Source organism: Sminthopsis crassicaudata, chromosome 5 (assembly GCF_048593235.1).
Source record: "Sminthopsis crassicaudata isolate SCR6 chromosome 5, ASM4859323v1, whole genome shotgun sequence".
Lineage (NCBI taxonomy): Eukaryota > Metazoa > Chordata > Mammalia > Dasyuromorphia > Dasyuridae > Sminthopsis > Sminthopsis crassicaudata.
In genome coordinates, this window is record NC_133621.1 from 217,472,954 (window position 1) to 217,613,551 (window position 140,598).

The window sequence follows — 140,598 nt, forward strand, 5'->3', positions numbered from 1 at the left end:
CTGGAATTCACATTAAATTTAAGGATATACCTTGGTACAGTAGAGTATATCCAGTCAAAAATATCTAGGGTGGCTCATCAATTGATGGGAACCCCAAATGGGATTGTGAAAAGTCAGACAAAACTTGTAAGGCTCAACAACAAAAAGCACATCTAGGGGCATCTAGATATTGCAGTAAGTAGAGCACTGGCCCTGAAGTCAGGGGGATCTCATGAAGGTCAAATGTGGCCTCAGACATCTAACACTTACTAGCTATGTATTCCTGGGCAAGTCAATCCCAATAACCTCATCAAAAAATAATAATAAAGACAGGTAACTGTTACAGTGGATAAAGCAAGCAGTCCTGCAGTCAGGAGGATCTGAGTTCCAGTCCAACCTCAGATACTTAACCCTAACTGTGTGAACTGAGCAAGTTACTTAACCCCAATTGCCTTGTCTCCCCTCCCCTAAATTTTTTTTAAAAGAAAAGGTAGTCTAAAGACAAGAATTTGTAAGACCATGAAGGACTATCAAAAAAGGTTAGAATTGGGACTTCCGGCCAAGATGGCGGCGTGGAGGCAGACAGCTGCTTGAGCTCCTCGTTTTCTCTCAGAACTTACTTCATGACAAGCCTCTGACTTAATGCTTGACCCAGAAAGAAATCCACAAATTATCACCAAGAGAAGACATCCTTGAAAATCACCAGAAAAGGTCTGTGTTTGTTCGGGGGAGGGTCAATCAGACTGGGCGCAGACTGAGGGCAGACAGCCAGAGCAAGACAGGCAGTTCACACAGCTCAGACCGGAGGGGGAGGGGTGCGATCTCTGCCGTTTCTGTGAAAGGGCTTTTGCCCCAGTGTGGATGCTCCGTCTTGGCAGCAAGCCAGGAGTGGTGGAGAGGGTGTAAACACCGGAGGTGAAGATTAAAACCCCAGAAAGCCAGCGTCTCTCAGAGCCCGGCCACCCCCAACCCCCACCTGGACTGACTCAGTGCGTTCTCGGAGCCTCAGAGTGCAGACTCAGTACAGTCATTGCTGTTCTGTTAGTGGCTCTCTGCTGCCCTGCCCCCAGTCTGTAGAGGAAGCCCATTAATAACATCCAGCCCTATCCCCCGCAAAACAGACCAATTGTTTCTCTTGTCAGTTTGTTTTCTTTGATTCCTACTCTGACAAAATGAACAAAAAATTCAAAAGGGCTCTAACCATTGACAGCTACTGTGTGGAGAGGGAGCAGACTTCAAATACTGAGGAGACTAGGAACAGAATGACCCCAGATGTATCCCCTGGGAGGGATATAAGCTGCTCCTCAATACAAAAGAACCTCATAGAGGAAATCAAAAAGGCTCTCACAAGAGAGCTGGAAGAGAAATGGGAAAAGGAAAGGGAAGCTTGGCAAGAGAGCCTGGAGAAGTCATCCTATGCATTCAAAGACAGAATGGATAAAGAAATCAAATCATTGAGAAACAAGATTAGTGAGCTGGAAAAGGTAAACAACTCCAAGGAAAACAGGATTAGTGAGCTGGAAAAGGTAAACAACTCCAAGGAAAACAGGATTAGAGAGCTGGAAAAAGAAATCAGCTCTCTAAAAAATAAAATGGATAAAATGGAAAAAAATTCCAGAGAAGATAAAAACTCAATTGGACAATTACAAAGAGATATAGAAAAAGTGAGTGAAGAAAATACATCATTAAAAATTAGACTGGAACAAGTAGAAATGAATGACTCAAGGAGAAACCAAGAGGGAGTCAAGCAAAACCAGAGAAATGAAACAATTGAAAAGACTGTCAAGTACCTTACCAGAAAGACAACAGACCTGGAAAACAGATCCAGGAGAGACAATTTGAGAATAATCGGACTCCCTGAAAAATGGGAGGAAAAAAAGAGCTTGGACACCATTTTCGAGGAAATTATCAAAGAGAACTGCCCAGACGTTTTGGAAACAGAGGGTAAAATAGAGATTGAGAAAATTCATCGATCACCTACTGAAAGGGACCCTAAAATCAAAACGCCAAGAAATATAGTGGCCAAGTTCAAGAACCATCAGACAAAGGAAAAGATATTGGAAGCTGCTAGAAAAAAACAATTCAGATATGGAGGATCCACAATAAGGATAACACAGGATCTAGCAGCGTCCACATTAAAAGAACGCAGGGCCTGGAACATGATATTCCGAAAGGCTAAGGAACTTGGTATGCAGCCAAGAATAACTTACCCAGCAAGAATGAGCATCGTTTTCCAGGGAAGAAGATGGACATTTAACGAAATAAATGAATTCCATCTATTTTTGATGAAAAAACCAGACCTACATAAAAGGTTTGATCTTCAAATACAGAACTCAAGAGACTTCTAAAAAAGGTAAAAAGAAATCTTGAGAACTATACTTCTGTCCAAAAAATATGTAAAGAACATATGTACAATTTGTCTTAGAAACTAGAGGTGGAAAGGAGATTATATCATAAAAAAGTATAAAGTGGTGGTACTACATCTCATGAAGAGGCAAAGGTAACCTATTATATCTGAGAGAAAGAAAGGAGGGAGATGAACATAGTGTGTATCAATAGACATATTCGATTTATGGTGAAACTTCTTCCACTTCATTGAAAAGTGAAAGGGAAGGAGTAAGCTAAGGGGAAGGGAATACAGTAATTTCGAGGAAAAGGGGTAAAATAAGGGGAGGATCTTTAAGGTGGGGGAGGGATCCTAAAAAGGGAGGGCTGTGAAAAGCAAGTGGTGTTCACCAGTTTAATACTGGATAGGAGGGTAAAAGGGAAGGAAAGGGGAAAAGCATAAGCAGGGGTTAATAGGATGGCAAGCAATATAGAATTAGTCCTTCTAACCATAAATGTGAATGGGGCAAACTGCCTCATAAAGAGGAAGCAGTTAGCAGACTGGATTAAAAGTCAGAATCCTACTATATGTTGTTTACAGGAAACACACCTGAAACAGGATGAGACATTCAAACTAAAAGTAAAAGGGTGGAGCAGAATCTATTATGCTTCAGGCAAAACCAAAAAAGCAGGAGTAGCCATCCTCATCTCAGATCAAGCAAAAACAAAAATTGATCTAATTAAAAGAGATAAGGAAGGGCATTATATCCTGCTAAAGGGAAGCATCAATAGTGAAGCAGTATCAATATTAAACATGTATGCACCAAGTGGTGCAGCATCTAAATTCTTAAAAGAGAAATTAAGAGAGCTGCAAGAGGAAATAGATAGCAAAACTATAATAGCGGGAGATCTCAACCTTGCACTATCAGAATTAGATAAATCAAACCACAAAATAAATAAAAAAGAAGTCAAAGAGGTAAATAGAATACTAGAAAAGTTTGATATGATAGATCTTTGGCGAAAGCTAAATGGAGACAGAAAGGAATATACTTTCTTCTCAGCAGTTCATGGAACCTCTACAAAAATTGATCATATACTAGGGCATAAAAACCTCAAAATCAAATGCAGTAAGGCAGAAATAGTAAATGCATCCTTTTCAGACCATAATGCAATCAAAATAACATTTAATAAAAAGCCAGGGGAAAATAGACCAAAAAAAATAATTGGAAACTAAAAAAGGTTAGAATTATTTTACTTAAGCCAAAGGACAAAACCAGGAATTTGGGGTGGAAGCTTTAAATACAGATTTAGGCTTGCTGTAAGCTGTCTTCCTAACAATTAGAACTGTCCAAAAATGGAATGAACTCCTTCAATATAAATTCCGCATCTCCATTCCTCCATCAGGTGGAGGTTAGATGAGCATTTACCAGGGATACCTGCTCAAGTAGGAACTGGATTAATTGACTTCTGTAATCTCTTTGGTGATATGTAGATTCTAAAAAATCATTCTATAAACCTCAAAGTCCAATATAAAATTCAAGTTGTTACTATTATTGTTCTCCTCTTGCAGATATATCTGACTGCAATTTTCCTACCTTTCTTCCCTTCCCCATCAATGCAGTAGTCACTGCCACAAGTCTGGTTTCTCCACTCTTCACTTTATTCTATTATCTATCCAGAAGGAGAAGAGGAAGAGGACAGGATAACAAGTTAGGACAAGAGAGAGGAAAGAAAGGAGGGGAAAGGCTCCTTGCTTCTCTGATGTTATTTCCTTGGTTCTTTTCTGAATAAAGAATATTAAATTTGTTCTTTGCATCCTCCAAAAATCTGCCACTATCTGTATGCTGGGTTTTTCCCCCTAAGAGGTCTAATGAAAGAAAGAACCAGAGAGAATTTGAAGGGAGGCTTCTGGGCCTTGTGGCTGCTCCCACATTAGCAGAGAAGGGCTTTGGAAAAGAAGCTAAGATTTCATTCTGCTAATTCTCAGCTGGACCCAGAGAAGGAGCACAGCTTTGGAAGGGACACTGAGTAAGAGTAGGAAAAAGAAACAAATGAGCTAATCCCCAGAGGCCTAAGCAAAAAAAAAAAAAAAAAAAAAATTTGATGGAAAAGGAACTGGCCCAGCATGAGAGGTGCCCTATCCCTTACCAATTGCTCATTACTCCCTTTCTCTAACTGCCCCAGAACCCACACCTTGAATCAACACAAACTTTTAAAAATCTTTATTTTATGTAATGGTCCAGTATCTTCCTCCCACCATGAATTGACAGCAAATCATAATAAGCTTAACATTCCCAAGTGAAATTTGAGGAAAATTGCCAGGAAAACTGGAAAATAGTATGACAGAAACTAGGGACAGACCATCATCATTTCACATCCTATACCAATGGGTTCATGATTTAGACATAAAGGGTGATATCATAGCAAATTAGGAGAGCAAGGAATAGTTTATCTCAGTTCTTTGAAGAAGGGTGGACTTTATGACTAAACAAGAAATAGAGAACATTATGAAATCCAAAATGGGTAGTTTTGATTACATCAAATTAAAAAGGTTTTGCTCAAACAAAACCAATGCAGACAAAATTAGAAGGAAAACAAAAATCTACAGGCAGTGTTTCTCATAAAGACCTCATTCCTAAAATATATAGAAAACTGAATCAAATTTCTAAGAATACATTCCCTAATTGATAAATGGTCAATGGATATGAACACACAATTTTCAGATGAAGAAATTAAAGCCATTTCTAGACATATGAAAAAATGCTCCAAACCACTATTGATTTAAGAAATGTAAAATAAAGACCACTCTGAGATATCATTTCATACCTCTCAGATTGGGTAAAATGACAAGAAAAGAAAATAATGTTGGAAAGGATGTGAGAAGACTAGGACACATTACATTGTTGGTAGAATTGTGAACTGATCCAGTCATTCTAGAAGCAATTTGGAACTATGCCCAAAGTAAAACTGTGCTTATCTTTTGATCCAGCTGTGCCACTTCATCCCAAAAAGATCATAAAAGAGGAAAAAGAACCCACACGTGCAAAAATATTTGTAAAAGCTATTTTTGTGGTGGCAAGGAATTGAAATATTGGGGGGGTGCCCATCAATTGGGGGGATGGTTGAATAAGTTATAGTATGTAAATGCAATGGAATACTATTGTTTTATAAGAAACCTGGAAAGACTTATATGAACTGATGCTGAGTGAGCAGAACATTATACACAGTAACAGCAAGATTGTGTGATGGTCAACTATGACAGACCGAGCTCTTCTCAGCAATATTGTGATCCAAGACAATTCTAATAGACAATGCCATTCATATCAAAAGAAAGAACTATGAAGACTGAATGCAGATCGAAGTATACTATTTTTACCCTTTTTTGTGTTTTCTTTCTTGTGGTTTTTCTCTTTTGTTCTGATTTTTCTTTCACAGCATGACTAATATTGAAATGTATAAAATGATTTTATATGTACAACCTATATTAGACTGCTTGTTGTCTTATGGAGAGGACAAGGGAGGGAGAGAGAAAAAAAGTTGGAACTCAAAATCTTACAAAAATGAATGTGCAAAAATGTTTGTAGCAACTCTTTTTGTAATGGCAAGGAACTGGAAATTGAGTAAATATCCATCAGTTGAGGAATGGCTGAATAAGATAGTTTATGAAGGTAATGGAATATTATTGTACTTTAAGAAATGATGAACAGGGGCAGCTAGGTGGCGCAGTGGATAGAGCACCAGCCTTGAATTCAGGAGGACCTGAGTTCAAATCTGATCTCAGACACTTAACACTTCCTGGCTGTGTGACCCTGGGCAAGTCACTTAACCCCAGCCTCAAAAAAAAAAAAAAAGAAAAAGAAAAAAAAAGAAAAGAAAAAGAAAAAGAAATGATAAACAGGTTGATGTCGAAAAGATCTAAGTGAACTGATGCTGAGTGAAGTGAACAGAAACAGGAGAAGATTATACACAGAAATAACAAATCTATATGATGGACATGGCTCTTCTCAACAAATGATCCAAAGCAATTCCAAAAGAGTTGGATGTAAAATGTCGATCACATTCAGAGAGAGAATTATGGAACTGAATGTGGATCAAAGCATAGTATTTTCACCTTTTTATTTGTTAACCTGTTTTCTTTCTCATGGTTCTTTTTTCTTTTTCCTTTTGATCTGATTTTTCTTGCACATGACAAATATGGACTTTGTTTAAAAATGTTTGCACATGTATAAGAGATAAAAAAAAGAAGGGAGAAAAAATTAGAACACAAAGTTTTACAAAAATGAATGTTAAAAACTATCTTTACATGTATTAAGTGAAAATAAAATTCCCAAGTGTCCCCTTAGGATGACTGTGGGGTCCCATCTCTCCCTATCAAGGGGAATAAGATGATCCTAGAGTCAGGAAAATCTGACTTGAAATCCATCTCAGACACTTACCAACCATGTGACCCTGAGCAAGTTACTTAAATGCTGCCTCATTGTTTTCAATTGTAAGGTGAAAATAATAGCACTAATCTTACAGGGATGTCCTATGGATCAAAAGAGATAACATTTATAAAGCACTTCGGTGCCTAGCATATTTGTTGTTCAGTCAAGACCCCATTTGGATTTTCTTGGCAAAGATACTGGAATGCACTATCATTTCCTTCTTCCTTACAGATGAGAAACTGAGGCAAATGGGCTTAACTGATTTGTCCAGGGTCACACAGCTAGTCAGTTTGAAGCCATATTTGAACTCAGGTCTTCCTTACTCCAGGCTTGGCACTGTATCCACTTCACCACCTAGCTGACAAAATGTGTGGTACATAAAGGATGCTTTAAAAATGCTTACCATCCCCTTCCGCCATCATCCATATCTGAAGTCCTGGTCCAGGGAAATTGGTAAAGAGCTCGTTTAACTCAAAAATCAACAATCCTACTCCTTCCCACAATCCAAACTAGCTTCTCTAGGCATAGACAGTAACACAATGCCTTTGGTCTAGGGAACAAGCTGTCTGCCTCCCTCACCCCAACCTCCTCAGCCTTCTTCCGGAGAGAGGCAATCTACTGCCTGAATCCTGCTTCTCCTACTTCCTAGGTGGGTGGCTTTAGGGCCTAAGGTTTAGGCAGATAAATCACTCAATATCTCTTAAATTCAGCTTCTTCAGCTGTCAGATGAGAGAACTGAACCAAGTGATGGCTAAGATCGCTCTTACTCTATGCTATTTTAGGCAGATGGGGTGAAGATACAAAGCTGAGTAACCCTGGCCTTAAGGAGTTTATAATCTAAGAGTTCAATTCGATGGACATTTATTAATGTGCAACAAGGTCCCCTCCAACACCTACATTTCTGCTCTAATTGGATCTTTTAAAAATAAAAACAAATGTGTATCGAGGCCACAAGTTGAATATCTACTAGGATTCTCTAAAGACTGCCATCTAATCTTTGTAAGATTTTACTCCCTCCTTTTGGGGGAGAATGACTCAAGTTCATCTCCTTCCACGAACCCCAACCCAAAGGTCCTGGGCTGTTTCAGAAACAGATAGTCCAGGGCCTGCACAAATTACACACAAACTCAACATCCCCGGAGAGGGCTAGTCAAAGGGGCTTCCTTAAACCTTTTCCCTAAACAGCTCTCCGACTTCCAGGTCCTGGCAGATTGGACGTTGGCCTACCGGGCGCCTCCCAGGCGCTGTTCTCCCTCTGCTGCCCCCGAGGACACAGAGTCACCATCCCTCCCAGGGATCCCTGGCGGGAGGAAGCCGGGACTGGGCACAGTTTCTCTTCACAAACCGAAGCCCGGCCATCTGAGTTTGTGCAATTGGGGGTGGAGGCTGGAGGCGGGAAGCCGCCAAGGAAGACAGGGTTTATGTGTCTTGTAGGTCTGAATGTGTGTCTGTGTGGCTTTTGCTTCCTGTGTCTGTATCTTGTCTGTTTCTGAGTCTTGTTTGTGCCTCGCGTGTGTGCAGCCGGTGGTTTTTCTGCACAGATCTGTACGTGCCTGACTTGTGTCCATATGTCCTGTGTGTGTACTTCACAAGCCGGGATGCGCTTGCGTTTGCAGGGGCTGCGAGGGCAGCAGAACTTCATCTAGGAGCGGCTCCGCTTGGTCCGGCCTCGGGAGCCCCACGCTCCCCGAGGGAGCCCCTAAATGGGGCCCCGGCCTAACCCGCCCCCGCTGGCCCCATCCCCTCGGCGGCGGAGGGAAAGTTGTTGCTCAACGCTCAGGAATGCGGAGCCCACGGAACAGCGAGAGGAAACGGCTCCGAGATTACAGCGGAGCGGAGGGGGCCGCGAGGGGGCAACTCGCTGGAACGGAGACCAAATGTAAACAACATCTCGGGGCAGCTAGACGGCCGCCCGGAGCCGTCTCCCGGCAGCCAGAGGGAGGCTGGGAACAGGCAGAAAGCGAGCCCCAAGTGCCGTCCACAGACCTGGCAAGGGGCTTCTGCCGCCCGGCTCCCTCCCCGTAACTCCTTTCCTTCTCTCTCACCTCCCCAAAACCCAGCCGCTGCTCCTACCTTCCACTCTCAGACTCCAGCCCAACCCCGCCTCCCAAACTCCTGGGCTACTCTGCCTTCAAAAGGTGTATATTAACCGCAGAGTCGGGGTCCCCTAGTGCAGACTGGCAAGGGGATGGGGGTAGGGGACACAGAGACAGCAAGGCAGAGAGAAAAAGGGGAGGGAGGGAGAAACAGACGCGTGAGAGAAAACAGGAGGAAAGGGGAAAGCCACGGAACTAAGAGAAAGAACAGGAGAGAAAGAGAAAAGAAAGGAGGGAGAGAAAAAGATGAGAGGAGAAAAAAGAGGAAAAGGAGAAAGAGGAGAGAGAAAAAAGTGGGGGATGGGGGGAGAGAGAGAGATAAACTGGTGTGCTTAGGCTTTTATTTTTTCCAGGGACATTTTTAGTGCTACCCTTTATAATGTGCCAGAAGAGAATCTGACACCAGATGGCTTGTTTTTGTTTTTTTTTTTTTTCCCCTTGTTTTTTTTTTTTTTTTTTTTTTTTTAAGGAAAAAAGAAATCAAAAGGGAGGGTGAAAAAATATTTTCCAACTGCTAGTGCTGACAGCATTTTGGAAAAGAGGCCCAGGGAGCTGTGGAGAAGACATTTCATAGAATTGTAGAATTTTAGGGCCCGAAAAGAGCTGTGTGCTCAATTTCTGTCTAATCTTCCTCCTGCCTTCATTCTGCCACCCAGGATTCCGCCACAAATGAAAGGCTGTATTAGAACCTGTATTACAAATGAGGTGAAGGAGATGTCATCTTAGAAAACCCCTTTCCAAATTCTTGAGCTTTCTTCAAGTTTAATCTGTCTACTTCCCAGAGGAGAGGCCCAGAAGAGAGAGTCTTCAGACTCCTGATTGCGTACACCGTTCCTAGGTTCATCTAAAATAGGTGTTGATAAGATGATCAGAGAAATACCTGGAAATTCACAAGCTACAGCTTGCTCCCTGAGGAACATCCAGGGAAATTGCCAACTAGACTGTCTCTTTTCTGGAATTCCCCTCAAATAAGAACCAAACTCTATTTTTTGTTTGAAGTCCTTCATTTCCTAAAGGATTCTCCATCCAGAGTCTATTGGTATAATGTATGGAATACTGGATTTGGAGTCAGGAGGACCTGGGTGCCATTATTACCTCAATATCACTTTCCTGGGCACAACATGAGGGAGCCTAGAGCTTAAGCTGGCCTGATGAAGCAGAAATCAAGATCAACTGGAGGGGCAAAAGGACAATAACTGGTCCTTTTCTCTCTCCATTCACATGGTGGTACAATCTGTTTTTCTACAATTTGCCAAACATTAAACCAGATCATCAGTTAACTTTAATCCCGGATGGTCAGAGAATACTCCTCTAGCAGGAATTCTTAACCTAGGGCTGAATTTGGCCCTAAAAAAATATTTTGAAAACTATATTTGAATATAATTGGTTTCCTTTAAAATTTCTTGTATTTTATTTTACACATTTAAAAACTTTATTTTGAGAAGGCAGTCATAAGTTTCCCAGTCCATGATGACACAAGGATTAAAACCCCTGCTCAAGAAAGAAAAAGCAAATCCTGATGCATTTACTGTGTGCTTTAATAGACTGAAATGTATACAAGGGTCTATTAAGAAAATGGATTTGAAACAATATAACAGTCAACATTTATATGTAGCATTTTAAGATTTGTAAAGATCTCATTCTCATAATAACCCTCTAATATTGGTGTAATATTTTACACTTTTTATGTAATGACCACATCTGAAAACATTCTGCCCATTCTTACAATGTGTTTCTTTTCACTTATGTTGCAGTTGGTAGCTATATTATGCTTTATCAATTCAAACAAAGGCACATAGAGGCTAAATTATTTATTTTGGTTTACATCTAGATAGACCTGAGGCAGGATTTGAAGTCAAGTCTTCGGTCAAGAAACTACTATGTGCCAGACACAATACCAAGCATTAGGGACACAAAGAAAGATAACCCCTATTCTCAAGAAACTTAAAATCAGGGCCTAGGCACTCTAAATACCTGGCCACTTAGCTCATAGAAGATTATGTTTCTTAGTGCTATGGAAGTTTAGATAAAGATGAGTTTGGAAGTTTGGAGGAAACATAAATAGAGGAGGAATATTAGAGTCAAAATTTGAACTCAGGTCCTCTGACTTGATATATCTCATATTCCACCATGCCAACTCTATCCATCCCATTGCCCAATGGATCATCACAGTATTTCCCTGTCCAGATTGTTTAGTAAAACATCAAAATTGTGCTTCAAGAAACATTCTAAAAGCTAAAGATCTGGGACTGAAGCCAGAGGGAAAAGCAAGAGCCACAGGTGAAAGGAGTATTCAGCAAGAAGTTTCTATTTTTTAAGAAGGATCTAAAAGAAATAAAAGCCTAACATATACCAAAATATTAATAGCTAGTAAAAAAAAAAAAGTGAATGTCCATCATTTGGGAAGTAGCTAAAGAAACCATGGCACATATGATAATGCACAGTAAGAAGTGAATAAGAGAAAAGCCAAGACATCCAGGAAATTTTGTTTGAATTGATAAAGCATAATATAGCTACCAACTGCAACATAAGTGAAAAGAAACACATTGTAAGAATGGGCAGAATGTTTTCAGATGTAGTCATTACATAAAAAGTGATTTTGCTTAACTGACTGAAACATAACCTCATAGGAGAATATATTTAAATTATATATTATATAATTGCATAACATATGCAACAAAAGGTCAGAAGAGTATGAATTCATATCTGGAATACCTTGAGGGCAGAAAGAATATAAGAATATAAGATACAGATATATGAGCTTCTGCCCTCATAAGGCAGAGCCCTGAAGAAGAATTCCCCAAATACTTGTTGGTTGTGCCATTAGCAGGAGGGCAGACAGGGTTGTACTATGATGGAAGTCACATTATAGGGAGATAATCTGAATTGGAAGAAAGCTCAAGACATAAAAAATAGCAAATGTTGTAGTAGAAAGGCAAGCACACTAATGGGAGCTGATAGAGTGTGAATTGGTCCAGCTGTTCTAGGAAACAATTTGTAATTATACTAAAAAAAAAAAAAAAATCACTAAACTGTGACTACTATTAGGCATAAGAGGTCAAAGATAAAAAAGGTGCCATACATGCAAAACTATATAGCAGCACTTTTTGTAGTAGCAAAAGCAAAAGAAGGCAAGCAGATGAATGGCTCAACAAATTAAGAAAACCAGAACTTTTAAAAAATGCACAGCTCAAATCTTATAGGATACAGCATTAATTTGAGGCAGCTAGGTGTTATAAGAACCTGGAGTCAGGAAGATGCAAGTTTAAATCTAGCCTCTGACACTTAGTTGTGTGACCCTGGACAAGTCACTTAACCTCAGTTTCCCCAATACTAAAAATGAAGATAATAAGCACACCTACCTTGCATAGTAATTGTGAGGATAAAAAGAGATTTTTTAAAAATATATAAGACATGCTTTTCATAAAGTAAGTGCTATATAAATGCTTATACCTTTTCTCCTTTCCCCCTCTCTTTGAAAATTAGAAGAGAACCAGATCAAGTACCATTCTTAGTTATGACTTGTGAGAGAGCTGATAAACAGGCATCATAGAACAATGAGCTATGAGTGAGGAAGGACTGAGTTCAAATCCTGCCTTAGTCATTTAGTAGCTCAGTGACACTGAGCAAGTCAGAGTCACTTCTAAGTTGGTTTCATTTATAGCATATACTGATGTGATGGATTCCTCCATCAATATGTTCAATTGTTAGTCATTGCACAAGAACCTCACAAGTTGAGTACCAAGACTCGAGTTTGATTCTTCACACCTTCTGCCACCATCACTGAAGAAACAGACCAAAAACAAAACAAAACAAAAAAAAAAAAAAACCCAAAAAAACATAGGATGGAAACACAGTGGTTTTTTTTTGCTTAATAGATTGGTAGGGACAAAAAAAGCTTCATCTCCATAATTAGTTAAGCTGATACTCAAATACAGCCTCAGATCTGTTGCCAGGACCATTCTCAAAAGCTCCAGCATGAAAGAATCTGCCAGTGTTTGTGATCCACTGACATTGTCTTGGAAAATCCATGGTCACCTCCACACCATAATGAGGCATCAAAGTTGTATTTTTGTAAGGATTCATCTTTACAAAATATGTGAATTGAAGAATTGCAGTTACCAACAAGGAGGCTATCACAAGTAATATTCATAATTCACTGCAGGGGAGATGATAATTCTTTAGACACCCGAGACCATAAAATAATAATACAAAGAGTTTATTAGAGGCTTTTGACTCCACCAGTGAGCCCTTCCCCCATCACCTTAACTAATCAGGCCCTGGCATCTTATTACCTTAAGATGGGCCCTTTAACAGAACTTTGGGAAGGAGTTTTGTTTAAGCCCTCACATTCTATTCAGAATGCTGGGGTAGATTCACCAAGTGACTTCCCTAATAATAAATCATAGATTTTTTTTTCCTTCTCTTTTCTCCTGAAGTGCCAACATGTACCTACCTCTTGTCTTAGGATGTATGAGGTGTTCAGAGGAACTAATGCCTCTGGTGTGAGGGCTTGTTCAAAACTACTTATCCACCTTTAGTGTCCATCTGATTCACCTAACTCTCACCTGTGGCTCCATGAAGCTGTATCATTCTCAGCAGCCTCATAAATAGTCCCTGCAGATGGGCTAAATCAAGGTGAGGATAACCAAGAAGCCTCAAACCTATTGGTGAGTTAGGGCAGACTTCTCCTGCAGAATGGGTGGATGAGAAATTTGTTTCTACACAATAAAGGAGACTGAAATAGGCATTGTGGAGCATTTAGAGCTTGGTCAGATATTTAAGATACCAAGACCATGCTGCACTCTAGGCCACTGCCAATCTTTTCTGAATTTTGTCTATCAGGAAGAGAGAGTAAAACTGATGATTGTGCAATTCTGTCTCACTGAAATCTAATTCTCAGGCAATCCTCTATTAGTCCTGTTTGGAAAATGAAGGTCAAATAGCAATAATTGCTTTCCTCAGAACATACCAATTTTCTTTATTGTTATCCTCAAGCCCTTCTCTATCTTCAAAGAGAATAGGAGTAATGAGGTAGAATGAAGATTCAGTTTGTTTGGAATTGGATCCCAGAGGAAGACCTACTATCCCTCTTGTCTGATTTCATCACTATTCTCTTCTACTGGGCTCTCCAGAACACTCCCTTACAATCTTCCTTACCTATACTGGAACTTGTATTTGACCTGAGACACCATCTTTCCCATAGCCTTCTTCTACTCAGAAACTTGTTTTCAAATCCCCTCACCTCAATGAGAAATGAGGAAGACTATGTTCCTTGCTCTCCAATTCAATTTCCAGCCTATTTATCTAATGATCACTCTCCTTCTCTTTGTAAGTCTTTACTAAATGGTTATATCAAGCTCTCCAAAGTTTTGATACTTTCCCATTTCAAAACCATTATCTACCCAGACAATATACCTCTACCTTATCTGAAATCAACATGTAGCTTGACTCCCCTCTACATCTTATATCTATCATTATGTTTGGTAATTTCAACATTCATTAGACCCTGCTATCCCCTTCAGGCTTTCCTTCTTTTCAATGTCAAGTGTTTTGAAGGAGTGGTACTCTTCCCCCCCCCCCCCTTTACTCCTAACCCTATGTAATGTCTTCTCTGCCGCCTGACATTTTACAGACGTGGCTCTCTCATTGGAGGATTCCAAGAAGATAGAAGTCAGAAAATCCCAAGCTTTCCAAATTTCCCCCACAAAGAAAACATAGCCTCAAAATGAATGTAGAATAACAAAAATAAAGGGGTAAAGCAGCTGTCCTAAGATAACTTGAAAGAACCTCAGAGAATACAGAACTTCCAGGGGCTGAGATTTGGCCTGAGTGGAGTATAGACACTTTGAGACCAATTTTAATGAATCAACAAACACCAGAACACAGGGGCAGCTCCTTCAGAAATTGTCTTCAGACCCAAAAAACTTTCTTCAATTCTCATTCTTTTTGCCTTGTGTAGCACTTGACATTGTTAAATACAATGTCATTTCCTTCTTTGGAATACTTTCTTAATTTGTTATTTCATTACATATTTAACCTATTCCCAACAGAACCAGTTTCTTACTGTCATCTATGTTGTATCTCTGTAACATAATTTCTACTTTTCTTGCTTTCATCATCTGCCCTCCTCAACTAGTTCTTTCATCTTCAATCACTCCCTCCTGTATTAAGCTCTACTCATATTCTCCAAAATTTCAAATCTTTACTAAAAAGTCTTCCCATGATACTACTACCTTTCAGTCTTTTATCCTGTCATATTTATAGTAAAAGTAGTCTCCAGTCATTTGGCTCTCCTTCCTCACTACTACCTTCAACCTCCTGCAATCTAATTTTGTCAGCCTTTCCATTGATTATACTCTCTCTAAAGTCAACGGGCACTTCCTAAATTAAAAATCCAATGGTCCCTTGTAAATTTTCATATGTTTTGACCTTTCTGCTGCATTTAACATTGCTGAGCAACCCCTCCTGGATGCTTTTTTCACCTTTAGTTTTCTTGATTTTTCTAAGCCAAGAAAACCTGAACTGGAGTCCCACCTTGGAGCCTGACCAAGTCACTTAATATTTCAGTGTTCTAGGCAACTTTTGAAGATTGAAGTTCTTAACCTTCTTCATGTTTTTTGGAGTCCTCTGATAGTCTTTTTAAGCCTATGGACCTCTTAGAATTTTTTTGAGTCATACTTGAAGGAAATTAAAAATTTCACTAAGAGGTTAATGTAATTTTTTCCCATCCACGTGCAAAATGTCATATCTATTTGCAGACAGTTAGGTTTTCATGGACTCTTAGTCAAGAACCCCTCTCTAAGACTATAAATTAAAGAGAAGGGTCCAATCTGTGTAGGTGAAGAAATTTCTAACATATGAATTTCTTATACCAAAGAAATCAAAAATTCAGTTTTTTCTTCTTGTCCTCTAAATGGTGGAACCATCTCCCTCCCCCAAAGTTTGGTCATTAGATCTTATCTTCTTACTCTAAACTTTGCCATCTAACTCATCCCTTAGTTGCTTCAGCTACCACATCCATGCACAGGACTCCAAATTATATCTCCATCTCTTGATTGATCTCTATGTTCTTATCCTACATTTTAAGTTTCTCTACCTGGATATCATATAAAAACCTTAGACTCAAGAGGCTCAAAATCAAAGTCATCTTTTTTTCTAAAATCTGCCTTCCTAATTTCCCTATTTTTGTGGATAATATGTTCATCTTTGATTCTGACCAAAAAAAGCCAATCTAAAGCTTGTATATATAGTATAGATGGAAGTCATCAAATCTCCATGATATTTCCATCTCACAAACTTGGTTTGCAATTTCTGATATCTGGCTCTGTGACCACTGAACTATATAGCCTCAGGCTCTAATGCTTTCAATACAGTCCTGGGAAAATGGGGAAAGAAGCTGATTACCTTGTCAGCCCTCCAGAAAGCATATTCAACATCCTGCAAATCAGCAAAAATGACCAAAATTGGTAATAGTCAATGTTGAAGGGTTTGTGGCATGATAGGCACACTAATACATCATTGGTGAAGTTGTGAAATGGTACAACCATTTAGGAAAACAATTTGAAATTATGAAGATATAGTAACCAAAAGATCCATAACCTTTAGAACCAGGAACTCCACTATTGGGTTTATATACCAAGGAAGCCATCAGTAAGAAGGAAGTCTCCATATACACTAAAATATTTATGGCAGTGATTTTTGTAAGATCAAAGAATTGGAATCATCAATTGGGGAATAGCTAAATTGTGATTTAATAGAATGTTATGATTCTGTAAGAAATGACATATGAATATAGAGAATTATGGAAAGATATCTATAAACTGATACAAAGTAAGCAAAGCCAAGAAAACAATATAAATACAACCACAATCATAAACAAATACACATTAAAAACTCAAAATTGAATGTAACAAAATCATAAAGATCAAGCATGACAAATGAGGAGATATTAGAAAATACCCCTAACCCACTGCTTTGAGGAGGTGGGAGGTCCATAGTTATTGCATTGTAGATTTTGGGATTTTTTCAATTTATTGATCAAAATATTGATTTTTTTTCTTTAAAAATGTTATTTGTTGGGGCAGCTAGATGGCACAGTGGATAGAGTACCAGCACTGAAGTCAGGAGGATCTGAGTTCAAATCCAGTATCAGACCCTTAAAACTTCCTAGCTATGTGACCCTGGGCAAGTCACTTAACCCCAATTGCCTCCACCAAAAAAAAAAAAAAGTTATTTTTATATTGGAATGGCTTTGTAGGAGGAGGATAAAAAAAGATAATAGGGATAAATATGATGATTATAAGAAATAGAAAACATCAATAGATTTTATTAAAAAGAAGGATAATTCAGTTTTTGGATGACACTATAGCAGTCTATAGTTTACAAAGTATCTGTACATACAAATTTCATTTGATCCTTGCAACAACCTGTAAAAGGAATAAGATTGATTACCCTCATTTTACAAATGAAGAAATTGAGGTTTTAGAAAAATTAAGTGACTACCTAAGATTATACAAACCAGCAAGTTGTAAATGTAATATTCAGACCTAGACTCTCCAAAATCCCAGTTCAGCACTTGACCCTGGGTACCCAATGAAATGATAAAATGTGTCTCTCCTAGGACATTCCTGATTTTAGAAGGTAAATCATTTGGATCTTTTGCATGTGATTATTAGGCAGTTTCTTCTTTCCCGAACCCCTCCTACCACATTGGGACCAATTCCAGTTATTCTGATCTATATCTTGACACTGGACACAAATGGCTCTGGAGAAGAATATGAAATTGATGACTTTGCACAGTCCTCTCTCACTTGAATCCAATTCATTTATCACATTCCTAATATCATGGTCCTCTTACAGAACAAATGAACATACTGGAAATACAATCTGCCATATGGTCCCTTCTTCTGATTAGTTCTCTTCATTTTATTTTGGGTTCCACTTTTGCCCCTCTGGAATTCCAAGTTGTTGTTGTTGTTGTTGTTGTTGTTGTTGTTGTTGTTGTTGTTGTTGTTGTTTTTAATTGAAATGGAAAAGGAGGGGAAAAAATCAGCAAAACCAATCAATACATTGACAAATAATAATAAAAATCTGACACTATCTACAATATTCCTCATCCATGGATCCCCACCTCTGCAAAGGAGTGTAGTAAAGAGAAAATCTCTTTTCTTTTGTAATTTTGTAATGTTCATTTTGTGGCGATTCCATTTCTATTGTTGCATTTAGAGTATATAATTTTCTCCACTTTGCTTACTTCAATCTTTATCAATTTGTGTAAATCTTTCCACATTTCTTTGTATTAATCATGTTCCCGGATAGTAAGATTCCTTTATAAATTCATCTATCACAATTTTTTTAGTCAGTCCCAATCAATAGCATATACTTAATTCCTAATATACTTGTAATTCCAAGAAGTGTACCAGCTATGTCTAACTTGGGGGCTACCTTTCTTTTTACCTTTTCTCAGGGAAACCTTTCTTATGACATGGATCCCTTTGGCAGTGGTACTCCTTCTCCAGGGTCTAAAGTACATATGATGACAAAGAAAACTGAAGGTTAGTGAAAATAAGGAATGTGTTTCCATTCCAAATTCACAGGCCCTCTGTAATCTATTCACAGACTCCAGATTAAGAATCCTTGCTCTAAATTTGTGATAGAAGAAAGAAACTAGTTCATTCCATCCAGGAAAGCAAGTTGCTGACTTTGAAAGTAAACTAGGCAGAATCAATATATCTTAGGAAGCCTACATGGTCAAAGTGTTCTTTGTCTAGAGAGTCTAAATCTAGAGGTCCTGATTTACAGAACCCAATCTAACCAGGAAAACTTCACCCAACAGCAGGGGAAACTCACAAGCAGCTATGTCCAGGGATCTTGAGACTGATGGATCAGAAGAATTGGGAATTAAGAATAGAGGAAGAAGATGGGGAAAGGAAGCAGGAGCTCCAACCACTTAGGAGACATATGAAATCCATCTCCCCTTCTACAGAAAGTTTTTCCCAATCCTCCTTAATTCTAATGTTTCCCTCCATAACTATTTCCTATTTGTCTTCTATATAGTTTATCTGTACATAGTTGTTTGCTTATAATCTCCCACTATTAGAACATAAATTTCTTGAAGGAAGAACTATTATTTGACTTTTTTTTTTCATCTTCACTTTGGCATCTGATAAGCTTAGTAAATGCTTATTGACTGATTGGAAGAAATGGGTCTCCTCCATCCAGACATTCACTTTGGTTGTTGAAACCATGTCAAGAACAAGAAGAATACCCACCATATGGAGAAGGAAGAGGGGAAGAGAGAGGAGGATGGCTAAGGACAACGAGCCAGCAGCTAATGCTGGCAGATATAACAAGGTATGTTTTGCTCTGGTGAAGTAACCTGTAAACACAGAAACAGAAACTCTATCTGCTCCTATCACTTCCCTATTTAGGAGCTGGACTGGATGGTGCTACTCTATTAGCGGCTGCTTCTGAGAGCACCATATCACGAGGTCTCACCTTTACTATATAGGTCATCAGCCTTCCAACAATTTGCCCAATGGGAAAGCAGAAATCTGAGAACTCATCTTTAACTCTCTTTCCTATTTTATTTATGTCTGCCCTTATCTCTAAATAACAGTCAAGCTATAACTTCCCATTTGATATCTATCATAAAGTTATACTTCTGTGTTCTCCTTTCCCTATTCTTCCATATCTCTATCCTTTCCTCCCTGTGTGTGTGAATATATATGTGTGTGTGTTTGTCTCTCCTTGTCTCTTCCCACCTTTATTCTCTGAATTCCTTTATTCTCTGAAATAAAGGACCTTAACCTTTTTTGTATCAAGAATTCCTTTGGTCAAGTGGCAAAACTTATGGATACTATCTCATAATTGTGTGTGTGTGTGTGTGTGTGTGTGTGTGTGTGTAATTCATAATGGAAGGAAATGCTAAATTTAGTTAGAAGACAGTAAAAATAAAGATGAAACTTTTTCCCTATTCAAGTTCCTGGACCCCACACGTAAAATCTATTCATAGATTTGGTGGGTGGATCTCAGATTTAGATACCCTGCCCCAGAGCCTTTTCCTCATTTCCTGAAGTAGAATAGATGTCTAAATTTAAGAATTAAGGTAATGGGTGGCTCTGACTCAAGAATCTGATCCCTCAAGGTTAAGAAAGGCCCAAAAGAAATGCCTTTTCTCCCCCTCTGTTTTGTACTAAGGAGATCAGAAATTCTTCAGACATTGGGGGTGGGGGTGGGGGAGAAAGGAAAGCCATTTTTGTGTTTCCCCTGAACAACAGATTCCTGGGATACAGTATAGGTATCCAAAGGAGAATGTCTTGGGAAAAATTATGCCAGGTCAACATCAAAGTCACGCTTGATTATCTCCAGTGGCTAAGCAAAATCTTGGATGGTATGTGCCAATAGCAAGTCTGGGTGTAGTAATACTCTATGAGAAGTCACTGGAGACTCACAGGAGAATGTCTAAACATTAGGAAGATCCAATTCTGAATTCTTTAAGAGTATCTGAGCATTTTTAGATGTAAGGTCCCCTTTTAATCTAGGGATTCTTAACTTGGGATACCCAGACTTTTAGCAGGTCCATATTTTGTATAACTTTTATGTTTTACTAATCTCATTCACCAAGGGGGATCTGAAACCTAAGAGGAAGGTGGCTTATTTCCAAAAGTAGACTCAATCCTGAGAAGGTGATTAAAGAATAAAGCCAATAGTCTGTGACACAAATCATTAATGTGTGTCACTAATGGAGCCAGCATTTGCCAGCTAAAAGGCAATACTTTTATTTCTATTCTAAGAAATATTAGCATTTTCTCTTCTATTCATGTGAATTTGTACATTTTATATACATATAACACAAAAAAGAAATGGGTTGTAATGAATGCTATTATTTGAAGGCCTTGTATTCTGATTCTATGGGATCCCCTAAAAGATAGATTTTAAGGGGTACATAAAACTGGGTAGGGAAATAAATTACATCTTTATTTTCACTAAATATTGGTTTCCTTTGTCATCTTATGTATCTTTTATTATTCTGAAAAGGAATCCACATATTTCTCCAAACTATCTAAAAGTTCCATGACACACAACAAATTAAGAACCTCCATAAACTCCTTACGTCTATGCAGAGGTAAGGCCTTAGTTATTTGTCACTTCCAACTTTGAACATGTCTGTATTTTGGTGGATCTGTTGAGCTCACTGGTTTGGGAATTTCCTTCTAAAGCCTTAACTAGAAAGTTTTTATGCCCAAGATTAGAACCACAAATTATACAAAGGACAAGAACTCAAATCTGACCTCAGTTGAGAGGACAAAGGCTTCATAATACCAACCTGAGTCTCACATTGGAATAGTTAAAGGTGGAAGGGGGTAAGCAGACACTTGATAGGTTATTTTAATTATTCTTGCTAAATAAGCTAACATTCTCTACTGAAATTAGCACTCTTGGGGCAGCTAGGTGGTGCAGTGGATAGAGCACCAGCCTTGAATTCAGAAGCACCCGAGTTCAAATCTGGTCTCAGACACTTAGCACTTCCTAGCTGTGTGACCCTGGGCAAGTCACTTGACCCCAGCCTCAGGGGGGAAAAAAAAAAAAGAAAAAGAAAAGAAATTAGCACTCTTTAAATTTAATGATTCTAAATTCAGTGTGTTTACATTCAGCACAATGGGAGTAAATAAAGCTCAGTTCCCTGAACCCTAGTTCTGTTCTCTGAAATGTAGATTGCAATCCATCCACATCTTCTCATCCTCTTGTATTACTGATAGAATATACAAATCTTTTCTTCAGTCATCCTCCTTTCTTGCTACATGACTGGCCCATCTCCCTTTCTAGTTATACACCTATCTCTCTGTTGTCAGACTTTATACTTCCTTTTTATACTCTGCCTTTTCTATTTGGATATAAACATCCTGACAGCAGAAACATATAAAGTGCTTGGAAAACCTTAAAGAGCTATATAAAGAACAATATGGAGGCTATAACTCAGTAGCATTTGAAGGGTTGGCACTTGAGGAGATGGAAGAAAAGAAGCTACATGTATTCTAGATATGGGGATCTCCTTGTTTATGGAGGCAGGAGAGACAGAATACTGTATAGGTCAGTTTGACTAATGGAAGGTTTATGAATAAGGCAAAGTAATATTAAAATTAGATTGGAAGGTAAGAGGAAACTTCCTTAATAATGAGGAGGATTTTAAAATGCCAGACTGACGATTCAAGTATTTTATTCTGGAGATAACTGGGGAGCCATTTAAGATTTTTTGTTAGGTGTAATACACAAGGATTATAACAATGTAAACAGAAAAACAAAAAAAAAGAATGTTGCAAAATTACATAGAACTACGTTTCTCCAAAGAAGGGATATGAAAAAACTCCCTTTTCCAGAAATGAGAGGTACAAAGGTAGTAAGCTAATCAATAAACATTACTGAACATCTACTATGTGCCAGGCACTGTGCTAAGCTTTAATGAGAAACAAAAACAAGAAGAAGAAAATCCTTTTTGTCCAGGAGCTCATAATATAACAGTGGAAAACTCAGAGCCCAAAAGATGGCAAAGTCCTGTTGAGTTCTGATATGACAGAAAGGAAAGAATGGCTGGCCTAGGCTCTGCTTTCCATCTCCTATCCAAGGAAGAAAGAGGGCCCCAGGGGAAAAGAGTACTGACTGACCAGATCTGAGTTTAAGGGTTAATGTGATCTTGCAAGATAAGGAGGTTCTAAAAGACATAATAAAGTATAGAACATTACTTTCAGATTTTCAGATTTTTAAAAATGCATTTTAGGCTGATTTTTTCTCTTAATATTGCTATATGGCATGGCTCTCTGGGAAGAAGAGGGCGACCAGGGGAAATTTTGGTAATGTATTGAAAATAACATTGATAAAAACTTTTTTTAAGAGGCCATCATTGCAGTAGAATAGGCAAGGAGAGATAAAGGACAACTTGAACTAATACTTTACTTAATGGAAAGAAGGAACAAACAAGAAATATATGCACGTAAGAATCAACAATTCTTGACAACTGATTGGCAGGGAGTCAAAGAAGACTCTCCTACAAAGTTGCAAACCTAGCTGACTCTTAAGGATACTTGTACCAATCAACGGAAATAGGGAAGCTTCTGAAGATGGACAGGTTTTGGAGATCCCCTTTATGAGGATCAAAATGAGATAATGCTCATCAAGAGCTTTTCAAACCTTAAAGTTACAATTAAAATGCTAGCTATTTTAAAAAGCTCTGTACCTTGATTTCCTCATTTGTCAAATAAAAAAAAATTATGTCTGCCCAATACATTTCCTCGGGGCCATTCTCCCCAATATCAGCAATAAATTGTGAACTAAATGGACTGTGTGTCCTGGCCAGAGACTTAAATGAGTGAAGATTTGAGCTTGAGACAAGAGTTCCCCTTATGCTGTTTTGGCAATCTAAAGAAGATTAGACAGACTAGCAAGTGTGACATCCTCAAGGGAGCCTCTAGGCCCCTAGGGAGTTGTTACCACACACGCTCATTACTCCTTACAGTTTGTATCCTAGGTATTAATTCACACTCTTTTTGCATGTGATCTTGGAGGTATTTCTGTCCATTCTCAGGGTTTTCATGATTGCCACATAAGACTGGGGTCTTCTGGGAAATAGGGGTTATGTACACTCCTCTCTGTCTTTTATAGAAAGTAGAATAGTCACTAGAAGGCTCGATATACAAAGATGGCTGTGAGCTACATCGTTGGCTAAGAACTATGTAAAGAAAAGTGGCAGGAAGGAGTCCTGTAATTAGAATGGGGAAGGAGGACAAAAGGACTTTTCCAGCAAAATGGAAATTAAAATTTTAACATTTTATCAAGGAGGAAAAAAATACCTTTAACCCTCATTTGAACAATAATAAGAGATAAAAGATGTTGTTCCTTCCTTTCCCTGTAATTAAAACTTTTAAAATCAGATCTGCAGTTTCAAGATCCCTTCTCTACAGGTGACTGTAGAGACTGTTACCTTTTCAGCAAGTTATGTGGTCTTAGTTGCTTAGGAAGTGATGAGAGGTTTTATTGACTTGCCCAGAATCACAAACCTGGCAGTATGTAGATAATAGACAGACAGATAGATAGGCTGAGGGATGGGTAGATAATAACATGTATGGGTATATATGTCTATCTGTCTATATGGTTCTGGGACTCTATCCCCAAATATTCCCTGATTCCAAATTAGCTTTCTATCCACTATGCCAGGATGCAACTGATTAATGAATCTAGAACATGCAAAAAAAAAAAAAAAAACCACATCCTTTTAACAATAAAATGCTCCCTCCATAAGCCCTTATTCCTTATTTTGACCTCAAGAACACTCAGCAATACTCTGATACACTCATCATCTAATCTCTTATTAGTTACCAGTGTTTGAATTAACTAGATTGTAAACTCCAAGAAATCAGTCTCTTCAGATGTTCTGTCTATATTTTCTCTTATCATCTCTGAAAACAATAAATTCTTGAGGTTTGTCAAATGGAAAGAAATTGTCTCTCAAATGTTTATCTTTAGAAGGAAAGGGAGCCACATGGGCAAAAATGTTTGTGGCAGCCCTTTTCGTAGTAGCAAGAAATTGGAAACTAAGTAGACCTCATCAGTTGGAGAATGGCTGGATATGTTATGATATATGAGTGTAATGGAATATTATTGTTCTATAAGAAATGATCAAGAGGATGATTTTAGAGAGTCCTGAAGAGACATACATGAACTGATGTTAAGTGAAATGAGCAGGACAAGGAGATCATCGTACACGGCAACATCAATATTATATAACAATCAATTCTGATGAACGTGACTCTTTCCAACAATGAGATGATTGATACCAGTTCCAATGATCTTGTGATAAAGAGAGCCATCTACACCCAAAGAGAGGACTGTGGGAACTGAATGTAGATCACAACATAGCATTTTCACTCTTTTTGTTGTTCACTTGCATTTTGTTTTCTTACTCAGTTACTTTCTTTTTTTGATCTGATTTTTCTTGTGCAAGAGAATTGTATAAATATGCTTATACCTATTAGATTTAACATATATTTTAACATGTTTAACATATAAAAATGTTTATCTTTATAACTTTGATTAAGGAATCAGAACAGAACTTTTGATTTCATTAATTTGAAAAATCTAGTGGAAACTCAGCTCTTGCACAAGATTGGTATTAATACATTTAGATTGGTGAAGCTGGTCAGGACCTTTTCTGCTATGACTATAAGTTTAGAGAACTGTCTATAATGAGAGGTTAAAAAGTGACTTGCCCAAGAGCACACAAATAGGTAACACTTGAAACCTCGTGCTTTTCAGTCTGAAGGCCAGCTCTCTATCCACTCTTCCATATTGCTTGACCAAGTATCTCTTTCTACTCACTTTGATTATATAAAACCATTGATTTGAAAAATAGATTCATTTAGTACATTCTTTATGAATAAAGTGTTTTTAATTTTGTCTTTGTAAGCATAGAATGTTAAGCACATCTTGATGAAATGCCACCTTATGCCCATCAGATTGGCTTATCTCACAGAAAAGGAAAAAAGACAAATGCTGGAGGGGATGTGGAAAAATAGGGACACCAATGTTCTGTTGGTAGAGTTGGAGAATAATTTGAAACTAATGCTCAAAGGGCTATGACACTGTGCATATTCTTTGACCCAATAATACCACTACTAGGTCCAAAAGAGAGCAAATAACTGAGTAAAAGACATCTCTATGTACAAAAAAAAGTATAAGCTTTTTTGTGATGCAAAGGAATTGAAAATTTAGGGGATCAATTAGGGAATGGCAGAACAAGTTGTGAGTATATGATTTAATGGAATACTATTATGTTATTAGAAATTACACATAATAATTTCAGAAAAATTTGGGAAGACTTATGAGCTCATGCAAAATGAATTGAGCAGAACAAGAACATTATACAAGTAACAACAATATTCAAATGATGATCAGCTGTGAAAGATTCAGAGTACTGATCAATACAGATTCAAAACAATTTCAAAGGACCCTTGAAAAATGCTAACCACCTCCAGAAAGAAATGAACTTCTGCTACAAAGATTTTTTTTACTTTATTTTTCTTGCCTTCCCCACATACACATACACACACAACATGGCTAATGTGGAAACATTTTTGCATGTTTTCATATGTAGAATGGGGTATTGTGTTTCTTGGCTTCTCAATGGATGGGAGAAAATGCTTATCAATTGATCAAAATATGGAACTTGGAAGCAGGGGATCAGCCAAACTTGAATTGGCCGTCTACATTTAAAAGAGTATAGGTTTAAAATTAAGTCACATTCCAACACCTCATGCTCTCCTTCTCCTCCCATCCCTGTGCAGTTTCACTGGTAAAATAGGGAAAATAAAATTCATACTAGCAAGGACCCTTTTTCCAGGAGCCTAAAATGTATGGATTATCATATTAGTCCCAAAGCCCGTTTGGTATGGAATTCTAATCTCAATGATTGTGTCAGAGACAGGGATGACATTAGAGAGAGCTCTCCTTTCTCATTAGTTACATTAGTATATTGAAATAGCTACTATATAGATGAGCACTCATGCATCTTCAAGTACATTACATAATTAAGATAATATATGCAAATGTGTTCTGGAAACTCTAAAGGATTATTAAAATATAATTAGTGTCAATAATTGTATGTCTCTATGTCATTTTTCCTTCCCCCATATAGATGGAGTTTAAAAGTATGGTGGACTGGCCTATGCTAAATTTACTAACAGCTATATGTAGAACTAAAGACACATAAGATTACCGACTGTGATCTTTTCAGAAGGGAAAAAAAAGTTCCAAAGGACCTCAACCTCTATCTTCTAACTGGAGGGTGGAAGGAGATTAGGGAGTATGGAGAATGACAATGAAATTATAGACAGGAAAAAAATAGGCACTAGGCACTAGAAATCACAATTTTAAAATGAATGAGAGAGTCTTTGTCCTTAAGAGATTTCTATTCACTAGGTGGACACAACATGTATTCATGGGTAAATAAATACAGAATACATATCAAAAAATCTTACATTGATTATAGCAAGACTGGAGATATCAGGAAAATCTTGAAGGAGGTAGTGAGCCTTCTTTGAAGGGATTCCAAGAGACAGAGGGACAAGGAAAGCATTCCAGGCATGAGGGGCAGCAAAAATGGGAGATTGAATGTCATGTCATGGATATGGAACAGTAAATAGACATTTGTGGCTGGAGCATACCGAGTATATAAGGAAGAATAATGTGAGTGAAGTACAAATCAGCCTGAATAACTAGGGTGAGAATGGGAAGGACTTCTAGAAGTTATCTAGAACATTTATTAAGCATTTACTATATGTCAGACAAAAAAAAAAAAGGTGATGTAATTAATGTGTTATTTATGAATATAAATTCTGTTGTACTCTTGTTTGGGAATATCAATTTGGCAACACTATTCAGGATAGTTTATAAAAGGGAGAGACTGGAGATGGAGAAACCAATTGAGACTACTATAGTAGATAAGGAGAAAAGGTATTAAAGGATTATATAGGGGGGTTGTCATGTAAGTAGAAAGAAGGATGGATTGAGTGACTGGGGGAGTAAGAAGTTGAGGATGACAATTCTGACAATAATAAACCAGAAAGTTTTAACAGAAAGGTGGATTTAAGAGATGGGGAGTTCTATACCTATGAGACATCTACGTGTAGCAGAGAGATGAAAGCTGAATATGTAAATATAGGAGTCAAATGCATAAAATGTGTGAATCTAGAGAGGTTCTAGAACTTAAAACCCTATGCACATACATATGGGAGGGAATATGAATGAGAAATTTGAAACAGAGTATTAAGAAGTTTGACCTTATAAGAGAATCACAAGAGTATCTTTTAACCAGAAGACCCAGAAGGAGGGAGTCAAGAAAGGATGGAGAACCAGAAAAGGCCTGTCTGCAGTTTTGGACTCACTACCCCTAGCACCTTCTTGAACATGCTCTCCTCCTGGGGGTTTCTACATGCTGCACTCTTTACTGCCTTCCTATTCTTCCTTGCTGTTCTCTCACTATCTTCCTAACAAATTATCGAGGATCATAAAGTTTCGGGGACTGGCAGGGAATAAAGCCACAAGGAATTGAGAAGTGCGTGGAAAGTGAGAAAGAGGAATCTAATAGAGCGCTTTTTTCCTCAGAGTTTGACTGTGAAAAGGAAGGGAAATACGGTGAGAGCCGAAGAATGGTGGGGTCTAGTCGAAGAGACTTTTGTTTTTGTTTTTTTTTTTTTTAAGGCTGGGGAGATCTGAGCATATTTGTCATCAGCAGATAAAAGAGAAATTAGGAAAATTAGGAAGAGGGGGGATATGTAGACGATCTGAATAGAAGGCCTTATCCATCCTCTCCTCTATTGCCCCTGGCCAGAAGGATCAACTTCATTAGTGTTTAAATCACAAGATTTAGGACCTAGCTAAGGGCGCTTCCAGGTCTAAATCCTACGATTCCATAATTAGAAACTGGCCCAGTCTTGAACAAGAGGAAGGAAGGGGAGGGAAGATTCGAGCTTATATTCGAGAAAATACAACTGTGGGACATCTGGGGGGGGAGGTGGCAGGGGAGGATGGGGCAATAAAAAGTAGGAAAAAGGGACGCTGGGAAATCCCCTCGCTCCAAGGTTTTTCCCTCGGAACTGCCTGGGAAACCGAGTGACTTCCAGAGTAGAAGAAGCACAAGGGATGGAAGGGCTTTCTGTGCGCTTCTCCCAGCATCCATGCCTTGGATCCCTCCAGTCCAGTCTCCACCCTCCAGGACACCGCCCCAAGTTGCTCGGCCTCGGGGACCCCGAGAGGCGGAGTCACAGAGGCGAGGTGACCCAGACTGACAGCTCCCCTTCAAGCTCCGGAGCGCAGAAAAAAATGTTTGAAAACCTCAGAACCATAGACTCTCTGTTTAAATAGGCAGTGGGGGTGTGGCTAGGAAAAAGGAGGTAGAGCTTGAGACTCGGAGAGGCGTGGCCGGAGACGGCTGGAATGTTGTTGGGTCCTCGCACCGCATAGTAAAGCAGGGCCACGCCCTCTTTCTCCAGCCTGGCCAATCGGAGTGCTGGAGCGGTTTCAAGTCTCCCCGTCCGCCTGCCCGCCTCCCACCCCACCCCCCTTCGGGATTCGCTTTTTTTTTTTTTTTTTTTTTTTTTTTTTTGGTAACAAAATTGCTAAAGCTCCGGAAGCTTCGCCAGCTCAGCCCGATCGCACGTGAGGGGTCCTGGGACTAAGCGTACTGCCCGAGTGCGGGTGGTACAGGCCGGGTCCCGGAGCGGGAAAAACACGGAGGAGAAGAGAGTTGGGGGGGGCAGGAGAAGGAGAAGGAGGAGGAGGAGGAGGGGGTGGGTACAGCAGCCGCGGGTTGTTTATCTGGAGTACGGAGGGAGGGGGGGGCCTGGAAACTGCCCCGTGTCCCATTTCCTCCTCTTGTTTTCGCTCCGGATTCTCCATGTTGGACCCCAACTGAGGAGCCCGGAGCTGCTGCCGGGGGATCCGGGCTGGGGGGACCTGGGGGGGGTGGGGGGGAGCCGCTGCCCGGCCAGCCGGCCCTCCTTGCAGGCCGCCTCCCTTCTCTGCCTTGGGGAGGGGGACGGAGGGGGATGTGAACAGCCCAAGGAGCCGCCTCCCCCGCTACCACCGCCGCCGCCGCAGCAGCAGCAGCAGCAGCAGCCCCAGAGCCGGCCCCCGCCCAGGCCCCCTGTCCCCGCCTGCCCGCCCACCCATCACCCATCCCGGGCCCACGGGGTTGTTAGATGGAACACGGCTCCATCATCACCCAGGCGCGGAGGGAAGACGCCCTGGTGCTCACCAAGCAAGGTAAGGCCGGCAACTTCGGAAAACTTTACTGCCGCCGCCGCCCCCTCCAGCCCGCGGCGCCCCAGCCGGGGCCAGGCCCCCTCAGGCCCGCGGCGGCCCCCGGCGTGGCGCTCCTCCGGGGAGGAGGGGCGGGGCGTCCCCTAAAGGGAGCGGAGATGGAATGGCCGTGGCGACCCTCCCCCTCGGAGGGGCCCAAGGCGGCCGCCACCCCTGAGAGGGGGAGGGGCGGGTCTTGGAGGCAGCTGTCACCCAGGCCGTGGCCTTCCGCCCCCGCCCGAGGGGGATGGGGGAGGATGGGGTGCCGCGGGCGGGCTCCCACGCTGGGAGGCCCCGCGCCCGTCCCGCCCACTCATCCCCAGCCCGGCCCGCGCTCCTAGTGGGGAGGGGGAGCTCTGGAATGGGGTGGGAACTCAGATAAAGCAGGAATTTTGGTTCCCCCCCCCCCCGCGCCTCCCCCCTTCCACCGTCTCCTGGTTTGGGGAATCCCGAAATCCTTCTTGCAGACCCAGTCGTGGCCGTGGCCGCGGCCGCTTAGAACTTGGGACCCAAGTTCCCAGCCCGGGAGCCCCGAGGATGGAGAGGGGAGGAGGAGAGGGCAGAAGCCGCGGAGGGGCGGTCTAGACCCGCGAGCATTCCCGGCCGGGACCCGGCTCCTCAGCCCCACCCATCTCTGCCCCCTCCCGCGATCCATCGGTCGGGTTCAGCTGGGTCGCGGTCCCACCCGTTAGGTTGGGGCTAGGAGTGTGTCCGAGCGGCCGCGGGAGCAGAGGCCCCTCCCTCCCCGAGCGGGCTCCCCCGGGAAGCAGCGTTGCACAGAGCCCGTTTGTTTAGCTCGGGAGCTCGTGTGCCCGGTTACATAATTCGCCTGATGGCATCAGACCCCGGCGTGGTTCTGAATCGCGCAGTGAGAAAGTGGGAATTTTCTCTGGTCAGGCGTCTGGACTCTCCCCGGAGCGTGGTCCTGTCAGAGGCGGCAAGGAAGGAGGCAGGGGCTTCTCCGACCTGGGGCTGCTCTGGAGAGAGTCGATAAGCCCCAGATGGTAGGGTCTAAGGGCAAAACTGGCCAAGTAAGGTAGAAAGATCATGGATTTTTAAAGCTAGAAGGAAGGCATTTTAGGTCTTTCAGTTTCCAAACAAATCTTCCTTTGGGAAAGGAATAAGAAGAAAATGGGTGGAAACTGTCTTAGTCGGACAAGATTAGGAAGAAATGCCGCGGGGAGAAGGAAGGGGAGGTCTTTTCGGTTGGTAGTCTTTAAATCAAAAACCACTGGGTCTCTCTGGGCCAAGAAGAAGGAGTCGCTTAACGTTTAATGAGGAAGGAGTAGATATTTTGGAAGAGACGGCCTTTGCAAAAAGATTAAAAGTAGGCACTCTTGCTCCGACGAGAGGGAGAATGTTCCCATCCATTCCTAGAGTGATCCAAAGTAAGATAGTAGGGTATTTTGATTCCGGAGATTTCCGGAGATTTTGGCTCCTTGTACCATGCCTGAGCTGAGGGTAATTAATGTCCCTTCACATCATTCCTGCTATTAATAACTTCGATTGTCTGAAATTCACTCATTCTCCTAGAGTAACTGCCCCAGAGTGCTTGTCATTCATCAATCGGGACAAATAGAACTGGTTTGGTGGGTTATATTGCCATTCCTGGGTTCTGTTCTTTGAATTAATGGGGGCTTAGTTTGTGCCCCCTTCATGCATCTCTCTCTTCTCTAAGCGGATCGCTTCCTTAAGTAAATATGTCTTCCCAGCGGGCCAAAAGCTTTTTAGAGAACCACATGCAGTGGTTACAGTATCCAATTTGTGTTTTAAAACTTGTACTTGGAAACAAAATTCTATTTTCTCGGTATGAGAATTTAAAGTATTTATTTGTTGTACTTTATTCTTGAACTCTGTTGTCTGATTGTGATCCTGCTTTACTTAAGATGAAGCTAGAGAGGATTCAAGACCTCCAGCAACTTGTGATGGCTTCTTGGGGTACAGAGAGGTGGGAGTCCTTCCTGATCATCCTTAGGGGAGAGGGCCCCAGAAGTCTGGTCTTTCTCATCTCATGTGATGAAAAAGTAGAGAAGGTATCACTTGGGTGTATATGATGTGATAATATACCTACCTGCACACATAAAGAAAGAAAATGAGAAATACTAGATAATCTGTCACCTAGAGAACTTTTTCCCCCCCAACTCTTTAAGGCTTATTTATGCTCTCTTCTCCTGCCCTGCCACTGGTTATTACTGGGGTTTGGGAATTTGGGTGGTTGGGGGGGGAGGATGTAAGTAGCCAGAAGTCAAAAGGAGACTTGATAAAGTTCTACTAATTACAGAATCAGAATATGAGCTGAACAGTACAAGCCACTTAGTTCTACCACCTCATTTATACAGGGGGAAACTGAGGCCCAAGACCACACAGGTAATACAAGTCATATTTTTGTTGTGTTAAATATTAGAAAACACTCACCTAGCTCATGAATGGCAGTTAAGTTGGTTATTTTTTTTTAATAGCTCTGGAACCCTTGAGATAGTTCAAACTAGCAGATTACTCACACATTATCCCTATCCTTCTTCTGGGCCATTAACATTCCAACATGCCCTCTTTGGTGTTTTAACTGTGGTACATCTGATCCTAATGTAACAAATTCCAAGTCTACTTTCAGATGACATCAGGCACTGCTACTTTAGTAAGTCCTTATATAAATGCTTGTTGATGCTTCAGATCCCTTATCTTTAACCAGCTGAGATTGCATTAAATCACATTTGGAGAAGGAAAAAAAGACACCTGGGGAAGTTTGTTCTTAATTAACAAATTGTTCTTAGCCAAGATTTGTTCAAGTAGAGAAAGTCCAAAGTATTTTAAAATTCAGGAAAAAATGTTAAAGTATGTATAAGAAGTATTTTAAAAATTAAAATAAAAAAGCCTAAATCCATCTGTATTTTATGTATTTACTTATTTTGTTCCCTGAGCATTGAGGCCCTTGCCTGGGGTTTATTGATAAATCAAAAGTAGTTACAAAAAGAAACAGCAAAATCCCTGAAAACAGTAGAGGAAAACATGTTGGGCTTCTTAAGACAGTTGAAAGGAATTCCTTTTCAGGGCATACTAGCCTTTTGGACACTGGACTGTCTTTTACTGAAAATGTTTAGATGTCAAATTAATTTTAGTCAAGAGACTGTCCTGAGATAAACTCATTTTTGCAGAAGTGATTGCCGAAATATATATTTAGTAGCAGAGAAAAGAAGTTGTCCCTAAAGCAGACACACCCAATATAATCCCAGTGAACCCACAGTGCTGGGACCTCCTGTGGGACCTCCTTGTTTGATGTTTGTGGTCATTCCCTTCAGGAAGAGAATAAACCTATGTTTTCCTGTTGTCACATCAGAAATTTAGAAACCTAAAATATTTGTAGCTTAAAATAAATACCAACTTTTTTTTTTTTTTTTTTTTTTTTTTTTTTTTTTTTTTTTTTTTTTTGAGTTTATTTTCTTCTCCTGTGTAAGGGAAAAAATCTAGCTTATCTCAGGAGAAAACTAAACTCAATTCAAAGACATTTCCATTGCATGTGCTATTTTAAAAAATGATAACTGAAAAAACTTTAGAACCAAGAAAAGAATCTGGATTTGGATCTGAGTACTTGACGTGTTTGGTTGTCATACTAGGAAGTGTTCTTTGTCACTGTCAGCAATTTCTAGAATTCAGGGCCCTACTCATGGAGCAGTTCCCTTCCCTTTAAACCCTGGCCTCACCCTTTCCTTCTGGCCTCATCCAAACAGGCTCCTTCTGTCTCCCTTGGAGACTTCCCAAGCAGCCAGATCCCTAAGGGGCAGTTTTGTAGCTCTGAGAGTTTGTTCAGAAGTCATTAAGTCTGTACTTGGGGGTCCCCTTCCCAAACTTTGATGGGATTGCTGCCGCCTTCCATATTTAATGCATTATTAAAATGATTACTTGTTTGGAGTGTCCAAAGAGATCTTGGGGTGCTGTCCTCAGCAGCATTTCCTGTTCTCCCTCTCCAGCCCTTTCCAGGAAATCTTCTATGGGAACAGAAAGAAATATAGTATGGGAGCATACTATAGGTAAAATACCTTCACGTTAAACTCCACAGACTTACTAATTTGTTCTTTTTATCAGAATTAGTATTTTGTTAGAAATCCTGGTCTACAGAACCTAGAGGTAAAGGAGAGTTTACTACTACAACTTTTCAGTAAGAAATTAGCAAGAGAAAAGCAGGAGTCGAACCCTGTGGGAGCAGGAGGAAGGGAAACATTACATTATCCCATTCTTTCCCCTAAAACTCCTCTGTATAATCTTTTTCTTCCTTCTGGCTTTAATGTTTAGATGATGATATTGTTTTGAATTGGAAAAGAACTAAAAAAGTAGGGAGGTCAAGGTCAAGATAAAGAATTGTCAAGACTTCAGCCATAGTGCTAGAAGTACTAGATCATGTATGTCATCAAGTGCCTTTCTCAGAGAAGAAATCAGGAGTCTGTGATAATGGAGGATTCCTAACAGAGGAATCAGTGTCTTCCCTCCCCCCCCACCCCCCCTTGAGAGTAGCCTAATTACACAGATTCCACCTTTGCAACAATAGACTTTGCTGTAGGATTTTATTCATGGTAAGTGAGGTGGCTGTGAGACCAGGCATAAGGAGTTGGAGTTGGGAAGAGATGGGTCATGGCCTCTCTTACTCTTGTTAACTCAAGGACCCTGTTAAGTTACTTTCCTTCTCAGTACCCCTCTCCCAAACTTAGAAGTTAGAGATAAGATGCTGATCTCCATAGCAGAGAGAGTTTTCCTCACACAGATAAAATCACAAGTCCAAACATTCCCCATCCCTTCTCCTCCCAAAGGAGACACACTCTTCCCCTTGGTTAGGAGAAGTGAGGAATACCGGTAGTGAGACTTAACATTTATTAACTACTTAGCAATGAAGATACAAAGAAAAACAAAGGATCATATGGGAGAGGGAATACAGTATGTACAGTACAGTAAATACAAGGTAATTTGAAAAGAGAGGAGGCACTCACAAATGTGGGACTTCATGAAAATAGTATCTGAGCTGAATCTTGAAGAAACCAAAGGTTTAAATAAGTAGGTGGTAAGGAAAGAGGGTAGGACAAGCTCAGGGAGACAGAGATGGACTGTTTTTCTCAAAATTGCTTGATCTCAAAAGTAAATGTAATAAATACTTGTAGTTACAATTTGCCATACTTCAAAAAAAAAATAATAATCCGACTTAAGCTTGTTTTAAGACTCTGAATTTTTTTTTTTCCTATAAGATTTGGAAGCCTTTTAAATAATACTTCAAATATTGGAAATAAAAGAGATGGGTTCTATAATATAGTTTCCTTGTTATTACCATTTACTACTTTTAAAAAACAGGTTTAAATCAACAGTGTGAACTGGACAGTTAGAAAGTTCATTGTAGGTCTAGACCCATGAAATCTTACAAACTTGGATTTTTTTCATCGTTCATTCTGTGGAAGTGAAAAAGAAAGCTTTTACATCTTGGCTAGCCAGTTCAAAATGCCACCTAGGAGGGAGCAGTAAATTTGTTCAGAAGTGATGGGATCCCCGGTTTCAGAACTCAAAACAAGAGCAGAGATACCCTGGAGTCTCAGAATTAGTACTTATTCCTTCATAAAGGAAATAGGGGGAAAAAAAAAAAAGATGTTCTAAGATCCAAATTGAGGAGTTTGTGGCAAGTTCCTTTAGCCCCTAAAGATCCTTGGAGCAGGTTATCTCTTCTATGCTTTCATCCTGTAGCCTGCTTCAGCTCCTGACATATACTCTGATCTAGTATTCTGTCACCTTTGCTGCTCTTCACCACCCTAATCATCCCAAAGCAATCAAGTGATTCCAGTACATATGGATGCCAGGCTCATTTCAAGCCTAAGGATATTTACAGAAATCATAAATCCCCAAAAAAGATCCTTTTGGGGAAGTAAGAGGGAGTTATGAGGGAAATAATTGCACTCATATACACACATACACATATACACACTCTGCCAGTCTTAGCACAAACAAAACTGAAAGGAAGGGAGAAGAGAAGCTTGGGATATTGGAAAGGTAAGCATAAAGTTAATAACTCCTATTTATATAGAGCTGAAAGATTTAAAAGTATTATCTTCAAAAAAAACAAACAAACAAACCCCATACAGTAGGTAGTAGAACTGTCATTATCCAGATTAAGGAAACAGAGATTAAAAGAGTAACTTCCCACAGTCACAAATGTATTTTGCCTCTCTGAGCCACTTTCTGAAGGAACATCCTATGGTTTGGGATGGTGAAGTTGAAAGAGCAAAGATCTTGAACTCAACACCTATGTCAGGGTGACTTTGTCACCTGCTTTCTATGTGTATAATAGATACATGTCCCTCCATCTGTCTGACTTGGAGGGAATATTATATAATATGGTCTCTTAATAGGCCTTTTTAACTTGAAAATCTTCTATTCAAATGACCCAGGAGTCTCAGCCAGTCTAGAAGAAACCATATTAGAGGAAAGAACCAGAACAGAAAGAAGGAAGAATTTAACAATTCAAAGGACTTTCCAAAGACATGATTACAGATTAACTATTTTTCTTTAGTTTGCTTGAGTCCCTTCTTCCATTAGATGAGATAAAGAATGTTAGTAGGAAGAGGGAAGGCTCTTACTTTGTTTCCCTCTATGAAATCTGAGCCTTTCCTGTAGCAAAGAACATACACTCCTGTTAACCATCAGATCCTCTTCCTAAGCCAATTTCTTTAGAGGGGTACAGAAATTCCTATAGCTATATGTTGCTATTAGGAGATGGATGCCTATAGCTCCTATTGGCCAATCTTTTTTTTACCTTAACCACAGCTATGTCGGGCTTAAGTTTTAATATAGGTTATTTGTTTATAGTGAGAAAGTAATAATTCAGAAAAAATTCATTCACAGTTCATGAGTTGGGTAAAGCAGCTAAAAAATAATTGCTATTTAGGAGGGTATATACTCATGTGTGTGTATACGTATCTATATGCACATATACATATATGTGTATATATGTATAAAAGATTTTTCTCCAACCCAGGCTAGGCCAGCCTGATTTGTTTAACTGAGCCCAGCCTACTGTGACTTTCATGGCCACCTTGGGATGTCAGCTTAACTTGTCTACCTCCAAACTGGCCTTTTTCCTATGCCAGGCTTTAATTTTTAAAAGCTGCTAGGATGACTGACTACCATTTACTCTTCCTTCATCGGAAACTATAGACCAATCCTCGATTCTGGAACTCAGAAGAACACCAACCAAGGGCTCTACTCTTTGATCTTTTAGTTTGAGTTTAAAGATTGTCCTAAAACATAACCTCTATGGTACATCTATAGTCTAAAATCCTTAGCCCCAGAAGTTCTGTTCTTAACGATTATTAACTTGCAACAGCCAGGGGAAAAGAGGAAATACATTGTGCAGGACATATGAACTGATAGAAACAATTTTCCCATCACTTAAAAAACTGAACTTTTTTCTTCATATACATACCCCAAAGCTGTTTAGTACATCCCCCCAAACAAATTTGGAAATAAGCAAAGAGTCATACTCCTTTTTTTCCTTGATTTGATGAGATTTTTTAATTCCAGCCAAGACTTCAGAAGAGCAGAAATTGAGAACTGAAATGACTGGGGAAGAAGAGGAGTGTTTTTAATCTCCATAGCTGCCAGACAGGCTTTTTTTCTGTGTCTAATAAAGGTAGAGTGATCCCCAGCCACAGAGGAAAAGGTTTCTGAAGTGAAGTATCTGAGGAAGGGCTTGATACACTGCTGTTCATGTTGAATTTGGGAGTAAACATCACTATATTCTCTAGTGTGTGCACTTCTTTTTTGCAAATACTTAATGTCCAGTCTTCCTATTTTTGTCAGTTCAAATAGATGCTGAATTTCAATTTTATTAAATTCATTAAGTAGTTTTCAATGTCTTCTATGTATAAGCACTGAAGATAGAGAAAAAAATTAGAGAGAAGGCCTTATCAGCCCTTATAGAGTTTACATTCTACTGAAAATCCTGAAGCAAGGGGATATTTTTTCCCATAGAAGCATGGATGTGGAGTAAGAAAAGTCCCTAGTGGGGGGTCCCTAGTAGTTAGTTTAATAACTCCCATTTTACAGATGAAGTAATTCAGGCTCAAAGACCCTCATACTGTCACACAGTAAGGTGGCAGAAACAGATTTGAACCTAGATCATGGATTCCAGCACTTTTTCCACTGAATTGTACCACCTCCCACTTGGGTTTCTGAATTTTCCTCCTGATGTGATTATCTTGGATATCTTACAAAGGCCTCAGGACCTTTGAATCTAGAAAAGGTCCAGCAGGAAGCCTGTGCTTCCAGCCTTATGTTGGACCACGCTATCAGCATTTATTTTAAGCATTCTACAGCTGTTCTTCCCCCTGAGTTGTTTGGACAGCTACTTATTGTGAAGCTGATGCTTAATTCTGATAGAAAGTGTCTCATCTCATCACAGAAATTAACAAGATTTGGGGCAGCTAGTCGGTGGGGTGGATAGAGCACCAGCCCTGAAGTCAGGAGGAATTGGGTTCAAATCTGGCCTCAGACATTTAACCCTTTCTAGCTGTGTGACCCTGGGCAAGTTATTTAACCCCAATTGCCTCAACAAAAAAAGAAAGAAAGAAATTAATAAGATTTGTTTTCCCTCAGATGAACAAATCTCTGCTTTCTTAGGAATCCCTTTGGCCAAGGAGAGTCTCTTTTCCTTCATGATGGGACTCTTGTCAAAAAGATGGAAAAGCCCTGTGTTCCAGGCTCCACCAGCATCAAAGGAAATCAAGGCTGCCTATTACCCATGCCCACTTCATATATTTTCAGCATATCCTGTCCCATTACAGAGAAGAGTGGATGGATGTGTACATACTCTTTTTAGCTTACTCAGATGTCTGCTGGCCCAATGAATGGCTCTTTCTCACCCTCCCCACCCCCAACATTTCCCAGGAAACGTTGAACTAAAGAAAACACAGTGCTTTAGTAAAATACAGGAGAAGTTTTATTTCTCATCTGCCCCCATCCCCATTTATAGCATGTACTTTTTTATAAGTACCCATCAGACTGAATACAATTTTTTGAGTTTGTGGTTTTAGCTTTTGTATTTTTTAACAAAGCTACTGAAGAGTTGATAACTATATAGATACCATTTGGGGGATCCTAAAGCTGTCATCTTCAGAACCAGAATTATAGTTCCTTTAATGATGCCTGGTGAGCAGAGAAGGAGGCCAGGAGCTGAACAATGATTCCAATCCCATTCCACATCTCCAGACTAGGGAAGGAAAGCAAAAGAGAGACTAAGTACACCATCAGCTTTCCAGAGGAAAAGATGATGGTGGGATACAAGATCTTCCTCATGATAGTCATTATATGTGAAAAACCTCAACTGAGAAAGAACCTCCTCATCCCATGAAGGGCAGAAGTTTTCCAAAGTTTAAACATGTAGAAACTTTGAGGAGACCTAGAAAAAAAAAGTTCTTAATTCCACTTTTTCCTTCTTCCTTCATTGAAGAAGGAAAATGCACATCTAGTCCCCAATTTGTTTTTGTGTTGCCATTCTTGGGTGGCTTGGAAAAACTTAGGATCATGGCTATAGAGCTGGAAGGAACCTCAGTAGGTATCTAGTCTACCCTCCTCATTTTACAATGAGGAAATTGAGGTCAGGGAAAGTGACTTTATTAGCATCAGAGACAAGATTTGAATCAGGATCCTCTGACTAGAGCTAGTGTCTTTTCCACCAAACTCTACAGCTTCCTGCTTGATGTTATTTCCTTTGTCTGTGGCATTGTTTTGTCCTCGTCTTTGTATGACTGTTGGGTCTCTGAGTTTGCCTCTTGTCTGTGCTTCCTAGTATCCCACTTATTATTCAGAGGTACCTATCCTGACACTTAACATATCAGGGCATCTAGAGATTGCTAGAGTTGATTCCTTAAAGATAGCCAGGGAAGCAATCCGACTTTTGGAATAAAAGAGGGCACAGGCCACAGATCCTGAGAAAGTTGTGCCTTGGCTCCAAGATCTAAGGCATGGAGCCAAAGGCCAAGATGGAAATGTTCCCAATTTTCTCCCTCTACCAGTAGCCTAGGGGAGTCCCCTTGAAGAGGCCATTTTGTGGCCAAATCTTAGCCTGCTCTTTACTCAGCCATCAGGAGGAATCCATTGAGGGAGAAGATGGGGAGAAAAGATGTTTGAGAGAATGAACCAAGAAAAAATTTACATCTTTGATTTCCATGCTTATTAGATTCTCAGAGACTGTAAAGAACTTCAGATTCCTCCTTTGATTTGTCATGAACCAGTATTTGGCCAATGCCATTGCTGGGATATGAGTCAGGGGATCTGAAGATGGCATCTGTGCCAAAATTCAAACTATGCATGGCAGGTGGCATTTCTGCCCTCCAAAAAAAGTGTTAATGTGTGTGTGATGGGAAACAAATGACCCAGTTAGATATTTTCATCTGGTGTTTCTCTTCTGTTCAAAGATACTGAGCATCCATGTAAACATGTTATGCCCAGCAGATACCTGTTTAGCACATTTCTTTTAAGTGGGGATTACATGTGGGTTTGACTAAGTATTTGTCATTTTGCTTTCAGTAGACCTGCCACTCCAATATAGATTTGAATCATTGTATTTTAAAGTTGTAGGGAATTTTAGGGATCAAGTCCAACTTATTCTGATTTTTTTCATTAGCATAAGACTTGTGAGTATGCTTACTGAAGAGTTAGAGTTCTCAGGGTCAGGGAATTGTTTTGATTTTCAGAGGGTCAATGGGTCATCAGAAATAGGCTTTTATTTGATCCTAGTACCAGTTGGGCATCTGCCTCTCTTACACTTTGTATACTGTTCTTCAATACCTTTTTCCAGCCCTGTGGGAGGCCTCATGCCCTCCTGCTGTGAAGCCTGTGCTTGTGGCCAATTGGTGATGCTTCCTCTTCCCAGGCTGTGTCTGCTGTACTCCCCATCCTGAAAACATGTCAGAATCAAAGAAAGCAGGTGTTTAACAACAGCTCAACTTGCCAATGTGAGGACTCTTCCAATTCCAGAACCCCTCTTATCCAAAGAGGTGCCTTTAAGAAGGAAAATTAAGAATGTTCATGGAGTAGGAGCTGGAAAAAGAGAAATGAGGAGTTGGCTCCTTGGAAAAGTCTTCCCTCTCAGTCTTCAGCCTTTAGAAACCTTTAGCATATAGTAAAATTACAAGTCTGCTGTACTGCAGAGTAAGGAGAACAATCCAAGATCCCTGGCCCAGATCAGTCAGCTTCCATGCCGGAAGAGAACATCTCTTCTCTAACTCCGGTGCTGCTACCTTGCCCTCCTCTCCATTGACTCTGCTTGAAGACAGTTCCCTGCACCTGGCTTTGGGGAGCACAAAAGCTGAGACTGAATTGAAAGCAATGATTTGAAAAGCTGATTGACTGAAGTTTGAGATCCACTTTGGTGTGGAGTTTCTCTTTCCCTTTAAACCAGCTAAATAAAGCCAGAATTGAGTCCCCCCTCCCCACTCTTCCCAGCCCCTACTGGCTGCTTTCTATTGTCCTTGCACTCCTTCCCTTATGCTCTCTGTTCTGGAGAACAAACGCAGGGCTTCCAATGAGACCGGATATGAGAGCAAGGTTCCCCAACCCTCAAGCATTTCTTTTGCCTGCTCAGGTAGAGCAGAGCTTAGGCCAGAATTGCAGGATCTGTTAGCTCACTGATCAACCCGTGGCGTTTTCTTGCTACTTTCTCGCTCTGGGGTGTGTTGCAATCTACCAGAAGAATAAAATAATTTAGCATTATTTACCCAAATTAATAATACCTTGAATTTGTGTGGCACTGCGCAAGTTGTTTTTAAAGGCAACATATCTCTGTTAGTCCGAATAGTGACCTGGAAAGTAGGTAAGATCATTGTTATCACCATTTATAGATGAGGAAGCTGAGCCATCAAGTTTTTAAAATTTGTCTCCTAAACCCACACTGAGGTCTGATGTTTTTTCCATTATGCTAAGCTAAGGCCTGGGTGCTTTCATGTTTTGCCTCTCCTGACTAAAAAAATCAAGTCCCTTTTTAATCAATCCTCAACATGAGAAGGTGTGAATTGTTAGAGCTACATGGCAAGATGAAATTGTAGAGAGAATTGAGGGAAGCACATGATCAGCCATTCCCACAAATGAAGCCAAGACCACAGACAGAAACCTCCTTGCACCCCTCCCACTGCCCATTAAGCCTTTTGCTAGTGAAATTGACTTTGCTGATTGGTCTAGAAGTTACCCTTGTTTGACTGACTTAAGGACTGCTGTCCTATTTAAATCAAAGATCAGATCTGGTCTTAGCTTGGGATCAAAGCTCTTTCTTCTAAAATCCATCAACTAATGGTCTTTGTTATACTTACTGAGATCCTCAATCCCTTGAAATTTCAGAGCTTGAAGGGAGGAAAGGGCCTGATGGGCTTGTCTGAACCTAGGCCCAGCGCCCAGAAGTGTCCGAGCAGAGGAAAAGTTTTACCGGTCCAGGACCTCACTGTGGCTGGTGCTTTTGTTTGACCCAGAGCAGCAGCCCTTCACCCTTTCACTCGCTGGCTCTCTTTAGAAAACACAGAATGATCTTTTGGTTTATCCTATCATGGAAAGAAGCTCAGGATATTTGACTTAAAAAAAAAAAATTTGGCAGAGAGCTTAGTCTCCAGCTGTGGATTGTCGTTCTGGTCTTAATATTTGAGCTATGGCTCCCTCTTCTGTGCTGTGTCATTGCAATCAGAGCAGAGCAGATATAAAAAATGACTGCCTTAGAACTAGATTTCTTATTATATAACACACACACATTTTAAAATAAAAACAACAGAAGAAGCCAACGAGCTTTACTCTTAAATACTAACTGCTGTGTCCTGTCTGGATAGTAGACATTCATTAGAGATGGAGCAGAAGCCCCAAGTATCACTTAAGCCTATCTTATGCTTAGCATTGGAAATGGCAAAAGCCAAGATTTTATGGGTTCCTTCCACTTCTGAGATTCTGTGATTCTAGAATGGAGCTGGGCAGATAGGAATGAGCTTCCCAGGTTGGTATAGTGAAAAAACCATTTAGTAGCATCGTGCTGGTGAGATCTTTACTGTTTTCATGATTTCAGATATTGGAGTAATACAAGAGAACTCTGGCCCCAGCTCACCTTAGGCAGTTGATGGACAGCAGGGAGTGGAAGAGAAGAGAACTCTGAACTTTGCTGGTTGAAAATGTTGTGGGTACTTAAACCATCTGTCTGTGGTCTCTCCATCACCTAGGCTGCACCTGCCAGAAATACTGTCTTTTGCGTTATTCATGTTGAATGGGAGTTAAGTTACTGAGCAGGGTTATCTGGTATCTGGTGCAGACAGTAACTGTCCTGCTACTGCTGCTTCATTCTTGGTCCAAAGGACTAGTTTGTAGTTTTCCTCAGAAGGGGCTGTCATAAAGGCTGCCCAGTAAGAAGTGGAAATTTCAGTTCTAAGAACCCAATTCTGGTAAGGCAGAAGATAGAGTCTGGGTGAACATTTGGGTCAAAGTCCTAGAACCATCTGTGATCTTTCCAAATGCTTCATCTTCTATGCTTCATCCTTCCCCTCGCACCTCACCAAAAAACCCTCAACACTGTAGGGCTTTCATTGAATCTCTGCCCAGCAAAGACCCAGACATTTATTTATTCTTTGATTTTTTTTTTTTTTTGCTTCCATATAACTTTTGCTCAGGCTGGGCTAGTTGGTTTATTGGCAACAGGTAGAGTGGAAAACAAACTGGCTTTTAATAGCTCTGTGGCTGCGGTGGTGGGGGAGGGGGAAGATACTGCATCCTTCAGAGCCTCCTTTTCCTCACCTCTTAAATGGAAATAATTTTTATACTGAATGTTTTAAAGAAAGCATCTGATTTTGTAAATGTCCAATAAACCTTAGCTCTTACCCTATTACACTTGTTTGAGGTGGTCCAGTGGACCTGGTTTCTAACCCCAACTCTGAGTGGCACTGAATAAGTTATTCTCTGGGCCTCATTTTCCTCCAATGGGTCTGGATCAGATCTTTTTTGCTTTCCAACTCTGAATTGATGGTCAGTTGCCTAAAAGATCTAGGATAGACTTTTTAGAACTCAAGATATTACAATTATGGATTTTCTCCAAATAAATCTCTCACAGATAGTAGGGCTTGTTGTAGCCTTGGCCACACTGCTATTCTAAGTTAGTCTCTTGCACCACCTGCTGACGAGGACTTAGCATTACTTGTTTCTCGAGACTGAAGGAAACTTTGTGTAGCCATGCTAATTGAAAGAACAAAATCAGATATATTCAGAAATGGGAAACAACTTTTAAATCATTTTTTGTTTCTATCAGTAAGCATTTGTTAAGTGAAAGGCTCTATATAAAAAAAAATAATTATGCAGAGACAAGTGAAAAGTCTGCCTTTAAGGAGCTCATGTTCTAATAGGAGAGATAGTAAGACTATTCAGAATATACACAAAATAAATATAAAACTATTTCAGGAAGGAGGGAGGTCACCAGGGGCTTGAGGGTATTGGAGCAGATTTCATGGAGAACATGAAGTTTGGAATGATTCTTTAAGAAAGCAAAGTATTCCATGAGGGAAAGTGAGAAGGAAATATTCCAAGCATACAGGTCAACCAGTGCAAAGCCACAGAGTAAAGGGTAAAAAAAACAAGCAGGCCAGAACTCTATAGACCATATAAAGGAAGGGAAGAAGCCTCTAAAGGTAAGAAAGAGCAGGTTTCTCATGAGTATTAGATAACAAACAATGAAGTTTGTATTTGATCCTAAAAATAATAGCAAAATTTCAGGGGTGAGGGGAAACATGGTCAGACCTATACTTTAGAACACTCATGTTAGTGGCTATGTGGAGGATGGGCTGAAGTATGAAAGCAGTATGACAATAATCCAGGTGAGAGGTAATGAACGGATAGCTGGTATGAATGGCAAAAAGAGGAATGGATGTTCAGATGTTGTAGAGGTAGAAACATTTTCCATGAGGGAGATAGTTTAAAGAAGAATAAGTACTCAAAGATGACTCCCAAGGTGTAAATATTAACTGACTAGAGGGATGGGGGTAGAGAATTTCAGAAAATAAGATTGAGGGGAAATTTTTTTAAGAATAGGCCAATAAGTTTAGCAATTTACATATCAACTGGTAACTTTGGGACAAGCAATTTCAATTGAATGATGAGATCAGAGGTCAAATTGTTGGGGGTATAGGCAAAAGTGAGAGGCCAAGGGTGATCTAACACCTGTAATCCTTGCTATTAGGAAGGTTAAGGCTTAGGGGATCTCTTGAGTTTAGGAGTTGTGAGCTGCAGTAGGATGAGCCAATCAGATGTCCATACCTGGGCAGAAATAGAACAGGTCAAAGTTCCATTGCTAAGTAGTGGTGAGATAGGACCATTCAGAATGGGTGAAATAGAGACTCAATCTTGTAGAAGGGATGGAGGAAGTAGAAATGTCAAGTTATAGATTTCATTTTTGAAAGGAATTTGACTAAAGGGGGAAAAAAGTAAAGCCATTTAATAGTCATTTGGTAGTAGGGAATAGTAAGATGTTGTAAGGATTTTTTAAGAATAGAGAATACTTGAGTATATTGTGAGCAGCAGGCAAGGAACTAATAGACACTGGAAATCAGAGATAGAGATTATAGTGCACCTGATTTACTGGAGAAGGTTGGAGGGAAAGGGTTCAAGACTACAAATAGATGGATTCATCTTGGTGGTAATGACTACCTCTTCATAAGAATATCAGAAGGAATAGCAGAGGATGATGTCAAGAGACTTTAAGATGGGAGGGAGGAGGAAAAAGAGGGAGGGAGGGAGAAAAGAGGGAGCTCCCAACAAGTGGTCTTGATTTACTCAGTTAAGTAGTGGAGAATGTGGGAAAAGCAATAGTGTGGGTAACTTGACAACAGAAGAGAAAAGTGCATAGCTATGTTGGTGAAGAGGGATGGAGCACCTCACTATAGGGAGGGACTTGATGAAATTATATACAAGTAGAGGAAATCAGCATCATTGTGTGAACTCCTCCAACTGAACTCCATCAGTCCTATGAATTAGAGCAGCCCAAATTTAGATTTTGTAAGGCCTGAGCAGGGACAGGACAAGGGGAAAAGGCCCCTGAACTGGTTAATTATAGAGCTGAGATTGGGAAAGAAGGAGAATGTAGCCAGAGCAGGAGTGATGCTGGAAGGAAGAGTACTGAAGGGTGGAGAGATTTGGAAGAAAGAGTGAAGACAAATAAAAGGGGTAGGGAATAGGAAGAAGTGGAAGGATAAAAGATTCTGACTGAATTAGAAACTTTAGGGTCCTTAATCATGGAAATGAAAACGTTACAGATAATGACTAGCCTAAGTATGTGACCATCCCTTGCATAGCTGAGATAGAGTGGAGAATAGGTCAGAGAAATTGAGTAGACTGAGGGATTTAAATGTTAGACTAAATGAGGGAACAACATGTATATTGAAGTACTTGGTGTCAGAGCAAGAGTTGGTCTGATTGGATGGGGAGAACATGGCCCAAGCTCTCAGTACATTGAGAAAATAGGAAGTAATGTCAAAAGGTCAACAGATAACTATGACTAGGATCTCAATTGGACCATAAATTTGGATAGAGAAAATCTCAAAGAAAGAGGTTGCTGCAGTAGAAATAAGAACTATTCAGGCTCCTTTCTGGGATTAATGAGTTAGGAAGAGGCCAGAAGTTAATAGTGTGAGAAATGGTGTGATCAATACTTGGAAAGGATGACAAAGAATGCAGTGTGGTGGAAGAGAGGGGTGCATTGAGAACCATATCAGTGAATGATAGGAAATGGAAGAAACAAGAGAGAAGAAGTCTAAACTAAAAGGAAGTTTGTTAATTATTGCAGATATGGGGTGGGACATATGTTTTCAATTCTCCCCCAAATCCTGTGAGCTAAGTAGTGTTGTTATTCCTGTTTTACAGAGCAGGAAACCAAAACCTAGAGAAGTGAAGTGCTTTGAATTAGGTCATCAAGATATAAGGGTCAATCCAGGGTCTGAATTCAGATCTGCTGACCATAAAGTCAGTATTCTTTCCATTGCACCACACTGCTTGACAAGTGTAACTGGCTAACTCATTGTGCTTTTCTAGACAGTGGATTAGAAAGTCCCCGGCATATAAATGTGGACCTCCTTGTGTATTTAAGGAAGAAATGGACAGAGGTTACAGAGGCTGGACAGACATAGGTAGGGCAGACATATGCATTAAAGATAGTGACAGCAAGAGAACCATTGGACTATTGGGTTAGTCCTGTAGATAATAAATACTCTAATTAAGCTAATGTTAAATTAACTACATTCCTCAAATTTAAGTTGGTTTGGTGGTAAAGAAAGAGTCTGCTGAGTAGAATTGCTGTAGATAGCCAATGTAAGTGAATGATCCATATGTAAGTACCTGAAAGTTAGTTTTGCATCTTCTAAGAAAGTTGACTATGGAGGAGGAGATTTGAAGGAAAAAAATACAGCTTGATACTCAGAGTTTGGTTTTCCTGGGCTATTAAAGCTTGATGTTATGAGAACCTGACATTGGGTAAATCAGCTAATGGGCTGGAAAATCTGATTTTGTGTGAACCTGAACTTTCCAACTACTGCCATTCCTTTAGTTTAACTTCTGAGATAGCTTCAATGTATTGGGTGCCAGAAGCTACAGCTTAAGGGTAAAGTAGCACATCAATTTGGGAACAGGATACCCTGTTCTGCCCTGGCTTTATTCTGTGGGATTAAGAGCATCAAATCCTTTCTGTACCTCAGTCACTTGCACCAAAATCTTCAAGCTTCTCCACCCACTGAATGAGGATGCTGGGGGAATAAATAAGTACAAGAGACTCTGTAACTGTGGGTATCCCATAGGAATGGGAGGAATGGTATCCTGATACTGCAGCTCCACACCTTATCAATCTCTCTATTCTAGGTCTGGTCTCCAAGTCCTCTCCCAAGAAGCCTCGTGGACGTAACATCTTTAAAGCCCTTTTCTGTTGCTTCAGTTCCCAACATGTTGGCCAGTCAAGCTGCAGCAGTGAGCTTGTCTCATACAAGGAGGAAACCAACACCATTGCCAAGGTAATAGGGATGATCTGAGAAATAGGGATGAGACTAGTAGAGAAAAGACCATGAGAATGTAAAAACATTACCTGAAGAAGAAAGAAGCAGTTTTAGAGTTGTCCATTTCTTTCTGATTCTTTAGCATCACTGCTAGATTTCAGCCACTGTTGCTTTGACTCAATAATTCCCTAACCCACTTATGTCCCTAGTTGACTATTGTATGATTGGGAAAAGATGATCTGTCCCCTTGGTAGTCACCTCTATCCGGTCTGCTGCAAAACTTTTTAAAAAAAAGGAAAATAGGAGCTTCTTTCATTGAAACTTTTTCTTTTCTTTTTCTAGTCCGATCTGCTCCAGTGTCTTCAGTATCAGTTTTATCAGGTAAACTCTAACAATGCTATTCTGATTATGGCCCTGAGTCAAACCAAATACCCAGGCCAACTTCCTGCCCTTTGGAAAGCTTTATAAAAAACTAGAAAATCCCTAGGGTTGGCTTTGGGGCATTAAGACAGTGGGTACACTATAGGGGAAGGATAGGAGTGAAGACTACTTCCTTTTACCTGGGAATCCAGGGAGCCAAGTATTTTTACAGATGCTACAAATCCTTCCATCTTGAAACTGATGGCTTTGTCTCATATACTAAACTGGTGATTATTCCTGTGGTCAATTTCATTTCCCAAGGAGAAATTTTCAGTTTCCTCCCTGATAGACCATGTTTCTGGGGTAATTAGGAAATTAAGAAACCTGCTCTGCCTAGAGTTTTAATACATAACTGGGCTTTGGGAATGAAAACTTTTTTTTTTTTTTTAATTCTTTATCAGTATTGGGGCAGCTAGGTGGCACAGTGGATAGAGCACCAGCCTTGAATTCAGGAGGACCCGAGTTCAAATCTGGTCTCAGATACTTAACACTTCCCTACCTGTGTGACCCTGGGCAAGTCACTTAATCCCAGCCTCAGGGAAAAAAAGGGGGGAGGGGAATTCTTTATCCAGTATTCTCTTTGGCTCCTTTCTCTTGTAAGGGTTCCCTCCTCTAAGTGGATCCTAGAATCTATTCTCTAGGCCAATTAAACTTTCTTACCCCTGAGCAGGCCGTTGCAGTGATTTTGTCCTTCCCAATTTTCCTGAGAAGAGCCTAGTTTTTTCTTTTTTTTTTCCTGAGGCTGGGGTTAAGTGACTTGCCCAGGGTCACACAGCTAGGAAGTGTTAAGTGTCTGAGACCAGATTTGAACTCAGGTCCTCCTGAATTCAAGGCTGGTGCTCTATCCACTGCACTACCTAGCTGCCCCGGAGCCTAGTTTTTTCATTTGGAGAAATCATAGCAGCTTGAGTTTGTTTCCAGATCCCAGGAACATGCCTGCTTCCAGAGGTAACGCAAGAAGATCAAGGAAGAATCTGCGTGGTCATTGACTTGGACGAGACCCTCGTGCATAGTTCCTTTAAGGTAATTGACTTCTCACCCCCTTGCTGTTCCTATGTTCAGTTTAGCATGATTACTGAGACTAGAAGAGTGCCATACACATAATAGGAGATTAAGAGGCGAAGGCAGGAAGGAGGGACTCCCCTTGGAGAGTATCTCAGATTCACAAGCTCTGATAGCCAAATACACAGCTGGAGGTAACTCACCCTTCATTAAGCTAAGCTTAATACTATAGTCACCCTCACTCAGAATATAGGATGTAAATAAGGTGAGTAAGTTCTCTTCTCTTTTCCTTTCTCTTAGTTTTCATGAGATCTTTTAGTTTCATCTAAATATTGGTGTTATGTTAGCCCGGCAAGATTATCAGGAAGGGAGAGAAAAGCAACATAGGAGAAAGGAGTGGCAAAAGATGAGCCTAGTGAATGTTTGTAGTTAAGCTATCCCCTGCTTAGTTCAGGGGAGAAAAAGGAAAAAGAATCTTCCTTAGATTTCCAGGTGTTCAAACAACATCCTACTTTCTATCCAGGAAGAGAAAAGAAAAGGTGAAAACATGGGGGTGGCTGCAGTATGGGCTTAGGATTCTTAGACAAATTTGTAAGGTGCTAAAATACTTGTGGGGTTTACAGTGTTTTAAATGTGTGTAGCATTTTTCACTTTTGTTCATCTTATCAAACAATGACAGAGAACTTCTTTACCATTTTTATCAGTAAGTCCAAAATGGGACCAAGATTCACTGAGAATGGGCTCCTCATTTTCTGCAAGATTGAACCCTTCCTTGACTTTTCTTTCTTCTAGCCAATCAACAATGCTGACTTTATAGTGCCTGTGGAGATTGAGGGAACAACACACCAGGTAAGCAAAAACCCTGCATATGATGGGTTTGAAGCCTGGGACCAGAAATCACTGTGGATCAGGGGTATACACAACTTATGATAGTGGGAGTAAATTAAAGATCAGCAATTTATCAGGCTGCCTAAATGGCTAGGGCAATAACCAATCAAAAAGCCTGGTGTCTCTATGGCCTATTGAGAATGCAAAGAAAACCATTCTCAGAGATGGTGATGAGGCTCTCCTGATGATCACTGTTATGGCAGGACAAGGCTTTTGTTACCCATTTTACTGGGATTGGTGCTGTATAAGTACTTCAGCCATCTCCTTTGGTCAGCTAGGCATCCTAGGAGCCTAAAGAGACTACTTCTGACTCTCAGAACCCTAGAATACACTCAAGAAAAAGACTGGCCACATACAAAACACCACACAGAGGAAGACATGGGACAAGGAATATACAAGCTTGGAGTGATGTAATGAAAAGTGAGAGGAAATAATTGAGAGATGGATTCCTGGAGAAGACCTTCCAATGGAGTATGAAGGTGGAAAGAGCTGGGTGTGGTGCTTCATCAAAGAAAGGAGAGGAGGCTGCCATAATCTGACATTGTCATTATGTTCCATTTTGTGGAACAATGTGCTTCTATAGAATGAGCATACTGGCTATAGTTTCATGTTACACAGTAGCAAGAGTCATCTGGTGAGGTGGTCCAGCTTTGGAAGAAAGGCTCTGGGTGCAGTAGGATGCTGTGGAGTGACATGACTACTATTTCAGAAACATCATTCTAGCTACTTTGTGTAATATGAGTTGCAGAAGAAGAAAAAACAGAGATAGTTGACACTTTGAAAGCTCTTACAGCTAATTGTAACATGCGGACAGCAAAAGTTTAAAAAAAAAAAAAAAAAGATGTACTTAGAAGCCACTTAGAAGTTCTAGGGGTAGGAGACGAGAGCATAAGTATTTAATTGGAGCAGCTGGAGAAAGGGAGTGAACTTCTAAGAGGAAACACTGGGAGCAAGAATGGGGGTTTTTGCCCATCAATTCAGAAATGATTTTGGAGGAGGTGGAATTTGAGAGCAAGGCCACTTTTTGCCTATTGGTGATTCCAACAGACTGTACTACCAGAGCGGAAGAAAACTGAAAGATCCAGCAAAGGCTGCAGCCAGGTTCAAGTAATCCAGGATAGGCTGTGTCCAGCTGCAGGCCTATTCTTGATTACTTGTTTCTGGAGGCAGCCGACTGCACCCTGCCAGAAGCAAGCATTCCAAGACATTCCCCTAGTGCTTGCCCACCGTGTTTTCATTTTCTACCCTGGGCCATGGAAATGGTTTTGGCCCAAGCTGACAGATGAAATCTAGTGATGAAATAATAGGTGAGTGATGCTGATCAGCCCAGCCATGGTCAGTAGAGCTGAAGGTTTCTATTCGTGGCAGCCCAGCTGCTTAGGAAAAGTGAAGTCTTACACATGTTTTTGGAACAGGTTGGGAAAAGAATCAGATGACTTGGGTGTCCCCCTTCTCACAGTTCCCTCTGGTTTTCTCCAGGTGTATGTGCTTAAGAGGCCTTATGTGGATGAGTTCCTGAGGCGAATGGGGGAATTGTTTGAGTGTGTCCTCTTCACTGCCAGCCTTGCCAAGGTATCCTAGGACAGGGTGGAGGGCATCAGGTGCCTCTGCTAGATAACCTGGGGTACACAGGGAAGGAAGGGCTGAGCCAAACAGAGAATTTCCTCTTTTTACTCAGTATGCTGACCCTGTGACCGATCTCTTGGACCAGTGTGGTGTGTTCCGGGCCCGCCTCTTCCGGGAGTCTTGTGTGTTCCACCAGGGCTGCTATGTCAAGGACCTCAGCCGATTAGGGAGAGATCTGAGAAAAACCCTGATATTAGACAATTCTCCTGCCTCATACATCTTCCACCCAGAAAATGCAGTGAGTGCACTTGAGTCTCAGTTCTTCCCACCCCTTGGCTAATAATTAAAATGGAGGAGAAGGGTTAATAGGCTTACATCCTGTGAAGGATAAGTTGATCTGGGAAACGGCAGTGTCAAGAGTCAGAGAAATTTGTCTTCTAGAGCTTCTGGCATACCCAGGAAGGTTATTTTAGTCCCTTTTGTAATTTCCAAAGGTGACCTTTGCTAACTTTAGAAAGGCTAACATCACTTACATTGGAGAGGGTGGGTGGATATCCTAAATGCATTGAACTGTCCACCGGAAATCCAAGGTGCTATTCACCTCTTCCCACCTCATTCTGCTTATTTCTCTTCCACAGGTGCCTGTGCAATCCTGGTTTGACGATATGGCAGACACAGAGCTGCTGAATTTGATCCCCATCTTTGAGGAGCTAAGTGAAGCAGAAGATGTCTATACCAGCCTTGGGCAGCTGAGGGCACCATAGCTTCTCAAGCTCAGCGCAGTCTAGGACTGCAGGGGACTGTGACACACTGTGCCTTCGCTATCAGCCAGGAAGGGATGGCGGAAACAGGAAGCAGGGAGAAACAGTTGTAAAGTGAGTTAGGGCAGGTTAGATGACAATATGGGCAAACAGCAGATGCTGACAACTAGTACCCCCTGCTCCATGAACTGGGCACTAGAGAGACACACTAATGAGCATGTATATGTGTGTATGTGTACGACACCGACACCTTCTCGCCTTGATACGATGATTCAGGTTGGGGAAGAGTCGAACGATCAAGGCTCAAATTCCCCTGAGCCAGAGCTCATCTCCCTAGAGAATCAATCCAAGAGCCATTGACCTCTCATGGGAACAAAGACCATTCAGTGCTCTATTGCCAAACCTTGAGTCTTCCCTAGTATGTATGGCCTGTGCCAAGACGGTGGGGATATGCTGCTCTCAGCATAATATACAGGCAAACTGGCACCAGATCCAAATGCACACTATTGAAAAATTTTGCTCGAGACCTGTGGTGACCTTGGAAAAAAGAAATAGTTTCTAAAACATCCTATGAGTCTATACCTTGGTCTCACAGACATGGCCATGAGGGTCAGGTTCAAGGGTCCACCACTGCCAAGAGGAGCTGCCTATCCTACTAGCCTGGGACTTGGGGGGCCCCCTTCCCTCTACTTCACATCCCCAATTGCATTTCTGAAACCACAGGTAAGATATCTTCCCTATGCTCAAAGGAGGACAGAGAATTGATTTCAGTTAATGAGCCTCTGTTTTAAAAGTTTTTCCTTCTAAAAATTGGGAGATGAGAGTAGAAGCTTATTCCTAGTCCTCAAGAAGAATTTTGAAAGCCAGAATCTCTATTACTCTTGAGTCATGGATCAAATTATAGATCTTGAGAGAAGTCTAGAGAATGATTTTTTTCAGGGATCTTTCTTCAAATGAGCAGGAAGGAGCAATTATAATGCCATGGAAACTCTTTGAATTTCTTGAGCAGAATCCTTTCCCATTTCATCTTTCAAGCAGTTGAATTTGGGAAGGGATAGAATGGTGAGGCCTTTGCATGGGCAGCCTCAAGGACACACCTGTGTCCTGTAGATGGGAAATAAATAGCAAGAACCAACAATTGGTTCTCTTTGTTGTGGTGTGCTGGCTTCCTGCAAATGCTGTAGTAACAGAAAAGGAAGGAAGACCAGGGCATGCTAAGGTATGAGGTTTCAAAATCTGTATGCACTTCAGAATCTGCATGATGTCGGGGACTCTTTAAAAAAAAACATTCATTCTTATTAAGTCACATAAACAAAATAGATTTTTTTTCCTAAGTTTGGAGAGCTCTGATATAATGGGAAGCACTTTTGGGATTTCATAAGGTAAACCCCAAGTAAGCAGCACTGTCTTGTAATCACGTTCTGCTATAGCCTTGGCTTCTGCTGGAATGGGTGTGGTGTGGAACCTAAAGGAAGATCACCTAAGAGGTAATTAGAAGCCAAATTCCCTACCTTTTCCTGAAGAAACTCCACACTGCTTCAGGTACAGTACACTTAAAACTTAGGATTCTTCCCCTGCCATTCTTTTTGACTTTGAAATGCTTTCTTGGAGGAGGGGGTGGGAAGAGTTTCAAGAAAGGGCCAACTGGATGAGATCAAAGTGAGAGCAGCTTTTTGTATTTTCGTGTGCATTACAGTTAGAATCCCCCTTTATCCTAATCTTCGGTGCCAATTCTAAATCCCTCCATGGTGGTTTCCATCTTTTTTCTTTGGTTTTATACCAAGATGGTGCCATGGGACCCAAAAGCTATGTACATATAGAACAGAATTTCCCCAGAGTCCTTTTTCTCTTTGTGGCAGCATTTCCTAAGATGGATTCTGAGAGTATAAATGGAGGGCAAGTCTGGATGCTGACAGAAACCTTTAAACCAACAACCAAAAAAACTAACCTCTTATTATCAATCCCATACTTAATGTCAAATTCCATGGCCAGCTATCACAGAGATAGGGGAAAGGGGGTAAATTTTGAACTTAATCCTCCCTATCTCCAGGCTACTATCTACTAGCTTCTCAAGGTTGAGTGAGCAATAGTGAAAACATTCCTGACATCTGGTCCAAGCCCACCTGTTTTTGCCATTAGGAGCTTTGAAACATCAACCTCCTGCAGCATACATGAGCAATAATGAAAGATGGCTGTACTGAAAGACATTCCTAAGCCTCTATTTTGGTCCCCCTTTGTGCCACCTCCTTGCTGCCCTACGTGTGGTTCAAAAGAAGGCCGAGGAGGAAAGGTAATGCTGACGTTCCTATATTACCTCTTCTCAGATGCCCTTTAAGTGTCCTATGACAAACATCCATGGTTCCTGGCCCACTGGCATGTACACTCACTGTCTTTCATAGGAAGCCCTATGTAGTTGGCATCCCTGCACTACAGCTATTAATTTTTACTCAGCTGTACATAGGTCATGCATCCTGGCCCCTCTGTCTGGTCTTCATGGTCTCCCAGTTGAAGCATGTTCCCTTAGAGAACTGTCACTCATTCACCCCAGCCAGATTTGAACAGGATCTTGTACCAGCCTGGATCAGCCAAAAGTAGTTTGAAACGGTGGTTTGGGTAGTGATGTGTCAAAGTTTTGACAGGTTTTTCAAACCCTGGTCTCAAGAGGATTTACTACTAAAGTAATGACTTAAGTTTACTCTTGGAATGAACCAGGGCTAGGGGAAAAAGTGTGTTCTTTCCCTGGTGAGTCCCATTGGATACACTCTTTACTCCCATTCCTACTTTAAAGAGGTCAAGAGTCCTTAAGCAAATGGAAGTCTTCTCAACAAAGGGTGACCAGAATTTTTTACCTCAACTGGTTATGAGCAGAGCTCAGCCAGGGTGCCCCATTTAAACTAAGTCTCAACTAAAGAGCTAATGCTTCATTAGAGAGATCATCCTAAACATAGACAAACCATTCCAGGAATACGCCCTTCTGCCAAATTTCATTCTTGAAGTTGCCTCTTCCGTGACACAGTAGTTGTCTCTGATTGGGCATCTCTTCGGACAGAGCCTGATGTTCACATCCCTCTCATAGGGGGAAGCTTTAAACAAAAGGCCAGTTTGGGAGAGGGTCAGGGTTAAGCATCTCAACTCTGCACATTGTAGAGAAGATGTTCTTCAGAGGCCTGTGAATCCCAGGCTGGGGAGGCAAAGAGAGCAGTGTCCTGGACTTGAAACATTTTTAAGAATTGGACCATGAACCCAAATGTTTAATTGTTAAGTAAATTTGCCTTAAGAGTTGTCTGGGACTTTTTTGCTTCCTCCTGCCTCCCAAAGATGCTGACTATTTTGTAAACTTGTAAATTTACTTTTACTGTTTTTATAAGAACCCAGAAACTCTGGATGTGCTAATCATGGAAAGTCTAAAAAAGTAGTCAGCTCCCTACCCTGCCCCAATGCCTTTTCTCCTGGGAATCCCTTGTGCCATATTAAAGAATTCTCTACACCCAAGCCATGGGTAGAGCATCTCCCTTCCTATAGAACCAGTAAGGTTTGGGAAAATCAGACACTAGGTACCATTATACAATTCCCACTGCCTCAAGGATATCTGGGAATAAAGGGAACCCAGGGAGTTGGCTGGTTTGTTCCTGCAGAAACTTAGACTATCATCGTGGAGTTCATTCATGGCTTAGTTTTTTCTGCAGAACAGGGTTCTTAAGCAATTGACCTCACTCAAACCTGGATTCTGTTAGCTGGATGGCCAGTTTCCTTTTCTAATGAATCCAGACCTCTTTCCCTGGAGAGGACACACCTTTCTCTTCCAACTTCATAGGCAAGCTTTTTTGCTTAGAAGGACTCTTAAGTGTGAAAGTTGATCTTTTGCTACTTTTCCACTTGTGGGAATGCTGGATTTGGAGGGTAGAGGGAGAGAAATGTACCCCATATCACCTGTGCTATAGGATTCTGACTACCCTGGTTACAGATTAATGGTTTCTTGGAGAAATTTGTTTTATTCCAAAACTTGAAATGTTTGACGCCATTAAGTGTCTGTTTATATTTTTGGAATATTTGTATTACTTGCAATTAAATAATAAAAAGGTTTTTAAAAAAAAAAAAAAAAACACCCAACCAGGAATAGCCCTGTGGTTGTGTATTCAAGCCACCATGAACAAATCACCCGAAAAGCACCCTTCCCCAGACATGTCACATTTAGATCTGCATCGCCATCGAGATTTCAACCAACTGACTACTACAGCCTAGAAAACTTACATTGGGCTCAACGTCAGGCTTTTCCTGAGGATTATGTGAATTTTTCCCACCTCTTTCCCCCACCAGGCCATTTGGAACTATTCCACTCCCTGTCTAGTTCTTGAACAGTGATCCGAATTTTACTGTTGACTTTCGGTGAGACTGAACAGTACAAGAGAACCCTGAGGTTCCATGCATTTCGAGCACTTTATCTCCCCTGAAAAAGAACCATTCTGCTGAGGCTGGGGGTAATCCTGCGGAAGGAGAAGCTGGTTTGGGGAGAAACTCCCTTCCCCAGTAACATCATCTTCCAGATTTTGGGGCTCTGTACCCCTGGCTCCGGCTTCCCACTGTCCAATTCTCAGCAGAGCAAGTCCAGGATTTCCTGGTACTGTGTCTGTTGTTTGTTTTGGCTTCTATCTGTCATACAATATCTATCAGCTTAATGTATCCCCATCTATAATATGGCTAATTTCATATCTGCTCTTCCACTCCTCCCCACTTTCTGCATTATTGATGGGCTGTGCACTTTAGAAAAATCAATTAGAATAGGGTGTGGAAACAGAGTTAAAAGAGAAAAGAGACCTTTAAAAGTCTCCTGGTTTTTGCTACTTTGAATAGGCACACATAAAGCTTTCTCTTCATAAATCCAGCCAGAGACCAGCCTGTCTCTGATTGGCCAGGGCTGAGAAAATGCGGTTAAGGTGCAAATATAAGCAAATATGACCCATTGTCAGATCAGCTGTCCTGGGCAGAGAGCTGTTCTGTGGCCGGGGAGGAGTTGGGTAATTACTACGCCCTACTCACCGTGAGACAGGAATCTAGTCTGGGGAAAAGACGAGGTAAGGCTGGCTTAGTTTATTGGTAAATTATCTTATACATATCTTGAAAATTTTAAATTATTTTTCTTGGTTTTAGTTTTTAGAAGATTGTAATAAAGGATAAAGAATGAACTGGATTACTGATAGACATGGAACAAGTTCAGGCGAGGATGGGCAGGACTATGAGAGGATTCCTTGAGTCTTCCAGCTCTCTTTTGGAGACAGATGGGGTGGGTGAAATAATGGGAGGAGACACCCATAATCCAGTTTAAGATACAAAGCTATTCCTCCAGTTTAGGGCACTGATTTTTAATGCTGCACTTGCAATCCCTTGGGTATCTGTTTTATCACAAGAATTACTTGCAGATGGTTCAAAACAAAATGAAATTCAATTAAATATTATGTATGTACTAAGCAACTTAACACCAGGAGGTTGCCTTGTTGTGGGGTTAGGTGGAGTGGGCAGAAATCATGAGCTTCAAGAATTCTGGATTAAAAAATTGAATTGTTGGTGCAGTTTCATCTTGAAAGTCCTTCCTTGCAAATGGGTGGAGGGGGAAGGGTTAGGAAGGAGTCAGAGGGATTAGCAATAGCAGTAATAATAGAAGTAGAAATTTCAAATGCATGTGGCTAAAAGGAATAAATCAGGAGTTTGAAAATACTCCTTTCAAAAACTTTGGTTCTGCTTTGACTTTGACCTTGGAAACCTTCATTCCTAATTTAGTTGGTTTGGTTTTTATAAAGGTTTCCACTTCCCCCATTCCCAGAGCAGGTTATATAGTAATTTGCCATTAGTGAGTGAGTGCTGAAGGTGGAAACAAATTTAAGGACAGGAGAGAAAATCAACCACACTGATCCTTCCCCAGGTTCCTTCACAGAGACTATTAAGGTTACTAAGACTCTGATCTTAACATTTGCCTTCTGAAAGTAAAGGATGATTTCAAATAGAAATAGGACCAACTCTCAGTTGAATATGTTGCTCATGTCATTTTTAGTTCGCTAAAGAGTTGGCTTTATTACTTTTGGAGCTAGAAAGGTTTGGGGATGAAAAAAAATTAAGCCTCTTCTGTCTTCTCCCTACTCATTTATTTTGAGGGATGATGAGGGGGGCAGGGAAATAGTGAGGTACAGGGCACTTAAAAGAGAGAGAAAAATACCTGCTAGATATAAGGTATTTAGGTCCAGGGTAAACACTGTGCAAGATGGAGCAGGTCAAGTTACCTAGTGACTCCTTTGCTTCTGTTTTTCACCATCCATCCTCTGACCTAAGGCAAAAGCAGAGAAAAGAGCTCACTATTTGAAGGGGTATGCTCTTTCTCAAAGGCTTTCCCTAGGACACTTCTCTGAATCTGGTTTCCTAGATAAATGATAAAGAAATTCCAATTAGGTTTTCTCTATATACCCCATCCCATCATCGATCACAAGAGTCTACAGTAATCCCTATAGGGTTTCTTTTCCTTTAGTATGTAGTGCATTTATTTATAAACTCCATCATCCTATTTCTTTACTGTTTGTAGATGAGAAGGAATTTCCTCCTATTTCTCTCAATGGTAACAAGTTAAGTCTAACTTAGACATAAGTCTAAATGTCAAACCCATGTCTTTATTATTAAGAAATACAAAATTAGGTGTGGGTGCTTAATAAAATAATAAGTACATATAACAAGAATACTTTGCTTCAACCCAGGGCCAAATAGCTGGCTGAAGCCAAAAAAGAAACAAAAAGGAGATGGAGTTAGCTATCCTCACATTTTGAGTACCTCATCCCTCACTCAGGTGGCTTGGGCTGAATTTACACTGTTTAGAAGACTAAGAACACACCCCATGTTTGCCTGCTTCTTGCACCTGGAGCTTTTTGTCCTTTGCCCAGCCCTGCCATTTTGTTCCTCTTTCATTCATTCCCTTTTCATTCATGGAGCACAGAGAATCTTTTATGACTCAAACAAGCATACATAGCTTTTGTTTGGTTTTTTAAAAATTCAGTGAAAGGAGGAGTCAGAGAAAGAACAATTAACTGCCATTTATTTACACTGCATTGAATTGCTCTCTTCACAAGCCAACTTCTAACTGAAGTACAAGTATTATCATCTTTTGCTGATGAGGAAACCCAGGCTCAAACACTGTCACTTTAAAGTGGCAAGTTTCTTGATTTCTTCAGGCCCTGCACTGTTCTACTACCCCACTGACTTCTTAATGGAAGAATAGGGAAAATAAGCAAGTTCAAGGCATGGTATGGAGGGGGAGGAAAGAACTTCTTTGAACTTGATTTCTGGATAGCATCCGAAATCTCTTTTGGTGCTCCCACTGAATTCAGATAAGACTTCAAAGGGAAGAGAGATAAGAAAAAGAACAGAAATGGAAATTGAGATTCCAGAGGTCAACCAGCTCGTTGTGAGACTTTGGACAAGTCATTTCTTCATCAGAAACAGCCATTCAAATCCCATCTTGGACACTTGGTTGCAGTGTGCCCACAGTTCATTTACTTAATTTTTTCAGCCTCAGTTTCCTCATCTGTAAAATAGGGATAATTCTTGTAGTGCCTACTTCACAAGAATTAAGTGAGAAAGTGCCCATTATTTTGTAAACCTCATAATAAAAATGTCATATTGTTACTGTTCTCATCTGCGAAATGGTCAGGTTATGTCCCATAAGGATATAGAAGAATAAACTACATGGCTGGAAAAATATCAAAAATGTTTCAGAAGAAAAGTACTGCATAAGTATTCAGTGTTGGATGCCTCATTACACCTTTTCCTCAGTTACATTGTAGTTTAGTCCTGAGAAGACAAGCAACATGTCTCTGAGTGGCGCCTTCAGGGCAGTGGGCAATGACCCAGGAGTAATCACTTGGAGAATAGAGGTAAGCTGGGCCCCCAGGGTCAAAAACAAATTCTCAGCTTCCGTCCTAACTGCCAATTCCCTTAAGCCAAGGCAGGGTCTGCCTGTGACATCGAGCTGTTGTTCAACTGGTTCAATTCCACTGTCAATGTTAGCGTCGGGCAGAAACTTTGTTCTACTTTGAAAAGCTTCTTGACTAATTCTTGTTTGGAAGAATGGTAAAAGACTAAAGTGAATGAATGTACTTGGTCATCCCTGACTGCTCCAGGCACCCAAGAGAAGTAGATACAGGTATATTTTACATGCTGAACAACAGCAACTTAGTAAGAATGATCTGTATTCTACATTCACGTTGGAGAGTGTACTATTGAAAGCTCAGAAGTCTTGGAGGCTCTTCATACTTTCCTTGACATAGTAGCAAACTTCCCATAATCAGCTTCCTCTCTGGGGAGGCAGGGAGCTGCCTTGTTGGTAGAGCTAAAGTTCTCACAGCCCCCAGAGCCATGATGAAGGTGGAGCTCTTAAATTCAGGTGCTAAAGTCTGGGGAAGGGAAAGGAAACTTCCTGCTTAGGGAGGCGGGACACTTCCTCTCCCAAATATTCCAAAGATTGCCATCCCCTTTTCTTGCACCTTATAACTCTACTGGTAATCCTTATTCCTGGGGCTTGGAAGGTAGTGGTAAGGTATCCCTGGCAGCCAGCCAGGGAGCAGGATCAGTGGCAACCATGGTCGGGGTGCAGAAGAGGAGGATCCCTACGCAGATTCGGTTCACACAAGTGCACCAGTGATCAGGCCCTTCCAAGGTATCCTTGTCCTTCCTCCATCCTCCACAGAGACACACCATTACAATTGCCCCAGATGGTGGGATCAATAATTCTACTTGTTTTCCTTCTGTTGTCACTGGAAGAAAATGAATCGCAAAGCCTTCAGCTTGTCACCCAACTAGGCTTTGGGGTTTGTTCGTAGCTGTCCCCTTTAATGTTAAATTCCAAATTTTCTCCCAACCATCTTATCCCCAGCTACTGAAAAGGCTAGCAACACATCGGTTATCCTCGGAAGTTATGAAAAACAGCTATCCCTTTCGGCAAAATCATCTAGTTCCCAAGGGGCAAAACTTGAAGGGGTTCCAAGTTATTTCATGGGGCCAGCAGAGAACTCCCTAACAACAAAAGGGAACTTCCCCTCTATGGCAAAATTGCTTAGGGGCTGCAAGGGACTGCTAGCTCCTTTCTCTCCCCAAATCTAGAGAACAACAAAAAAATCTCATCTCCAGGAACTGGCCCCAGGTTTTACTTCCAAGCATAAGTAATGGCTACTCTATGCCTCAAAGAGATCAAGATCATTATTGTACCTACTCATTTTTTTTTTTTGAGAGATTTTTGCTAGTCTTGGAGTCTTCAGGAAGATCAGATTCAAGACCTTCCTTAGCCCCCACACTGAGCAAATGACCTCACCTCTCAGGGCTTCAGACATCTCTCCCTGCAAGAGTGGAGAGAGTTTCTCTATCAGTTCCCTTTATCAATGAAGTCACAGGTCTGGATCAGAACAATGATTTGTCGAGCCCTCAGACTAGAAGAGGGACTGGCCAGGTTTGGACCCTTTGCCATTGTTCTGGATATTTGTTGGATCGGGAAAAGCAAAAGTGGGAGAAGGATGGGCACTGGGGAGAAGGAATGCAGACTGGCACATACCCCTCACTCACTTTTTGTCCTTCCAGAAAATGGAACTAGTGCTGGTGCCCTTGGGCCTTCATGGCAATTTCTACGAGGGAGACTGTTACGTGGTTCTCTCGGTGAGCGCTCTAGTCCCCAATTCCCCAGCCTCAGTCTCTCCCCATGGGTCATCTATTCTTGGGAGCTACAGACACCTGCTGGTGGTGGAGGGTGATGGCCCACAGGAACCTTGGGACAAGCTAATATTTTCCAAACATCTCTATGCAAATACATTTTGCAGTGCTCTGGGTTTATAAAGATCAAAGATAATCTAGTTCCTACTTTCAAAAATCTTATGGAAGAAATACACAAGCCACAATAATACAAGGTATAGCATACCTTGTATTTAGTATTAAATTTAGTGTATCATACTAAATTCACAAGAGAATGTAAGGGAGATTCAAGAAAGATGAACTCACCTAACTTGGGGATGGTGGGATGGAGAAAAGAAGAGAAGGCTTTGTGGAAAAGGTGTCACCTGCAGGGAATCTTGAAGGAATTCCATGAGAGACCATGACTTGCAATGGAGGCTAACATATCAAAGACAGTGGCAAGAAAGGACAGACTAAGATCAGTGAATGCTAATTTGTCAAATTTGGCTCCGATGCAGACTGCAGAAGGGAAACAGTCTGAAGAACTAATTTGGAGACATTCTGGAAGGTCTTCCGGTCCAGGCTAAAGGGCTTATATTCCAGTGGTTAAATAATGAGGAAATACCAAAGGATTTAGAGGAAAAGACCTACATATTGCCTGGAGAATCTCACTACAGCAATCATGTGAGAAAATGAATTAGTGAGGAGAGTGCCTAAAGGCAGGAAAGCCAGTTATGGATTTGTTCCGATTGCCCTTTAAGGAGGCAATAGTATCATCAGTGGGAGTAGAAAGACAAAGGTTATAGAAAGTAGGTTAGAAGTAGATAGAAAGTAGAAAGACAAAGGTTATAGAAAATGGGCAAAATTTAGCAACTGATGGAAGATGAAGATGTTTCAGAGCAGGCAATATGGAAGAAGAAAAAATTAAAAATAACTAAATTGGCCATCCTTAATGAAAGAATGGAAAAATGATGGGGCCATTTAGGACCAGCAGGTTTAGGGGGAGAAGAGGGAAAGAGGCAGGGGAGATTCCATTTGAAGCTCATCTTGGACAACCAGTTGATAACATCCAGCTGGGAGTTAGAAATGCAACATTGGAGCCCCAGGGAGTGGTCAGGACCAGAAGTGATGCTAAAGTCAGGAATGGAGGAGGTCAGCAAGAGAGAGAATGACCTATTCCTCAAGAACTCTAAGAATTTAAAGTCCAAAACTGACCTTTCATTTTCAATTCATAAGGAATGGTAGAACTGGAGTGGAGAATTAATCTCATTAGCCCAAGAAAGCTTCTTCCCTGGGTCTAATGTTAATCAATGATGATCCAGCCAACCCCTGTTTATACAGTCGTTCCCCAGATACCCTGGAGGGATACAAAAGGCCCAGACCCTAGCTTCAAAGTGACTTTAGTCGGAAAAATGACAATACAAAAGCCCTAGGACAGTTTTAAACTTGATCTTTCCTGTATATGACCATGAAGTTAACTGAAGAACAAAGACAAAACAACATATAGGTACAAGTTTACAGTGCAAATTGTATATTTAATGGTGCTGTGATGGAAGAATGAGTATAAATGGAGAATTCTGTAGAACAGAAACCAATCTTTGTATTCTCAGTGCCTCGCACAATCCATTGCTTATGGTGTTTAATAAATACCTGTTTAATAAAATGGGGGAACTATTAAAATTCTGAAAGTTCATCCTTATTAGGGCTTCTCTTTGTTGTCAACTTTCTCACTTATCTTGAGAGAGAGCAAAATGTCTCATTTATTCAAATGTAAGAATAGATTTAGGCCACCAGGATTTGAATACATGTAATCTAGATTTCTTTTACTGGGTTGATTGACTCTGCTAAGGGATTCTGCTAAGCCCCCGATCCCCATCCCTCACATCCCAATGTGCTACATACAGTTCATATTGGAGCAGAAAATGAGCCATTCTCTAATTCCACATCTTCCTGGTATACTTTAGACCCGGAGATCTGGAAGTCTCTTATGCCAGGATATCCACTACTGGATTGGAAAGGACTCTTCCCAAGATGAGCAGAGCTGTGCTGCCATCTATACCACTCAGCTAGACGACTATCTGGGTGGCAGCCCAGTGCAACACCGGGAGGTTCAGTATCATGAATCAGAGACTTTCCGAGGCTATTTCAAACAGGGGATCATGTGAGTAGAAATCGGAACGGGATTGTTCTTAGACTTATCCTCTCTCTAACTGGACACTTAATATGTGTCCACAATGGAAATATACAGTGCATTGCAAAGGAAAGAAAAAGTCAAGAATCACAATGGCATTTTTACCAAAACTCATAACAGTTCTTTCCTTCCCCAAGCTGATGAAGCTCCTTGGGGATCTGTTACAGCAATAACTGAGGAAAAGGCTGAACTGGTCTTAAATACTGACAGACTGGATAAAAGGTAGAAGTTAATCAAAGAAAGTGTCCTGGAGGATGTGAGCCATGAGTGGGCAGGAAGTTCATTCTTTTTCTCTTAGGACAGTGATGTCAAGGGAGCCTAGAAGGAGGTCTGGTGTGACAACCGTAGGAAAAGACCTCAGATACTAGTTTTTTGATCCTGGGCAAATCACTTAACTTGAATTCCAAAGAAAAAAAAATAGGAAAGATAACTATCCCTTTATCCCTCAGCTACAAGAAGGGAGGTGTGGCCTCTGGGATGAAGCATGTAGAGACCAACACCTATGATGTGAAGCGTCTACTGCATGTGAAAGGGAAAAGGCACATAGCTGCTACTGAAGTAAGTTTTCCACAAAGTCAAACTCTCCTGAGGGGGTGATTAACATCACCTAACCAAGGCTCTTAACCTGAAGTCTGTGAACTTGTTTTGGGGGGGGGGGTTTTGTTTTAAATTTTTTATAACTATGATTCAACATAATTGGTTTTGTCATCCTTTGTATTTTGTTTTATGGATTTAAAAACCATGATTTTGAGGGGGTCCATAAGGTTCATTGGAGTGCCAAAGGGATCCAGGACACAAAAAAGACTCAAACTCAACCCACTGGTCCCATCCCTTCTGCTCATTCTAAGGAAGGCAAGATCTGCTCACAATGTTTTAAGAGCTACAGGACTACTCTGAGCAGTGTCTATCTCTAACCTGTAGGTGGACCTGAGCTGGGACAGTTTTAACCTGGGCGATGTGTTCTTGCTGGACCTTGGAAGGGTCATCATCCAGTGGAATGGCCCAGAAAGCAACACTGGGGAACGGCTCAAGGTACTGTTGCTGCTCTTTCCTTGGAGCCTCTGAGGGGAGAGGAAGAGAGAACTCAGGTTTTTCAGACACGGTTTCCTTCTTTCTCAGCAATTATTATTAGTGTTATTTACGATTATTACTGTTATTTCTATATCCCGGTCTTATTTGAGATTAAAATTGAACTCCTACTTTTTTTTGGTAGGATCTGGCCTGGAGACAATAAAGCCAGATATTTATTAAACGTCTATCATGTGAAAGGCTCTATGCTAGGTACTGGAACTACAAGGCAAAAACAGGAGTCTAAATGAAAGGCACTTAACTGCATGGGATGCATGTTGTATGAGGAACATAAGAAAAACTGAGCTAGCAAGCACTGATAACTGGGAGGAATAAGAAGTTTTCACTGAGAAGATGGTATATGGGTGGACTCTTGAAGGAAGATAAAGATTCTAAGAAGCAGAGATGATGAATGTGTTCATTCTAGGCATAGGACATATTTTTGTGAAAAGTCTAGAGGTGAGAGGTGGATCGTCAAGTTCAGAGAATAGCTAATGAGCCGATTTGGCTGAACGTTCACAAAAGAGAATAACATGAAATATGGCTGAAAAGGTAGATTGGAACCAGATTGTGAAATCTGTATTTTATCCCTAAGGACTTTGGAGTGAGGGCTTTGAGCACAGAAATGACATGGTCAGACTTGGGCCTGAGGAAGATTAATTTAACAGCTGTAAAGAAGGAAGATGGATTAAAGGGAGGAAACTGGAAGCAAAGAGCCTAATTAGGAAGCTATGGCAGTAATCCAGGAAAGAGATGATGAGTGCCTGAATTAGGGTGGTGAATATGTGAGAGGAGAGAAGAAGGTGGATTTTATGAAGAGATTTTTACGGAGGCAGAATTGATAGAAATCTAGTAACTAACTGAATATACAGACCAGTGCAGAGGGAAAAGTCACAAATGACTAAGCTTTTGAATTTGAATCACTAAGAAGATGATTGTACTCATAATAGAGAGACCTCTAGAATTTTTTCGGGGAAGATGAGGTAATGGAAGGACATTTCTCCCAAGGAATTAACGACTCATTCCCAAGACCTTTAAGATACTAAAAATTCCTATCTCCTGGATCTGAGACTTGCTTCTAGCTAGGTAGCGCAGTGGATAGAGAACCAGCCCTGAATTCTGGAGGACCCAAATTCAAATTTGGTCTCAGACACGTAATACTTCCTAGCTGTGTGACCCTGGGCAAGTCACTTAACCCCAAACTCAAGGGGAAAAAAATACTCAAGCTCCTATTATAAGGTAGGCACAATGAATTTTTATTTTGGACATGTCAGGCAATGCTCCTAGCAAAGGATATTCGGGATCGAGAGCGTGGGGGCCGTGCTGAAATAGGTGTCATTGAGGGAGACAATGAGGCAGCCAGTTCAAACCTGATGAAGATCCTTCAGGACACACTAGGTGAACGCTCCTTGATCAAGCCTGCAACCTCTGATGAGCTCTTAGATCAAGAACAGAAATCAAACATCACATTATATCAGTAAGTGGCCATTTCCTACTCTTAAAAGAATGAAGGGTCTCCTCATAAATCTAGATATCTTAAATTGTCCCCATTTTGGATTCTGAGATTTAGAGCTTTCTTCCAATCCTTCTTCTAATATCTATAATAAATGAAAGTATCAAAGTTCTTCCACTCAAGTATCTTACCTCTTATTTTTGTGTTGATATTTGGGCACACAGTGCTTCCTGGTCATTCTTCGAGTCATAAGATAGCATCTTTACTCCAGCACCATGTAACAGACATTCAACATTCCTGGTGCTCTGGAAGTAAAAAGATTTGGGGGAGAAAGGTGGAATGAATCCTCAGAATAAAGGGAACATTTTTTAAAAGGATTTAAACATTAGCTTACCACAAAATACATATTCCCAAGCACTGGGAGTAATAACCAAATCCTACAAAGAAACTGGCCAACAAAGGAAAGAGATTAACTATCTCTTATTAACTATCAATATATAGGCAGGGAGAGTGTTCCAAGGAAAGATAACCCAAATCACACCACTCCCTCCTTCATTTCCTTTTTTCTCTAGTGTCTCTGACTCAGGTGGACAGTTGACAGTCACAGAAGTATCCACAAGGCCTCTTGTCCAAGATTTACTGAATCATGAGGTAAGTAGAACACCAGTAGACTCAGACTAGAACAATCTAACCAAGAGTAATGTCACTTATCCACTGGAATGTTTCAGGATTGCTACATCCTGGATCACGGTGGAAGCAAGATATATGTCTGGAAAGGAAAGGGAGCCACCAAGATTGAGAAACAGACTGCTATGTCCAAAGCTCTGGTAGGTGCAATTAAAATATAAAAATGGCCTGATGATTTTGGGCAGTGGAGAGAAAGCTGGACTTGCAGTCAGATTATACTTGGGTTCTTCACTTAACTTGTGACCTTGGGCAAATAAGCCTATCTGGGCCAGCTTTGGATCTATGATAGTAAGATCCTATCAATCAATTAACTAGTATTTATTAAACTCCTATGAGGTACTAGGCACTATGCTAAGTGTTAGAGATACAAAACCAAAATGATTGGCCCTCAGAAAGTTTACATTCTAACAGAAGAATGATATTGACTTAGTGAGTAAATAATAGTACCAAAACTGTGCACAGAGAACCATCCTATATGCTATGGGATAAATGTCAGGGCAAAGGGAGAGAAAGAAAATTATAAAGGGTATTTTTTTGGATCCCAAGGAGATTATTGTTTAAAGAGAAAGGACACAAGTAGATATATCTTTTGAAAAACATAAAGTAGTAAATGAGCAAGCAAACTGATAGAATACAAAGTAGAGTACAAAGTCAATAAATTACATAAATGCTGATGAGACATAGTGTAATAAAGGAATTTGCTCACCATAAGCACAAAAATATTGCAACAACTTAACAGAAAGATGCCAAAATGTTTTCTATGAATACATACTGCGGGTAGGCAATTCAGTCTTCAATTAGAAATGTATCAGCAAAATTATTTATGGAGAGGAAGGAAAGGGAATATACAGGGGAAATTTTAATCCATGTTCAAATAAAAGGTATCAATCAAATTTTATTTTTTTTTAAGTGAGTTAACATGAATCTGACTTCAGGAGAACTGTCTTAGCATCTGGAACCAAAAGGATGAGTCAACAAGCAAACAATTCAGTAATCTTTTTCTCATTGGGCCATAGGGCTTTATTAAGATGAAGGGTTATCCAAGTAGCACCAATGTGGAGACTATCAATGACGGAGCCGAGTCTGCCATGTTCAAGCAGCTGTTTCAGAAGTGGACAGTGAAAGACCAGACCTTAGGCTTAGGAAAAACCTTCAGCATGAATAAAATTGGTGAGATTTCCTCTCCAAATCTTTAGCAGTGACGGGAATTCCCAAAGGGCAGCATTGTTGCTGTCATTCCATGTTTGTGTTCATAACTGGGTATCTTACTTATATGACTTTTCCTGAAACCTTTTCTACAGCCAAAGTCATTCAGGACAAGTTTGATGTGACTCTCCTTCACACAAAATCAGATGTAGCGGCCCAAGAAAGGATGGTTGATGATGGGAATGGAAACGTTGAGGTAAGACAAGCAACGTAAAACTGAAGGAAGGTAGCAAGTACACTCAGCAATGCACTTACACTGGAATGTAGGTTCTACTTCTGGTCCTCTGACTTCCGGCCCAAAGCCCTCTTCTCAACTGCAGGATCTTAGGCTCTCAGAAACAGCAAAATCTGCAAGGTAGTGGTTTTCCCCCCACAGTTCCTTTGGGTAAAGAGAGGTAGGTTGCCCAAATATGTTGTTAGCCTTTTCCCTTGCAAAATGATCCAAATAGTCTATCATCCTGTAAAGAGCTCTAAAGCCATCATCTGATGCACCTGATAGCCCAAAGCACTTGTCTTAAGAGAGGGAATGGTACTAAAGATGCTGGATGTATTTTGAATGGTCATTATGTTCTTAACCCCTCTCTGCTAGATCTCTTTTCATTGTGGTCTAATTTCCATCCAATTGTACTAATTTACACAGCTGACTCCATATCTAACAACAGAATCGCTGTATGACATGCATCTCCTTTGTCCAGGTTTGGAGAATTGAAAATCTGGAACTAGTCCCAGTTGAACGTAAGTGGTACGGCTTTTTCTATGGAGGAGACTGTTACCTGGTTCTCTATACATATGAAGTGAACTATAAGTCACATTATATCCTATACATCTGGCAGGTAAGTTTAAAAGATAACCTTCAGTCTGAAATTCAGATGTATCACTTGTCTTTTGACACGAATAAACAAGAGGGGTCCATCTCTCCCACGACAAATCTGTCCCCTCGTCTCTCAATGGTAGGGTCGACATGCTTCCAAGGATGAGCTGACAGCTTCAGCTTACCAAGCAGTGGAACTGGACAGACAGTTTGGGGGCACTCCAGTGCAGGTGTTGGTCAGCATGGGGAAAGAACCACGCCACTTTATGGCCATCTTCAAAGGAAAGCTTGTCATTTTTGAGGTGAGATCTCTTTTTCTCCTCCTCTCCCTCAGAAAAATTAACTTATGAGTTAGTATGCTGAAAACCAAACTGAAGGTTCTATGAATGAAATATAAGAATTATAGTCACGGGACACTGAGGAAGTGAGAAACAAGCTTGTCGATCCATTTTGCACATCCTTGCCCAATGAATCTAACATGATGGCATAAGCTTCAAAATACACTGGATTCAAGTTCAAACTCCTCTCCCTAGCTTTGAATGCTCACCATAATTAAGCCCACCTTACCTTTCTAAATTTGCTTCATACTATTCCCCACATGTACTTCCCAATCCTCAAACTGGTCTCATAATTCCTCCCTACCTACCCTCTGCTCCCCACATCTTGGGTTTATTCTCACTTCCTGGAATGCTTTTCCTCTTTCCTAACAAATTCTAAACATCTTTCTCTACCATGGTAACTTTTCCAGTTAATCCAGTGCATAATTTCTCCTTTATCTAACATCTTTTGCACTTATACTAGTGCCTTTCAGCTTAGCATTATTCTTTGTATCACATGTTAAGTCTCATCTTTCCAGTTAGTCTTTTGACTCCTTGAAGTCAAAAAATCCCCTTTTCTTCTCTCTGAACTTGTCATTGGTGACTTCATGCATTCCTGTGGTTTAATTATCACTTCTTTGAAAATGAAACAAATCTTTATCCCCAGCCCCATCTGAGTTCTAGTGCTACATTTCTTACTAGATATCTCCACCTTTTTGCACCATTGGCACCTCAGACATACAACATTCACATCTGAATTATCTTCTATCCATTCTTCAATTTTTCTATAGCTACTCCTGATAGCTTTATTAAAAGTTCCATTCCTGACAGAAACAATCAACAAGCTGACAACAAGCTAACTTTTATTTACTAGTACCTCAGCAGTTACTATCTAGTCAGTCAACAAACATTTGTTAAATACTTACTGTACACCAGGAACTTTGCTAACTGCCAGGAATACAAGTACTGACAAATACTAGCAATCCTTGCCTTCAAGGAATTTACATTCTACTAGGAGAAAACAATACATAAGAGGGAGCTGAAAAGATAATGGGATAGGGTTCCACCTGGAATAAGGTAAGATGAGTTATCTGTGTACTTGGAGAGAAATTAAAACAAAACCCTGGGCTACAGTCACAGGAAGACTCGTCTTGAATTCAAATTTGGCTTCAGAAATTTATTGTGTGACTTTCCTCATCTATAAAATGAACTGGAGAAAGAAATGGCAAATTACCCCCAATATCTTTGCTAAGAAAACGCTAAATGAGGTCACAAAAGAGTTTGAAATCACTCCTTAATTTGGAGGTTCTGAGAGGAACAAGCCAATCAAAAGGTGAGGTCTCAGAGTTAGAGAATATTTTTAGACAACTTAAATGAGAGAATAATTATTAAGCATTTAACATAGGGCCTGGTACATAATATTATTGTGAAAAATATTGGAGATAAGACAAAGGACTCTGAAGTGCAGGAATAGGGACTGAATTTCTTCCCTAGATACCCAAGAGAAGAAAATTAAATGTTTGGGGAGCAAAATGAGGGAAGCATCCTCCTACATTGTTTCATTCTAAGTCCTAGGATCCCATGGTTTAAAAGGCCTTCTGATTGCAGCAACACCACAGCAATCTTTGCTTGCATCATATTGCCTTTTGCAGAGTAACCTGGGAGGAAGAAGGCTGAAGATGGAAAGCCAAAGCTTCAGCCTCCAAGGTTTCAATTCTGCCTTCCAAGGTCCTAACCCAAGCCTTCCTTGAGGCTTCCTTCCCTACCCACTTAAGAGCTAGGGAGATTCCCAATTACTGAGGCCATATATGAAACCCATCTCAGTTTGAGGAATGGGGGAGTAGAGAAGGAATGGACATATAAAAGGTTGAAGGAAGAGGAGAGACAGAAGAAAAAAGACACCTAAGATGTCTAACAATGAAGGAAGAAGGAGGGATAGAGTTCACTGACCCTATTTGGCAAGAGACTATCATGTTATCTAATGGAAAGAAACCTCTCATAGTACTAGTCCTAATTACTGGGTCTCTTTTGAAAGCTGATAAGATAGTTTTTTAGGATAGTCAATGCTGAAAACAAAAGTCCCTTTTACTTGATGCATTTAATGGAGGGCCACGTGGTTGAAACTGAATATAACCAAGGAGGCATAGAAGAGGGAGCGGTATCAAAAAGGGAAGAACACTAAAAACTATATACTCTTCCCCCCCCACAAAGTGGGACAGCGACCAGTGTCTCCAAACAATGGCAGTCTGCCAATCCGCTGCACAATAGTCATATCATACATTCAAATTAGAAATGGGTTGGTCAGGGAAGGGATTTCATCCAATATCTCTAGGGCACTGCCAGGTCAGTTTTCAGGCTAAGATAAGAGGAAGTCCATTGCCCAGTATTTAAATATAAATATTTTTATCAAACATTATGATCAATTATAAATTAGATACTTCATACAATAATCCCCAAAATCCTTACTACTGAATCCTCTACAATGTTATCTCCTCAAAAGTAAAACAGCATAAAATTGATTTAGCTAAGAATATATGCATCCTTACACTGATGTAGGTTTCTTTGTTAAAAGAAATGGAATGCTATATTAATATCATTTTTATTAGTTTTGAGTTTATGAGTGAAATTTTTCATGAGTTTTGCTGGCATTCAAAGTTTTCTTAATATAATAATTTTGTATAGGGTTTTCATTTTGTTTTGGGGTATTTGGGAGGTTTTCTGGTAACTGATCATTTTACTCCATACTGGTCTTCCTATATTTGTTTGACTTTATGACTTTATTCCTTATGGCATAGTAAATTCATATGCTTTATTTTTTAGCCATTTTCTACATCCCAGGCCCCATAATTTTGTTTATATTTTGCTATTACTAATATTGCTAGATTATTATACACCTAGTTTTTTCCTTGTTACTTCCTATGGATACAAACAATAATGGAATCATTTTTCTTACATCTTCAACATTGAATCGTTCCATCTTTGCCAGTTTAATGAGTTTGTTTTCGATTAATGTTTTTGAGCACTTTTTAAAATGGGCAGTGATAGTTTCTTATTTTAACAATTCTGTCCATTCTATTAACCATTTTATCTATTGGGGGAATGGACTAATTCTTACAGCTTACCAAATGGTTTTGGAATTCCTAAAAGATATCTTGTGCTAAGACTTTTTTTCCCCAATTCTATATTTCTTCTTCTGAGAAGTTAAGATACAGTGGTTAGTCTGGGTTCAAATATTGTCTGTAACATACATTGTGTTCCTCAGACAATTCTCTAAGACTTAAGCTGCAAAGGAGTCGCTGGGCTTCATTAATAGAGGGGCTTTCTTTATCCAGGATTTCATTCTGCAATGAAATCACTGGTTGAATTAAAAAAAAAAAAATCTTGCTCTAGGTGTTTTTATTTTTAGTGGTATAAAAGCTTTTATTCTTACATCATCAAAGTAGTCTATTTTGCCTTTTATATTATGTAATGGCATTCTTTATACATAGTCATGAATGATCTAACTTTCCATTCTCCTCTTTTTAATGGATTTTCAAATGTTTAGCTCATTTATCTATTTGGAACTTACAGTTGCATTTGTTGTAGAATTCTAGTCTAAAGCTCTTTCTTATCAAATTGTTATCCAGCTTTCCCAGTAGTTCTTGCTGAAGAATTTTTTCTCATGTACTGTGTTCATCAGTTGAGAAAGATTATATTACTACAATAATTTCTAAGATTTGCTCATCTAAACTTTTCCACTAGCTTATTTTTACTACAAAGTAAATTGATAATTACTGCTTAAAAATTTGAGCTATGGTGATGTTTAATTCCTTTATTCCAATTTAAAAATTTTTCCTAGGTGTTCTTGACCTTTTTTTCTTCCTTTTTAAAAAAAATTTTTTTTAACATTTTACCTATTTCTAAGTTTTTTCTTCATAATTTGATACTCAATGATTGTCAAATCTTGTCCTTTCTATGTCCAGAATATCTCTTCCATTCTATCCCTTAGTCTCTACTTACTCATTACTTTAGTTTAGGCTCTCATTTCCTCTTGCCTTGATTAGTTCAATTATTTTTTATTCTGAACTTAACACATCAAATAAAATTAATATTTCCATATACGTAACAGAGATTGATATATGAAACTGTACATCTCCATTGTGTTCTCTTTATTTTTAAAAATATAATGAATTCATGTTGCAGTTTTCAAAGTCTTGCCTGTATTGTAAAAAAAAAAAAAAAAAGCAATTCTAATTGGTCTCCTAGCCACAGGATTGTCAAACCCCTGAGTCCCTTACAACTGGTAGCTTCCTATTGCTTCAAGGACCAAAAAGAAACTGCTTTAACATATAAAGATTTTCTTATTGTTCATGATTTGATCTTTGACTTATTATTTAAAATGTCATTTTGTTATGCATTTTCAATTCTTTTGCAAGGATCCGTAACCAATATATATAACATTCCTGCCTTTTGTTGGCATTCTTTTTGCCTTAGCCTATGATAAATTTTTGTGTAAATATTATTGGAGCCTGAGAAATGTGAATTCTTTAAGAGTTTCATTCAGAAACCCATAAATTTATCAAATCCATTTTTTCTAACATATAATTTCTTTTATTTCTGATGGATTGATTGTCCAAGCCTTTGCAGAGAACATTACTGATTTCTAAAATTACTATCTCATTTCTAAATTGCTATCTGTTGTTAGTTTTTGCTTTAAGAATTCAATTGCTATATAGTTAATGTTAATATTTTTTCATTATCTAGAGAATACTTTTATTATTTATCTTAATTTTTAGGTCTATAAATTGTACTTGTTTTCTATTGCTTATCCAAAATCATAACTGCAAATCTTGCTTCTTAAAAATTCATCTTTAGGATAAAAGATTTTATTCTAATCCTTTGAGTCAGAATAAATCTGTTTTAAATGTATTTACTGTAAGCATCAAGTTAGATTTTATTTTCTAACTTAATCAGCAATTAAGGTTTTTAAATTTTAATATTAATAATATTCACCCTCTTAACATTTAAGGGTATTGTTAAGATTAATTTTCCTTCCATTATATTCCTTTGTATTATTTCCTGCCCATCCCTCCGCTAGCTTCTTTTTAAAAATGGGTACATTAGTGCTTTATATATCTTTTCTTTAATAACAGTCTTAAAGCCTTACACTAATACTATTCACTGTTAACCACTCTCCCAAGCTGCAACTTAGTAAAGCTCATCTTACCCTCTGTTGTAATGTTCTTTTGGTTCGGTTTCTTTGGGGTCTCTAGGAGCAGCCTTCATTTTAGTTCAGTAATCACAAGTGTAGCCAGGTGTTAAAATCCAAATCCTTTATTATCTCCTTGCCAGGGGCCCAGGCCAGCTTTCCTGAGGTCCTCCTGAATGTCTCTTGGTTTCTGTGGGGGAGGCAGGAGGTCCACCACCACGGTCTCTGTCTTCCCTAGTTCTGATTCTGGCTGAGTTTATATGCTCTACACTGAGTATAAACCAATTATTATATCACTAGGAAACCATTATTTGTTGAAGGATTAAATCAATGCTAAACTAGATTTAACCATTGTCTCCTCAATTCCACTTAGTGCCTTGTTTCAAGTTCTGGCCTATAACATCTCCTTGTAGGATCAGATCAATCATACTTAACCATGCTTTACTTAAGTAAACCATTCCACAGACCTGTATATAAAGCAATTTTTATATAACGTGAATTTGCTTGAAGATATGGAGAAGGCAGGCAGAAAGGGAACTGAATGTTTATGGAAGGAGAGGACCAGTTCAAGGAGCACAGCACCATACCATAAATTTAACATAACTGTTTTTTTTTTTTGTTTGTTTGTTTGTTTTTTTTAGAATGTGGATTTTTACAGAATTCTTTATATAAAATCAAATTTGCACAATGTGAATTTACCTAAAGAAGTATCTGCATATTATAGAAAAAATATTCCCTAATCTTAAAAAAAAAAAAAAAAAAAAATCCTTCCCTAGGTATGTAGTTTACTTTTGTTTAATCTTCACTAGTTGTACTATTTTTAAAAATATTATTTCTATTTTCACTGTTCCTTTTGTCCTTCAGATGATCTAGTTCTATCCATTCCTATTTCAAAGGATTCTTTCCCCAGCCCCTTATTTTCAATGACTCTTATAGTAAGTATGATTTAGAAACTACCTCCTTACTGCTTGTGAAGACTATCATTTTCTACTCACTATTTGTATTCAAAACTAAATCATTGTTATTTAGCTTTAGGAGCTTACTCATATGATATGTCAAAGGCTCTATCCAATTTAGACTCTCTGCAGGAAATACATTTTTGAAACTCACTGAAGCATCATCTTTTTTCCATATGCTAGCATAGCCACAATTTTTTGTATGGGTAATCTAGGATTGCAATCAATTTCCCTTTTTCAGTTTACTCAGTTCCAGCCTCTTCTTTCATTTCTCATTGTTAATGAGTAGTTTACACAACTCAAATTGGTGCTTTTTGATCTGTGAACTGCTTCCTCCAGGCAATTTGCAAGATTTTCTTTGACACTGAAGCTCTAGAACTTGGCAACTACATTTCTAGGTGAGTTAAATTTGGGGTTCCTCCCTGTCAGTGACCTATGGAATCTTATAAATTTTTACTCTTCCTTTTGATTTCAATAATTCCAATAAATGTTGTTTAATTATTTCTTTCAATATAGTATTCAGACTCTATTTCTTCATAGAGATCAATGATCCTGATTGTCTCACCCAATTCTGTCTTGTAGATTTATAGTTATGATTTATAGAAATCTGAAATCTCTTGTCATTTTTACTATTTCTTTAAATTTTGCTGTATTTTTTTCTTCCATTACTGCATGTTTTATTCTTCCTGATCTACTCTGCTCATCGGAAATTCTCTGAACTCACTGAAATTTTCCATTGTCTTTTCTATGTTTTCAGGTCTTCTGTTCTTATATTGTAATACTCTCTCCACTGCCCTTTCTAATTATACATATGATAGTTCTTCCCTTATATCTTATTGTGATTCTAGATGCCTCTGTTAGATGACTAATTCATTTTCTGAAGGTGTGAATATTACTGCTGTAGTTACATTCTATTTTTTGGAGATTTAGCCTTACTTTTATTTCATACTACTTATTCATTGTATTGGTGTATTTTCTTTACTCCTTTCTGTGAAGTATGTCCTATGAGGTTGTTCTCTGATTTAATTTGGCACATTTGTCACTTTTCTGACAAATAATAGAGTAGGGGGTTTGGAATTAGTTGCAACCACTTATTTTGCCATTTTGCTAGAACTTTTATTGAATGTATTTTAAAAGGCAGCAAAGCACAATATAAAAGGATAGTGGCCTTGGGATGGTGAGAGACATGAATTTGACTCCCAACCTGAAATTTACAAACTATGTGATGCTTGTATCATTTAAATCAATTAAACTCTCTAAGCTTCATTTTTCTTTTCCATAAAATGGGATATTTACAGTATCTCAGAAAGCTTTGAATGGAAATCACACACAAAAAATTATTATTGTGTATCCCCAAGAGAACCTCACACAGAGTTAGTCACAAAGGAGATATTAAAAAATTATATATTTAGGGAATTCACAACTAGTTGACATTCTAAATCTATGGCTGTTCTCTCTGATATGCACTTAATCTTTCCTTAGTTCCTCTTAATGCAGGCTAATTTTTCTCTGTTGTATCCCTAGCTAGAAGAATACTGTGTACTGACAGGCATAAAGTATTTTCTTTTCTCTATAGGGAGGAACATCTAGGAAGGCAAGTGCTGAGCCTGATCCCCCTGTGAGACTCTTCCAGATTCAAGGGCATGATGAAACCAACACCAAAGCTGTGGAGGTGCCAGCATTTTCCTCTTCGCTGAATTCCAATGATGTCTTTCTGCTGAGGACACAAAATGAGCACTACCTGTGGTATGGAAAGGTAAAATGGCATTCTTCCTCTTTTCTTCTTCACAAGGGCAAAGTCAAACGACCTTAAGGAAAGGATGGACAGTGAATAAAGAACATTTTCCCCAAGGGATACTAAAAAGAAACATAAGCATTTCATATAATTACTTTTCACCAGACCTCACATCATAAAGGCAAGGGAAACACTGGAGTAGACTAAATTATATCCTATGATCTTCATGCAAGCCGAACATGAAGATCTTTCCATCTCAGTCAGTTTAGTAATTACTTGTACTCTATACTTAAAATTGTAAACTAATCATCTCCATTTCCCAATTCAAATTTGCATGTTCATTCAAAAGCATTAAAAAATAACTAAAATAGAGCTATAATAATAGCTACTAAAATCAAACTGAAGCAAACATAATGCATGTCGATCTATCCAGTAGATGAAAGAATCTTGCTATTAGGCACAATTCTCCCTTTTCTTTCTTTTTCTTTTTCTTTTTTTTTTTTTTTTTTTTTTTTTGGTGTGGAATGCTGATTTCTTTCAAAATTCTTTACAGATGAATTTGCCTAATGTGAATTTATGGAAAATAAAAATTGTCTATATTCCTTCCTTTCTCTAACTAAAACAAACAGAATAACTCCCTCTTTCAAAGCACTACAAATAAAAATAATTATATTTCTAATCACTGGTGATTATAGCCTGTTACCTAGTCTATATGAAGTTCCAAAAGTTTCTCATTCTACAAGAAGCCCATCTGGGAGGCTAAGGTTCTCCTATTTTCATTCTAACCTCAGGGTTCCAGTGGTGATGAGAGAGCAATGGCAAAGGAATTAGCTAGAGTGCTTTGTGATGGCACTGAAAACACTGTTGCTGAAGGACAGGAGCCAGCAGCATTTTGGGACACATTGGGAGGAAAAGTCCCTTATGCCAATGATAAAAGGTAAATATGAGCACAGAATTATCGTCCTTCAACTCCTATACAAAACATGCAAGACTAACCAATAGTTTACCATGTTGAGATTATATAATATTTTAAGTCCCATACAGGGCCAGAATTACTTTTCAGGTAAACATGTGATGGATTGTACCTTGTAGGCTCCAACAGGAAATCCTTGATGTCCAGCCACGGCTCTTTGAATGTTCCAATAAGACTGGTCGTTTCATTATTACTGAGATCACAGACTTCACGCAGGATGACCTAAATCCAAGTGATGTGATGCTCTTGGATACCTGGGACCAGGTAAGCAGCATATGTAGAGCCCAGAGCAGATGACCAAGATTCATGCACTTTGGCCTATTTACCCATAAGTCAGGAACAAACCACTTCAGAGCATAATTGGTCAACTGCCATAGTCAATGGATGAGCTGTTCTTTTTGTATTTTTCTAAGGTAAGAGAGCGTAGTAAGGTGTCTAGAAAGTCATCCTAATGGCCTAACAAGCATGGTGATTTTTATTGGCTGCTCTAAAACCGTTATCTTACAGAAAGCACTTTTTTCCACTAAAATTAAAAGTAAGCCCCAAAATTAAAAAAACAAAATAAAACCTAAAAAAGAGAAGGGCTGTAGTTATAAAATCAGTCTTCAAAGGTAATCTACCATTCCTCTTCATTTCATTTATTTCATCTATAAAGCATAGCTATCCAATAGCCTCCCTGATAAGTAACCCACATTAGAAAAGCCTCCTGAGGCTATGAAATCCTAGAAGGAGGCTAATATATGACATAGCCTCCTGATTTAAAAAGTGGTATAATGGACAGAGTTATGGATTTGGTGACAAGGATCCAAGTTAAAATTCCACTTCTACCACTTACTGCCTTATTGTGAAATGAGGGTTTGGGACTTCATGACTTCTAAGGGTCTATTCAGTTATAAACTGTATTATAAAATACACATTGTGGTCCTCAAACTTTTTAAATAGGGGACCAGCTCACTGTTCCTCAGACTGTGGGAGGGCTGGACTATAGTAAAAACAAAACCTCACACTCTGTCTCCACCCCTCAGCCCATTTGCCATAACCCGGTGGGCCGCATAAATGTCCTCAGTGGGCCACATCTGGCCCTTGGAAACCCTTGATAAACAATATATGTGAATTCCATTCATGAAAGGCCTTTTTTTTTTTTTTAAATTGGGGTTAAGTGACTTTCCCAGGGTCACGCAACTAGGATGTGTTAAGTGTCTGAGATCATATTTGAATTCAGGTCTTCCTGTCTTCTAGGCAGGTACACTGCGCCACCTAGCTGCCCTGAATTAAGGGAATTCTTATGTGGAAATTTCCTCCACCAATACAAATAAAAATGGGCAACTGTCTATAACTTACAATATTAGGAAGTTACCTGAGATACCAAAAGGTTTAGTGACTTACCGAGAGTCATTGGCTAAAACATGCCAGAAGCATGTCATCTGACTTCAAGGCTAGTAGCATATGTGCCACCATTTAAAACATAAAATATTAAATCTTTAATACAACAGGTATTCTTATGGATTGGTGCTGAAGCTAATGCCACAGAAAAAGAGGGAGCCTTTACTTCAGCCCGGGAGTATCTACGCACTCACCCCAGTGGCCGGGAGACTGACACACCAATCCTCATCATCAAACAGGGGTTTGAGCCACCCGTCTTTACAGGCTGGTTCTTGGCCTGGGACCCTCATATCTGGAGTGTAAGAGCCAAGGAAGCACACAAGAGCTATGGGGAATCTACTGGGTGGATGTGGCCATTGCTTTATATTCTACTCCTTATCTACCATAGTAACCAGTACAGTCCCCAAAGTAGGTTCTATATGTGCTTATAAGTTACTTACAAAACAACTTATTTTCTTCATGATGAAAAATTATTTCTATATTAATGAAATAAAAATCTTATTAAACAAAATCTGTCCCTGCAAATGGATGAAAATAAGGATTCTTCTCCTCTGGCCCATGTGTTGTCTCTGAATGTGTTCTGGGTGACAAATGACCTTTCTTTACATCCTTAACCTGTGTGTTCTTTATTCCCACAGGAAGGCAAATCATATGAACAGTTAAAGAAAGAGTTGGGAGACACTGATGCAATTGTGAGAATCACTGCTGTGAGTTGAACTTATTCTCAAAAATATCATAAAGGGAAAATTGCACAAAGCCAGTCTAGGTCAATCCATTTCTAACAAATCATATTTTCATCAGTTATTGTTTTTTGTTTTTTTTTAAGGACTTTAGTTTACAAGAGGCTTTTGCAAATATCTCACCTTCACAACCACCCTGGGAGACAGGTGCTACTATTACACCTTTTTTGCAGATGAGAAAACTGAGACTGACAAGGCTAAATGACATGCCCAGGATAACAGCCAATGAGTGTTGAGGCTGGTTTTGAACACGGGCCTTGCCTTCTTGACTCCAGGTCCAATGTTCTATCCACTGGGTCTCCAGGGTCTTTCAATGTATAATCCAAGGAACACTCTAAGTTACTTCTATCCATTTAAAAGGATGAAAAAGATCCAACAGTGTGGAATGATTTGCCACTATTTTAAATGTCAGGACTATGTGTTTTCAGAAGTATATATACCTTCCGAATACAATTCTTCCTTTGCAACAACAACAACAACAACAACAACAAAATTCGGTTCTGCACACATATATTGTACCTAGGATATACTATAAGATATTTAATATGTATGGGAATGCCTGCCATCTAGGGGAGGGGGTGGAGGGAAGGAGGAGAAAAATTCGGAACAGAAGAGAGTACAAGGGATAATGTTGTTAAAAAAAAAAAAATTACCTATGCTTATGTACTGTCAAAGTTATAATTATAAAATTAATTAAAAAAAAGTATATAGTATGCCCCACTCTCATTTTCCCTCATCAATTCTCAAACTCATATTACCAGATCTATTTTTAAATGATTCACTGATTTAAAGTATTTTAAATGAAATTAAAATGATAACAAACACGGACAGAGACTGCCACTGGCAATGGCTTTCAGGTATGATTCCTTCTGACCATGAAAACAGTGTACTGTACCAATGACAGCATGCAAATGTGGTGTTCCCTGAGTGTGTTTGAAGCACTATGGACACAAGTCAAAACACCACAGCAAATGAAGTAGTAATTTTAAAATTCTGATGAGATTTAATATTCCTGTATTCAGAAAACCCCCCAGCTCTTTAGTAGGTAATACAATGTTCCTGGTGAGGAGTTAACAGGAAAGCATGGTTGTTGGGGCAACTGGGAAGTTGGCTGCTCTGAACAATTCTTTACTGTAAACACATGCAAATCTCTCTTTCTAGGACATGAATGATGCTTCCCTCCTGAAAACTGGTGGCAGTGAACAAAAATACTACCCTATAGAAGTACTGTTGAAAAATCAGCAACATGAGTTACCTAAGGATGTAGACCCTGCCAAAAAGGAGGTCAGTGGCTATAGGATTCTTTTAGGTAGAAAAAAGGTCCCTTTCTCCATAGTCTGGTTCTTCCTAATGAATATCTTTAGGAAGAACTTCTGAATCAAATTCCTAGAATGCATATGATCTTGTAACCAATCCCTTTAAAGCAGCTGGAAGACCCAATTAGACTGGCAGCATCGGTAATGAGAAACATGTTGAGTTCTCCACTTTGTCCAATGTTTGTGGTTCATATATCATTCATAACTCATTTTATGGTCTGCTTGCCACAAAATTCCCTATTTGGCTTAGACAATAAGACAATACTATGCCTACTTCTTCAGGCCAAAAATCTGATTCTGGATTACTAACCATTTATACCAAAAAGATAAAAAAAACAGTCTAGATTTCCCCCCCTCAGCTCAAAGGAACAGACTATCATCTTTCTCCCTCCAGCACTTATAAAGGAAATATTTTATTCAAACAAAATACTTTGCTTTCACTCTAACATGTGCCTGATTCCCCAAAGCCACTAGTCAGAAATTTCCATTTTCTCTCTTCTAGAATTACCTCTCTGATGAAGATTTTGTTGCTGTATTTGGCATCACCAGAGGGAAATTTGCTGCTTTGCCTGGCTGGAAACAGCTCAACCTGAAGAAAGAAAAGGGGCTTTTTTAAATGGAAGCAAACACCTATTTGAGGTCATACTAGAGAACAGATAGTGCCAATTATGAGGAAAGAAATTATCTGTCTAGCACAATGTACTTAGCTACTTATAGAAGCAAGAATTTTGCAGAGTGTAGTATGTTACCTAGAATGAGTATCTCTGCCATTATTTAATTGTTTGAGTACATATATTAACTATCACTCTGATTTCTGCATGAATTTAGAGAAACCAAAGCAGAAAAACATAGACATTAAGTTATATAGTTCATCTATCGAACTTTCCAAACCTAAAATATTATCATGAGGACAACAGTTTAATTTTGGTGTTCAGATATCAACATCGTTAATGCAAAAAAGGGGGCAATTCAAAAGTCACTGAAACCTGTAAGCAATTTTCATACATCTCCTGGTAACTCCCAGGCATCTTTTCAAATCAAGGCTTCTCTCCAAAATAAGGGAATGTTATCAACATTCTTATTTGCTCATACAAAAAATACAGCATATATTTCATATCTGTGGAATGTTTTTGTACCAGGAAGTTTGGGGAGGGTAGGAATAAGAACATAGCAGTATCTACTGGAATGGAACAAAGTTTGCCCATTAGCTGTCTAAGAAACAAACATCTTGGCCATACCAAAAGGTTCAAGCAAGAAAAAATGCCATTTAGGGACAGCTAGATAGCACAGGAGATAAAGCACCAGCCCTGAAGTCAAGAAAGAAGCCATTTGGTGTTCATTTTGTAACAAGTCCAATGTCACATAAGCACATGGGCCACTAGAGACTTATCTTCAAAGGATTCCATAAACATCCACAAGTGAACATTCCAGCAAACTGTATTTTTAATTCGTTTCAAATAGAAAGGAATCCTAAGTTTTAACACAAATTATATTTTCATTAGTTTCTGATGACGTAACTTCTACAAACAGCTAAATCTGTAGTAACCTTAGAGGTTGATGCAAATTATAAACAAAGATAGCAAAATTGTTCTCCTGTCCTCCACACAGGAGAACAATTTTGCTACCTTTGTTTATAATTTTCAAATTATTCAAAGCTGTGTTGTGTGTCCTCTACACAGATGCTTTTCTCAAAGCATGTATCCAATCACATCATACCTCTACTTAAATCTCCCATCACCTCTAGAACACAAAAAGGTCAGCCTGCTAATGAAGAGCTCATGACGTTCCTACCCACCTTTCCAAATGTTATTTCTTATTGCTATTCCAGAAATATGACATTCCCCAAACAAAATTGGACTATTAGATATTCTGATTTGGCATGTTATCTGCAATCTCTGTCTTTTCAGATTTTCAAAGCTAAACAGCATCTGAAGAACATCTGAAACTCCTTTAAGATAATATAATCACAGTATAAATTGTCCTCTTGTTCTACTTCACTCCACAGTAGTTCAGTCTTTTCAGGTTTTTCTGAATCTGACATGCAGAGAAAGAAAAGTAATAAGATGCACTCCAATCCTACCTGTGCCACTTAAGAATCCTAAATGATTCAACTCAGGAAACTACCTACTACAAGAAGTCTTTCCTGAGTCCCTCCAGATCCCTAGTTGTTGGTACAACTTTGAGGTTACCTTTTGTGTAATCATTAAAGCTCTGATCATCTGGGCCAAAATGTAGTCTATACCCTGCCATCCCCACTAAAAAAAAAAAAAAAAAAAAAAAAAAACCCTCCCCAAAAGCTCCAAGACAGCAATGGTTTCCTCTTTTTTGTCTCTGTATCTTTCCTTAGCACCTAGTATATAGTCATGCACAGTTAATCTTAACAGAGGTAAATTAAGAATTATGAGAGGAAATGGAAGAGAAGACTCTGGCAGCCCACAAAAAGATGTTACCTGAACTTAAGATGAATATATTTAATGAGGTGAAGGAGAGAGCACCTCAGTGTCCTTGGTATATTTCTGGCAAGCTTCCTTTAAGATATTTGCTTGGGGAAATTTACTGGAGCTAAAACGAATGGAAATGGCCAGGGGAAAAGCAGAATTAAAACATACAAAGCTCATGATTTCACTGAATGTAAGACATAAGCAATTCCAAGTCAAAAGGCTTCACGCTTCACATTCCCAATATAGCTACTTGTTCTTTAATGGGCTCAGTGAGGAGTTGTCATTGTCATAGTGATTCAAATTCACAATGTAAAAAGCTAAACCCACAATCTTACAAACATGGAAGAAGGCAAGATTCTCTAAGGAGGAAAGTATCTTTATTTAGAGCTCCGGCATTAAATAATCTTTTCAGTTTTACCACAAAATCAGATGTATTACTGAAACAATGATTAAACCAATCTCCTCAGAATGTGGAGTGACTCAGTTAATGTATTTTTAAGGTCCAGAATGTCCAGGAAGCTTATTCTGTTTTTGCAGTCCCTAAATCTTCTCCACATTCAAACCTCAAAAAATCTACCACAGACACACCCTTAGGCTTTACATACTGCCCCAGCGTGATGCTAGGATCTAGCAGATAGGGCTGGGCAAGCATCCTTGTTTCCTCTTCTCCACTAGGCTCATCTTCCATTGAGCCTACAGACAAAGGAGCCATTCCCACAACATGCTGACCAAGTCGGCGGCCAACGTCTTCAAGGTTCGATTTCTCTTCAGATGTCTGGCAGATGACTAATGCACCATATTTCCCAAGCACCATGTTACTGAGAGAGGGACTGTGCACCACTCCATGTACATAGGAACCAATGTAGAATCCATTTGGTACAGTCACCCATGCAGCTCGCTTAAGAATCAAGTTTTCTCCCAGTTTGCCTGTAGAAAAACAAAACAAACAGAGCTATCAAATGTATCACACACACAGAAGAGATCTCTACATGTTTTGCACATATGGCCACTCATACCTGGAATATATTCTCCTTACTTCTATCTAGCAGAATTCCTAGCCTTCTTTACAGCTTGGTTCAGGCACCATCTCTGAGGCAAAGCTTTTCCTGAAATTATCACCCTTCCCTACATTAATGGGGCTCTTATTCTCTTGAAATCACCTTTGGTGTGATTTTATATCATTAAGAAAAAGAAAGAATGAGATGACACATTTTTCATAGGTTAGAAACTTTTATCAAATAGTGGATCAATCAAAGGAAGTAAAATGGGTAACTTTCATGACATAAAACTGAAAAGAAATTACCAAAATCAATACAATAAGAATTAAAAGAGAAGTGTTGGCTGGAGCAAAATCTTTGCATCAAATTTCTCTAAAGCCTGAAACATAAAGAACTAATACAGAGATATAATGATCCATTAAAGACTAATCAGTCAAAAAAATACTTCTTAAAAAAAAGAAATATAAGCAATTAACAACTATGTCTAAAGATAAGCAAATTAAAGCAATTCAGTGCTATCATCTCACCTCCATCAGATTAAGGAAAATGACAAAAAAAATGAAAGACAATTGTTAATGGAGCTATACAACAGGCACATAACAGTACTGGTGAAACTAGTCATACTATTCTGGAAAGCAATATGGAATTAAACTATGACTTCTGAACCAGAGATATCAATATTATATGCACATTCTTCAAAAAGCTCAAAGAGAGGGGGGAAAACATGTACAAAAACATTTTTAAAGCTTATATTTGTGGTTGAAAAGAGCTGGAAACAAGATGGAAGCTCCCCCCTTTTTTTGATGCTTTTCAATACTATTTTATTTTTCCGATTACATGTAAAAATAGTTTTCAACATTCATTTTTGTGAGACTTTGATTTTCAAATTTTCTCTCTTTCCCTTATATATCCCTCCTCCCCAAGACAGCAAACAATCTGATATAGTTCATACACGAACAATCATTTTAAATATATGTCCATATTAAGTCATGTTGTAAAAGAAAAGTCAAAACAAAAGGGGAAAACCACAAGAAAAAACAAACCTCCAAAAAGTAAAAATAGTATGTTTGATCCAAATGCAATCTCCATAGTTCTCTCTCTGGATGCACTTGGCATTTTACATCCAAAGTCTATTACAATTACTTTGGTTTACTGTATTGCCGAGAAGAACTAAGACTATCAAAGTTGATCATCACACAGTGTTGCTGTTACTGAGTACAAAGTTTTCCTGGTTCTGTTCACTTCATTTAGCATCAGTTCTTTTACAACTGAGTCACTCCAGCACCGGTCTTTCTGAAATCATCTTGCTCATCATTTCTTATAGAACAAATGTATCCATTATATTCCTATAGCATAATAACTTATTCAGTCATTCCCCAATTAATGGGCATCCACTAAATTTCCAATTCCTTATTACCACAAAAAAAGAGCTTCTACATCTTTTTTTTTTTTTTTTTTTGGGGGGGGGATGGCGCATCTTTATGATCTCTTTGGGATACACATCCAGGAGGGACACTATTGGATTAAAGAGTGTGCACAGTTTTACAGCATTTTGAGCATAGTTCCAAATTGTTCTCCAGAATTACTGGATCAGTTCACAACTCCAGCAATAATACATTAGTGTCCCAGTTTTCCCACATTCCATCCATTATCTTTTCCTGTCATCTTAGTGAATCTGAAAGGTATGACAATGGTTTTAATTTGCATTTCTCTAATCAATAGTGATTTAGAACATTTTATCATTTGATTACATAGATGGCTTTAATTTCTTCATCTGAAAACTATCTTCATATTCTTTGATCATTTCTCAATTGAGGAATGATTTGTATTTTTATAAATTCAACTCAGTGCTCTACATATTTCAGAAATAAGGCCTTTATCAGAAATACTGTCTGTAACAATTGTTTCTCAGCTTTGTTTCCTTCTAATCTTGGCTGCACTGATTTTATTTGTGTAAAACTTTTTAAATTTAATGTAAAAAAAAATTAACCATTTTGCATTTCATAATGCTCTCTATTTTTATTTGGTCACAATTTCCTTCTTTCTCCAAAGATATGACAGATAAACCTATCCCTTGCTCTAATTTGTTTATATCATCCTTTATTTCTAAATCAAGAACCCATTTTGATCTGATCTTGGTATAGGATATTAGATGCTGGTCTACACATAGTTTCTGCCATACTCTTTTCTAGTTTTCCTAGCAATTTTTGTGAGTTCTTATCCCAGAAATTAAGTCTTTGGGCTTATAAAACAGCAGATTACCATAGTCATTATCTATTGTGTCTTATGTATCTAATCTATTCTACTGGTTCACCACTCTTATTTCTTAGTACCAAATGGTTTTGATGACTGAAACTTTATAATATAGTTTTAAAGTCTGTTACAGCTAGGCCACTTTTCCTTTGCATTTTTTTTCTTTCATTAATCCTCTTGACATTCTTGACCTTTTGTTCAGTGAAAGTCCATTAACTGACAAATATCTGAACAAATGATAGTATATTAATGTAATGGAATATTGTGCATCACCAGAAATCCCCAAAGGGAAGGATTTACAGAAACCTGGGGGAAAAATAACTTACATGAACTAATGTTCACCAAAATAAAACACAACAAAAGAATAATTTAAACAATGATTACACCACCCTAAAAGCAAACAATTTGGAAATACTAAAAAATTAGATTAATGCAATCATCATTAACAACTCCAGTAGAGTAAGGATACTAGCTTCCTATCTCTTAGCAAAGAAGTGATAGACCACAGATGCTGAATGAGACATAACATTTTAAGATATGCCCTAGATGGGAATTTTTCTTGCTTGTCTATACTTATTTCTTATAAGGGAAAGATTTCATGGAGAAAAAGGAGAAGCTGTTAAGGGTACAGAGTGGGGTGGAGGGAAGGAGGAAGGGACACATGGAGTGACAAAAATACAAAAAAAAGAGATTATCAATTAAACATTTAAAATACACAAGAGTAGCAGGAAAAACAAACAAGTGTTTTTAGTGCTCTTTCCCTCTTGAAAAAACTTATAGTGATCGCACCACTTAAAGACAGAAAATGAGATATTTTCAAAATTATGATTAAAGAAGAATTCTTAAACAATAGACAAAATTATCTTAGACAATTCTGACTATATAAAACTTAAAATTAATGAAAAATTATAAAATATTAGAATATGAAAAAGTATACATAAAATATTACCTGGGTTTCATAACCAAAATATATATGGAAATGACACAAATACATAATATGAAGAACAGGTATTGACAAATGAGTCCACAAGCCAAATCTGGCCTATCTCAGTTTTTGTACAGCCAACTAGTGAAGAATAGTTTTTAATTTTTTAAAAAAAGTTTTATTGTATTTTAAAATATATTTGTTATATTTGACTCAAATTTATAAGAATACAAGCCATTCCCCAATTTATAAACGGTCAAAAGATATGAACAATTTTCAGAGGAAGAACTTAAAGCTATTTCTAGTCATATCAAAAAATATTCTAAATCACTTTTGATTAGACAACTCTGCGGTACCACCGGCTAAAATGACAGGAAAATATAACAATAAATGTTGGAGGGAATGTGGGAAAACTATAACACCATTATATTGTTGGTGATCCAACCATTCTGGAGAGCAATTTGAAATTATGCCCAAAAGATTATCAAATTGTGTATACCCTCTGATCTAGCACTTTTTTTACTATATCTTTATCCTGAAGGGATCATAAAAGAGGAAAATGTTTGTGGCAGCCGTTTTTGTAGTGGCAAGGGACAGGAAACTAAGTGGATGCCCATCAGTTGGGGAATGGCTGAATAAATTATGGTATATGAATATTATGGAATATTATCATTCCATAAGAAATGACATGCAAGCTGATTTCAGAAAAATCTTATATAAATTGACACTAAGTGAAATGAGTAGAACCAAGAGAACATTGTACACAATATAACAAGACTGTGATGATCAACTGTGATAGACACGGCTTTTTTCAACAATGAGGTGATTCAAGGCAATTCCAATAGACTTGGTGATGGAGAGAGTCATCTGCATCCAGAAAGAGGAGTATGGGGACTGAATATGGATCAAAGCATAGTATTTTCACCTTTTTTTTTTTTTTGGGCAGTGGTGATATTTGTTTGTTTTTTTTTTTTTTTTGTCATTTCCCCCCCCCTTTTGACCTGATTTTTCTAATGAAGCATAATGAATATGGAAATATGTTTAAAAGAATTTCATATATTAAACTTATAATGGGTTGCTTGCTGTGTAGAAGGGAGAGAGAAAAAAAATGTTAATTGAATGGATATGCCACAAAAAACTGGGCATGACTTACATGAACTATTGCAATGTGAAGAGAGCAAAGCCAAGAGAATACTGTATAAAGTAAAAGCAATATTTTAACAATGATCAATTGTGAAAGACTTAAGCTATTCTGATCAATTCAGTCATCCAAGTCCAATCATTTGGACTAAAGATGAAAAATGATTATCTCCAGAGACAAAAACTGACGGAATTCTGAATGGAGCATGAGATGTATCTTTTTCCCCCTCACTTAGCCCTTTTTTTCGGCAACATGGTTAATATGGAAATATATTTTGCATGACTTCACTTTAAATAGAATCTCCAAGTAGTATAGCAGGGCATAGCAAAAATCCCAGAAAATCCCAAACTTCATTTTACCCAACACTTTCAATATATGTTCTCTAATAAAAAACTTTTTTCCCCAAAGTTACTCATTAACAACCCTTTTATCAATATTACTCTCTAAAGAAGAAACAAAAGAACCAAAGGGAGAAAGAGATGGAAAGCAAAGACATAAGAATAATTACTTCTTACTTATTCAAGAAAACATAAACATACATAAATATATCTACAATAGAGAATTATATATTAAGGGTATTTTAAAAAAGAGAGATATCCAGAAATGAAAACAATTCAAGAAATCTACTTAATAGTTACAGTAATTCCCCAGAAAAAAAGACAAAGTTAAAAAACCCAGATTCTTCCAGAATTACTTAACAAACCCCTAAACTTCTGCCCAACCTGGTTCCTGATATGACTCACTAATAGTTTGCAGACAGTGTGAGACAATCTGGTAAAAAGAATTGTTCTCACTAGCAGTAACTTCAGAGGAACAGTTGGTTTCCAGGATTCTACAACCATCTTCCCCACACCCTTACTCCCCACAAAGGAAAAGCAAGATAAACCAAAATTCCCCTCAACACCACAGCAATCTGCATTGGGCAAACTCACTAGAAAAACGCCTACAACACCCTAACTTATCATTCTTTCCTTATAAAGAAGTATATTTTGTTCAAAAAACTAGACCACTCAGCCCTTTTTGTAGTGGCCAGAAACTGGAAACTGAGTGGATGCCCATCAATTGGAGAATGGCTGAACAAATTATGGTATATGAATATTATGGAATATTATTGTTCTGTAAGAAATGACCAACAGAATGATTTCTGAAAGGCCTGGAGAGACTTATATGAACTGATGCTGAGTGAAATGAGCAGGACCAGGAGATCATTATATACTTCAACAACAATACTGTATGATGATCAATTGTGATGGATGTGGTCCTCTCCAACAATGAGATGAACCAAATCAGTTCCAATAGAGTAGTAATGAACTGAACCAGCTACACCCAGCGAAAGAACTCTGGGAGATGACTATGAACCACTACATAGAATTCCCAATCCCTCTAATTTTGTCCACCTGCTTTTCTGATTTCCTTCACAGGCTAATTGTACGCTATTATAAAGTCCGATTCTTTTTGTACAGCAAAATAACTATGGACATGTATACATATATTGTATGTATATTGTTTAACATATACTTTAACATATTTAACATGTATTGGTCAACCTGCCATCTGGGGAGGAGGGGGGAATGAGGGGAAAAGTTGGAACAAAAGGTTTTGCAGCTGTCAATGCTGAAAAATTACCCATGCATATATCTTGTAAATAAAAAGCTATAATAAAAAAATAAATTAAAACAAACAAATTAAAAAAAAAAAAAACTAGGCCATTAAATGCCTATGGATTCACATATGTAAAAGTTTGAATATCTTATAGTTTTATCCCCATTACTACAATTTTGATGTTTTGAAAAATTCTATTTTTTTTTTTTTTTTTAATAAGCTTGCCTAGTGGTAATCACTTTTTGATTTCTATTCTCAACTTCAGTCTGAAGTCTACTGTCAATACTCACCGATAAATAAAGTCAATTGGTCCTTGAGAGAGCCTTCTCTGTTAGGTCCAGCTCTAAGTTGAGAAAGCTCACTTGTCTCTAGAAAACCCTGAATATCCACAGAATGAAAATAAAGATCAATTTGCAAAATGAAGCTTACCTGACAATACTATTTTTTTCCAAATAAAGTAACTACAGATCTTTAAGTATAAATTTATATTAATACTATTATCTCTATTATATTGGTAATATTTTTACATGCATTCTATTCTATCATGAATGTTAATACCTTTGGAATATGAACTGCTACTCTCAGGAAGGATTCTAAGGTAATTTCAGAATTCAAATGGATCTCAGAAATCATGCAGAGCAATTTTATAAAAGTAAACTGGTACCAAGAGAAGTGGAGTTGGGCCATATGTGACTCTTAATTCATATTCCTTTGCCTGTGCTACATACTCTCATAAAATCCCACCTTTCTCTACATAAATATTTTCAGTTTTCACTAACATTTTATTCTCTTTGTCTCTGTTTATGAGACAATCTGAGACAAAAAAAAGTGTCAGTTAATCTGTCTAGCAATTTCTTCCTCTTTTCATTTTAAATGCAGAATCTGAATTGAACTGTGGGTGCTGGCTGACTTACCTTGCTGTATGTGGACAGCTGCTCCCTCAGACTCTGACAGTACAGCATGGTTCCAAGGGCCACTTGCTGGACTAGTTGTTGAAACTTTAAATTTCTAGAAACGAAATCTGTCTCACAGTTCACCTGTAAGCAGAAGCTCACAATGTAAGCAATGGTTAGTAGCAAACTCATAAAAATGTGATAGGTTTACTTAATACAAACTAGAGCAAAGTTAGGCTGTATTTTAGACACAACTGAATCTTTCAAATTGCCATTCCCATACTAGTGGAAGGCCAGAAACTTAAGCAGTTCTTGTCATACTGGGTTGGGCAACATATGACACTTGAGAAAGTCTTTTTAGAACACTGCCAGTGATGCCTTAACTGTAAATTTATTACCAACATGGGGACAGCTAGGTGGCGCAGTGGATAGAGCACCAGCCCTGAATTCAGGAGGATCCGAGTTCAAATCTGGTCTCAGACACTTAACACTTCCTAGCTGTGTGACCCTGGGCAAGTCACTTAACCCCAGCCTCAGGAAAAAAATAAATAAATAAAGATTTATTACCAACATGGACCTTCTCCCTTTAACTGTATTTCCTCTTTTGTAAACCAATTAGCTTGTTCTCTCCTTTCTCTTTTATCTACAATAACACCAACTATTTCCATGGCTACTACCCTCTCTACATCAGCTAATCCACAAATTTCTAACTTCTTCAGAAAACCCTTCAAGACTAGATAAAGAAGCACTAAATTCCTATATATTGAATTAACAATTCAAACATTTACATATATATGTGAGAAAATCATTAAAGACCTAATCAGAACATAGCATGGAATTAACACAAAGATCTTTAAGTCTAAGCCAGTAAGACAAAAGTTCTGCAAAGTCCTACACACAATCTGGAAAGGTTTCATGTCTAGGCCAGTGATGTCTGTCATTTGTCTGTTGTCCACGGACCAAACTAACTAAACTTGGACCAGACTGGCTGAAGGGCAAGGAATTTTTTAGCCAAACATCCCTTCAACACAATTGCTAAGTTATAGTGAAACTTTGATTGGCAAGAGGAGAAATGACAATGACGAAGATAAAAGTATGGAATACTTATCGTATGAGCAAGGAACTACCTTTAATACCAGTAATATAAAGATGAAGTAGGAAACAGTGAAATGAGGGCTAGAGCTAAGAATTCATTGGCAAAGAGAACTCTTAAGTGAGGAAATTCCCTCAATATAAGTAGGCCAACACATTTTCTGCAACTTATTATCTCAAGCAATTTGACCAAAGGCACAGTCAGTCTGAGTCAGAAGTGGGACCTGAATTCCCATTCTTCTTGGCTCCAAGAGTAGATTGCTATCACAATACTTCGTCTCTGAGGTAAAGAGACAAATTAGAATAAAAGTGCACAGGAGAGATACAAAATACGAGGGCCTCTTCAACATACTTTTGTGCATTTTTATAAAATACCACCTATCACTGAGACCCATATCTACTAATAACTTTTGATTACTTCTTACTTTAGTTTCACTATTAGACAGCTTTTCTAGAGTTTATCACCTTTTCCATCCAAAACAGAAGACTCAGATATTTGAGGATAAAATAAAATTCCTAGAATTGGTGCATGAGAGGGGCTCACCTCCACCATTACAGCTGAATTCCCTTCCCGTAACAACCCAATCAATCCTTCCTTAGTTTTTCTTCCCTGAAGTTTAGTAGCTTTGCTCCATCCTTCTTTCTGGGCCTGCTTATGTAACCAAACTTCTGCCTGCAGATTAGAAAAGAAAAAACACACACCAAAACAGCACGTCTCACATAGAATTCCAGAGCTGCAAAATTCTAAATCTTTTGTCTTCCAATTCTCTCTGCTTCCTCTGAACCCCAGATTATTTACATGACTTCATATGTTTAACTAATAGAAGGCTTGCCTTTCTCAATGGGTGGGGGGGAAGGTTGGAGGGAGGGAATTAGGAGCTCAAAAATAATAAAGCTGTTCCTCACGGATGTATTAATGATCATTTTACAGGGGAGAAAACAGGCTCGGGGAAGTTAAGTGAATCGGCTCCTACTACAACTCAAAAGAATTTACTACTTGAGAGGCACGAAGGTATCTTCCTACTAGGAAACTGGGGGCTAGCAGTGGTCCTGAATTCCATTCTCCCTAAGCTAAGGAAGTATAAGTTTTGCTTGCTATACGCAGGGGTTCTCAAACTACAGCCCTTGGACCACATAAGGACGTTTATTAGGGGCACGGGGTTATGGCAAATGGGATGAGGGGCGGAGACAGTGTGAACTTTTGTTTTTCCTATAGTCTGGCCCTCCAACAGTCTGAGGGACAGTAAGCTGGCCCCCTCTTTAAAAAGTTTGAGGACCACTGGTATAGCGGGTAGAGGGCTAAGTCTGAAGTCAGGACACCCATTTAAATCCTGCCCTTAATCCTTAACATGCTAACCAAGAGAGTCTCACAGCCTAGGTTTCCTATCTAAAATAAGGTGATGGGAGTGATATGACACTTGAGAAAGTCTTTTTAGAACACTGCCAGTGATGCCTTAATTGTAAATTTATTACCAACATGGGGCAGCTAGGTGGCGCAGTGAATAGAGCACCAGCCTTGAATTCAGGAGGATCCGAGTTCAAATCTGGTCTCAGACACTTAACACTTCCTTGACCTTGGGCAAGTTACTTAACCCCAGCCTCAAAAAAAAAATAAATAAATAAATAAAATAAAATAAGGTGAGGTACTATAACACATTTAACATATATGGGACTGCCTGCCATCTGCCTGCCATAGGGGAGAGGGAAGGAGGGGAAAATTCGGAACAGAAGTTAGTGCAAGGGATAATGTTGTAAAAAATTACCCGTGCATATGTCTGTCAAAAAAAAAATGTTAAAAAAAGAAAAGAAAAATAAAGAAAGAAAAAATAAAATAAGGTGACGTGACTAAAGCCCTTGGCCCACTTCAGAAGGCGAACACACGCTGGCTGCCATTGTTCCTGCTGGGGTGGTGTCCCCAGAAGTGAACGCCACCCCAAGCCCGGAACATGACAGCTCGCCTGTTTATTTGTTGAATGCCTTATTGAAAGAATAAGAGGCGTGACTGAGGGACACTTCGGCCACACAACATAACTATTTGTTAAATTAGTCGCTTAAATTTTGGAAAAAAAGAAAAGATTGTTAAAACTTCTAAAATTTGAACAAAACACAGCTGGTTTCCCTGACATGCAACGTGTTTTATTTCGTGCATTTAGCCACATTCCCTGAGAAGACTTAGTCGGTCATTCATTCAGCGAACATTATCCAGCTCCGGCCGACACTGCACTAGGCGAGGAGGATAAAAAGGAGGCCTCCATAGGTTCACCGAACTTCTCTGAAAGCGGAGGCCCGATTTCGGGTCCGCCCCGCCGGCCGGCCGGGTTTGCCAGCGGACACCCACCGAAGGGTCCAAATGCGCACGAGACTGTTTAAACTTAAGGAGCTAGGCCTGTCTCCCTTCCGGTCCGGGGGGGCACGCCTCCCTCACCTGGGCCAGATCGCCCCCGCAGGTCTCCAGCGCCTTCTTGCAATTAGTGAAGGAATAGCCCGTCCTCCGCCTCAGCTTCTTCAGTAGCTCCTTGCTGGACCCGGCCTCGGACCCCACGACACCCGCGTGGAGGGGACGCGACCCCAGGGGCACCTGGGGAGGGCGGAGCAGCACAGGCACAAGGTGAGGAAGAGGGGGCAGTGGGGAGATGAGGCGGGGAGGCGAGAAACGAGAGGAAACGGAGAGGGGCAGCCCGCGGAAGGGGGGGCAGGCGGGAGGGCATCAGTCTGGGGAGGGAGAAGGGGTGTGAGGACAGAGCTTGGGCGGCCTGGACTCCAGGAAGGTCCCGAGCTCCGCCACCTCCTCCCCTTACCGGCCTGCTCCGGGACCCCAGGTGCTGGAAAAGGCGCAGGGACCTAAAGAAGGACATGATTTTCTCCGTCCCGGCAGCACTCGACTGCCCCAGAACGCATGCGCCCGGAAAAAGCCCGTGGGAAAGTGGGGCGAAGGAAGACGAGGAACTACGGAGCGGCGGCTGGGACAAACCCACAGAGCCTGCCTTAAACTAGCGCTAGCTGAAGCAGCGCCACCTGTCGGCCGGGAGACCTCCGGCTCTTGGGGCAGTCAAGGGGACAGGAAATCGAGCAAGGAAGGATTCCTGCAAAGGGCATGGGTCACGTCATCAAGGTGACTTCTCTGCCCAGGCTGACGGCCATGCAATCCTAAGGCTCCCTCCAGGGAAAAATGGGAATGCTGCGGGCAGAGATAACAATTCACTTTTATGCAGCACTTAAAACACTTTGCTTACAATGCACTGCAAATAGATGAGTAACCCCAGGTTAAAAAGTTACCTTTTTCCTTGACAGATCCAGGCACTGCGCTCCTTAAGAGCTTTGTGTATCCCCAGTACTTAACAGCACCTGGCACATAGTAGGTACTTTTATAAACCACTTTCCACTAAACCACTCGGGCAGCTAGGTGGCGCAGTAGATAGAGCACCAGCCCTGAGTTCAGGAGGACCCGAGTTCAAATTTGGTCTCAGACAATTAACACGTGACCCTGGGCAAGTCACTTAACCCCAGCCTCAAAAAAAAAAAAAAAAAAAAAAAAAAGAAAGCCTCTAAGCCTCTCTCAGGAAGAGCTAGGCCTACATTACTCTAACTATCCCACCCCCCCAAAAGGGAAGCTTACTCTGCTTAGGTACTCTATCCCCCTGTGTCATAAGTATAAAACTGAGTCTTTTTTCTAAAGTCTAGTCTTAGATGCAGATGGATTTTTTTTCTATTATTTATTAAAAAAGAAAGAAAAAGCAAGAGAAAAAAACCAAAACAATAACAAAAAGTCAAAAACAAAACAGAATTGAGAACATGAATGAATATTTATTAATTGGTTATTATGTGCAAAGCACTGAGGCTCCAAATATAAAAAGAAGAAAGCCCCTGCTTACTCTGGAAGAAACAGAGGGAATCACTCTGCTGATCACCCACAATCGTCCATAAAAATTCCTTCACTTTCCCCTCCAAAAAGCTTCAGGGAAAAGCTTTTCCCCAACCAGCCCCCACCTCCAAGAACAGGAATTGGGAGCCTTAAGAAGGCTATCCCATTAGGGCTGAGATTGACTGGGGTGTGAAAGGCGTTCCCTTTATTCTGTAAAATAGTCACTCTAAAATTATGTCCCCTTGTGATCTGTCAAAGGGAGATTCCTGGTATCCAGGGCTCCACAGAGTCTAGGAGATAAAATATTTCCCAGGCTGGGCCATTCTAAGGCAAATCACCCCTCATAGACAGCCACATCCCCATTCAAATTTAGGCTGAAAAAGCCTTCAAAGTAATTTCATTCAATTGAAAGATCCTAGTCCGATAATCAGTTCAAACTGTCCCAAGATTTGCTCATAAAATAGGTTTTTGCCACCCACTCTTTGCAAGATTTCTTCATTAAGAAATCTGCCTGCTAAGAGATAGAGAGCCTGTTAGTGAAACAACAAAGTTCCTTTTTGCCATTCAATATTTCGGGTTCATATTCAGGAAGATCCTGCACCCATCAGAAGGGGATTCCCACACCTCAACTCTTTGCACTGCCACTAACCTCATTGAGATAATACTCAGTTTTAGTTTTTAAAAAAATAGAAAAATTAGTAGGATGAGGAGAACAAAATCAAAGAAAGCAAGGAAATGAAAGCATAGAACACCTCGCCCAAGGCCTAGGAATCCCGGTTTGTCACATTTGGTCATTATTCATGTTTCACCATTTGCTAATCTTCTTCACTTCTTCCCAATACAAAGAGGAAGAGGAGTAATCAGAGGAATGTGTATATGACCAGAAGGTAAGAAGACCAGTTATGGAGGTACAGAGGAGTCTCTCAGCCTCCCCTGTGTGTAGCCCTATATATGTTAATGTTCTCTTCTTCATCCCGCTGCGCCAGCTCCAGCTGAAAATGCTGTGGTAACATATCGTGGAAGAAACTCCCTGTCCTGTGCTCTTCTCGCATCTTGGAAGCTAGATAGATAGTGCCATTTGGTCCACAGAGATGTCTAAGGGTTCCCAGGAGCAGTGGAAATGTCTGCTCCAGATACACAATATCAGCCCCTAACACTAAGTCATAGTCTTCAGGAAACACTCCTTGGTCTAGCCCCCAGGCCAAAGGCCGGACCTGTGCCCGCCCACCAACTGGCACGTTAGCTTGAACATTTCCCTGAATCTGCTCCAGAGCCAGAGGCAGGTCAGTGATGGTGACATCTCCCCCTGAAAAATACAAAACAGAAGTGAGGTCTGAGATCCAGCTGATGGATCATTATTCAGAAATGTCTAGGAAAATCTCAGTTCTCAACACCTTCAGAAAAGTGGCTCCACACTGCCTCTCAAAATTCAATGTACATATGGCAGACAGTAGCACTGACAAAACATTTTAAAGACTGCAAAGGCATTTCACATATCATTTTTGATTCTTGAAACAGCTCTGTAAAGTAAGTGTTATTATTATCATTTTACAGATGAGACATTTTTACATTTACAAACACAAAAATGAAACTCCCTGATTTCAAGGAATGTACATCTTATCAGGGAAGACAACAATAGTATGTTTAAGAGATGACCCGGCTGTTTATTCCTCATCCTTCTATACGGAACTACTACCTAGTTAGATTTCCAGTTATATATGTTCATTCTCCATGCTGGGAAGTAGAACAAGCCTACTTATCTTTTTGTTAGCCCTGAGCCCCTCGCTAAAAATCAGAGACATTGCTTTCTGGCAAAACACTTCAGTGTTAGATCTCTATCTCTTTGTTGGCCATGTTCCTACCCAACTATATTCCAAATCAACAGACTGCAAAAGCAAGTGCCAGTGATTGCCACAGTTTATAAAGACAAAAGTAAACATTTAAAACAGACAAAGAGAAACAAAATTCTGTACATGCCCAAAGGAAAAAACTCCAAACTTCATGAAGGAGCACAAGGAGAAAAAAAAATTACAAAATTACCTGCTTTGGGTTATGTTGGGGTACAGGAGAATTATTTAGCAAAATACAATTTCTAAACTCCTATGCTGAGGTACCTCAGGCCTGATCAGCCCAAGAAGCCTCATTCAAAGATCCTTGATGCTTTTCTTTGTGTTAATTGCTTCTGCAAAGGACTTAACACTGAAACTGGACATATCAAGCCCTGTGTCAATACTTTTTCACTTTTTCCTTTCACTTGGATTTTTACAGTTTCTTCTATTTCTTCAGCTCCAGGATTTTTTTGCACTTCCAGTCAGAAGTTTAGTTCCTAACTTTTAAAAACTATCTTGAGATTTAGTCTATCATTCTTCATCTTATTCAACTTGATTCAATTGAATGATAACTCAAACTTCATAAAGGGAACACAATCTCATTTCTAGCCTTTCCTCTGTGATTGAGAACTGAATTTTTTTTTTTGTTATAGCTTTTTTATTTACAAGATATATGCATGGGTAATTTTTCAGCATTGACAATTGCAAACCTTTTGTTCCAACTTTTCCCCTCCTTCCTCCTACCCCCTCCCCCAGATGGCAGGTTGACCAATGCATGTTAAATATGTTAAAGTATAAGTTAAATACATGGCCATACAATTATTTTGCTGTACAAAAAGAATCAGACTTTGAAATAGTGTACAATTAGCCTGTGAAGAAAATCAGAAATGCAGGTGGACAAAAATAGAGGGATTGGGAATTCTATGTAGTGGTTCATAGTCATATCCCAGAGTTCTTTTGCTGGGTGTAGCTGTAAGAACTGAATTTTCAAGAGCCATTCCCTTTCATAAGCATAAAACAAAACCTTTGCAAAAAAAAAAAATTAATAAGGTAATGGGACAGGAGGCTCTAGCAGCTGGGGAAATCAGGAAAGGCTTCATTTAAGTAGATATTGAGCAGAGTTTTGAAGGACACATGTGCTAAGAAGCAGAGAAGGGAATGATTTTAGGAATGGGAAATTGTGAAGGCTTTGAATGAAAAACAAAACAATCTATATTTGATCTTGAAAGAAATAGGAAGGGCCCACTCTAATTTACTAAGTAGGGGAAAACCAAAGTCAAATCTTTCCTTTAAGAAAATAACTATGGCTGAATTGAATATGGGAGGGACTTGAAGCAAAGACACCAGTTATAAAGTTATTGTAAGAATCCAGATAAAAAGTAACAAAAGCTTGAACTAGAGCAGTGGCCACATTAAGAGAGAAAAGGGGACATATTCAAGGGACGTTGTGTGTGTGTGTCAAAAAAATCATCTGTCTTTTCAGAGCTAAATTTCTTAAGAAAGCCATCTACAATTAATGACTCCATTTTATTTTCTCTCTCTTCTTTAAAAAATATTCAGTAGTATTTTATTTTTCCAATTACATGTAAAGATAGTTTTCAAAATTCATTTTTGTAAAATTTTGAGTTCCAATTTTTTTCCTCCTTTCCTCCCTTAAGTCCCCCCTCCCCAAGATAGCAAGCCATCTGATACAGGCCATATGTGTACAATAATTTTAAACATAATTCCATATTAATAATTTTGTGAAAGAAAAATCAGAGCAAAAGGGAAAAATCATGAGAAATAAAAGGCAAATCAAAAAAAAAAAAAAAAAGGTGAAAATTATGCTTCAATACACATTCAGTGTTCATAGTTCTCTCTCTGGATACAGATGACATTTTCCATCTAAAGTCTACTGGAATTGCCTTGGATCAATGTATTACCGAGAAGATCCAACCAAGTCTGTCATAGTTGATCATCACACAATCTTGCTGTTAACTATGTACAATGTTCTATTGGTTCTGCTCACTACTCAACATCAATTCACGAAAGTCTTTCTAGGCTTTTCCTACTCATTATTTCTTATAGAACAATAATATTCTATTACATTAATATACTGTAACTTAGTCATTCTTCAATTTATGGCATCCATTCAATTTCCAATTCCTTGCTACCACAAAAAGAATTGCTACAAATTTTTGCAAAGTTTAAGACTATTTTCATTCTCAACATTCTGGCTTCCTATAACTATTCAACTGGAACTGCTCTCTCCAAAGTTAATACTTTTTTAATCACCAAGTCCAATAGCCCTTTCTCAGTCTTTATCCTTTATAATTTCTCTGCAGCTTTTGACATTGTCAACTACTCTTTCTTAAGTGTTTGACTATCCCACTTTATCCTGGTTCTCCTGTCCTTTTGCTGAATGTTCTTTTAACTTTGGATGCCCAATAAGGCTCTGTCCTAAGTCCTCTTTTCTTATCCCTCTTTACTTTTTTATTTAACAATTTCATCAGCTTTCATGAATTCAATTTTCATCTCTATACAAATTATTCTGAGAACTACTTATTCTAGCCCTAACTTCTCTCCTGTCCTCTAATCTCAAATCTTAAATTGCCTATTATTTCAAACTGGATATCTCATAGAGACTTTCAATTTAATATGTCCAAAACTGAATTCATTATATTTACATCCCCCAATCTTCCCCTCTTCCTATCTTCCCTTATTCAAGTGTCATCCTCAAATCCTAACTCTTTCTGCCATATCCAATTAGTTACCAAGTCCTTTTCCTTCTTCATCCCTTGTATATGTCCCCCTCTCTTCTATGATGCTGAACGTAGTACGAAAAGAGCAAGAATATCAAGAGAAATAAGGAAAAAATGCAAAGGACAGTGGTTTTCCTGTATCAGATAAAAAACATAGTCATCAAAATCATCTGGTACTAAGACTATAAAGTGGTGCTACACGCCTGTCAGATTAGTTAAGATGACAGGAAAAAATAATGATGAATGTTGGAGGGGATGTGGGAAAACTAGGACACTGATTCATTGTTAGTGAAGTTATGAATGAATCCAACCATTCTGGAGAGCAATCTGGAATCATGCCCCAAAAGTTATCAAACTGTGCATACCCTTTGATTCAGCAGTATTACTACTGGGCTTATATCCCAAAGAGATCTTAAAGAAGGGAAAGGGACCTGTATGTGCCAAAATGTTTGTGATAGCCCTTTTTGTAGTAGCTAGAAACTGGAAAATGAATGGATCCCCATCAATTGGAGAATGACTGAATAAATTGTGGTATATGAATGTTATGGAATATTATTCTTCTGTAAGAAATGACCAGCAGGATGAATACAGAGAGGCTTGGAGAGACTTACATGAACTGATATTGAGTGAAATGAGAAGAATCAGGAGATCATTATGCACTTCAATAACAATACTGTATGAGAATGTATTCTGATGGCAGTGGATATCTTCAACAAAGAGAAGATCTAATTCAGTTCCAATTGATCAATGATGAACAGAATCAGCTACACCCAGAAAAGGAACACTGGGAAATGAGTGGGAACTGTTTGCATTTTTGTTTTTCTTCCCAGGTTATTTTCACCTTCTGAATCCAACTCTTCCTATGCAACAAGAAAATTGTATACTTTAACATGTTTAACATGTATAAGACTGCCTGCCATCTAAAGGAGGGGATGGAGGGAGGGAAGGGAATAGTCGGAACAGAAGTGAGTGCAAGGGATAATGTAAAAAATTACCCATGCATTTGTCCTGTCAATAAAAAGTTATAATAATAATAAAAAAAAGAAAAGAAAAGAAAGTGGTGGATCAGTGGAATAGATTAGGTAAGCAAGACACAATAGACAATGACTATAGTAATCTAGTGTTTAATAAATCCAAAGAATCCAGTTTCTGGGATAAAAACCCACTATTTGACAAAAACTGCTGGGAAAATTGCAAAATAGTATGACAGAAACTAGGTATAGACCAGCATCTCACACCTTATACCAAGACAAGATCAAAATGGGTTCATGATTTAGACATAAAGGATGATATTATAAGCAAATTAGGAGAGCAAGGGATAGTTTTAACTGTCAGAACTTTGGAGAACATTATGAAATACAAAATGGATTATTTTGATTACATTAAATTAAAAACGTTTGCACAAACAAAATCAATGCAGCCAAGATTAGAAGGGAAGCGGAAAGCTGAGAAATAATTTTTATAGCCAGTGTTTCAGAAAAAAGGCTTCATTTCTAAAATATGCAGAAAACTGAGTCAAATTTATAAGAATATAAATCATTCCCCAATTGAGGAAGGGTCAAAGAATACAGGTAGTTTTCAGATGAATAAATTAAAATCATCTATAATCATATGAAAAAATACTCTATATCACGATTGATTACAGAAATACAAATTAAAACCACTTTGATGTACTATTTCACACCTTTCAGATTCACTAAGATGACAGGAAAAGATAATGATAAATGTTGGAGGAGAGGGTGGAAAACCTGGGACACTAATGCATAGTTGGTGAAATTGTGAACTGATTTGGAGAGTAATTTGGAACTACGCCCAAAGGGCTATAAAACTATGTATATCCATTTGATTCAGCAGTGTCACTACTAGGTCTATTGCTGAAAGAGATCATAAAAGAGACAAAACCCACTTATACAAAAATGGTTTGTAGCAGTTGTTTTTATGGTGACAAGAAATTGGAAATTGAGTGGATGCCCATCAATGGGGGGGGGGACTGAAGTTGAAATCCATCTTTACTTATAATTGGAAAATATATATACCATTAAAATGAAAAAAAAAATTTTTTTTTTTAAACCTTAGGATGTGCCAAGTACTGTGTTAAGTAATGTGGCAATCGAGCTAACACCCTGGATACCTTAGAATCAGCTGGAATTAGGATAAGCAAAAGTCTTTATTCTAGGTCTTTAGTGGTTAGAAGTGAAGACAGTGGATTCATAGGATCTCTGTGACCTCAACACCGCCTTCGCTTCCTCTCTCTTACAGAAGTGACCCTGGCTAGTTTCCCAGCACCTCCTAGTCCCTCCCACAATTCTCTGTATACACCAAACTTTTGGCCCAGCACAGGATAGTGGGAAGGGCCGTTTTCCAAGCATATTCCTGTATTGTCCAAACAGTAATTAGCCTCAAGTGCTCAATTGTCCAACCCCAGTGCATAAACTCAAGAGTGTCAGCCCTTTACAAAGTAAAAAAAAATGCAAATATACAAAAGCAAAGATTGTAAACCTAATGGTGGAACTATGTTTTCAGAAGTAAGAAGTCATTTGTAATTATAGTGATGTTTAGAAGGAATTTTGATTGTGATCATTCTCACAGCTAAAATACAATAAATGATTACATCAGTTTTATTATTTCATTTTAAATAAATTTGATATTCATTAATTTCAATATTTACTTAAGCCTAGAAAATTAAAGGATTAAATTTAAAGAGATATGAATACCTACTATGAAAGAATATTTTTCAGATTTATTAAATAACATTTGATGAACTGATAGGGCCTCTGAAGTTACTTGATATGATGAGAAATATGTTGAAATTTTATTAAAGAGAAAACATACTGGGAGAGGCTGACTGATAGCCAAGATAATGATTGAAGGGAAGATTAAATGGAAAGAAACAGATCAGTAACAGCAAAGCAATGGAAGCTACGGTGAGCAGCTCCTCATCTGGAAAATATCAGGTTGGACAAGTAGTTAACAGTTTGTTTCAAAACAAGCCCTTCAAGAGTGCCACGAGCCACCTGGCATCACTCTTCAGCTCTTCAACTTCTCAGGTTTAACATCTTAGTCTATATGATACCAGAGAACTAGTTTCTTTTACAGGCTAACTATAAGAAGAGAAAACATAATAAAGATGAGATGCTTTCCACAGTCACAGAACTAGTGCTGCTTTGAACAATTATAATGAAGAAGGAGCTCTCTGATGGAGATGGAAGCTTAGCAAAAAAAGAAAGTGATTTTATATCTGCTAATCTTGAAGAAAAGGAAGAAAAAATGCAAGCTAAACAAATGAATAAAAGGAAATTTTCTCAAGCCAGTAATAATAGCAATATAGCAGATAGTAAAATACTTGATAATTCAAAAAAAGAGAGAATACTGATGCTCCAGGCAACGTGAATTCCACCAAATTTAAGCACAAATTTAGTTTTCCTCCTAAAAACACAGGTCAGAACAGCATTCTGAAAATACGTTTGCTAGAAAAAGGTTAATCCCTTGAAAAAAGAAAAAATGGTCAAAAAAGTGAATAAAAACAAATAGAGAGTTTGAGACTTTTGTGCTTGTTGGATAATTTACAAAGAAAGTAGTCTTCTATGTTGAGAGGAAGAAGAGAGGGAGAAGTCAGGGAGAAGTGGAGAAGGGAGGAGGAGGAAGAGGGAGAGAAACATACTTCTAGATTTATTTAGAGCTCACAATGAAAAGATTAAAAATGAGGACAAGTTGAAGAGCAGGCTGAGGGGAATTTACAAATGAAGTTGGTAACTATGTAACTTGCTAAGTCTTTTTTCTAAACCTGGAAAAACCGAAGAAGAAAATTAGTCTGTATATCATAAAAACCGTTTCTTCCTCTAAACCTTAAAATCTTTTTTCATCATCTCCCATCCATTGTTTCTTTGCACCAGTTTCAAATAAAGAAGAGATTCTTATAGCCAGGACTGTCCTTCTACTTAACATTTTTGATCCTATTCCTTCCTGTAAGTGCTTCCCTGCTTCATCCTTCCTTCAAAATCCCTTTATCAACTGACTCCTTCCCAGCTAGGTCTCTCATTTTAAAACAACAACAAATCTGCATTTGACCCTGCCATCCCCTCAGGCTAATAACCTTTATTCTCTTTTTTCTCCCTTCTTCAGCCAAATTCCAATCCATCACGGGATTCCATTTCTTCACCTCCCACTTATTTTTCAATTCTCAGTAATGAGGCTTCCCACTCTGCTACTCAATTTAAACTTCTCTCAACGATTACAAGAGATCACTTCAATTCTAAATTCACTTACCTTTTTTTCAGTCCACCTCCTACTTAGCCTCTTTCAGAAGCTTTTGACATTGTGAACCATGAAGAAGTGTCCAGGAAGATGTCATATTATATAACATTTTAAAGAAAGTATAAAAAGGCAGAAAAGTCCCCCCCCTTTCTTTGTATCCCCAGAGCTGAGCACGGCGCCTGACACATAGTTGGCACCTAACAAATACTTATTGACTTGAAAAGACTAGCATTGAGTGGGGGACTGGCCTCTTACTCAAACAGCTGGGTAGCCATGGGTGAATCACTCAATCTCTCTAAACTATAAATTAAAGCTCAGCTGACAACCTGTGTTAGTGAAGGGACCTCCCACAATAGGAGGTGGCTAACTTGAAGGAATCACGGATTGGAATCCCTCTCTCCTATCCCCAAAAGACAACATAGACAGCCTCACGATACAGAGCTGGACTATATTAACTCAGATCCTTTCGAATTATGAGATCCATGATAGCAGCTCCCCTACCTTGCAGAGCTGCCAGAATGCCCACGATGCCGGTCCCAGCGCCCAGTTCAATCACTTTCTTGCCTCGGAAGTCGAGGTTTTTCCTCTCGAAGTAACTGCATAGACTCAGCGCCTATGGGGGGGGGGGGGAGGGGAGAGACAGGAGAGATTTTTGGAAATTTGGAGGAATTTTCCTAATTAGAGGAAATTCTTTTGGTGCCTACGTTTGGTTTCCTCTGTCCGACTAGAAGAGTCGGAGTGAAGAGAGAAATGAAAACACTGCAGCCCCCTCGTGCCCCCTCGCTCCCCCTCCCCTGCGCGCCTGTCCCTCCGCCGACCGCCCGGTACGCCCCGGGAGAGCTCACCGCATCCCACACTGGCGCAGCCACCCCGAGCCGAGCCCCGAAGCTCTGTTTGATGCTCAGCACATGACCGCAGAAGTGAAACTGAGTCTCCTCAGTGTAAGAATCCGCAAAGAGCCCGTCCTCCAGAGGGAACACGGACTCCGACTCCCACTCTGGATCGGAGTCCGACTCCGACATCCCGGAGACAATGTCGGGGGGCCGAGCACCAGCCTCCAGAGAGACTCCTCCGGGAGGCGGCAGAGCCCAGGAGGAAGGGGAGGCTTCCACGTGGCCGGACAGGACTGAGACCCTGCTGCCTCCGACTAGGAGGAAGGGGAGATCAGAGCCCCAGCATCCCAACCTCCGAGGTTCCCGCACTCTCGGGAGGCAGAACAAGTGGAAGAGACCTGGCCTCCAGCCCAAGCTCCTCCTACCCCACTTCCCCAAACTCTGAAGCACCGTCTGCACGCGGACTGGCCCAGATACCTGCGAGCCTGGAATGGTTAATGCCGTACTACGTGGCAGGGCTGGGGAGGTGTCCCGGGCTTTCCCAGACAGTAGCCGGAACTCCTCCTGGGGTTGTGACAGTAGAACTTCCAGGGGCCCAGACCTCCGCACCATACTGACTCCGACACTTTGGTCACCCCGTGACCTTTCCGAATCTCAGTTTTCCCAACTGTGTAATGGGAGAATCGGACTAACCCAAAGATTCTCAGTTTGGGGGGCTGTCCTGGACTCCTTTGGGCACTCTGGTAAAGCCTATGCAGGGGCCTTTCCCTCTCAGAATCATGTTTTTAATTGCACAAAATGCGTAAGATTAAAAGGAAACAATTATTTAAAAAAATAAATTATTAAAAATATTTTAAGTTCGCAGACTAAGAACCCTGGCCTGAAGAGTATTCAAGTCATTTCTTGCTGTTAAAAAACAAACAAACCCAGATTCTATGTTTTGCTGTGGCAAACTTGTATCAAAAAGTTAGAAAGAGCCCTGGTAGTATCCTCCTGAGTCCGAGGATCTGAGTTCAAATCTCATCAGTGAGTTCTTGAATAAGGGACTCGCTCTCCTTGGGACTTACACAACTGCACAATGAAAAAACAAAACAAAGCATTATTTTGGTGGATGCGGAAATTTTTTACTTGTTTCGGGGTTTGTTTTTTTTTTCTGTCCCTCTTCTTTTCCATGGGGGGAGAAAAGTGAGAGATAATGAAAATACACTTTTGTTTAGGAAAAAAAAAAATCTTATAAAATAAAACTCCAAAATGAGGTGAGTTACGTGAAAAATCTTAGTTCTAGTTCCCTTCTCGCCCCAGTTCAAATGATTTTAAAGTTAAAAGAGAGTCGCTTTTGCTTACATCTTGCCATTCTCCCTTTCTCGGAAAGCCAAACGCAGAAGGCGTTTTAGCCCCTGTCCCTTTAAAGGGGCGTGGTCTGGCGTCCCGTCTCCCTGACGCATGCTTGCGTCATCGTCGCGCGCCCCGGGCCGGCAAGCGGGCGTCTCCACGTGAGAGTCGCGGAAGCCCTGGGACCCGTAGCCATGGAGGATGCTGAGCTCGGCGAGGGAGCCCCGGCCCCAGCGCCCCAGAAGCGCTACTATCGACAGCGAGCTCACTCTAACCCCATGGCCGACCACACGCTGCGCTAGTGAGTTAGGCCCTCCCTGGGAAGTGGCTCCCTAGTCCTGGAGAAACCTGCTCCGGATTCGGGCCCGAGCCCCGGACCGAGAGGTCGCGAGAGAGCCGGGGGGTCAGACAGCCTGGTAGGAAGGCGGGGAGTGGTCGGTCACGGAGCTCCCGAGGCCCCGCTGCCATGGGGGTGGCAGGGGAATGGGCCCAGGCACGGTCAGGAGGCCTCATAGCGATAGCGCGGTGCAGTGAACCTGCCTCCACATCGGGGGCCGGGGCCGGGGCCGGGCCTGGGCCTGGGCCTCCGCCTCCCTTCCCCCATACCATTGACGGGATGCAGTGAACTTAGCGCTGGGGAGCTGGGCCCGGACTTCCGGCTCCCGTAGCGATGGAGAGATGCAGCGTACGTGACCTCAGCGCTAGGGAGGGGCTTGGTCTGGAGCGCTGTGAACTTGCCCTTTAAAGCTGAGGGGCTGCGCCTCCTCTTCTCCCGTCTCGGGGTATGAGACGCAGCAACTCTGGGTACCTAGAGAGCCACAAGTCAATTTTCTGTTCCAACACTTTAAGCTCCCTCCTAATTCCTCCATTTCCTAGACTGCTATGGTCAATAAACTTCATTACCCAGTGATATTTATTACCTTTCTGATACTAGATCCTTTCTTAACTAAACTGGCCCTGGCAGTGACCGCCGCTCAAAGCCTTTCCCGCCTCGTTAAGTCAGTGTAATGTGTGTCCTCCCCGCACACACACACACAGTACTTCAGGGCAGACCTCGTCCCCCCTGGTGTCCAAAAGGGTGATACAGTTTTGCCTCCTACCTCGGTGGGTTGGAAAGTGCTTTGTATGTTAAGGCCGATAATTTTTTTAACGGGCCGTTATTTGTGGTACTTTATGGTTCAGTTTAAAGGTAGCTTAAAGGTAGATACCAGATTGGAAGAGTTCAAATTCAGTTAAGAGGAAACAAGAGGATTCACCATGTAGGTCCCGGAGTAAGGTAAAGGAGGACTGATGGGGTGATGGGGAGAGTCTGATGAGGAGAGAGGGGAAATAATAAATTGTCAGAGATAATTGAATAAGGTTCTGGAGGGGTGGCCTATGAAGCAGGTTCTAGAAGATTGGCAGCCTTGCAGGGGAATAAAAGGTCACTGAGAGAAGTTTGAGGAAGGAGATAGAGGCAGGAAAACTTGAAAGGTCAGGGTGAACTTTTTTCTTTTATCCTCACCTGATAAACTCCATAAGAGCAATTTTATATGGAACAGATAACACAACCAGATTAAGACTCCAGTTCATTGTCACATCCCTCCCTGAATCCCTCCCTCCCTCCTCCCCCCAATCTCTTTCTTTCTCTTTCTCACACACACACAGCAACAAAAGAAAGAAAAAAAGGGATTTCTGCTTTTTGCTACAAAAAGGAAACCAGACTAACCAGTGGTCACTCCAAATGCTAGACGTTAGGATGGCTGGGTCAGCAGGTCAACATAGTGTGGGTGGTGCATTTCCTCAAAGTGAACCTGTGATTCACACTGGGTTTAAGGGTGTTTTCCATTGAATCTCCTTGAGACCAGAGGGCCCACTGTTTGTGGGAAACCTTCCTCTCTCCCCACCCACAGTACCATTTCTGCAATTTTTTACTCCCCTACTCACACCACCCTCCCTCCACAGCCCTGTGAAGCCAGAGGAGATGGACTGGTCTGAGCTCTACCCCAAGTTCTTTGCCCCACTGACTCACAACCAGAACCATGATGACCCAAAGGATGAGAAAGAAGAGGGAGCTCAGGCCCAAGTGGAATTTGCAGACATAGGCTGTGGCTATGGTGGTTTGTTAGGTAACGATTCAAAGTGGCCCTGTCTCTTGGGCAGGGGAAAAGGGAGGTGAGACTGAAAGGGCCCAGGCACTTCTGCCTGTGCAGCAACTTTGGTGGGGACTACAGTTCTGGCCTTTCCCCTTCGGACCCAAATGTTGACTCTATGACATCAGCATCTACCCCCCGCTCAGAGCCCATGGCCTTTGGCCAGGTACAAGAAAGATGCTGCCTCAGATGCCTCTCTAAATGAGGGATGACCTGTCTGGCCCCTCCCCCTGACCACAGTCTCCGTGAGGCATCTTACCTGCCAAGTACCGGATCAGTGAGTCGGTCAACATGAACGTCAGAGATCAGCCGCTGTGTCCAGTGATCCTTAACCATCTCTCAGGCCTCCCAAGAATTTTCCCTTTCAAGACTTCTCTTCTTGCCTCACCATCAGTAGTGTTGTCCTGTTCTCTCTTCTTTATTTTGTCCTAGTAATGCTATTACACATTGTAACCACCTGCACTATTCCTGATCTCTGATCATTTCCCTCCATTTGCTTGCAGCAGCATCCAGCTCTGTCTTTCTAGCTTTTCATTCCCACTGGGGTTCTGGTGACAATCCCCATTCATTCAAAACATTTCCCTTGGGCCCATTTCCTGTTCCTAGTCTGGGTAACAATCTCTCCCTTGGATTGGGGCTTTCCTTCCCACTTAGCTCCAGTATGCAATGATTCTGCACCTTTCATTTTCAACCAGTGGAACTATCCCCGATGTTCCCAAACACGCTGATCCTTGGCCTAGAGATCCGGGTAAAGGTCTCAGATTATGTTCAGGATAGGATCCGAGCCCTTCGATCTACTTCTGGGGGTGGCTTCCAGAACATCGCCTGTCTTCGTAGCAATGCCATGAAGCACCTACCCAACTTTTTCCGCAAAGGGCAGGTGAGATGGGTTACTGGAGACACTGAGTTTTCCCAGCCTGGTGGTGGAGGCTGATGTCACACTAGCCTGTCTTCCTCACAGTTGACAAAGATGTTCTTCCTCTTTCCTGACCCACACTTCAAACGGACCAAACACAAGTGGCGAATCATCAGCCCTACACTGCTGGCGGAATATGCTTACGTCCTGAGACTTGGGGTCAGTGTGGGGTGAGAGAAAAGGATGAGAGATCATGTTGGGGACCTCACTTTAAGTTTATCTGACTTAGAGATTGGGGTGGAAGGGTGGGATTTCTTCCCACAGTCTTATCATTACCTTACCTTATTTATGCTTCCTACCAGCTATTTATGAGGTAAAGACCCAATTTTATCCAGTCACTGACCAGTGGGATGGGGTCTCTGCAGGGGCTGGTATATACCATCACTGATGTGATGGAACTGCACGACTGGATCTGCACTCACTTCGAAGAGCATCCCTTGTTTGAGCGAGTGCCGCTGGACAAACTGGTGAGTTGGGAGGCAAATGATGCTGGGCAAAATAAAGGGGGAAGAGATCTCATGAGCCCAGTATAATACTGGGAAGATGGGTGGAGATTTGTGGGAAAGCAGAAATCTTTCTGTAGAGAAGAGTCACCTAGAATTTTCATTCCCCTAGGCCGATGATCCTATTATAGAACGACTTGGCACTTCAACTGAAGAAGGAAAGAAAGTTCTTCGAAATGGGGGGAAGAACTTTCCAGCTGTCTTCCGGAGAATTCAAGACTTTGAAGCCTAAGTGCCAGCCCCTAGCTTCACTGTGGCTGGACATTGTGTTCTGGGCCTGCCCTGTCTAGCTCTGTTAACCTTCTGTCTGGAAGCAGTGATACAGGCTCCTCTATCTTCTGGGTGGCTGTGGGCATCTCTGTGCTGCCCTATTTCTGCTCCAGGCCTGAAAGCTTCCGTTATATGGGAAAGGACCTGGATGTTCTGAGAAGTTTCCTTGACTCCTTGATTCTTCAGGCTAATTTTCACCAAAAGCAGATGGAAAATGCACATTTCAAGTTTAAGACATGATAAATGTTCCTGAATTAGAAGGAATTGATTGTTTAGAAGCTCTTTCAGCCAGAATATGTTCTGTATAGCTGGAATAAGAAAACATTTTACACTGCCAGCCAAATTTCTGGCTGGGCCAGATGATTGTACTTTTTGTTTATTTTGCTGTGCTGAATACTGTATGTGTGTCTAAACCTGCCAGTGCTGCTGTCCATATAGAAAGCAAGCACCAGGTTTTTCTCCATCCCACCTCTCACCATCTCTGGGCTTCTGGCTAGTCAGTGGTCCAAGACTATCTTAGTGACCACTTTTGGAAAGGATAAGGGAAAGACATCTTGAAACAAAGGTGATTGGCCCCTCTCTGTTGACCTCTGATTATGTAGTGACCACAACTTTGAGATTGTTGGTTAATGAGCAAAAGAACTTGCCATGTTGCTATATCTTCTAGGGATAGTAAATAGTGGGATTCTGTTATGTAAAGACCCTGTGGAGCACCTGACCAAATGGTGATCCTCAGAGAGACTGAGTAACCCCAAATCACCTGGGCTGTGCTGAACTTGTTGAGATGGACCATCATCCCTTCAAATCCCACCAGCCTGGTCCTGTTAGGATGTTGCCTGAACTGCCTCCCCCCCACCTCTCCTTCCTTTCAGCACACATTGAGCCACTCTTCCCTCACTATTGCCCTGAAAAATAATACCTCCTTGGGGAGAATGTACAGTCTAGGACTAGAGAAAATGGGAGCCGTGGCTATTTCCTGAACGAGTTAGAAAAGGGGAATTCCTTAGGGAGGGAGAAGAGATGGTGGGTTGGCTCCTTGGAGAAGGGTGAGAATGCCAGAGACTGGCTTAGATGTATTGTCTCCTTTACAGTGATTTATTTTTAGTTGTGGGGATGGAGAAGAAACTGAGGAAGAGGGGAGGGCCACCCAGAAGTGAGTAGGAGGTTTTCCCTTGAGTTCTCTGCCTGTTTAAGCAAATCAAGGAATTCAGACAGCTAAGGAGAGAAGGGATTGGCTAGGGTGTACTGGAGGGGGGTGGCTTCTTTTCCTCCATAGATTTAAGTAGGGGCCAGAGAGGTTGGAAAAGATGCTCTGACGAAGTGTCTACTTGCTATTTGCTGCACCTCAACATGTCACAGACCCTCAAGCTGGTGACAAAGGTGTCACAGCTTACTCGATTGATTCCAGAACTAAGTGTAAAGCTGGGCTTGAAGGGCAAGGAGAGAAACTCCTCGGGCTTGACAGACCTTCCCGGTCCTTCTACTCTCAGCTTCCTAACAGAACTTTTCTGCAAAGGGGGGCTGTCTCGTCTACATGAGCTACAGGTAGGGATACCCTCACCTCTGCAGGGTACAGAGTGGCTGAAAGAAAGGGTACTTGGGATTCCATGGGGGGGGGGGGGAAGGCAGGTCAATGGGAAAACATTTCTTTGCCATTAACAGCACAAATTGATTCAGAACTTTGAAGGACTGGTGGAAATCTGAAAGGTTTGAAGCAGCAAAATTAACCAGGTAGTGACTGGATTTCCAAAAGCAGCACCCAATTTTGAGACTTGTGTTTGTATGTGTGTGTGTATGTGTGTGTATGTATGTATACATACACATATACCTAACATAATTGGCCAACAGCTGGATGTAGGCTCCCTGGTGTGTTAATAGGTGAGAGACCTGAATTGACGACTGCGTTTAGGAGAGTGGCTTGCACTAGATTTAAACTCCAGCTACATTGTAAATATTCTTGTGGCAGTCCCAGCTGCCACGCAAGTGGACCTCCAAAACTAGAGTCAAACTAGTGTTTTTGATTGGAAAGTTAAGGTCCGACCCTCCACCCCCGCCCCTTTTTCTTCCCTTTTCAAGGACTCAAGTTTGGAGCTCCAGAAAAGTTCGGTGGTTGCTGGGGAGGGAAGTTCAAGGGTCTTGAATGACATAGATTCCTTCAACTCTACCGTGGTTTCAGAGCAAGGGGGGGGAGGGGTGGCGGGACTTAAAGGTTTTCTCTCACCTTGCTCCAGATGCAAGATTCTGCTCGCTTCGGTCCAATATGGTTTGCCAGCTTCGGGCCGGTGCGGACCGTATATTTGGCAGCTCCTGCACTGATCGAGCAGCTGCTCCGACAGGAGGGTCCCTACCCGGAGCGCTGCAGCTTCTCTCCTTGGGTGGAGCACCGGCGACGTTGCCACCAAGCCTGTGGATTGCTCACAGCGTAAGGCTTCCCCCCTCGCTGGGGACCCCTATCCAGAGCTCTCCATCTCTCAGTCTGCTTCACCCGTGGCTAGTCCTCTTCAAATCTCCCTACTAACAATTTCCAAGTGCCCCAATTCTACAGTCTTTCTCCGTTCCACTTGCACATTTCTGCTTTTTTATCCCTCCCTCCCAATTCCCCATCCACCCAGCTGCCCTCCGGGAACTCCCCTGACTCTAACCTTCCAATTCTCTTGCCTCAATTCCCCTTGGACTTTGCTTTTTCAGTTCTTTCAGTGCATTGGGCTGAGTCGCTCGAAGTAGAGGTGCGCTCTTTCCCGGTGCCTGATTCTGCCCTAAGGGGCTTGAGAGACCGACCTGAGACGCTCTGACTCAGGGCGCTCGGGAACTGGGGTCGCCTGGAGGCAGGAAATGAGTAACTGGGGACTAAAGGAGGAGGGAGGAAAACTGTCACGGAGAGAACGTCTGAAGGCGCAAAAGCGTGGAGAAAAGCCCCTTCCTCACTCCTCCCCGCTGACTATGCAATACTCTGCTGATGGGAAACTCTCGCCCGTGTGAACGTCCTCCCCGCTTTTCCTTACACTGCCCTTTCCGAACCTCCTTAGGGAAGGAGACGAATGGCAAAGGATCCGGAGCCTCCTGGCCCCGCTTCTGCTCCGGCCCCGAGCCTCCGCCGACTACGCCGAGACTCTGGACGAGGTGGTTTGCGACCTGGTGCGCTTGCTGCGGAGAAAGAAGAGCCTTCTAGGAGGATCGGCCGACCTCGTCCGAGATGTGGCTGGGGAATTCTACAAGTTCGGCCTGGAAGGTAGCGCCTGGGGGTTGGGAATCGGAAGTTTTCCCCAGTGTTTAGTGATCGACCTGGGGAGGAGTGAAAGAGGAACGGCCTTCTGGGCACACGAGACGTTCCCTCACCCTCTCCAGGTTGCGGGGGCAGCAGGAGGTGCGCCTGGTTGAGGGCAAAGTTTGTGAGTCTCCCAGGGTTCCCGGAGATTCTCGCTAAGTTGTAACATCTTCCCTCAGGCATTGGAGCGGTACTCCTGGGTACCCGGCTAGGTTGTCTAGAGCCTGAAGTGCCCCCAGAAACGGAGACCTTCATTCGCGCAGTGAGCTCCGTGTTTGTGTCCACACTACTGACCATGGCAATGCCAAACTGGCTGAACCGGCTCCTGCCTGGGCCCTGGGACCGCCTGTGTCGGGACTGGGACCAGATGTTTGCTTTTGGTGAGGTGCCAGGGCAGGGTATTCACGACTAGGGGTGGTGGGTACTGAAGAAAGGGCTCCACAGAGGCTCTGAGGGGTCATTGCTTTCTTTTCTATCCAGCCCAGAAGCACATGGAGCTGAGGGAGGCTGAGGCAGCTACAAAGCCTATAGGGGAGCCTAAAAATGCCAGTGTTTCTAGGCCTCACTTGACCCACTTCCTGTTCCAGAAAGACCTGCCATATGCCTCTATCCTCGGAAACATTACTGAGTTACTTCTGGCTGGCGTGGACACAGTAAGGCCACTCTTCTGGCACTTTCTGATACCTACTAGCTGCAAGGGCTAAGCGTTTCTCAGCTTCCTCATCTGTAAATTAGAGCTGGAAGGGACCTCATAGGTCATCTAGTCCAAACACTTCATTTTACAGATAAGGAAACTGAGGCCCAGAGAATTGATTTGCCCAATTGACATAATAAGTAGCAGCACTAGGTGGTAACCTATATTCTGTGACTTCATATCCATCCCTCTTTCCATTAGGAATACCTGTAGTACCTACCTTATAGTTATGGGAGGCTCGGGTGATTTATGTAACAGTACCTTTTAAGTTTTAAACTCATTATATGTCAGTTATTGTTTTATTTCTGAGCCCTTATACCTTCTACAGAACAAGAACATCCCCAAACGCCCCCTTTCCCCCTGTAGATGGGTCAGCTTTGGTCACTGAATTCTGGCTGCCTCCACATCCTGTTGTTAGTTTAGGGTTGACACCTTCCAAATTACTGATGCAAACCCTAATCTTGGATAGCTATTGTGAATTCTGGCCTCTAGACTCTAACCCCTCCTGTTCATGTTACTTCCAGGTCTCCAACACACTTTCCTGGGTTCTGTATGAACTTGCACATCACCCAGAAGTTCAGACTGCACTCCATGCTGAGATCACAGGTGCCATGGCCCCTGGGTCTTCCACCCACCCACCAGCTACTACTTTGGCCCAGCTGCCCCTTCTGAGAGCTGTAGTGAAGGAGGTACTGAGGTGAGAGGGAGTAAAGCCCTGGGAAAGATACTTTGATGCAATGCTGGGAGATAATTAAGGAAGCAGTAGAGCTGAGTGAGAATCCACCAGAAAAAAATTGGGTCAATGGAAGTGTAGCAGGAAGACATCAATCATTCTATTAAAAAAGGTGAGAGTGGTAGAAGACTGATAGGTGGGTAAGAAATATAACCAGAGGTAGTTTGCTTGCAATTATTTTCCAAGCACATATCGGGCAAGAAGGGAGGGCAGGAAAGATAAGAGAGAGGCTGCCGGCCTTCAACCTTACTTTGTTCTCTTCTTAACTTTATGCATCCAAGGCTATACCCTATGGTACCTGGAAATTCTCGTGTCCCAGACAAAGATATCTATGTAGGTGATTATATCATCCCAAAAAATGTGAGTAGGACCAGTGAGATCCTCTTGACTCTATTTCTCATTCCACCAGCTCTAGCCTGAGCCCACCTCTGGTAGATGGGCTTTTGTTATTCAGGTCCCTGCTCCCCATTCTAAACTCCATGGAGTCCTCCCCAAAATGATACTGTCTTCCATTGAGTAGATGTTTGATTTGAAGGTCATTCCCAATAACTGACACATCTGGCCCAATCCTCTTACCTTTGTCCCTGATAGCTAGTCCCTCCATTGGTTTTTCATCTTTTTTCACCAGACCCTGGTCACACTGTGTCACTATGCCACATCTCGAGATCCTGACCAGTTCCCAGAACCAAATACCTTCCACCCAGAAAGATGGCTGGGGGGACAGTCAGCTCCCCATGCTTTTGCCTCTCTCCCTTTTGGCTTTGGCAAACGAAGTTGCATAGGAAAACGCCTAGCAGAGCTTGAGCTAAATCTAGCTCTGGCCCAGGTGAGTATTCTTGAGAAAGATCTCTCCCTACTGAACCTAACAGCTTTTTATGCCCCTCCCTCCCACATTATCCCAAGCCTTAGAAGGCCAGATAATCCACTTCATCCTTTTAGACTCCACTCCATGGAATGTGAAGATCACTCCATAAAAGGTCCCTGGAGAGATCCTCAGTACTCCTCTATTTCCATCATTATTAACAAAACATTCCTGTCCAGTTCTGACTATTCCCTAGAAATTAGTTTCTTCAATGTCATCTATTTTTTGATATTGAATGTTCCCAGAATGTATCACCTCAATGCCCATGACACCTTTGATGTTAATATCTGCTAAGGGTGACTATGTCCACAAGTATGGACCACCACCTACAGTGACTGCTTCCTTCTTCCCATTCTAGATCCTGATCCACTTTGAAGTCAAGCCAGAGCCAGGTGCTGGGATCATCAAACCAATGACCAGGACAGTCCTGGTACCTGAGAGAAGCATCAACCTGAAGTTTGTGAACCGATAAAGATGTGATTTATCTGTTTTTCTTTTCCCCCATTCCTTGACAGAAAAGGATAAATAGACACAAGTACTCCAAGTGTCTGGAAAACACTTCTTCCCTCTTCTCCATAGAGAGGACAAGATCCTTTTGTGCTGAACTGGAAAATGACCAAATCAAAGGCCTTGGAGATAGATCTGGACAAAGGTTCATCTGTTGAACACACACTTTGCATTTGGTCTAGACCAGTGAGACGGGTGAAATATTGTGGACCACATGGTTAATTTTGACTTTAAGCCACATGAAACAAAAGTCTGAGGAGCTGTTTGACTCCATCTTTTTCCATCCATCCTCTGTAGCCCTCTGAGCCCTGGTCATGTAGGTACTTGTTCTTTGCTATTAAGCCTGGAGCCTTAGACCAACTCCCAACCCAAGATTTCTATTTTATACCACTGACAACCCAAATCCTGCCCACACTCCCTCACGCAACCTTTTTTTTGTATTATTATTCTTCATACTTTTGTAATTAAAAAATAACAATAAGATCCTCCTGCTACCAATTCTGGGTTTCTCTGCCTTGCTCACCACTCTTCCAATTTTTCAGGTGGTAATTCTGGATCTTCCCACCTGAATTGGTTTCCCTGGCACTGGAAGTGACCTGATGAATACTGGGTGGTCTGGGCACCTGAAAGACTTTGTTGCATCACTGACCCAGGCATGTTGCTATCTGCTATGGGGAGCAGCCAAGCCTGGCTTCCTATTAAAAAATTTAAAAAAAAGAGCAGAAGGGCCTGAAGAATCAAGCTTCTAACCAATGGGTTAGACAAATCAAAGAAGAATAGACATGCAGGTTTAAATAAAAGTGTCAGGGTACCACAAAGATGAGCAGAGGCTGTTGGGTGGTTCTCAAGGGAGGGACCTTTGGCAATAGGACAGTCAAAGTCAAAGTGACTTTACAGAGTAATCTCCAATTCTCTGAAATTATTTTCAGATAATTTCCTTCACAGGACTAACAGAGATCAAAGTATAAATGGAAATTGAGAATGATGTAAGAAATGACAGGAAAAAAAGACAAATACATTCATACTTTTGCACAGAGATGATGTATACCGAATATGGGGCTAAGCAGAAACCCTCAGGCACTGATACAAGAAGGATAAAGGCTGATTAGGCAGAGAAATCTCTAATTCTTTGACTCAGCATGCCCCCAGCCCCTCAGATTCTGGGCACAATCTTCTTGTGATTTAAATATGGATTAACTCATTCTTTTGCAATAAATCTGTCAGTAATCTCTGCCTGATTCCACTCTGCCCCCCCCCCACACACACACAAGTAGCCCAGAATCCAACCTAGTCAGGGCAAGTCTTACTACCACCCCAATTATCAGACAATGGATCAAGTTTCGGTTTCATACTTTGTTCTTTCCCAATCCACTAGCTATAGCTCAATGGGAGATAGAGGGATTTTTCTTTTCCCAGATTTTCTGAGAACATCTATACAAAATTTATAAAAATCCAGGACTTACAAGCTTCTGTATCATTGTGCAGGAACAAAGATGTAATTTAAATACCGTTGTTCTCCTCCTCCATCCCCATTACTATTATTTCTAGATTCAAAAGCCTGTGCATGTCAGGATCTTAACCAGACCACAGACCACTTGTGCCTCTAGGTTCAGGGTTTATCCTCCCCTTTCTTCAAGTTCAAGTTAACCTTAACCCAGTTTCTTGTCCCCAAGCTCTAGATCCAAAGAGGTGAGTATACATCCTTAACCTGCCTATCTTTCAGCCTATTGCAGGATTACCCAAAATAGCACCTTTCCTAAAGGAGCAATAATTTTTAAAATACCCTAGTCTAGACAGGCACCCCCTAAGTTGGAAAAGGTTGCTGTTCTGCCCTTAACCCCCCCATACCCTGCCATAGTCTCACCTCAGCTGCTCTATGAGGCATTCTCTCAGAAACAGGAGGAAGGACGCACTTGGCCCAGACTCAGGCCCTGAAGGGCAAAATGTATGAAAGTACTTGTATTTTGAGCCTCAATGTGGGGCCATTACTCACTGGGAGTGGGCCTGAGGTTGGAAACAATTTGGCAAATACATCCCCAAACCTGTATGTCTTTGTCTGAGCATGTCAGCAAATGTGTATGTGCTAGTGGTCACTTTCTGGAAAAACAGCTGCCTTGTGGATGGTAAGGTAACAGATGAGGGAGTGCACATGCCCTCTCTCCAGGGAGGCAAAAGTACTCATAAGGAAAAGAGTGCTTCCTTAGCCCCTTACCCACTTTGGCCTCACATCAGAGATGGTACAAAGAGTAAGAGAGGATAGAATGAGATAATGACAGGGAAAATTAGTGAGGACAGGAAGGTAGTATTCTGTATGACTTAGAATAAAAGGAAAACATTTTCCTTCCACTCAGTTCCCTACACCACTATCCCACTCCCACTGTCTAGCTAGTCTATAGAACAGCACCATGGACAGCACCTAGTTTGGCGCTGGAAAAGGAAGAGGATCTTTCAAGCTGTGAACTCAAGTTTACCATGAAGAGTCATGGTAGTCAATGCAGAAGCATTTCCCCAAAACAACCCCTGGAGGGAGGCTCAGATCTTCTCTAAAAGAAAGACTAATGATAATTGGAAAGGAATGATTTCAACCCTTTATATTCTACTCCTGAGTCCATTATGTAACCTGAATATTCTCATTGCTGATGAATAATTCACTTAGCATGTCAGCACAGAGTAGAGGGCACTCAGTCCCAGGGCCTGTAAGGAGTGACCAGGTCTGGTACTGATACATATTCAAAACCAGCCCATAGCAGCTACTTGATACTACTCCAGCATTGTATGTAGGCAACATCCCCTCTCACAAATGGTCAATAATTCATATCTAGATCCCTCTGGGTAGGGGGAGGCACAATTTGATACATCTGATAAAATTTATAGGAAAAGAACAGTTAACACAAACTGCCTGAGTAAGCCCAGGTCTGAACTGAGACATAATTATTGGAAAGGCAACATAAATCAGAGGGAACTGAAAGACCAGAGGCTATATTCATGGAGACTGACCAGTACTGGTCTAAGTAAATAAGAATCCACTTTATACCATCAGCCATTCAAATCAAAGCCTGAAAGGGAATCTTCTGACCCCAAATTCTACAGCATAATTCCTGCCTTCACCTATCTCCCAGATGAAAGAAGAAAAGACAGATACCTGATCAAACTTATCCCCAACCTTCATTTCCTCCTTATTCTTATGGGTTCTCACACTTAGAAAATGATAATAATTTCCCACATTTATATCATATTTTTTCTGAAGCATTTCCATGTCTATTATGTATCCCATTACAGAAAATTCCAAGGTATTATCAAATGCCAAATTATTTCAATGTTCAGTGATTCGGTATGCAACCAGAAATAAATGCTAAAGGCTTGAAAAACATTTAGTCACTAAGAATTTTCTTTGCAATGGGAATTTACCTATATCTCATTTTCCTCACATCCATCTTGTGGCATAGATAGGGAAATTGAAGCACAGAAAAGAATATAAGTCTTCTAACTTCCGAGTGTGTGACTTTTTCCCCATCAGATCATTCTGGGCCTTGCCAACTATACAATTAAAGTGAATTATTCACCAGCAAGTGCTTGCTAAACTTCTTGGAATAAACCACTATGGATTGATAGGTAGAAAAAAGGTTAACTTACTAAGTGCTTTGGGACTTGCAACCTGTATAGACAAAACCTCCCCCAAACCTCAAACTTCCCACAATCCTCAGAAGAGAAATGAGCCTTCTTTTGCATATAAATGACTCTTTATGCCCTCCCCTCAAACAAGAGGGGGTAAGGCAGGGGTAGACCCACCTGCCCTCATGCAGGGAGCAGGAGGTGGATATACACTAGTCTTATTGCCAGATGCCCTGTGGCCATAAAGTAGGAGGGGTGGGTGAGTTGGTAGCCCCTTCCTCCTGGCACTGGGGCCCCTTCACCAAATCATCCCTGTGGAGTTGAAGGGGCCAGAGGCCATGTGAGCTGAGGTAAAGATGATTCTTTCCACTCTCTCCAGGGGAAAAGATGTTCTCCCCACTTTCCAGGAGGATAAGCGGCCATAACGATTATCGAAATTTCTTCCAGGTGGAATCTTTGCCCCAGGGAAAGATGAGTGATCAGTAGGGGTCTGATATTATCTCCAGTGGTCATGTCAACATTCCCTTTATGTATAGGGACAGTCAGGTGTGGGAGCAACATCTTGTCTAGGTGGAATCTTCACTTGTTTGGGAAAGATGCTCAGCAGGAGCTGGACCACATCTCCAGCCAGTGTACTGACTTTGGGGTCTTCCTTTCCTGAGAATTTAGCTCAGACAGTGGTGACCCTCATGACAACCTCTCGGCCAGATCTGGAGCTGGAACGGGCATCTGGTGGCCGGAGCTGTCCAAGCAGGTGCAGAATTGTGTAGCCACAGTGCTGGGGCAAGAGCGTCCGGACACGCTGGGAAGCTGGAGGGCGGCCAGTGGCTCCAGGTGGGGAACCTGTCCGTGAGGTCCTGGGGCCTGGCTTCCCTGCCATTCCCCCTCCTGACTCCCCTCCTAAGTCCTTGGTCTTGTCATAGTTCAGAACCTTCCACTGTTGGTTCACTGCCTGCCATCGTTTGAAGATGCGGTAGACAGAAGAGCCCTCATGGACAATGAGACCTGGTTAGGAAGGGAGTCAGAGGTTGGGTCAATTTTCATTGAACTTAGGGCTAAGGGGAAATCCAAACCTGCTTTTTTTCCAGACTGAAATATTAAGAATTAATAGAGGCACTAGAAGAAAACAAAAAATTCAGTCTTGGGGACATCAAAGGGATCTCTAATTGATCATAGCCCAGTTAAAAGAGTGTTACATTTAAAATCAAATGACCTCAGTTCAAATTTTCACTCTGCAACTAGTAAGTGTAACAACAATAAGCAACAACAATAATAATTATAATTATGTAGCATTTTGACATTTGCAAAGCACATTATAAACATGATCTTACTGTATTTTCATAATACTCTTCTGGATGATAGGTGCTATTATTGTCCTTATTTTACAGATGAGAAAATGGAGTCAGGTAGAGGTTAGGATTAGATTGTAGGCAAGTCTAAGTGTCTCTGAGTCTGAATTTCCTCATCAGTAAAATGAGAGGGTTGTATTAGATAGCTTATAAGATCCCTTCTACCTCCAGCTCTAGCAGCCTATGATGTTTCTTTCAAATTGTCCTTAAATTGGAGGAAGGGGATAATTAATTCCATATCGATTATTATTAAGCAGCTACCATGCAAGGTATTAAGGATCTATAAGAGCAGAGTATACATAGTTTAGATATAAAAGATAGATAGTTTAGATAAAAGTTTCTAAAATCGCCCCACCCCTGTGTGTGAACATCTTGAGGATTTTAGGTAGATAGGACTGGGTGGTCTCTCACCAATGCAGACAACATCCATGAAGCCATACATGCCATAGCATATCTGGAAGAGCAGGTCCTGTCGCTGCCACTTGGCTGATGGACTGAGTGAAGACCAGATGAGCCAGGAGATGCTGGCAACAAGGAAAAGGGAGCCCAGGACAATGGCTGCGATCTGGACCTTCTCAATGACTGTCAAGGAGATGGCCTGCCACTAGGAAAGGAAGGTATTTTCAGAAGGATGTTTGGGGTAAGGTCTTGATGGTTATGGGAAGCAGTCATGATAACAAGAGGCAACCATGACAGGGAGGACCTCCATGACCAAATAAGAGTAGGGTGACTGAGAATCTATTGTGGAGTGAACACTGGGGAAAGTGTAGCTAGGACTGGCTTTTTTTTGGGGGGGAGAGGGATATCTCAAAACTTCTACCTCAAACATTAGCCTAGAGCCCTTCTCCTTATACCTCTCACCTGCAATGGGTTCTTGGTGCTTATTGCCAGGACCTGGTACTTGAAGTAGCAAAGTTCACAGCTCCAGGATCCCCGCTCACTAATCCATCTGATGAGGCAAGGCTGGTGGGTACAGCGAACGGAACCATCACACCGACAAGGGCTTAAGAGCTCCCCCTGAGGGTAGGGAGAGGAGACAGGATCCAATTACCACTTCAACTGGATAAAAAGGAGATCCCTTTTCCTGGCCTCTCCATGTTAGAGAAACTCTCAACATTAGAGATTCCTATCAGAGATCCAGGTTCAAGACTCAGCAGAAACCATTCATCCAGGACTGGATGAAGGGCATATACCAGAGAGGTGAGGAAAAGTCCTTAGATGGAAAAAGAGACTCTCCCAAGATCAGAGACACCAGGTGATAGAAAGGAAGTGAAAAGGGACTGAGAATATCTCTTTTCTCAAAACTCTGGAGAATGCAGTTTGTATAAACCAAGGAGATAACAGAGTCTGGGGGTAGAGGGGAGCTATAGTTACATTAAATAAGCATCAATCACCACCTCTCTACCTCCCAAAATAATCTTAAAACACTTTACAGATCTTGCAGTAATTCAGAGGAGTCTATTATTCTATCTCCATGGGATCCCAAAAGAAACCCTTCATACAAGACTTAGGACTGCCCTCAATCAGGGAAAGGAAATTCCCTCTGAGCACTTAGGGATGAGAATCCAGCCCCAATCCCCTCCCCACCCCCTATAGGGAGCTCCCTCCAGAACAATTTAAACAAAGAATAATCTTTGTGTGAAGAATGGAACTGCTGAATTTAAAGCGGAGAAAATCTCCCCAAAGGTTAAAGATGCTGAGGAATAAAGAAAGCACAGATAAGAAAGCTCCAACCCCTGCCACCGAGGCTAGCTTTTCAAAGACCAACCCTTTCCTCAGCCTCCATGAAGGATGGCCCCTCCCACAGCCTATAGAGATAGTAAAGTGTGCGGAGCTAGGGACAGGGATAGTCCGCTGCTTTGCCCTGACATCCCCCCCTCCAAGGCAGCTTCCCAGGCTGGGAATCTCTCGTCCTGTGGGCTATCTGATCCCTAACTTCAACCCAGCCCTAGGCACCCTTCCCGTCTGGCTTTTTCCTAGGGACCCCCTGCCAGTTTCTGGTGCTGCCATCTCTCAGCCCTTCTCCCAGGCCCCCTTCCCGGGTCTCCGCTCTCGGTCCGGCCCTGCACATCTTCCAGGAGGATAGCAGCCCCCTCCTCCTGATCTGCCCTGGCCTCTCCAGACGGCTCCATCCAGGGCTCTCTGTCCCCCCTCCCCTTTTCATCTCTCGGGTGCCCTGCTTCCAGTCTCCCCCCAGGCCCGGGCCTGACCTGCTCCGGCCCCTGGAAGCAAATCCGGCACTGAGGGGTTCGGAGCCCGCTGTCCAGGCTGCTGCTCAGAGACAGGGAGTCCAGGCCGCCAGAAGCAGGAGGTGGAGGCGGAGGGGGCGGCGGCGGGGGTCCAGCCCGAGCTTCCTTGTCCCCCAGGCCCCGGGCCCGCGGCTCCGACCCGTAGTACTCCTCGTCGTCGCCGTCGCTGTCCCGGGCCGAACAGCCGGCAAAGGGCCCCCAGCCGCAGCCGGCTCCCCCGCCCCCCCGGGGCTGAGGCTCGGGCCGGGGGCCGCCCCCCGCCCGTCAGCACCAGCAGCTTCAGCTCGTTCAGGAACATGCGGAGCCGGGACTTGAGCATCGTCCGGGCGCCGGGAGCCGCGGTGGGGAGGAGGACCGCCGCTCAGTGGGGAGCGCCGGGAGGGCGGCGTCGGGGGGTCTGGCCGGGGGAGGGGCCGAGGCCGAGGAGGGGGCGTCGGGGCCTGCGAGCTCGGCTCAGAGCAGCCTTCTGTCCTGCCCCGGGGCTGGCGGCCCGGGGGCCATGGCCCGGGTCCTCTAGGGCGCGGCGCCCCGCGGGGCCGGGGCTGGAGCGGCCCGGGTCCCCGGGGTCAAGGGCCCGGGTCCTCCTGCGGCGGGGCCGCCCCCCATCGCGGGGCGCCGGGCCCCGGCCCCGCTCGGGCTCCGGCTCGGGCTCCGGCTCCGGCTCGACCCGTCCGCTCGGCCGTGGCAAATGGCGGCTCCTTCCGGCAGCGACGGCGGCGGCGGCGGCGGCGGCGGCAAAGACCCCCCCCACCCCCACCCCCCGGAGCGGCGGGCTGGCGGCGGGCGGGGAGAGAACCCGGGAGCCGGCGAGGCTAAGAGGGAGGGGCGGGGCGGGGAAGGGGAGCAAGGGAGGGAGGGGGCCGCGGCTGCGCATCCCCGCCCCGCCCCGCGCGAGCAGGTGGCCCCGGGGGCGGGGGCGAACGGACCCGGCGGACCGAGGGGCCGGGCGGGGGAGTGGCCCAGGGCTCGGTTGGGGAAAGGAGCTGAGGAGCCGTGAGGGTGCAGGGCTGCGGGTAGAGCGGGAGGTGCAAAGAATGAGAGGGTCCCAGGGAGAGAAGTGAGTGCGCGGGGGCAGGGTGCAAGAATGTGTGTGTGTGTGTGTGTCTGTGTGTCTGTGTGTGTGTGTGTGTGTCTGTATGTGTCTGTGTGTGTCTGTGTCTGTGTGTGTGTAGCGGCTGGGGAGCTGGAGTGAGGGGCCGGGCAGGCAGCCTTTTTTTTAATCTCATATAATCAGCAGCTGTACTGGTTAAGAATGCCCACATAACACTTGCTCCGTTTACTGCGCCCGTCCTCCTTCAAAGGCCGTGAATTCCATTCTAACCAGCCCAGGGCGTCCCCCATCCCCACCTCCTCCTGTTCCTCTCTTAAACCTTTGCCATTCCTTCTCTTTCCCTTCCCTTCCCCAGTCTGTGGGAAAAGGGAGTCTGGGGAGTCCTGTCGGTCAAACACACTGGGAGAAAAGTAATTAGTAAAAGAATAATTAACAGAAGGGCTGAGGGGACAGAGTTAAGGGAGGGGCAGACAGCAAAAATCAGAGTTTCCCCGATAGAGGGAAGGGAAAAGACTGAATTCAGTAATACATTTCGGGTTTTTTTTCAATTCAGCTTTATTTTATTTTCGGTTCCAAATTATTTCCCTTCCCCCCATCCATTGAGAAGAAAAAAAAATACAAATAATATATTTTTTAAAATGAATGGAAACAGACTCAAAAACAAATAAGTTGAAATACTAAGGTCCTTCCAAATCCTTCCAGATTCTATTTTTATTGTGAACCAATTCACAATAATTAGACCTATGTAACTGAGTATACACTAGTCCTTTATCTCATTTTCCAGAAGCCTTCTAGGCTCTTTCCATTCCAAAGGTACATATTAGTATCTCCCTGGTACTAGAGATGGGAGGCAGAAAGTAGCTCTGGAGGAATGGGGAAAAAGAAGTGTTTCCACTCCTATTTTCCTCCTGAACCTAATCTTCTTTAATACTTAAGTCCCTCTTCTTTCAATTTTGAAGCTGTTGCAAAATGCTTAAGGGAATGATGCGGAAGAGAGGCACTGAAGGCCCTAATTGAGACATGACTATTACCCATGCCACACTAAAAGAAACCCTAAAATGGAATTAGAGCTAAAAAAAAAAAAAAGACTGGCTGGCAAAAGCATCTGTGAGTAGATGTGTCTGTCCCAATTTCTCCCATTCTGTTAGAATGAAAGGAGGCTTGTGACAAGGAGATTTTGGGGAAGGGATAAGGCCTGAAACCCACTTTGTTGTAGAATAAGGATTGTGGTGTGTGTGGGAGGAGGGGTAATCATTGGCTCTGTCCTTAGAGGACTTTGGCTCAAATCTTTCTTCTGTCCTTTACTGTTTTACTTTAGGCAAATCATCTAACTGTTCTGTCTCTCTATTTTCTCACTTGCAAAATGAGGGGGTTGCAACAAAAGAACACTGGGAAATGAGTGTGGACCACAACATGGCATTTACACTCTTTCTGTTATTTGCTTGAATTTTTGTTTTTCTTCCCAGGTTATTTTTACCAACAGGAGAACTGTATAAATATGCATACATATATTGTATTTAACATATACTTTAACATGTTTAACATGTATGGGACTGTCTGCCATCTGAGGAGGGGGTGGGGGGAAGAAGGGGAAAAGTTGGAACAGAAGTGTTTGCAAGGGTCAGTGTTGAAAAATTACACATGCATGTGTTTTATCAATAAAAATCTGTAATAAAAAATAAGGGGTTTGTAGTAAATGACTTTTACGGTATATTAAGATATTTAAGTTGTTTTCTATGCTTGTGGACACTCACAATAAAACAATCTGGAAGGATTTGGAAGGCCCTTGGAGGTAATGTATTCCATCCTCCTCTCCCATCCTTTGTACAGCCGGCATATTCTCTGCTTGAAAACTTCCAGTGATGAAAAGGATTCCTTTTTTTTCTGGTAGCTGTTCAGTTACACAGCTGCTAATAAAGTTCTCGACCTGCCCCACTAACTTCCATCTGTAGCTCCTTCTGCCCTGGGGCCAAGTTGAACAAGTGGAATCCCTCTCCCACTGGAGGCACTAAATGCTTTTGTCCATAATTTTTTTGTCGGGGTAGAAATGGAAGGTGGAGAAGGCGTACGAGAAGCAGATTCCTAAGATGAGGGAATGTCATGAGAAGGTAGGAGAGACAGCCAGGCACAGAGACAATCTCTTCTAACCTGCCCACAAGAGAGATCTGGGTGGCCTCGGTTACCATGGCACCACCCTAAGGCTCCTCCCCCTCACTGGCCACCCCCTCCCGCCTCCATTGGGACCTTGGAAGCTAGGTCACATGACCTCATCCTAACCACACCTCTGTAATGTCAGTGGGTCACATGTGATAGCAACAGATCACGTGGTCAAATTCCCTTCTCCTGGCTGGCCGCTTCCTTCCCCCCCCCATCACCCAGCTCTCTAGCCGCCCTAAGGCGCATGAATGGCCGGTCACGTGCCCCCTCACGTCCCGCCTGCGCCCGTCTCTCACTCCTCCTCCCCGTTTCCGCGCGCCGCCTTGGCAGGGCTGGTCACGTGGTGAGGGTGTGGGAGAGGTATCCACTCTAGCCCCCGGGAGTCTATGGTGAGGCCTGCCGCCTCCGGCCCCTCGGGACCGAGTTACCCTGCATGGCTCCGCCGGGGCCGGCTCCGGCGCCTAGATAACGGTCCGTCCCCGCCCTACGCGGCGCGGCCCCCAGCGCCAGAGGAGGTGAGCGTCTCGGCCGCCCCGGCCTCGGCTAGGGGCCGAGCTTTTCTCCGGGAGCGGATTTTGCCGCGGAATGGCCCGAGTCCCCGCCCCCTGCCCTCCCTCCGCTCTCCGCGTGTTGGACTGGAGGCCGACCGGAGCCGGACTGGGGGGCCGCCGCCGGGCGTGTAAGGGCGGGGAGGGGGCCCGGGGGCTAGTCCCCGGCGGGGTCCGACGTGGTGGTGTAACGGGGGTGGGGGCGCGGACTGGTCTTTCCCTGGCATAGCAGCGGCTTGGAGTTTGCCGTCCCCGGAGCTGGTGAGGGGGCAGCGGGGAGGAGCCCGTTTCTCGGAGTGGTCAGTAGTAGTGCACAGAGCCGCTGCCTGGACGGTCGGGCTAGCGAGTAATTGTCGCCGACTCCTCCTAGGCCCAGGATGGACATTCCTCGGTATGAACCAGTGGCCGAAATTGGTGTTGGCGCCTATGGGACGGTCTACAAAGCCCGTGACCCCCACAGCGGCCACTTCGTGGCACTCAAGAGCGTGAAAGTGCCCACGGGAAGTGGAAGTGGGGATGGCCTGCCTGTCAGCACCGTCCGGGAGGTGGCTCTCCTCCGGAGGCTGGAGGCGTTTGAGCATCCCAACGTAGTCCGGTGAGAGGAGAGGTTACGGCTGTGGGGGGAGGAGCGTGGGGGAGGGCGTATTAGCGGCCCTAATTTGTAGAAATTGGTCCGGAACAGTGTGGAAGCCCCGAGGCTGGGAAGAGCCTCTTGAATAACCTTCTGCTCCCATCAGGCTGATGGACGTCTGCGCCACTGCCCGAACTGACCGAGAGACCAAGGTGACCCTGGTGTTTGAACACGTGGACCAAGACCTGAGGACGTATCTGGACAAAGCCCCTCCACCAGGGCTGCCCTTGGAGACCATCAAGGTGTGAGCATGGGGTTGGGAGGTACATGAATAAAGGGGAAATATACTGAGTCCCTAGACTTCTTTTCAATGATCTTATCACTCTTTCAGGATCTAATGAGACAGTTCTTAAGAGGCCTAGATTTTCTTCATGCCAACTGCATTGTTCACCGGGACTTGAAGCCAGAAAACATACTTGTGACCAGTAGTGGAACAGTCAAGCTGGCTGACTTTGGCTTAGCCCGGATCTACAGCTGCCAGATGGCACTCACACCTGTGGTCAGTGGGAGCGGAGGAGTGGTATATTCACAATGGAGGTGGGAATGGTGAAGGTTGGAGGAAAACAACAGCTTAGTACAAAAGAGAAAAGGAACTTTGTGGAACCTTCTGTAAATCAAATCTTCATCGCTAAGCCTTTCCTATGCTCCCCTTAGAGGTTCCTTTTTCTGTCTCTCTCAGGTAGTCACTCTCTGGTACCGGGCTCCTGAGGTTCTCCTGCAGTCAGCATATGCAACACCTGTGGACATGTGGAGTGTTGGCTGCATCTTCGCAGAGATGTTCCGTAGGAAGTGAGGAGCTCATGAAATTTCAGTAGCTCCCCTTTATTCACCAGAAATCCTCAGTTTTTATCCTTCCTATACCCTTCCCAACACAAATTTGCTCTCCATCTTTGAAAGTACTATAATGACCCCTGACCTTAGTTATTATTTTTGAGACCTCAGTGATTCTCTCCCTCTCTTCCTAACCACTTTACATCTTGATTACTATTCTTTTATCCTTTTTCTGCCTTCAGGCCTCTCTTCTGTGGAAACTCTGAAGCTGACCAGTTAAGCAAAATCTTCGAGTAAGTGAACAGAAACCTAAAGCAGGATTTGTCACCCCATATCCTTCTCTGGAAGGCTTTTGACAGTGTTATGGATTTGAGAAGAGGTATTGAAATATCAGGATGGTTTTTAATCACAGGTCTTCCTTCTCCCTACAGTCTGATTGGGCTCCCAGCAGAAGATGATTGGCCTCCTGATGTTTCTCTGCCCCGGGGAGCCTTTACTCCTTGTAGTCCCCAGCCTTTACAGTCTGTTGTGCCTGAGCTGGAGGGAGCTGGAGCACAGCTGCTACTGGTAAGACATAATGGGGAGAGTAGAGATAGCCCTCCCCCTTCTTTTAGGGAATTTAGAAGGAGTAAAGTACAAATACTATATAAATCTCAGCATAGTTTTAAAATTCACAAGATCAGGAATTGGAAGGGAAGGAATCCATCCTAAGGGTGGTGAGAGATGTCTTGGCTGTTATTAAAAGGTATTCTAACTTTTTTTTTCAGGAAATGCTGACCTTTAGCCCACACAAACGGATCTCTGCCTTCCGAGCTCTGCAACACACTTACCTACGGACAGCTGGGGAAGGGAACCCCGAATGACCACTGGAAGAATTGTATCCAGGATCAATACAGAAGGAAGAAAAGCTATCATTTCCCCAACCCACGGACACTAGGATCATCATTCCTATTGCCACCATGATGTATAGCATCATAAGGCAGGAGGAAAAACATGATCCTCCATACACATACCCTTCCCAAATCCTTAACCATTTTACACAGAATCTGTTACTGCCTTAATGATATTCCTTTACCACCAATACCCTTTGTGAGTCATCCCTCTGCCCCACCCTAACCCCTTAGATTTCAGGGGAGAGGGAAGAGGGATTTATACAGGAAAAAACAAAACACGAAGCTGGTCTGGTTTTTATGTTTCTGGCTCTGATTAACTATGAACCTGCAATTTAGTGGGGGTTGGAAATAGACAATATAGTAATTAAAAGTTATTGAACAGGGCCTCTGTAGAATAAAAGTAGGACCCAATGAATTAACACTATCTTCATTTGAGAAAGACGTAGGAAAAAAATGGGTTATGTAGATACAGGGTTAAAAAGATTTTATTTTTTTACATTCACTACACTATTCAAAAATACAAAGCCCTATGCTCTCAGTAACATCAGAAAGTTGGAACCATTGGAGGCTCCTTATCCACCCCATCCCACTCCCAAGGAAACTGTTTCCATTCTGGGTGATTGGCTGTGTGTTGGCTGTGATTAACCTTGGAGATGAGAAACCCTGGACAGGGTAAGACAGATCAAGCCAGTCTAGAAGACTGTCAGGGCAGGAGTTTGCAGGGAGGTTCTTGCCCCATTCAATCACATGCACTTGATAAATAGCATCCCCCGCTTCCTGGGGGTATGGGGGTGTGTTCAGAATCTTCCCAACTCTGCCTATCCCATAAACGTCATATCAAGGACAGGAGCCTAACTGTCCAATCGGCTTAGGGGTTGTAGCAAAGAATAGCCTCTTCCTATTTCCTTACATGGAAAAGGTCCCGAGGTCCCCACCATGACTGAGTGAGGAAAAGGGTCAGAAGCATCAGATCTTTATAGGAAGGCACTGGGGTTTGCACGAGGGTCCTTCTGATTCCGGAATCTCATTGCTAGCCACACACCTAGGATCTGGGGAGGAGGGGGAGGAGGATGGAAACATTTTAGAAGGAATACAATATAAGTGGTGGAGAAATAGCACCTGTGTATAAGGTAGTCAAACCCACAATGAGTATTTTATAGATCCCACTTAAGAGGACTAATGTGGAGGACAGTTTGGGGAATGGGAGAAGAAGTACCTCACCTCAGTAAAGCTGAAGAAGAGTCCAACACCCCCCAGAATTTTCAGTGCTTCATCTGAATGCTTGAGAAATTTGTCTCCACAAACTTGGCACTTTGGACTATGGGTCTTACAGTGCTAGAAATAAAGAGGATTCAAAATTATGGTTCTCTGTAGATAAAAAACATGTCCTACCCCACCCCAAGTAGTCATATTTCTCTAGAAATGGATTACTAGTATTAATTAATATCCACTGATAATCATTCAACTTTTAAACCATCTCTTATCTTGTCCTCTTTTTTTCCCCCAGCCATCCATTCTTCAACTTTAATCTCATAATACGAAGCCCCTTTCCCTTTGGAATTGTCCACTACTGTTATCCCCAAGTCCCCTTCTCACTGCAGTGCAGAAAGCATAGTCCTGGAAGTATAAGGTGGTGGAGTTGAAGAGGCCACAGCAATCCAAACTTGTCTCTAGTTCATTCCGGGTCTTATTAGTCATAACCAACCAATAGGTGCTGATGACATCTTTCTGGTAGAAAGAAAGAAATGGAGTACTAATAAAACAATCCCAATTCTAACTGAAGAAATTTTCATCATGCCAAAAGTTTTGTTCCCCAATTTATCTGAGGAGCATGGAGCAAAACTAAGTTTGGGGCATTACAAAGTACAATAAGCACTTTTATTCCCTTTAGATTTCAGTTTTCCAATCATTTAAATCCCAAAGTGACCAGAAATCTAGAGTTTGGAATCAGGAAATTGGAAGTGGTAGACCCAGGATTATTCTTTAAAGGAGGGATGGAAGCTGCTAGGGAAAAAAGGATAGAGGAACGTGTCTCCTTACCTGGGTGTTTCTGTTAATTGCCAGACAGGAACAAGAGATTCCAAATTGGAAGATAAAAACCAAACCAAGTATGATCATATACTGAGTAAGACTGAGTTAAGGAAAAGTAATCAGACACATTCCCACACATCCATCATTACTTTTGGTTTCATGCTGTCGTGGGAAACTTGGAAAGAAAACCAACGATTTGCTCTACACTAGGAGAAGCAGTTGTCATGAGTAAGGCAGGGCTCCGACAAACTACCCGGAATCCCTAGGACGTTCTTCCTTCTGCCTCTCAGGCCCTCATAACCCCTGCCCTCTTCCTCTTTCCCTGGAATCCTGGGCAGATCAGGATACAAAGAAAAGCAGGACTTGGTGGTGATAGACCGCACCGATGAGACCAACCACGGCAATGAGGAGGAGGAAGACTCCCACGGCGATGACGCCCCCGATGATGTGGATGCTGGACACCAGCCCCAGACCCTTACCCCAAGCCGCCACACCGATCAGCAACAACCCCACCAGCTGCGAGAGGAGAGGGGGCAGGGAGGGAGCTTAAAGCGCAGGGCGCGGGAGTGGCCCCAGACCGCCGGGGTCGGCCGCGAGGGGTCCCCGACGGGTCTGCGGGCTCTTCTGGACCGACCAGCCCACCACTCCCCCCACACACACACACATCATCCCGACAGCGGAACCAGCTAATGGAACCTTGGGCTCCTTTCCCCTGCCTGTCCCGGGGAGAGACGAGACCCCGGGGATGAAGGACCGATCCACACACCCACACACCCACACTCCCACTCCTTAAGGTGTGTCCCCTCCCCCGTAGTGGCCGGAAACACTCCCCCTTCCCACAGAAATCCTGGGATCTTCCCTCGCATTGCTCCCCCCGGGAATTCCCCTAGGAATCTTCTTGGAAACCCCTCGGGGACCCTCTCCCCACCGGAAGTCCCCCAAAACCCCTCTCCTCACCATATAGACCACGTTGAGCGCACACAGAGCATTCTTGGAGCAGGCAAAACCACCACAAACCATCTTCCCGGCTATGGGGACCGGGGTCCCGATGACTCAAAGGTGCGAAAGGTCTCGAGGACCGTCCGCTAAGGCCCCGGCGGCTTCTGTCTCTTTAAATCATCTTCTACCAAAGCTCCGCACTCTGCGCCTGCACCGTCCCGCCTCTGCCTCCGGATTGGTAAGACTCAAGCCTCACTCCGCCCTTTGATTGGTAAACCTAGCGATCAATCGAATTGGGAGTCACCGCCCAAGGCTCCCGCTTACACCGGCCCATTTATCATTGGGCGAGATATGAGAAGAGGGCGGGGCCTCCAGTGATTCTCGTAGTGGCCCGGGGCTGCAGCCGCCGCCACTGATGCCGCTACAAAACCCCGGATGATTGTGGACCTCTCGGAGAGAAGCGGCGAGAGGAAAGCTGATCAGGAGGCTGGAGCAGAGCTGGGCGCTGAGGTAGAGAAGGCGCGGGGTGGAGGGGAAGAGGACTAAACCGAGAGAAGGGCGGGGCAGCAGGGCCCCACCCCTGGAGGAACCGCCCCCGAGGTCCCTCCCCCAGCTTGTCCCGCAGTGACCTCATGGGGAGGTTGTTTTGTTGTGGCGTCACACTCTGTGTCTGGACCCCGCCCAGGGCTGCGAAATCGGGCGGCGGGCCCCGGAAGGCGGAGCCCCGACCGGAGGGACTGTAGACTCCAGAGGCCGGAGTCCATAAAGCTCTTAGCAGTCACCCTCCCTAGCCTCTCCAGTGTACAGACGAGAAAACTCCGGGAAGGCTAAAAGAATATGGCCTCCTCAAGTGGTGCATTCGGTAGAGACAGAAAGGCTTGAGTTCGAATTCTGCTCCGGACGATACTGCAGGAGGAGCCTGAGCTAGTCGCTTAACCTATGTGGGCCTCAGCTTCCTTATGTGCAAACGGTGTAACGGCATCTCTGCTGCACAGAATTGTGGGGGTCAAAAAAGATACCTCCAAACCACGAGGTTATTTGTGTGACCCCATGCTGGGCCGGAAGGCATGTCAGGAGTCTTCTAGCCTAATCTCTGCATTGAGTTAAAATCACCGACCGAATGAGGAAGCTGAGACCCCGAAAGCTGGAGTGGTTTTTGTCAAAACCACACGAGGCTTAACTAGGCAGAGTTCCTCCGCTTCTAATTTAGCGTTTCCTCTGTAAGGGCGGTACTTACGTACTGCCTGCCAGGGAGACACCAAAGGGAGATTATACCAATGCAAGACCCAGCTGCCCTTGAAGAATTCTAGAACTTAGCTCCTAGGAACTCCATCCTCCCGGCCTGAAAGAGCTGGCAGATGGGACTGCTGAACCACAGTGGTCAGTTCTGTCCGAGGGATGGCGGTAAATAAAAGCGGCCCCACAGGACTGGGGAAGGGCCGATGTTATCAAAGAGCAAACTTCAAAAAAGGAAAGAGAACAAAGCATACAAAGGGTGAGCCGATGAATTTGATTTTGATTCCTGGGAAAATTCTAGAAATGATTGATGAATATCTGAGAAGAGAAGCAGGGACTCCAAAGATCCGGGTCATGCCAGAGTAGCTCTGTTGGCTTTGGACTGGAGGACTGAACAAGGCGGGGCAGAATGCTGTGGATGTAGCTCACGTAAATTTTAATAAAATTTGATAAAAGTGTCTCATTTATCCTTACAGAGAAGATGGGCACAGGCTAGATAAATACATTCTGAGGGCTTCGGAACTGGCTGAGTGAAATGGATAAGCAGTAATATCTCCAGAAGAGTAAATACCTCAGGACATCTCTGCCCGGGGCTGTTTTTATCAATAACTTGGAAAAAGGTTTAGATGCCATGATCACACTTACACTAAGCTGGGAGATTTAGCTAATATGCTGCATCTGAAAAGGATCTGAGGATCTTAATGGACTGCAAGCTTAATGTGAAAACAGTGTCTAGGGACTGACAAAAAACTAATGTGATCTGCAGTGAGCACACAGGTTCTAACTTCCAAGAATTCTTAGGGAGGCTGATAGTTTCTTGTGCTTTGCCCTCTTCAGACAGATCTCATCTGAACTCTTGCATTCAGATCCCGTGGCATGATTTAAGCAGAATCATGATGAGCTGGAGAGGGTTCAGAGGAGGGTGGTCAGATTGGTGAAGAACCGTGGGTCCATGATAAGAAAATCTTTTGAAGGAACTAAGAAACATGTTCATTATGAAGAAAGGAAGACTAGAGGAGTGGGACGTTCCTGTGGGGAAGAGCATGGAGGCAGAGCGCCTGTAGAAGTTCCAGAGAGGTTAATTACAGCCTGATCTCGGGTGCTAACTGCAGGACCTCTTCCATGGTCTTTAAGAAGAAACTTGGCATTTGTTGTATATACTCCTGTAGGGAATTCCTTTCATGTATGAGTTAAAATAGATACTGATATATCTTTTAATTCTGAAATTCTATGATTCTGATTCCAAATTCTGTATTCTTCCCACTAAAAGATACTGTATCCAGAGCCTTTCTTTTCTAGGATAGAAAGTTAGTAGCTTTGTTTTTGTCCAGACTTGTGATCCATCAGTGTGGTTTGGAATTCTTGTTTAAAACTCCCTTTGCTGTTGCATATACATTACGGAGTATTGCTTGGGACATTCATAGATCTGGTACCTTAATGATAGTAATGTGTCAGAGGCAGGAATTGAACCTAGTTCTCCTTAACTCCAAGACCCACCTCTCTATCCATTATATTAGGAGATGCTTCTCCTAATACCTTTTACAAAGTTCAAAAGGAATGGGATGGCTGCTCTCCCCCGCTCCCCAACCCAAATTAGTAAAACTTCCAGGTATGTGAGTAACAAGATGGCAGACTAAACATTTTGTTCAGCCCCCATAATATCCCCCAAACAGAAATTATGTACCAAAGATAAAGTAGTTAATGTTTCCATAGGATTGGGACGTCCAGAATCCAAAAGAAGGTTAAAACAATTCCAAACCTAAGAATTAACACTCATTAATCCAGAGCTCACTCAGCACCCATGTTACCAGAACCAAGCAGATCAAGAAAACCCCAAAAGGGCTTGCATCAAAACCCTTACAACCCCAGGGCTGTGAAGACCCCAGCTCCAGGCATCAGAAGTTTGCTTGATTCTCAACAGCTAACTTGACCACATATTTCAGGAGCAAAAGCCTGCTGGGAGCTGCAGCCCAGAAGCACCAAGATTGTAAAACTCTGAATTGCTGGTTCTGTGCCAGAGAACCTAGGAGCAGAGGGAACGGGTCCCAGGACAGATGCTGTGCATGCAAGGGGCTGTATAGCACTCCATCAAGCCTGATGGAAAGAGCCCGCATCCATCAGGGGCCAATCCTGACCACCAAAAGTGGGTTGTAGTAGAGACCTAGACTTGTGAACAATGAATTACCCAATGTGAGAAGAACCTGACTGAGAAGAATCTGACTTGCTTTGAGATTTAGCTTCCAAGGAAACCACAGTGGTGGGCAGTCAGAAAGTGAAAGATAAGAAAAATAAAGAGGGAAGAATGAGAGAGAAGAGAGAAAAACTGAAGATATCAAAGAATTGGTGGGGGGGGGGAGAAGGGGGAATCTCAAAGATCTTGGAAATAAACACATAAATCAACAGGAAAAAAAAGTAACAGGGAAGGAAATATGGCCACCACATCTAGGAAATTAGTTCAGACAACTTTGAATAAATATTACAAAATGAAAGAAAATTATCCAATTCTTCATGAGATTGAAGAGCTTATGAAATATGAGGAAAACGTGGAACCTCAATATCAAACTCAACTGTTCTTGAGTGATTTAAAAGAAATGAGAATTATGAGAGCAGAATTCATTGCCTGCCTGCACAGCAAAAATAATGAGTAGAATAGAATAACTTGAATCTACAGTGGCAAGCTGCACCAAAGAAACAAAAAAGAGAATAGAGAAGGCAAATATACAAATGAAGGATAACCTAGAAGAAGAGATGCAAAAAACCCAATATTAATAGAGTTCCTTCATGGCCAATTGCATACAAAGAAATATATAACTTTCTTATGGGGGCTTGGGGAGGAAAGCATTTTGAATGTAGTTCTCCTTTCCAAGCTTTATTCTCTATAGATCTTTAATGATAGTGCCATCTTCTCCAAGAAAATATCTCTAAATCCTAGGGGAAATTGATCTCGGTGTCATCAAATTTTTCTAAACACTTTATATCTTAGACTTCTTTCTTTCACTGATATCATTCTTTTTTTTTAACTTAATAGTATTTTATTTTTCCAATTACCTGTAAAGATAGTTTTCAACATTCATTTTTGTAAGATTTTGAGTTCCAATTTTTTTCTCTTCCCAAGACTTATACCATTCTCCTTTGTATTACTTGTTTTACATATATGCCTTCCTATCCCCCTACCAGGATCATAAACTCTTATGATAGATCTGCACCCTTTGTATATTCAGGGCTAGCATCATGCCAAAAATGTGTTGGGTAGCAGATAGTTAAACAGACCTAAAAGATAAAGGGAAGGACCATATATTAGGGAATGGCTAAACAATATGTGGTACATAAATGTACTGAAATGTTACTGTATTATAAGAAATGATGAATATGATGAAAACAGAAGGAGGAGAAGATATGATATGAAAAGTGAAACTAGAAGCACTAGAGAAGCCATAGATGCAGACGTGTGCTATAAAACTATAGTGATTCAAACCTGGCCCCAGACACCTAGAAGAAAACACATCTGTTTCTTTGCAGACATGGGTGTTATGGGTATGAACACTGCAAAAATAAAAAGTCAGACTTTTAAAATATGTTAGTTTTGCTGAAAAACATTTTTTCTCTTTTCATTATTTTTAATAAGCAATGGCTTTCTGGGAGAGGGAAGGATTGGAGATGTTGATGTAAAGACTAGCTCACTATTAATTCTTTAAATAAATTTTTCTTGAATATTTTGTTGAACTAAAGGAATTAAAGGAAGAGACTTGGAGAACAAAAAACATTGTAAAATGTTAGCACAGATATATCTCCTGAATTTTCTGACATCGTTGGGACTGAAGTGGTTTGCCCAAAGTCATACAAGAAATAGCAAAGTCAAAATTTGAATCCATATCTAGACTCAGTTTAATGATTCTTTCCACTAAACTATATTCCCTACCTTCTCACGGTTTACCCTTTTCCTCACCTTCCCCCCCTATCTTGAGTAGTCAAGACCTATTCATGTCAATTTAACCTTGTACCTATTCAAACATGCACATTCATTACCACACAATACTGTGGGAATCAGTTCAGTTCAGTACCCACTGGGATCACAAAAAACAAGATGAAAACAGTTCCACAACACAAACACACATACCATACATGGATGTGATTGCAAGACATCATAAGTCAATTTGATTTTTAGCTTCACTGTGTATATGCACACCCAGGTAAATAAAGTTACAATAGGGAAGCCTCCTAGTAAAGACCTTTTATAAGAGACTAATCTATTCTTTCCCAGAGTACAACAATTCTTTCATTTGTGATCCTAAGACTTAGGCAAGTCATCCCAAAGCTGTAGGCATCTACTGGCCCAAGTCCCAAGAAGAATAGGCAGTCTTAGGAAGAAATAAAAATGAGGCTCCCCCTTCTCCCACCTTGGGAAGACCCTAAAATAGATACCACTTCTGTTGGGTGACTAGAAAATGCTTCCAATTCCTTTTCCAGTCCACACCCTGTTCTGTATAATTCCTTCTCACACTTGAAATTAGAATGAAAGAAATGTTTGGGGGAAGGGACATTTTGGGGGAGCTAGGGTGATCAAATTGGGAAAGGATAAAGAATAAAAATCCTGTAAATGTTTAAATGATTTTAAAAATGTGCATGTTAGATATAAAATCATGCAAATGATTAGAATGGCTTGGTCCTGTTAGGATCATGGTCTATTAGGAATAACTCTGCTCTGTTGTATTTTAAATCATTTATGTTATCAACTTGGAACTTTATTTTTAGCCTCTTGTTCTCTTTCCTGAATAAACTTCATCTGGGAAGAAGGGAGGGAGGAAAGGAAAGAAAAAAGAAAGGAAGGGACGGGTTAGCATGGCCAGGGTGGGAAGAACAGGGCCAGGTTGTGTACAGACTAAGTTTGCAAGGTTGCTTATGTGAGAAGTTATGAGAGTGTGTGTGCAAGTTTCTGAATGAATGTGTACATTGTATGAAACTGAATGGTGTAAAACTACAAGCTGATATACAAGGTTATAAGTAT

At 41.4% G+C, this 140,598-nt stretch overlaps 9 protein-coding genes across 15 annotated transcripts; 5 read left to right on the plus strand and 4 right to left on the minus strand.

The window, feature by feature from the left end:
* Positions 1-29,277: 29,277 nt before the first annotated feature.
* Positions 29,278-56,434, plus strand: CTDSP2 (CTD small phosphatase 2). Its single transcript, XM_074269843.1, has 8 exons — positions 29,278-29,644; positions 47,564-47,712; positions 48,037-48,075; positions 49,036-49,137; positions 49,909-49,965; positions 51,484-51,576; positions 51,683-51,868; positions 52,209-56,434. Exons 1-8 carry the CDS (start codon positions 29,581-29,583, stop codon positions 52,332-52,334), a joined length of 816 nt encoding a protein of 271 aa, XP_074125944.1. The 5' UTR covers positions 29,278-29,580; the 3' UTR covers positions 52,335-56,434.
* A 129-nt stretch (positions 56,435-56,563) lies between these two features.
* AVIL (advillin) lies at positions 56,564-83,162 on the plus strand. Its single transcript, XM_074269819.1, has 20 exons — positions 56,564-57,403; positions 60,141-60,241; positions 61,938-62,012; positions 63,989-64,185; positions 64,665-64,773; positions 65,137-65,247; positions 66,558-66,760; positions 67,309-67,387; positions 67,465-67,563; positions 68,440-68,593; positions 68,725-68,825; positions 69,325-69,462; positions 69,584-69,742; positions 77,478-77,657; positions 78,428-78,573; positions 78,729-78,873; positions 80,103-80,291; positions 80,631-80,699; positions 81,894-82,016; positions 82,551-83,162. Exons 2-20 carry the CDS (start codon positions 60,176-60,178, stop codon positions 82,662-82,664), a joined length of 2,457 nt encoding a protein of 818 aa, XP_074125920.1. The 5' UTR covers positions 56,564-57,403; positions 60,141-60,175; the 3' UTR covers positions 82,665-83,162.
* A 1,687-nt stretch (positions 83,163-84,849) lies between these two features.
* TSFM (Ts translation elongation factor, mitochondrial) lies at positions 84,850-96,340 on the minus strand. Its single transcript, XM_074269842.1, has 6 exons — positions 96,192-96,340; positions 95,819-95,971; positions 93,938-94,066; positions 92,323-92,445; positions 91,699-91,786; positions 84,850-85,416 (listed from the first exon to the last, which is right to left on the minus strand). Exons 1-6 carry the CDS (start codon positions 96,246-96,248, stop codon positions 85,010-85,012), a joined length of 957 nt encoding a protein of 318 aa, XP_074125943.1. The 5' UTR covers positions 96,249-96,340; the 3' UTR covers positions 84,850-85,009.
* An 837-nt stretch (positions 96,341-97,177) lies between these two features.
* EEF1AKMT3 (EEF1A lysine methyltransferase 3) lies at positions 97,178-108,385 on the minus strand. 2 transcript variants are annotated; one of them, XM_074269840.1, is made up of 3 exons: positions 107,390-108,385; positions 106,581-106,692; positions 97,178-98,561 (listed from the first exon to the last, which is right to left on the minus strand). In XM_074269840.1, the coding sequence occupies exons 1-3, from the start codon at positions 107,522-107,524 to the stop codon at positions 98,179-98,181; spliced, it is 630 nt and encodes a 209-aa protein (XP_074125941.1). In that variant the 5' UTR covers positions 107,525-108,385; the 3' UTR covers positions 97,178-98,178. The 2 variants fall into 2 exon arrangements, with proteins under 2 accessions (XP_074125941.1, XP_074125940.1); XM_074269839.1 differs by having other exon boundaries at positions 106,925-107,416.
* Positions 108,369-112,423, plus strand: METTL1 (methyltransferase 1, tRNA methylguanosine). Its single transcript, XM_074269845.1, has 6 exons — positions 108,369-108,545; positions 110,189-110,352; positions 111,072-111,256; positions 111,338-111,451; positions 111,658-111,759; positions 111,908-112,423. Exons 1-6 carry the CDS (start codon positions 108,439-108,441, stop codon positions 112,025-112,027), a joined length of 792 nt encoding a protein of 263 aa, XP_074125946.1. The 5' UTR covers positions 108,369-108,438; the 3' UTR covers positions 112,028-112,423.
* Positions 112,424-112,544: 121 nt separating this feature from the next.
* On the plus strand, positions 112,545-118,609 carry CYP27B1 (cytochrome P450 family 27 subfamily B member 1). 4 transcript variants are annotated; one of them, XM_074269832.1, is made up of 9 exons: positions 112,545-113,610; positions 114,297-114,487; positions 115,092-115,294; positions 115,510-115,710; positions 115,811-115,983; positions 116,549-116,721; positions 117,039-117,117; positions 117,386-117,583; positions 117,978-118,609. In XM_074269832.1, exons 1-9 carry the CDS (start codon positions 113,416-113,418, stop codon positions 118,089-118,091), a joined length of 1,527 nt encoding a protein of 508 aa, XP_074125933.1. In that variant the 5' UTR covers positions 112,545-113,415; the 3' UTR covers positions 118,092-118,609. The 4 variants fall into 4 exon arrangements, with proteins under 4 accessions (XP_074125933.1, XP_074125934.1, XP_074125935.1 ...); XM_074269833.1 differs by having other exon boundaries at positions 117,039-117,090; XM_074269834.1 differs by lacking the exon at positions 117,386-117,583.
* Positions 118,610-121,847: 3,238 nt separating this feature from the next.
* On the minus strand, positions 121,848-126,184 carry MARCHF9 (membrane associated ring-CH-type finger 9). The gene is given in 5 exon segments (XM_074269841.1): positions 121,848-122,743; positions 123,499-123,691; positions 123,949-124,104; positions 125,298-125,585; positions 125,587-126,184. Coding segments are annotated over 5 exon segments (1,041 nt in total). The 5' UTR covers positions 125,656-126,184; the 3' UTR covers positions 121,848-122,408.
* A 2,488-nt stretch (positions 126,185-128,672) lies between these two features.
* CDK4 (cyclin dependent kinase 4) lies at positions 128,673-131,685 on the plus strand. Of its 3 annotated transcripts, none has more exons than XM_074269837.1 (8): positions 128,673-129,059; positions 129,463-129,687; positions 129,830-129,965; positions 130,055-130,222; positions 130,403-130,512; positions 130,737-130,787; positions 130,926-131,061; positions 131,262-131,685. In XM_074269837.1, the coding sequence occupies exons 2-8, from the start codon at positions 129,470-129,472 to the stop codon at positions 131,355-131,357; spliced, it is 915 nt and encodes a 304-aa protein (XP_074125938.1). In that variant the 5' UTR covers positions 128,673-129,059; positions 129,463-129,469; the 3' UTR covers positions 131,358-131,685. The 3 variants fall into 3 exon arrangements, with proteins under 3 accessions (XP_074125938.1, XP_074125937.1, XP_074125939.1); XM_074269836.1 differs by having other exon boundaries at positions 128,865-129,223; XM_074269838.1 differs by lacking the exon at positions 128,673-129,059 and adding an exon at positions 129,335-129,353.
* Positions 131,686-131,854: 169 nt separating this feature from the next.
* TSPAN31 (tetraspanin 31) lies at positions 131,855-136,803 on the minus strand. The gene is made up of 6 exons (XM_074269846.1): positions 134,376-136,803; positions 133,767-133,934; positions 133,428-133,508; positions 132,984-133,115; positions 132,609-132,722; positions 131,855-132,436 (listed from the first exon to the last, which is right to left on the minus strand). Exons 1-6 carry the CDS (start codon positions 134,436-134,438, stop codon positions 132,362-132,364), a joined length of 633 nt encoding a protein of 210 aa, XP_074125947.1. The 5' UTR covers positions 134,439-136,803; the 3' UTR covers positions 131,855-132,361.
* Between the last annotated feature and the right edge of the window lie 3,795 nt (positions 136,804-140,598).

What these genes read in the sequence shown, in the direction of transcription:
- METTL1 (XM_074269845.1), top strand. Translation starts at nt 108,439, where the DNA reads ATGGAGGATGCTGAGCTCGGCGAGGGAGCCCCGGCCCCAGCGCCCCAG. An exon ending in TGGCTATGGTGGTTTGTTAG is followed by an intron (nt 110,353 to 111,071) that starts GTAACGATTCAA and finishes ATTTTCAACCAG; the next exon opens with TGGAACTATCCCCGATGTTC. An exon ending in CTTACGTCCTGAGACTTGGG is followed by an intron (nt 111,452 to 111,657) that starts GTCAGTGTGGGG and finishes GGGTCTCTGCAG; the next exon opens with GGGCTGGTATATACCATCAC.
- CDK4 (XM_074269836.1), top strand. Translation starts at nt 128,931, where the DNA reads ATGGTGAGGCCTGCCGCCTCCGGCCCCTCGGGACCGAGTTACCCTGCA. An exon ending in AGATGGCACTCACACCTGTG is followed by an intron (nt 130,223 to 130,402) that starts GTCAGTGGGAGC and finishes TGTCTCTCTCAG; the next exon opens with GTAGTCACTCTCTGGTACCG. An exon ending in GCAGAGATGTTCCGTAGGAA is followed by an intron (nt 130,513 to 130,736) that starts GTGAGGAGCTCA and finishes TTCTGCCTTCAG; the next exon opens with GCCTCTCTTCTGTGGAAACT.
- CYP27B1 (XM_074269832.1), top strand. Translation starts at nt 113,416, where the DNA reads ATGTCACAGACCCTCAAGCTGGTGACAAAGGTGTCACAGCTTACTCGA. An exon ending in GGACCAGATGTTTGCTTTTG is followed by an intron (nt 115,711 to 115,810) that starts GTGAGGTGCCAG and finishes TTTTCTATCCAG; the next exon opens with CCCAGAAGCACATGGAGCTG. An exon ending in TAAATCTAGCTCTGGCCCAG is followed by an intron (nt 117,584 to 117,977) that starts GTGAGTATTCTT and finishes TTCCCATTCTAG; the next exon opens with ATCCTGATCCACTTTGAAGT.
- EEF1AKMT3 (XM_074269839.1), bottom strand. Translation starts at nt 107,101, where the DNA reads ATGTCGGAGTCGGACTCCGATCCAGAGTGGGAGTCGGAGTCCGTGTTC. An exon ending in CTGCGCCAGTGTGGGATGCG is followed by an intron (nt 106,693 to 106,924) that starts GTGAGCTCTCCC and finishes CCCCCCCCATAG; the next exon opens with GCGCTGAGTCTATGCAGTTA. An exon ending in CATTCTGGCAGCTCTGCAAG is followed by an intron (nt 98,562 to 106,580) that starts GTAGGGGAGCTG and finishes TGTATTTTTCAG; the next exon opens with GGGGAGATGTCACCATCACT.
- CTDSP2 (XM_074269843.1), top strand. Translation starts at nt 29,581, where the DNA reads ATGGAACACGGCTCCATCATCACCCAGGCGCGGAGGGAAGACGCCCTG. An exon ending in TTCAGTATCAGTTTTATCAG is followed by an intron (nt 48,076 to 49,035) that starts GTAAACTCTAAC and finishes GTTTGTTTCCAG; the next exon opens with ATCCCAGGAACATGCCTGCT. An exon ending in TTGAGGGAACAACACACCAG is followed by an intron (nt 49,966 to 51,483) that starts GTAAGCAAAAAC and finishes GGTTTTCTCCAG; the next exon opens with GTGTATGTGCTTAAGAGGCC.
- TSPAN31 (XM_074269846.1), bottom strand. Translation starts at nt 134,438, where the DNA reads ATGGTTTGTGGTGGTTTTGCCTGCTCCAAGAATGCTCTGTGTGCGCTC. An exon ending in CGCTCAACGTGGTCTATATG is followed by an intron (nt 133,935 to 134,375) that starts GTGAGGAGAGGG and finishes CTCCTCTCGCAG; the next exon opens with CTGGTGGGGTTGTTGCTGAT. An exon ending in ACTATGCTTTCTGCACTGCA is followed by an intron (nt 132,723 to 132,983) that starts GTGAGAAGGGGA and finishes CTTTATTTCTAG; the next exon opens with CACTGTAAGACCCATAGTCC.
- AVIL (XM_074269819.1), top strand. Translation starts at nt 60,176, where the DNA reads ATGTCTCTGAGTGGCGCCTTCAGGGCAGTGGGCAATGACCCAGGAGTA. An exon ending in ACACTGGGGAACGGCTCAAG is followed by an intron (nt 65,248 to 66,557) that starts GTACTGTTGCTG and finishes TGGACATGTCAG; the next exon opens with GCAATGCTCCTAGCAAAGGA. An exon ending in CTTCAGCATGAATAAAATTG is followed by an intron (nt 68,594 to 68,724) that starts GTGAGATTTCCT and finishes CCTTTTCTACAG; the next exon opens with CCAAAGTCATTCAGGACAAG.
- TSFM (XM_074269842.1), bottom strand. Translation starts at nt 96,248, where the DNA reads ATGTCCTTCTTTAGGTCCCTGCGCCTTTTCCAGCACCTGGGGTCCCGG. An exon ending in TGGGGTCCCGGAGCAGGCCG is followed by an intron (nt 95,972 to 96,191) that starts GTAAGGGGAGGA and finishes CGCCCTCCCCAG; the next exon opens with GTGCCCCTGGGGTCGCGTCC. An exon ending in AGCTGTCCACATACAGCAAG is followed by an intron (nt 91,787 to 92,322) that starts GTAAGTCAGCCA and finishes GTGGATATTCAG; the next exon opens with GGTTTTCTAGAGACAAGTGA.